Consider the following 143763-nt stretch of genomic DNA (forward strand, 5'->3'; position numbering starts at 1 on the left):
CCCGACTTCGTTGCGGACGCTCTATAACTATTAGGGCATCGAGGCGGTCGCATTTAAAAGTAAACAATGTAAATACAGCGTGTCATCAAATATATTATATGTTTTTCATCCGAGTAACGGTAGCTAACTGAAACAGTGATTAAGTCTAGAGCAGTTAACTCCCCTGAAACTCCCTTGTGCGCAAACAGAAGAGGAATGTTAAATTTATTTTATTTTATTGCTTGCACTCCATATTTGAGAATATTTCACTTATTGGCCTACGACGCCGTCAGTTATTTGATTGGTGGACACCAGAGGACCAAGAATAAACCACTGGCGTATTTATGTCATTTTAACAATATATTTTTTATATCTTTTATATTTATATTTTAATACTGAAAGTTGTCAAATGGCAAATTAGCGCTTAATTTAAAAAAACATAAGCTCAGAAATTTTACCAGAAGTTAAGATAGTCTGACTTACGTGTCAGACTGCTTCATGATCCTGGTGTCATAAAATTTATACATATCCGAACCTATAACGCCCATAGCCTATCATACTTTCTGCAGGTTGTTTCACCTGAGCGCTCTCGTTTAACGAAAATTTATGCTTGATGACGCGTATGTATTACCCCCGACTGTTTTCCGAGCATGTAAAACCCAGTATTGCGTAAAACATATTCTGGTTGTTTCTGGTTTCTGGTTTTCTATTCATACAGTCGACAGTTTACACGTATCTCTTTTTTAACAGCGTCGTTTTTTAAAAGGCGTTGGTCTATTGTCACCCCCCCCCCCCCACCCCCCTCCTCCATCCCTATCATGATTAGATTTTGATTAGATCCGTTCGGGACCCTACACAACAGCCCTAACACGTCGTATAAATTATATTACCCGCCTGTTGTGGTTATTTAAAAAATCATTTTCAAAGCTCTGTAATTTGTTTTTTTTTCTTGTTTTTTTTTGTTTTTTTTTGTCACAGACATCAAAATGTTGTTCAGTTTTAAATATGGAAATGATTTCTATGTTTTCAAAATTATTTTAGAAGCGTTGGAAATATGTTTAAAGCATTAAAAACACAAAAACAAATACACAGATCCCTGCAAGGCGTAGCCTACTGTAAGGCCGGCCAACATGTAGGCCTATGAAAGCCTCGCTCCGCGGCAGTTCGGCCATTTCTATGTACTCAGTATATCTGTTATCTGGGGTACAATTCTGCATACCACGTTCAAGAAATACATGTGAGAAATATCTTTTTCTGTTTGTTTGGTTGATTTCCTAATTTACTGACAGTCTATGATGTACACCAACATGTACATGTATACGTATATGTAGGCCTAGGTCTACACATTTGTGGACCTACATGTACGTCACCTTAATTTATTATTAATGGAAAACGGAGAACATTTCGGGTTTTAAAATGAAATACGCTATAAAAAAAAATAGTAAAAAAAAACACTTCATGTCATAAAGTATATCAAGATTCTGAAAGGTCATTTGTTTGTCGTTGTCAGGCAGGTAAATATCGATTTGAATACCTGTGCCGGAAGTAGCTAGCGCATTCTGGGTAGTACATACCAATGCCGCGGCGCTAAGTGTTGGGGACTGAGGGTTGACAGCTGCGATTTACCCCTTTCATTAGCAAAGGTATCTCTTATGTTTCAATAGAAAATGATAAATGAGGAACTGTCATTTAAATAGAGATTGTCTCTGGGCTGCTGGGCTTTTGTAAATCGCTTCTTGATGATGGAATGTGGAAACTGTTTTGCCTTACTCTTAGCGTCTGTAGAAACGGACATGCTGCCATCATTGGAGCACCAATTTTCGTTGGTACAATTTTCGAGCGGCAATTATTTGCCTGGTTTTGATTTAATCGCTGTCATCAGTTTTGCTAAATGGATCGTTTTAGGTCGAAATCTAACATACCTCAAGAAAGTTATTGTCTAAAGGTTGTAAAACTCTCTAATTATGTACATGTAACTTAAGAAGATTTTAAATGTCACCTAAATTGTCATTTTAAAAATTCATTAGTGTAGTTTAGACACATTGATCAGACAACACTTTATGACAGACATCATGCTGGCATATATGGTGTGAGTAACCCTCGTATTGAGTGTGGCACTGGCGCTCAATATTACTAGGGTTACTGACACTATATGTTTCTGTATCCTGTCACTGATCGAGTAACAGTGTAACAAATTTATCCTGTAAAACACCCCATAGTTTAGCACAAAACACTAATGTAACCATTGTTTTCACAACTGAACAAAGGGAGATAATTTATTCAGTAGACACATATGATGTTGGCCATAGGATGTGGGAATATACATGACCCCCACATGACCGATCCTGTCTACTGAAAGGCATAGTATTTTTTGTGATGCGGGATAATCTTGGTTACTTGACATTTTCAAGCCTGCATATTTGGACGATGACCTGGAAGTATTAATGAGAGGAGACTTTAATCTGAAAGACATGTCTTGTGGAAAAAGCAACTTGTAGGTTGCTGGAAACATAACATGGAGTATCCACAGCCTAGTTGTACAAACACATAGATCAAACACAGCAAGAGTCACCAGGGTTTCAGGGCTTGCCGAGATTCACAGGTCTATTCAGAACAGCCTAGTACAAAATCCTTACAAGGATTAGTTATTCTGGTGAAATTAACATGCAAGAGAAAGACACTCTGACGTTAAAACCTGGCTAAGTCTATGCATCTGTCATTACATTCCTGTTTGTACATATCGTTTTCTTTTCGGCGAAGAGTTGCCTGTTGTCTGTTGAATGTTGGGTGGAATTAGTCGCCTCAATATGATGGAACATATTCATCTGGCGGGGGAGGATGAAGATGACCTGTACTCAGGCTACAATGATTATAATGCTACTCTGGATACGGAGGTGAGTGTGGAGTTTAATAAGCACTGTGAATTGATTTTTTTTAAGGAAACAAATTTTATGAGGCATAAGTGAAATAATCAAGACTTAGTGGCTAAAGGTAAACTCTGTTATTTGAACTTTTGTTATAAAACCCTATATGGTACTCTTTTGTATTAAAGGTAAATCAGAGCAGATGGTTAAATGGTCGCAACAGCTGTGCAAAAATAACCAGTATCTGTAAGCCGTAAGTGAACATCAAAAGATCATAAGTTGTCAGTTATCTCTCTTCCACCAAATGGTGAAGTAGTACCCAGTGCCACAAAATCGTAATTCCCTAAAAAGAAAAAGGTCAGCAAACAATCTTTGTTGTGATGGTTAATATACAGTAAGCATCTTTGGCAACATGATATTTTTTATTAATGTTACATTTATGTTTGCGTTTGTATACTTGAATAGGACTTAGCAGCTGATGAAAGTTTCCAGAAAGCAGTGTTAAGAACCAGTCATGGAAGGAGACCTCCTCCTGTAAGTATACTTGTACATCTATGTGTACATCATATTGTAAGATTATTTAATGTTAAAAGTGTTCAAAGATTGCATCATTTACACATATCCTGTCTTTTCCTTGCACTGTTATATCCAAATATGTGTATAAATAGATATGTTAATATTGTGAAGACATATGGTACATATGAATAGGAGTGAATAAAGAAATCAGTCTATTGACATGTTTACTCTTACTTGTACCTGTTACAAAATTTGAAGACGTGTTGCAAGGACATGTATAGGTACATGGATGCCTGACTCCTTATTATGTGGTAGAAAATAACCATAAATTTTTCAATTTTAAATATTAATATCAGACTGCAGCGAAGGTTCCTGGGACCTCTGTACGATTTGGGACTGGTCTCAAAAGCCGAGCTGGCATGCCCTCATCTCTGGGTCGCATTGGTACTGCGGCAGGACAGGATGGCACAAGTCGACCGATGACAGCTGTGAGGGCTGCAGGCTACACATCTGCAGGGGCAGCCAGAGGTGAGCTGTAACGTGGTATTTGTGTACATGTGCATGGCAGGGACGCCAGTAAAGCATTTAACTTTCTGTGTTTGCCCCATACCCCCCTCCCCCAAACTTGCAGTACTGAAAGGATTCAGTAGATTTTCATTCTACCTTCCAAACAAACCTCAAAACACCTGTCTAAGATCGGTGGAAGTAAGAATGATACAAACTGTATAAGTTTGTCCTGGATGACATCTTAGGTGAGCTTTTACATGGTTTCTGTTTATTTGTTCGAGGCAAAGAGGCCAAGAATGTCCAAGAAGCATTTAACCGTCAATGTTTGCCTCAAACATTTGCCCCCAAGGTCATAAAAGATAATTTTAGTGCTGAAACCTGCAGTTTCTTTTTAGTAGGATAAAATTCTACCTTCCAAACAAACCTCAGAATACCTGTCTAAGATCAGTGGAACTCAAAGAAAGAGGCAGTGAGTAAATTTGTTATGGATGACATTTTGGGTCAAATACAAAAAGGGTACTTCTTATTTTGTGCATATTTCCTTATTTGATCAGAACCATATTCTGAGAAGTGCTACCTTAATCAAAGAAGGGATTTCCATATTTAGATGTTTCTGTTGCCGATTCTAAGTTATGTTTTTGAGTGTTATTTTGAGCTTTGTCCAACCAACTGACAAACGAAATGATAACGATACTTTTTGAATGTTAATTTTCACAAATAATGGAGATAATGTTTCTGTAGGTTTATATCAAAATAGGAACTGTTTGTTATTTAATGTTATCTCATATTTGTAGGAGCCAATTTTGACCCAATGAACCAAGCAGCTAAAGGTCCAGCCCCTCCGCTCGAACAGAAACCTGAAGATAGGTAAGGATCTGTATTATAAGAATAAGCTGCATGTAAACATGCTAAGAATACCAGTATGGGTTGGAGATGCACAGCAGTTAGTCTATTCTACATCATGGGTGATAGCACTTGTCTTTCTATGGCTAGGACACTCAAGGTGCGAGTTCAAGCCTGGCCATGGAATTTGTGGATTGCTTGGCTGTCATAGTTCATGGGGGCTTTTGGTAACAGTAAATGGTTTTCAACACGTGTGCGTCTAAGGTTCATGCAGGGCTACCCATCCTCAACCAATACTGCGTACCTGTAAGTCACCTGAGAAAGCTCGTCAGCAACTTGTCATATGTTTCCAGGCACTCTGATTTCCTCTAGCCATGGAATTGATTGCCATTATATATGGGGAAATTCTTACCTGTCAATATGGTGTTTAGTAATAATCGATCAAGTAAATAAAAGAAATATCGTCTTGTGTGTTTTTTGTTGTACAGCCCAGAAGAGAAGATAAGGCACATTGAGAAGAAGGTGAATGAGCTGATTGAGGAGAGCTGTTTTGCCAACAGTCGAGGAGAGTTACAGCTGGTAAGCTTTGTTCTTTTTTCAAATTTATAAGCTAATTACACCCTTCCTCATTATAACATGCTACAGTAATACAGCATACGCTTCAATATAACATGGTCACAGATGTCTTGAGCAAATTTTTCTTAAGGTTGTTATTGCACATATTTGTACATGCTTTTAATAGTTTCAGTGAAGGAACCCTTTCGACCCTTGGCAGAATTCTTCCAACTCAGAAATTTGATTATCATGTAATTATTCCATGAAAAGCATGATATTTTGTTCATTTGGCTTACATGTTTGTTTCTATATCATATATGTCACAGGCTATCAGCAGCTCAGAATAAATTTTATATAACACTTTGACTTGAAACAAGCTAGGCAGATTTGTCCTCCATTATCAGCGTGTAATGATGGAGAGATATCCTATTATTTGAATACAAAATGGTTTTGTTTAATATGCTATCTTATGACGATTTTCAAAACGGAAGTTATAAAAATTGCATTGATAGACTTAAAATAAGTGGCAACAGTTCTTCAAATGTTGATGGTGAACTACTTTTGTTATTTAATAGAATGTTTTATGCCTCAGTTGTGCATGGCCTGGTAACTGTTTGTCAACATGTGTAAGAGAAGTCATACAGCATTTAGAGCTTAGCATGTCATTGTGTGGTTTTTCCATAACGATATGCATGATAATGCATTTACACTTGTAATATTACAATAAAGTTGTCATCTAAACGTCGACTAGGCTCTAGAAAAGGCCAAAGAAGCAGGAAGGAAGGAGAGGGTGCTAGTGCGTCAGAGAGAACAGCTGTCGGTGGGAGACCAGATTAACCTCGACCTGACTTACTCCGTCTTGTTTAATCTAGCCAATCAGTATGCAGCAAATGAGATGTTTGCTGAAGCTCTCAATACCTACCAGGTTATTGTGAAGAATAAGATGTTCAGTAATGCAGGTCAGTATTGGGGTGTTGCTTGGGTTTTTCTTTTGTTGGAGTAGGGTTTTTTTTTAAAATCATTTATATGGTACAGATCAGGCCTCAGGTGGCTTCTTTTCAAAGCCGTTGTAACATTGCGCAGGTCACAAGCACCATAGTATGTGATGTTATGGTGACCCCTTTCAGAAATACTCGACTGGATCACTGACTGGTCTTAGCCTTAAGCCAGAATTAGGGGCCCTTATGATTATACAGAAATACTGGTGTTGCCAGCCCAGCGAAGCCAATCGTGTGACGTTATTTGCCATTATGGTTACATGATTGGTCCTCATAAGCTTCTGAAACCGATGTTTTGGCATAATCATAAAAGCCCTAGTATTCACTTTGAAACAGTGCACTGTGCTAAAATCCTAAATTACTTGAAGAAGTTTTATTTTGATATAAATAGTCATCTTAGAATTTCAATACAAAAGTGAGCATGACCATTTCATTGCACATAATAGCGCAAGTTAAGAGAAAGTCTGAACTAATATAGCTTTGTGAGCTATACATGTACATGTCAGAAACTAAAGCAGAACAGAAGGGAGACTATCACACCTGTTCACACCTACAGCTGAACCAGTCTTGAGCTGGGTTTGAATTAATGACTTCATTGGTCATTGCCTAGATATAACAAAAATCATGACATTTTATTTGATGGATATATTGTAAGAATGAAAATAAGAACTTCTTGCTTAAATGTACTCAAAAAATCTTTGAGGAAGTTAAGAATTGAATATTTGAGTACTGGACCATATCTGGATATTTATTCCTAGATGTAGCCAGCAGTACATTGCCAATGGTTTTATATACCGGTATGTCATTTGTTTCACTCTGACAGGGAGATTGAAAGTGAATATGGGAAACATATACTTTCGCCAGAGGAACTATCAGAAAGCAGTCAAAATGTACAGAATGGCTTTGGACCAGGTGCCTAATACACACAAAGAAATGAGGTAAGAAATTAGCTCACTTATTACTCTTAAACTTATGTCAGTGCAGTTTATTTATTTTCTTAAATATTTTTTGATATCATTTTCTTAATTATAATAAGATATGTTTTTCGTCAGCCTCTTAAAAAAAGTTGGGGTTCTGTAACAGGAGATTTATGTCCCACTAAGGCACTGATTTCAGTAGCAGTTGTAAAATCCAAATGAAGTTAAATGTTATTTAAGTTAAGTTATTCTAAAGAAATTTTGATTGGCCTTCATTTCAGAACAAAGATCATGCAGAACATTGGGATAGTGTTTGTAAAGATGGGTCAGTACAATGATGCTATTACCTCATTTGAGCACATCATGTCAGAGACACCCACCTTTAAGACAGGCTTTAACTTGATTCTGTGTTACTTTGCCTTGGGGGACCGAGAGAAAATGAAGAGGGCATTCATGAAGCTGCTGACCGTAGACCTGAGGATGGACGATGAGGACAAGTATCTAGCTCATGGTGTAAGTAATGCTAGGACAAGTATCTGCATGATTACACCTGATAGTGTCAGTAACGCTAGGACAAGTATCTACATGATTACACCTGATGGTGTCAGTAATGCTAGGGCAAGTATGCACATGATTACACCTGATGGTGTCAGTAATGCTAGGGCAAGTATGCACATGATTACACCTGATGGTGTCAGTAATGCTAGGACAGGTACCTACATGATTACACCTGATGGTGTCAGTGATCCTAGGACAAGTATCTACATGATTACACCTCATGGTGTCAGTGATGCTAGGACAAGTATCTACATGATTACATCTCATGGTGTAAGTAATACTTGGACAAGTATCTAAACAATTACACCTCATGGTGTAAGTATTACTAGCATCTACATGTAGGTCATTGGAGACTTGTAGAACAGTCTATGAGAATGTGTTGAGATATGAAGAATGCAAGAAATCCCTCATGTACATATAATCTGTAATAAGAATGACAATGAGATGAACAAGTGTTGTGTGGTGTTTTCAGCAAGATGATAAACAGTACAACCTAGTGCTGGAAGTAATCAAGAATGATGCTCTCCGTCAGATTGAGAGAGAGAGGTGAGTGAAATGGTCATGTTTTGTGAAAATAAACGGTGTATTTTAAAATTACTTTGCAGAAACTAAAATTTTTAATCATAATAGATTGAGAAGCCAGTTTAGAGGCATATTAATATGAGTTGGTGCGTAACATGATTGGTAAATTTTCAAGCTACCCACGTACATTATTAAAAAAGATAACAATGTTATTTAGATGACAGTATTCTCCTATACCAATCAGTTGGCCCCAGTAAACATTTTCCACATTTCTTCATATATCCGGGCTTGTTGGAGTCTACATTGTGCTGATAAGAATAGTGATTTTACTGAAACCAATGTGTTTTTATTTGTGTAGGAAATACGAGGCTGACAATTGCATCAAGACAGCAGCTAAAATCATTGCTCCAGCCATTGAGGCCACGTTTGCTACTGGCTATGATTGGTGAGTATGGTTGGTTGTTTACTGGACAAATACAGGTGTTTAAAGATAGTCTGTGTCACAACAGAAATCGTGAAAGAATCCTTTCAGACATTGAAACATGTGACATGAGGTTATTATCCAGAAGTTGTTGTGAAGCAATGCAGTTTACTGTGAATTACTGTGAAGAGAAGATGTTGCTATAGGTAAGAAAGAAAACAGTTTCTCTTTATGTGACATTGTGTTGCAATAAGACAAGAAGGTGTTATTTACATGTACAAGAAAAACAGCCTTGACTTAGTTCTTTTTGTGTAATGAAAATCATGGAAAATCTTATCATAATAAAATGACAGAAACAGTTACTCAGCCAAATGCCAGATAGGAGAGTGATAAAGACTGTCCTAGTCAAGTCAATAGCAACAGTTTTAACCCTTTAAAAAAAATGGATGGCATTAAGCATTGGTGACATGTGCCTTGACCTCTCTTTCACCTGTAGGTGCATAGAACAGGTGAGGTCATCCCAGTATGTTGACCTGGGCCATGACCTGGAAATTGACAAGGCCATCATGTATCTGAAACAGAAAGACTTCCAACAGGTATGTTCCTAGTTTATATATATTCATGTAAGTGTGAAGCAAAAGACTTCTTTTCTGGCTTATATGACATCTAGTGTTCCTCTACCAGATTCCCCATATGTGGACCTTAAAAGCTGACTGCTATTTGATTAAATGTAACAAGTGAATATTGCATGGTATGGTGTCTTAGTATGACGTGGGTTTGAAGGAAACGGTTATTTGCCCATGCCCAGTGAAAGTGTCAGCTGTATTTGAGATATGTGAGAATAATTTTTCGAAATGACAACCATGGGCGGAAATGTGTCTGTGCTATGATGATGGAACCTTTTGTGTGATTATTTACTGATGCATACTGTGGCTAAAAAAGATGCTGTAATTCAGTGGCTAAAATGAAAATGTTTATTGTGTAGTAAAACTTGATTGACATTGTATATTAATGTTGGAAAGTCTTGAATACCAGGTACGACATTTAACACCATTCAGTTTAATTAAGTGACATTTTTGTGCATGTGTATTCATTTCAGGCCATAGAAACACTCAAGTCATTTGAGAAGAAGGACTCTAAAGTTGCCAGCACTGCTGCCACCAACCTTTCCTTCCTATATTTCTTGGTGAGTTTATGGAAACACGTGGCAGAGTACATGTGACCGTCAGGAATTTCTGAATAAGATAATCTTCAGTGTGAAGTTACTATTAACTTCTGATATTAAATCTAATGAGCAAGTGGACATGGGTTGGTCAGACTAACACCACTAAGAGGCTGAAGTGTGATTGCTGTGTATGATATAATAACTCAGGGTGATGGGAACCTTGCTGGTTCTTTTAACTAGAGCTTTGTTCTCAATATGGCCAATCAGTCACTTTCCAATGAGGTTGCCGACTCGAACACTTATTGACTTGGCTGTGACTTTAAGTCAGGGAGTCTGTCAGTAGATGCTTCATTCTGGGCATTAAGTTTTCATTCACCATTAACTGCTGTTGTATAAAGGAAAAATTCTTGAATGTGGTGTTTGACATCATGACTGATGCCCTAACTGATAATATGCAAAATGGTTGATTTATGACACAGTGAGGCAACATTTACCTGCTCTTTCTGTAATCCTGCAGATTTTACTTCAGAAAACACCATTGGTAGACTTATTCTCTCTACTCCCCACAATGAATAATTTGTAAAACGTGCCATGTTTGTTTATATATGTCCATGTTAAAGTGCTGGGATAATGTTGGCCAAGGAAGGGACATTACTCTTGATGTCTCTGTCATTGTTGTCCAACATAGTAATCAGGTCAGATAATTTTTCATGCGTTGCCTTACATTCATAGATTTAAGACTGAATGCTGCATTTCATTTTTTTTATGTTTAAAGCAACAGAAAGAGGTAATAAGGTGTTCATGTTATGATTTCTGAGTTTCAAAACCGCTATTTATTAGTTTTTGTTGGATCTGTTGTTATTTACATTGCGTTGGTATTGTTCAGGCTTTTATATCTTGTGTTGAAGTTCAGAAAACATCTTGTTCTTTGTCGATGCATGTTACGTTCATATCCGAATGAAATGTGGTGTACACTTACATGTAGACCACATTATTTCCCAAGGTACCAAATTAGTATGCTGTAAATCTTTCATATCACAATGACATGTACTCTTCTCTTCAATGGAATTTCTACAAATTCCAAGTACTTGCTATAGCATGCTTGCTGTCATCGCTGTTTTGAAGTTTTTTAATGTGGTACTTTTGTAGTTATATACAGTCCATACTGCATGCATTAGTGGTAAATATGCCAGGAAATAAGGAGTTTACCTTTGTGTCACTGACCACATGTATACCTGATGATTTGTGTTGTAGGAAAAGGATATGGCCCAGGCTGATAAGTATGCTGACATTGCCATGGCAGCTGACAGGTATAATCCATCAGGTGAGGGATATACAGTGTTATTGATTAATTAAGTTTTATTATTTATATAAAGGTGAAATGTCAGGATTTTCCTTCACTGACAGAAGTAATATTTTCACTCAGTTAGGTATCATGTTGTTCTTATATTTTATATCTCACACCCAAATGACATGAGGTCAAAAGAGAAACATTTTGTTTGTCGGACATTCCAGTGAGATGACGTCACAATAAAATTTTTTTCAACTTTAACATTCTTTTGTCATGCAACAAGACATGACAAGATGTACATGTACGACGTCACACTATATACACAAGTCTGTGAAGGCCTAGGGCTAAAAACGCTGCTTAAACATATTTAAATATGCAAAACCACGGTATTGTCAAAAGATAAATAATAAATAGAATAATTCTGAGCGAAGGTTGAATACCATAAATATTTTTCTCTTGAAAGGTAGAAATGATAACCCACAAGATGCGAGCTATCATATCCACCTGTCAGTGAAAAAATATTCATGGTATTCAATCTTCACTGTGCTATTTACATGCATTGTCCGCTATGTATTGCATGATACTGCAGGAATTGTCACAACATAGCTGAGGTGGTGTTTTCAAAGCCTCAGTTTTCAAATATTAACGTGTGGAAATGTTTGTGACATCTCAGTGAAATAGTTCCATTTAATGAAAGGTCAGCGGATCCAGTGATCGACATTCAGATATGATGTCTAAAGATACAGTAATAACAGAAGTCATCTGGCTAGACATTAGCCCTAGCACTTCAGTTTCTTCCATGCCAAAAAGTAACCATTATTGTACAAGTGGAAAATTTTTGGACAAGGCATTAACAACAATCCAGGTGCAGTACTCCCCGTAGGGCTCAGTGATACATAAATTGTTATGAGTGTTTGTGTTATCTATTCCACAGCTTTGGTGAACAAGGGAAACGTACTGTTTGCAAAGCAGGATTATGAAAAAGCTCGAGAATTTTATAAAGAATCGTTGCAGAATGACTCTTCCTGTGTGGAGGGACTGTTCAATATGGGTGAGTCTGCTGTCGTAATCGTATGACGGCACAATTGGCCATAACTTCAAATTTCTTCAAGAAATTATTTTTGGATCAATTTGGATGTTAAAACTTGTTGGGGATGTTGAACACTGTACAGAAATACAGGCTTGCATTGGATGATATTATCAGTACCTGATAGTTAAGATTTGAATAGTCTCATCACAGTAAATTACTGTATGTTGAGTATTGCATGTGAGTTAAGCCTAACGCTAATCGCATGTCAAGTAAATACATGTATGTATTTCTTTATGACACTTATATAAGAAACATTTGCATTAGTCTACATAAATGTATAATATATTTAAAGATGATTTGTATCTAATTCTCATTGATTTAAGAAGTATTGTTAAGCATTTTAGAGGCACAATGACCCAGGAGCTTCTCACCAGTGTGGATGGTGTGAGTTCAAGTCCAGCTCATGTGGGCTTCCTCTCCGGCCGTACGTGGGAAGGTTAGCCAGCAACTGGCGGTTGGTTGTGGTTTTCCACAGGCTGTGCTCTCTCACCTCTCTCTATAATGCTGGCTGCTGTCATATTAGTGAAAATATTATTAAGTGAGTATGGTGTAAAACAAGTGAGTAAATTAATACAGTGTAAGTAGGGAATATTATTACAGTATAATTGTGGTTGTCCTAATGTATAGGTGATTCAGTTGTCTGTCTGTTCTCTTGTGTATCACAGGTTTAAGTAACAAGAAGATAGGTCGTCTTGAGGATGCCCTGGACTGTTTCTATAAGCTCCATGCCATACTCAGAAACAGCCCTCAAGTGATATACCAGATAGCTGACATGTATCCTTTGCGTAAGATTACATACGGCAGTAATCAGCTTGAGTAGAAAACTGGATGGGAAAGAAATACAGTGGAGGGGTGATAGGTTTCAGCCTCAGAGCCCTTAAACTCTGGCTCTTACTGCAGTCGGTTGTTAGGTATCTGGGCTATTGAAGCAGTCCCCTTCAGATTTTGCCCTTTTTCAACAAACATCAACCTGGCACCGAGATCACAAGGCGATATTAGACTGAAGGCAAAATTTCAAATGGTAACAAATTATTACTTCTGATGTAACAAGGTGAAAATGCTGCTTGACAACATAAATTCTGGTAAAGTTATTGTACAACAAATTTCAGCTCACAGAACGAAAAGGAACACACTCAATTTAGTGATTTAAATTTTGACTCAAGTCTAAGATCACTTTATGATACCGAGGCCTGACGGCTGTTATTTATGTAAAATATTTTTTGAATATGGCATACAGCACCGATTCATTTTCTTTAATTTTATGATTTTTAAAAAATTTTACAAGCTTTCCTGTGTACCTCTTAGTTGGTTTTACTTAACAAATATACAGATATGACAAGTTGGAAGATACAGCACAGTCTACAGAATGGTAAGTTTTACACTTCTCTTTAATTTGCCCAGTATTATTTTTGTTGGGAAATCATAATCAAATTTAAAAGGATGAGGAATCAATTCTGATTGGCTGATGTGAGAGATAGGCAAGCCCATGCTATGCCTAGCCTAAGCTGATTTTTAGGTGTGGAACATTTATTCAAGCATGACCTGCTGGGTTTACCCCAGGGAACCCTATCTCCACTGTCAGCCAATCTGCATCAATTCTGTATCCCTTTAAAGGTTTGTCAGTTGATTTTACTAGAATTATGCCTGTACTTTTTTTTCTTAGAATATATGATGGTGAAAAGTGATCAGAAATGCATGTACCTGTAACTGAGATATGGAAGTGGTGTGTATATGTATGACAGAGTTATATTTTTGGGGGAATCACAGATCAGTTTATAATGGCCTGTCGTTGTGCCTTTGACTGCCACACAGTGTACATGTAAGTCACGTCACATGCGTTTTTTGTTCCTAGGTTTATGCAGTTGGTAGGCATAGTGCCAACAGATCCGTCTGTCCTCAGAAGGCTGGGAGAGATTTATGACAATGAAGGGGACAAGTCGCAGTCATTCCAGTACCATTTAGATGTAGGTACAGGGAGAGGGGATTATGCCCTAAAAAAATTTTAGAAAATTACATTCAGCATTTGCTGTTATCTGTTGGCCGTTTTTCACAAAATGTTTTACTGGAACCCTTTTTTCTATGTTTCGTCATAATAGGGTGATGTCATTTATGAAATCTAATACAGTTTCGGTTCAGATATTTTAAGTGAAACTTCAAACATAAATGCATAAAACAGAGTGAACTGTCTTGACATCTGGTTTGTTTATTTTCCTTTTAGCTTAACATCAAGTGAAAATGTAAATATGTAAATGCCAGTTTATAGTTATATTTGAATTCTCATGATGCTACTTTGTTACCTGTTCGGAAAAGACTTGGATCTTTTGTTGTCATTATTTCAGTCGTACAGATACTTTCCGTCCAACATTGATGTGATAGAGTGGTTAGGAGCCTATTACATTGACTCCCAGTTCTGTGAGAAAGCCATACATTATTTTGAGAGAGCTGCTCTGGTGCAGTAAGTATTATTTATTATACTTAATTGTGCCTTGTGATACTCTGCCACAAAAAAAAAAAATGCTTATTAAATTAGCTGACAATCTCATGTGAATGATCTACAGCATTTGTCGCCCTTCTTTGGATGTTATCAGCTGGTTTGTTAAGTGTCTGGCAGTATTTAGCTTGTTTAGCAAGTAACAGGCCAGTAAGGTATCAATTTATGAGGAGGCAGATCCCCATGGTTTTGAGTATTACAAACAAATAGTGCGCGCTGTGAAATTGTTAGCTGACAATTTCCTGATGTTCCATCTCACAGAATGTACTGTCTGTGAGTGTATGGTAAGAGAGGAGGCTTGTAGGTGAGGGCTTACTCAGGGCACTCTGTTGTCTTCCACTGTGCTGTGGAATGGGATACCAGCAATTGTTAGCTGACAATTCCTGATGCCCCATCTCACAGAATGTACTGTCTGTGAGTGTATGGTAAGGGAGAAGGTTGTAGGTGAGGGCTTACTAAGGGCACTCTGTTGTCCTCCACTGTGCTGTGGAATGGGATACCAGCAATTGTTAGCTGACAATTCCTGATGCTCCATCTCACAGAATGTACTGTCTGTGAGTGTATGGTAAGGGAGGAGGCTTGTAGGTGAGGGCTTACTAAGGGCACTCTGTTGTCCTCCACTGTGCTGTGGAATGGGATACCAGCAATTGTTAGCTGACAATTCCTGATGCCCCATCTCACAGGATGTACTGTCTGTGAGTGTATGGTAAGGGAGGAGGCTTGTAGGTGAGGGCTTACTCAGGGCACTTTGTTGTCCTCCACTGTGCTGTGGAATGGGATACCAGCAATTGTTAGCTGACAAATTCCTTATGCCCCATCTCACAGAATGTACTGTCTGTGAGTGTATGGTAAGGGAGGAGGCTTCCAGGGTATGTGTCAGTAGGTGAGGGCTTACTCAGAGAATGCTGTGGAATGGGACACCGGCAATTGTTAGCTGACAATTCCTTATGCCCCATCTCACAATGTACTGTCTGTGAGTGTATGGTAAGGGAGGAGGCTTCCAGGGTATGTGTCAGTAGGTGAGGGCTTACTCAGGGAATGCTGTGGAATGGGACACTGGCAATTGTTAGCTGACAATTCCTGATGTCCCATCTCACAGAATGTACTGTCTGTGAGTGTATGGTAAGGGAGGAGGCTTGTAGGGCATGTGTCAGTAGGTGAGGGCCTACTCAAGGCACTCTGTTGTCCTCCACTGTGCTGTGGAATGGGATACCAGCAATTGTTAGCTGACAATTCCTTATGCCCCATCTCACAGAATGTACTGTCTGTGAGTGTATGGTAAGGGAGGAGGCTTCCAGGAATGGGAATGGGACACCGGCAATTGTTAGCTGACAATTCCTGATGTCCCATCTCACAGAATGTACTGTCTGTGAGTGTATGGTAAGGAAGAAGGCTTGTAGGGTATGTGTCAGTAGGTGAGGGCTTACTCAAGGCACTCTGTTGTCCTCCACTGTGCTGTGGAATGGGATACCAGCAATTGTTAGCTGACAATTCCTTATGCCCCATCTCACAGAATGTACTGTCTGTGAGTGTATGGTAAGGGAGGAGGCTTCCAGGGTATGTGTCAGTAGGTGAGGGCTTACTCAGGGAATGCTGTGGAATGGGATACCAGCAATTGTTAGCTGACAATTCCTGATGCTCCATCTCACAGAATGTACTGTCTGTGAGTGTATGGTAAGGGAGGAGGCTTGTAGGTGAGGGCTTACTCAGGCCACACTCTGTTGTCCTCCACTGTGCTGTGGAATGGGATACCAGCAATTGTTAGCTGACAAATTCCTTATGCCCCATCTCACAGAATGTACTGTCTGTGAGTGTATGGTAAGGGAGGAGGCTTCCAGGGTATGTGTCAGTAGGTGAGGGCTTAGTCAGGGCAGAGTAGGAGGACAAGATGCAAGTAGTCATATTACAGATTTTAAATTTAGTACGGCTGTTTAGACATCTAGTTAAAACTTAATAAACCTCTCAATTTATGCAAATTACTAGTTTATAGGATATGTATTTCTTCTCCATAACTAATTTGCACCTCTTTACAGGCCCAATGAGGTGAAATGGCAGTTAATGGTGGCTAGTTGTCACCGCAGAAGTGGGAGTTATCAGCTGGCTTTAGAGTACTACAAACTCATACACAAGAGGTTCCCTGACAATGTTGAATGTAGGTAACAATTCCCCTAGTTCTTCAGCTCATCCCTGTATATCTATAAGTATATAAGGGCATAGTTTATTGGGTGGCCTAGTAATGGGTGCTTCATCTAAGTGGCAATGGGATAAAGGTTTAGAGTTCATTCCTGACAGCAAATTAAACCATAACTGGGAATAAATCAGTGTGTTAGATCGACGGAAATGCAATCTGTAAGGGAAAATATTTAATGGAAAATTTTTTTTTTTGAGATCACAGTACATCAAAAAAATCTTCTAATTAGTAATTAAAAATATGTTTTATATTTTACTCTGAAATTACTCTGTTGCTATGTCTGTAACAGTCTTCAAGGAAAATTGTATTTCTTTTGCAGGTTTGAAGTTTTTGGTTAGACTCTGTACTGACATGGGAATGAAAGAAGCCCAGGAGTATGCCACAAAATTAAAGAAAGCAGAAAAAGCAAAAGAGCTTAAAGAACAGGTAAGTATGGAAAATCTGAACATCGGTTCAGTCTAGTCCAATCGCAATCCTGTCTTAATGGCATTCTCAGTGTACTATGGCCTGTTAACAGCATGACTTGAGCAGTCGTAATCTACCCAGCCCTCATGCACGCATGATCTGATCAGGATTCCGTCAACATCCATGTAGGATCTGTAATTAGGATAAGATTTTGAAATTGCCGTGTCCCAGGCTAGGGTGTCCCATTGAAGGAAAGCAAGCACCAGAATCATGGCTGGCCCACTGATTCGAACATTTTTTTTGTAAGTGTATATGGAGAAACTGCAATGTCATCCGTCGGTTTCTGTGGTAAACTTTCGCACGGGCTGAGTTTGCGGCAAGATGACAGAAGTGGGTGATTAGCCCTCTGCCCGTTCCATTACTCCGCATGGCAGCGATGATCTCTAATTGGCAAACAATTGCAAACACTGTCTCGATCAATGGCCATGCTAAACAAGCTATGTACAAATGCTGCAGTGCACACGGCATGTTGGTTTCCTCAAAACGACGACCCTGTGGTTGTTTGGGTAACGTGGAAGTCATGTAATCAAAGCCCTCATTATGCAACAAATATTTGTACATATGTGCTTCAGGTACAAATGGATTTCACTGTGAAATATCTGTCACCAACCACCCATATAACTTGAATGAAATATGTCACTAAACATGCACATTTTGTTTTGTTACAATTGGGACTGTCATACTGCAGAAGGGTTACCATTCGGTTGTCATGTTTTGAAATGGGGAACCTCCCATTAAACACAGAAAATATACTCAAAGCAAGGTTTCTGAAAACTACCACAACTGCCTTTGACCCCTTTTCGGTAGCACTGTGCGAAAGTCTGGCATATCCAGTCAGACAGGATTTGTCCGTTATGTTGACATATTAGAAGTTTGCAAAACACTGAGTGACTATATATCGAAATAAAGTGCATGTTTTATGATTACTGGTATGCAAACTTGTCCAAACGTGATTTATACGTCACCAGAGACAGGTAAAATTATTTTTTTGCCTTTCATCAGCAAAAATCCTGCCATCGACGGGTAAACGTGGAGATTTTGAGCCCAGCAGATTGTAAATTGTCGCTGTAAACACAGTTTGACATCATTTACTGGTAGTTTTGCAAGTAAGGATTCACGGGGTACAAAGTTCTGTTATAGCTTTGCACACAAAGAACTGTGTATTTTAACAGATATTTCACATGCCACTCCACATGTGTAAAGATACTGCATGAGTGGTCACGCTCAGTCTCCAGGGAGTTTTTTCCCGAATTCCCTTTCATCATTATAAAACTAAGGTGCACCTGTTGTGAAGTAAGCATATATATGTACTAAATTATTATTAAAACTGAAGAAATTATGAACTGTTGGTGGTAGGAGCTTAGACTGACTGCCCAATGAAGTGTGAGCTTGTTTATTACAATCGGGAACTGTCCAAATAACCCCTTGATTACCCCCGATGCTCTCCTGTGGCACCTTGTCAGTAAGAGCAGTAATCAACGCAATGAATCATGGGATACAGTTTCCAAGTCTATGGGCGAAACTTAAGGTCATTTACCGTACTTACATTTAAACTCTGCGTGTGTTGAATACTTCAGAGGTCAAGCAGTGCTACACGACGAGGCAGCGGTCGAGGCCGTAGAGAGGGCAGTGCCGGCAGTGGTAAGTGTGATCTCCAGGCCGTTGATTATACAACATGTTTTAAACAGAAATGTATGCCCTAAATTATGACAGACCAACAAACCAACAGACCGAAATTTGTATATAACTCAGGCCAAAAACCATATTGAGACAAACTGTGGTCATCGCATTATCCTTCTGTGGTTTATTTGTCTTTCATAAAAAACATTTCTTTCAGTTCCACTGATTGTTTGTCTGTTTTGCGTTTTCAAAGTGTTTCAGTATAATAGTCCCAAAACAGCCATTCAAATCTCTATTGTTTTAGCTCGAAGCAAATTAAATTCTTTTTTTTCGGTAAAAGTGGAAAATTTTTCAAGAATTCAGAACATTTTAAATATTTTTCTTTTTTTTTTTCTTTTTGTCTTTTTTTTTGTACCAAGCTTTTGATGCTCTGTAATTGAATTCAGCATCATCAAAACCACTTCATCACAGGGAGAACTGTCAAAACTTAAGGTGGACTGTAATGAACATGTTTACATTGCTGACATCGTGAAGGCTTCTGTTACCCTGTATGTTCATTTATTGACAATTTCCTTGTGAACTATAGAATGGATATAGAATGATATCTGATTGGCTGATAGTGGAGATATTTATTTATTTATTTGGTTGGTGTTTACACAGAACTCTAGAATATTTCACTTATGCAATGGCGGCCATCATTATTGTGGGGGGAATTGTGGGAGACAGTGGAGATAGGGTTGCCTGGGTTAAACTATGAAACTTCTGTTCCAAGCAAATGCAGTAGAATAAGTGAGGGTATTTTTATAACTAATTTTCAGTGGTCTCTCTAATGAATTATACTAAGTAATGGTCTTATGTTTTTTGTTAATATTTGAGAGTTATTATACTCCGCAACAGCTGTTTGTGTATTCAAAAGATAGCCTATGATGTAAGAGGACATCTTGTGGCATTGGTACGTCTAAGGTGAACTCTTTCTGGATGCAGATCGCGAAGGGAGTGCAGATGCGAGGTCAACAAGGAGTCAGAGGTCAGCTGGAGGAAGTGGGCGCCGGCGACCTAATTTAGATGACACTGATGAGCCTTATCAGGTGTCCAACAAACAGGAAGTTGGTGAGTGGACAGCTTGTAGTGAATTGCCCAGTGGTCCTTGTGTATGAGATTAGTAGGGGCAGATTGTCCAGCTGATGTAGTTGGTGATTTACACTGGGTTAAAGCTAATGTCACTCTATGTCAGCTATGTAGGCAGGGTTTCAGTAGCTAATATAGATATATAGATGTAAATTTCAGCTTTAGATTGTTTAACTTGTTTCATTTCTTCCCCTTTTGTCTGAGATTGTGAGATTTAAATTTTTATTTAAAAAAAATAATAATAATAAAATCATTTTAATAACATGGTTTAGCAAAGTGTAACATCTTCAAAATTGGAGAAATAGATCTGATTTAATTTGGTCAGGTTGAAATAATGGCCCATTTTTTATAGCTCTTAAAGATAAAACTGTCACAAGTATAGTGTCAGTGTTGATTTATGATGTATTCTTTTGGCCTGTTTTGTAATGCTAGGTTGATCACAAATACCATGAGAACGACTGTTTTGCAGATGACTCCCTATATACCCTAATACCTTGCAAACATGCGAAAAGGTTGAAGAATTACAGTACTAGGAATTTTAAGACGTCAGCCAGATTGGATAAAAAGTTTGTTTTGAAATTACATATATGTGAATTGATGGTTATTTGCTGAAACAGTGTTAATTGGTGTTCTGTTCTGTTTATTTTGAAGATGGCAGCTATGTTGATCCACTCGGTCCGTTGGCTGAACGACCCAAAACTGCAGCGAAACGACGGGATGATATTGACGAGTTTGCAGATGAAGAGCTGGGAGAGGACATGTTGCCTGAATAGTTACTCTTCTCTTTGTCACATGTCTCATTAATAGTATTTCACAGAAAGTTTAACCTGTAAAATACACTTTTGGAAGCACATAAATGCCTTAAAATGATTTTTTTTTATGCCAGTGCAAGCTTTTCTGATAAGACATTAATAAAACTTCACAAAAAAGTGGCCTTTTAATGAATAAGGTGAACGAATCAGTCAGAATCAAGAAAAATGTGTGACTTGAAAGAAGGTGAAATACAGCATTATTGTTTTATCTGGTGTTCGTACGGAAAGCTTCTGGTACTAATTCTTCCACTGTCTGCCATAAGTGTGTTTTGCAGCATATAGATTTCTATATAAATACATGCGATAACACTTGATAGAGCCATCCGTCCAGTTGTTCTTGCTTCAGTGTTCTCTTACAGTAAGAAACTGGAAGTTTTTATGGATATCATTTTTGTAAACATCCTCCATGTGACTTGCACATGTTCTTAAACTTCGGCTCCAGTTCCGAAGCCATTGTATTTCTAAAGGAAACTTAAATAATAAGGTATTTCGTGAAACACCAATCAAATGAAATAAAAAAATAATTTAAGTTATAAAGGACACAGATGATCTGAATTGTTTTCCTAAGTTTACGTCAAGTATGGACGAATCTGGGAAGTTACAAGCAAATTTGTGAAGACATTCTTGACAACATTTTAGTTATTTCCATGAAATAAATATCAAATATTTTGGGTAAGTGGGAATGTCTGCAAGCAGTCTTCGGACTGTCGTGGGTTTTCCTCCCGGGTTCTGCTCGGTTTCCTCCCCCCCCTTCTTGAGTATGGCGTAAAACACCAATTAAATAAATAAATAAATCCTGAGGGGCCAAATTTTCATCTGCTACACTGAACAATTCTGGGAAACTTTTTGTTGTGGTAAGTTACACAAACATAAGTATTATTAAAATTATTCCTGTACTCCATCCTATTGTCCGTTAGGAAACATTTTTTTCATCTCCCCCCACCCCCCTTCCAAAAAAAAAAACAAAAAACGTAAGAGCTAGAATCTGTGAAGTCAACGTTTGTTATCTCAGACGAAGAGGTCATATTATCTGTTATTTAAAGTGATGTAAATTAGTTTGCTGTCTGGTCACATAGATAAAATCTCATACCAGTAAGCCTAATATCCATGGAAGCATTGGAATTTATAGAAATAAGTACATGCGTCTTCTACTAGAGCAGACATCCAAAGGCTCACCAATGCTAAAGGCAAAATGCCTTAGCTACAATTCTGGTTAATTTTTGTTTCTGTTTACCTCCTTCATTTCAGTCTGTGATAATTGTGTACATGTATATTATTTTGTACTTAATAGTCATACATATAAATGGTAATATAAAAACAAAGTACAAAATGTATTCTTTTTTTTTTTGTTCGAATGTGAATTGTATGTAGTTGTACATTACTCTGTAGTTAAGTTTTTTCATAATCTCGGCCGTTCTGGCAAATAAAATCTCAAAGGAATTATTTGTGTTGTATTGATTTTCTGAATCCACATGCAAATCAGTTTTGCAGGCTTTGGTTTGGCGTTATGGTTGAGTACAGGCATTTATTGGCCAGGAAACACAATCTCCCCGCTACTTGACGAATACAGCTCCCACTGGCTTGTCTGTGACTTTGCATCAGCGACTTGGTAAGGTGCCATGTTTCCTCCAGGCTCAAGCGTCCGATAAGACAGATCATTTGACTTACGTGTAAGAATACCATTATGTGCTTAGTTCCATGAGTATGATTAAAAACCTCAAACATCCTTGAGAAATGTGAATATTAATGATAACTGATAATATAAAGCTTAAAGGCAAAGACATCTAAAAATCGAAGTAGGCATCACTAAATGCAGCACTTAAACTATACATAAATATACTTTCATTTATTTTTTTTTAAAGATTTTTGTGAAAAGAGTTAAAGGCGCTCAAACATATGAATTCTAAAGTGGGCTTTATGGGCCATACTATCAGAGATTAGGAACTCTGACGTCACAGGAGTTTTTTTTTTAACTCTTATCACGAAACTGGCTGTTGGAATAACTCTTCTTATCTACGAGTGAAAGATTACTGAAATAATGTTCCCAAAGATTTCTTCCTGGTGGTGAACATCAGGAAAAATGGGTGATGTGACGTCGGAGTTCTTAGATAACGTAAGTATGGCTCATAAAGCCCACCATAGTTTGCAAACGTTTGAATGCCTTTCAACACTCTAAAAAATGTGAAGAAATAAATGAAAGTATTTTTACGCATAGTTTTCAGTTGCCTTCATATTTCAGCTTTCGTTTAGTTTAAAAGCACAGGTTTTCTCAAGTGAATTGGAAATACGCACGTTCTCGTATATAGGAAGGGAGCGCATTCTCATAAAGAGAACCGTTTTCATACACATATTAGAGCCCCCCCCCCCCCCACTCCCCCCCTCCACTCGCGCCAGTTTTTTTGCCGTTTATTTTAAACTTCTTGTCCTTTTATTTAAGAAAGCAATTATGCGTTTCACATACTATGTTCCATTTCTGGCTGTGTACCTTCATACGGTGCATTGGGAAACCTCAGTCAGAATTTGTCAATGAGTTCGTGGGCCTCCATGGCTCAGTTGGTTAGCGCGCTAGCGCAGCGAAATGACCCAGGAGCTTCTCACCAATGCGGTGCGAGTTCAAGTCCAGCTCATGTTGGCTTCCTCTCCGGCCGCACGTGGGAAGGTCTTCCAGCAACTTGCCGAGGGCCGTGGGTTTCCCCCGGGCTCTGCCCGGTTTCCACCCACCATAATGCTGACGGCCGTCGTGTAAGTGAAATATTCTTGAGTACGGCATACAACATCAATCAAATCAAATCAAATGAATCAAATAGTTCGTCGCCGTGGGCTTCGTCCTTCCGTGGATATAGAAGCTCAAGGTCTGTATACCAGAGATGTACACCTATTATCTCTTGAACTATTTGAGTCCTGTGTTCTTGCCAAGAGTGATTATTACGCTTAATTCTTACGGCATTTGGGGGATCATCACTTTTAAACCTCAACGACCTTGACCTGTTTACTATGGTCATCAGGACCAGTTTTATTATGTAAAGTCCAACAATTGACTCAAATACATTAATTGCATATGTGCATCCACTTTTAATACTTTGAATGTTTTGAATATTTTAGTCCTTTGAAAGTATTTCAGTACTGTTGTTTTTTAGGCCTTAGCCATACTGTCATTTTATACTGTCAAATGGACGCATAAGACACGTGTATCTGCACAGTGTGTACATGTAAACCCTATGTAATTTACGGTTACTCAATTGTGCTTGCGGCATGGGGTATGTCGCATGTTAAAGTTTTCTCCTCTCCATCTCCAAGACCTGCTGTGCAAGCACAGTGTCAAGTGTACAGATATGTTACCCACTCAAGTCATGTTTGCCCTCTCCCGCTATGCCGCCAGTGTATCACGGTCACAGTATACAGAGCCATATTTACTATTTTGAACCGCAGTCACGGGTCCGTTTCTAAATGCGTATCATGAAGATTTGATCACAGGAGGAGCAAACAAGCCATGAATTTGTATCAGGTTAACTTCATTTCGAGTGGCACATTTGGAGCTTTATGTGCGTTCTTAAGCGTTGTGGCAGTATTCCTCGCGCGAAAAATAAACAGCTATAAATACTGCATTTCTTGAATGTTAGTAAACCCAGGTAGGAAACCAGGCTCATACGCCACGGCGATGTGTAGCAACGATCACCCATACATAAATCCCATAAAGAGAATATTGTACTGAAAAAGCTCGACGTATAGCCCACATCCTGTCTTTATGTTTGTAATGGGTCAAAGAAATGGGTATGCATAATTTATAGACCTTTCAGGTTTATGTGAACAGTTACCTATATACCTATAGGGCCATATACAAGACCTGAATAAAACATATATGACTATACGCCTGTTCGTTTCACGGATTTAAATAAGTAGGCTGTAGAATGACAATCTCCTCTAAATTCCTGCAACCTGCGGATGGTCGTGGGTTTCCCCCGGGATCTGCTCAGTTTCCTCCCACCATAATGCTGACCGCTGTCGAATAAGTGAAATATTCTTGAGTACGGTGTAGAACACCAATCAAATAATTAAATAAATAAATGGTGAGGTAATTTATCAAAAGGTATATGTGTATTGTCCTGATAGGCTCGCATTGCCATAGAACGTGTGCAAGCTTGATGTGGCAACTTTAGCATCGTCGCGAAGGATGGATTCAGTTTCTGGTAAAGGGATGGAAGTGTGCCCTGATTGTTTTAATTGGTCTGTTCTTTCACTTAAAGAAGCAGAAATTCATGAATAACGTTTCCCGCCTCAAGTAATTCGGACCAGAGATGAGTATTATCTACTGTTCATTGGTGCCTTTGTGAAGACTGTTAATTTTTATGTCAAAGTGGTAACATATGACATATGTAAGCCAACAGAAAAGTGGTCAGTCCGCCTTGGACCCAATGCCCCATTACGAGGGAAAAGATATCCTATTGGCCAGTCAGACCAGTCATTCAATAAACCAATCAATCTACCAATCTAAATAAAGTGTATAAATCAGTTAACATCCATATTCGTATAGCAAACGTCCACAATGATGGCCTTTCCATCCAGGTTAATAATGGCAACACCAATATTCAAAACAAAAGTTCAACACAATTCACCAAAGAACTAAGAAAGCATGTATCTTACCAAATTGTGACGGATTCATGTTAAGAGAAGCAGTCAGCAGTATTTAGTGATGCCGGAACAGATTCAAAATTCATGCATGTGCATGGCCTTGGATGCAACTGATCCCATATTCATGTTCCTGGGCCAATACGTTGGATACGCATATTGTGTTTTTTTTTTCGTAATCTGTATATGTAAAGCGTGTGCAGTTTATAATGATCCAGCGAAATATGTATATGAAAGACTTTGCCTACTGTATACTGTATACTGTATTCACGTGCACCTGGTTTTTGTCAAGGAGACACACCGCCGTCGTGGCCCTCCAGCTTATCTGAATTCGCCTAATTATGCACACTTATCTGACAAAACCTCTGCTTTCGTAAAATCCGAAAGGTCGTGGTTTCACCCGAGTTATGCCCAGTTTACTCCTTCAAATAATGTTGGCCGCCGTCGGATATTAAAGGAAATATTCTTGAGTATATGAGTATATCACAAGCACAACACATCTGTCATCTTCCCACACCAAGCAAAAATGGCATTCTTTATATGTGGGCTATACATGTGTATACAATGTATTACAAGCCGAATCGGCTAATTTACACCAAATGCATGCATTTTTAGGTCTGATCGAATTTCGTGTGCAGCTATTGTCATAATGCCCATATAATGATCCCTGGGTTCATGACCTATTATATTATTTACAACAAGACTAAACACTTTTTAATCATTTTGCTCGGTGGTGACGCACATAGAATCTACAATAGGCTTTGACACTGATGTCAGGCTCTTGTGTACAGTGCTGTTTACCCGTGACATGCCTCTGACATGCCAGAGTAATATTTACTCGATGGTGACGGAACATAATGATACTATACAACGTAAATCGTTTATAGATAACCCTACGTGGTCTCATGCACTATGAAAGCCTTATACAGCTAAATGATTTCTTTTTAGGTAAGCTTCACAACCTTATACATATGATCATACTGTAACGTACGTAGAGGTACATAATCACTAATAACCAATATTTGATGACCGGCCCCGATAGCAGAGTTGGTAGTACGTTCGCTTCGAGAGCGGTAGATCCAGGGTCAATCCTGGGTCGAGTCATACCTAAGTCTTTAAAAGAGAAAGTTGTAACTTGGCATGAAGGGGATGTTGACCCGTAACAGTATAATAGCTCGAGCGGGGCGTCTTAAGTGCCTTCGATAAGTCGTCTCAGTGAAGCAGCACCAGATAGAAGAGCGGTGGAAATCCGTCCATGACTGAAAAATTGTTAAGCACGACGTTAAAGCCCAAACACTCAATCTTTGATGAGTAACGGATTTCCCCGTTAGCTCGACGGAAATGCGCCCATTTAATAAAGTCAGTCTTTTACGGGTTCATGGTCACACTAACGTAAGCTTTATATGTACACATGGCCACACTAACGTAAGTTTTATACGTGCACATGGCCACACTAACGTAAGTTTTATACGTGCACATGGTCACACCAACGTAGACTTTATACGGGATATGGTCACACTAACGTCAGCCTTACACGGGCACATGGCCACATTAACGTCAGTCGTATACAGCCACATGGTCACACTTACGTAAACCCACGGCCTTATATTATATGGGCACATGGCCACAATGGCCACACTAACGTAAGCCTTATAATTAAACATGGCCACACTACTGTAAGTCTTATACTTAAACGGGCACATGATCACACTATCGCCAGTTTTATACAGGCACATGGTCACAATGGCCACACTAATGTAAGCCTTATACGTGCACATGGCCACACTAACGTAAGCCTTAAACGGGCACAATGATCACATTAACGTCAGCCGTATACGTGGACATGGCCACACTAACGTAAGCCTTAAACGGGCACATAATCACATTAACGTCAGTCGTATACAGCCACATGGTCACACTTACGTAAGCCCACGGCCTTTTATTATATGGGCACATGGTCACAATGGCCACACTAACGTAAGCCTTATACGTGCACATGGCCACACCAACGTAAGCCTTAAACGGATCACATTAACGTCAGCCGTATACGTGCATATGGCCACACTAACTTAAGTCTTATACGTGCACATGGTCATACTAACGTAAGCCTTAAACGTGCACATGATCATACTAACGTAAGTCATATACGTGCACATGGTCACAATGGTCACACTCACGTAACCCTTATACGGGCATATGGTCAGACTAACGTAAATGTTACACGGGCACATGGTCACAAACATGTGCCCGTGTAAGGCACATGGTTACACAAACGTAAGCCTTATACGTGCACATGGCCACACTAACGTAAGCCCACAGCCTTATACGGCCACATGGTCACACAAACGTCAACCTTATAACGGTCACTTGGTCACACGAACGTCAGCCTTATACAAGCACATGGTCACAGCCTTTTACAGGTTCACGGTCACTCTAATGTAGGCCTTTTAAGGGGAACATGGTCACACTAACGTAAGCCATATACGGGCACATGATCACGCTAACGTCAGCCTTATATGGGCACATCGTCAGACTAACGTAAGCCATAAACGGCCACATGGTCACACTAACGTCAGTCTTATACGGGCACATGGTCACGCAAACGTAAGTCTTATACGGGCACAGGGTCACGCACCTGTGTTACGTGTTTCCCCCTTTGTTCACCATTTATACACCATTTATACATATTCCTTAGGGAACTTGTGTTTTGTGATGGTTTGGCAATACCTGTGTGTGGATTACGAGCTGTATGTGAATGTCAGACTTGACGCTTGGATTTATGCGTTTATTTATTTATGTGACTACACTAACGTGAATAACCTTATACGAGTACAGGATGACGCCATTGTATTGATTATTATCACATGACGAATTGCCATTCTTAGCCGGGAAAGCCTTGTCGGTATATAGCCTTGCGTATTTTTGTATACACGGGACTTTTAGCTAGAAGTTACAAGATGAAACTTGTAACTTGTAACTTGTAACTTGAAAATACAATTAATTTACCTATTCTAGTTTATAGTTACAAGTTGCAAGTGGAACTTCTAACTTCTAACCTTTAATGAAAGAAATTTTTCAACGTTTACCATACTGCAAGGCGACCACACAGCTGTAGTGGAAGCTACAAAAGGCTAATTGTTATCTACAATCTTGCAGATGTTAGCAGAGTTTATCAGGTTAATAAACCTGGTGTAAGCCACAAGCATCGCAACTGAAAACGCGCGCATACCTAGTGGCGACCCCTGACCCCTCGCTCTACTGACGTGCTAACGTGTATAGCAGAGGGTGATCTTCGCTTGAGCACGGCGCTGTACTGCCTGGCGCTTCGACCGAGGACGGGTTAAATAATTTCATGTAGAAGAACAGCTATAATACAGGCTACAAGAGGCCGTCATGATGCCAGCACGACTCCCCGCTGTTCCTGGTTGGATCGTACTGGCAGTGATTCTGTTGGGTAAGAAATATTTTCACATCGGCAAATGTTTTACTTGACATTCTGTACAACTCTTTCAGCGAGCGAGGTTTGATCCAAATATCAGTTGTGTTATAAATTTTAATCTTTGGAATCTGCATTTTATTCGTGCAGCGCTACTCCATCGTATGGGCATCGCTAATTCCAGCGGGAAATTAAATTATTTCTAAAAATTGCTACACAGTGGGAACAATTTTTGTGAGTTTATAATGTAAATGTAAATAATTTACGTTAAAACTGGCATTCGCATTAAATTTTATTAGAGTATTTGAAATGCGTGAATCCGTAGAAAACTGCAGCTTTCATACCTACACTGGGCTTAAGTCAGCACGGCCCCCTACTCACGTTGTTTTTTATTGTTGTAGCCTTGCCAGCTAAAGGCGCTAGGGGGGTATAGTTTTCCCCTCCCTTCCAGGTCTAGTTAATGCGAAACACATGGTGGATCGACAGGCCCCTGTCCCCTTGTGACACGTACAGTAGTGTGAGGATATATAATCCTCTGTCTCCTAGACCTTGTAAACATGCAGATGGTGTTTATCTTACCCTGCTCTTCAAACACTGCATACATTGCATATTAAACAATAGGATTTGTGCCATACTGTTAAAGGAAAAGTTGTGCCATGTTGTTAAAGAAAAAGTTGTGCCATATTGTTAAAGGAAAAGTTGTGCCATGTTGTTAAAGAAAAAGTTAATGCCTTATTGTTGAAAAGAAAAGAAAATGAGGTTTGTCAACACTCCGCTGAAACCCGTGTTAAAAATATGGGGACATTTCTTAAAAAGACATTTCTGGAACGGGGCTAATTGCATTCAAATATTTTTATTCTGTGGGTTTTATGCAGCACGATGATCAGGAGTGCTTGGTACTTGTAAACGCTTTGGTGGAAACAGACTTAAAACGGCCACAAATAGACATTTTCGCATCACTCGTACCCCACTCACATATAATTGAAAAGCAAAACACGGTTAGAGTGACGTAAACGGAAAGAACAGGGTCCTCGGGCTATAGAAATACCTTGCGCCTTATTGGTTAAAACTGATAACATGGCGGCGCTTTCGATTGTCTCAAAACGGCGATTTTGCTTACTTTGAACTGCGATATCCCGGTTGTGGTACATCACAACAATAAAAAAGTGATGCTTTTTAAACTCTCTTTTGGATACTTTGTCAATGCATATATACAATTGGTATAGTACGGTCTTTTCTTTCAGTCTGAAAATTAAAAAAAAGGAATGCAAGTTCTTGTGCCAAACACAGGAATCTTTACCAATGAAAGTTTGAGCTGTGTTGTTAATCTTGGCTGAAAATTTGAGTTATCATGTTTTTAATTATTATTTGCAGAATGTAGTTCATATTGCCTTTAGTGAAGGTTTTGTGCCAATCTCGGGAATCGCAAACAATCGAAGTTAGAGTTGAAAATAAGGACTATCAGGCTTATATTAATTATTATGTAAAATGATCGCATTGCCTTTGGGGACTGCGAAACAGCTGCAGTTCTTACACATGACTTTATTACATGTGAATGAACATTTTATAAAATAATTGTGAAGACTTGTGAATTTCCAGTTTAATCAGAAAATGATGACAAGGCCAGAATTTAATGTTTTTTGTTGTCAAGCTCCAAATTCAAGATTTCTGCATTCATATAGAGATGGTAAAATATAGTAGGGGAATGGTCACTAGTCACCGGTGAAATACGGCGCATTTCCAGTTTATCTTAGTTTTTAGTTTTATACTCCAATTGTTAATTAATGATGTTAATTACAGTGTTGTCAGTACATTCTATACACAATAACATAAAAATAATGCAAAAGAACTGGGCCTTGGGGATAATTGGTAAATGTTTATATATCCGATGGAATTCGCCCCTCCTCAACCCCCGTGTCCGTTTACCTCTGTCGGCAAAACAACCAGTAAGCCGCGTATCGTTCGAGGCAGTCGTATCTTACATCACTTAAATGATGCATTATTTTAACACTTGGAAAATGCTGGCATCTTAACGTTTGTGGTTCAAGACTCTTGAGCTGCAGTTTACTAATTTCGTCACTGTTAAAGCGGTATCTGTATGAAGTACTTGATGTGGTAAGGTGATCCTGAATGATCCTTCACTTCTTCTGTGTATACATGCATGTAAGCCCGTATAGCTCCGCTCAGAAATACTAGGCACAGATATGTAAATTATTCCTTAGCCGCGCAAACGAAATTAATTTAACAGTGTAAGACAGTCAGTGTTTGCTTTCGTGACCACGAATGTACCCCAGCCACAGGATATTATGTGCAATGAATATACATAGAGATTCTCACGACACTCGACAGGCTGTTTAACACGAAAACGTCCCCTACAAGTGTATTTCATCTAAGGATTTACGTGAAACAGTAAAGATTTCCCGACTAAAGTTATTCGTATCCATTGATACGGAGTTTGTTGTTCACCCTTTCATTATCCTGGGCAAGCACGTAACGTACGTAGCAGTCATATGCTACGAGAGAACAGTGGTATATCCGGCTTGGGGCCGGGTCGTCATTGCGTGGGACAGATAGACCTCATTATACAGCATATGCTGACACTAATCCGTTTTTTACTGACACTTCTGACAACTTCTTCAGATTTATTTATTCATTTATTTGATTGGTGTTTTACACCGCACTCAACAATATTTCACATACGACGGCGTCCCTCATTATGGTGGGAGGAACCGGACAAAGCCCGGGGGAAACCCACGACCATCCGCACGCTGCTGAAAGACCTTCCCACGTACGGCCAGAGAGGAAACCTGCGTGAGCTGGAACCCACAGCAACCACTTTGCTGGGAAGCTCCTGGTTCATTGCGCCGCGCTGGCGGGCTGACCCACTCAGTCACGGATGCCCCCCGATTGTTCAGATACTAAACGGCAAGAATATGCGTATTTGTCCCTATAACCTAAAAATCTCCCCAGGTGTTTGGGTACAACATGCACGTGGGACAAACTACACCTGGGGTCTACAAGCTTGAAGCCATGTGGCATGTCTCTCAACAGTAAATACGAATATCTTCGAGTTTATGTACGTCTTTTTCATATGTTGTTATTTTCTTCGCCTGTCATATACCCTTCGGCCAAAATTTTTCGACCATCATTTCCTTACCGAAGTTAGTTTGGTAGAATAGATGGCCATGATGTATTACCTATATACATTGTAAATATTTCTGGAAACAATGCGTGACTGCATGTTCTCTGTGCATATAAAAAGCAAAAAAAAAGTTTCCCAGGTATACCTATATATATGCATCTATCTTGTTCACTCTACAAATTAATCCGTTAATTTTAACAGACAGTCTGTTTTCTGAGTGATGCTGGACTGTATTCTGTTATTGCGGCAGATTGTTCTGTTAAATATAACACACATATTCTATTAATTTAACATAGAGATCCTATTAAATTAACCTGATATTATATTGCATATGACAGAATATTACGTTATAATAACAAAACACATTCTATCATCACTCAGACAACAGATTTTCCGTTAAAATTAACTGATTCATTTATTCAGTGTTACCGTTCTGATTGCAAGTTTCCCGATTTAACACTTCAGTGGAATTATAACAGGGTTCGCTTGCGTGACTATTTAATCTGACTCCCTTTATATCTATAGCACTCTATTAAACTCATCCAGATTTCAGAACAATATACAACTGACAAAATGTAATGAAGTTGTCCTATTACAGGATCAGTTTGATGTATGGCTCTAAACATCCCAGAATTTGTTAACCCATTAAACCTTTTTTTCTGTCACATCCGAAACCAGAATAAAATTGGATGTCTTTGCGTTCAAATTTATTTCTTGCACGTCCATGTATTTTCGTCTTGACCCAGGTTTCCTGATTTAACGTTATAAAAAGAGACCATCTCTGCACATGTTTGCTGAACATTTCATAATTTGGACAATTCCCGAAACTTCCAACGCGTCTTAATTCGCTAAATGGCGTTACAACCTTCATAATTCAGGAAAAAAAAAACAAGAAAATGACCTGCAAACTAATATTTCTTTGTGATACTGACGGCAAACTGGTGAAGTTTTGAAAATGTGGTCCACAAACCAGTGAACCAGCTTTATGAAAGTTGACACAATCTGGTAAGACTTTATGAAAGTGGCCGAAAACCGGTAATGTTTTATGTAAATGCCCGAAAACCAGGAGTGCTTTAATGAAAATAGCCGCAAACCAGTAAAGCTTTATTAACGTGGTCGCAAACCAGTAAGGCTTTATGAAAGTGGCCAAAAAACAGTAAGGCTTTTGAGAAGTGGTCGCAAACCAGCCAGGCTGTGTAAAAGTGTATAGCCACAAACCAGAAAGGTTTTGTGAATGTGACTGCAAATTAGTAAGGCTTTATAAAGGTCGACTCAACCAAGAAAAGTTTTATAAAAGTGACCACAAACCATCAAAGTTTTGTGAATCTAGATGCAAACCACTGCAATCTCAGGATATGTGTTGTGTAAATGTATGGATCAGTGAGGTCAACATTGGCACTGGCTAATTGCACATCGTATATACATATCTGACGTTATGGCTCCATGTCCAATGTATCCAAAGTTTTATTCATAATTAGATGTGGGATTAATACAGCAAAAAATCCAGTCAGTATTTAATAAGGAACGGCATGTATGTAGACAAATACCATACAAGAAAGAAGAATCCAAATAGAGTATATCTGACCAGCCCGAAATGAATGATTGTTGTTCATTCTATTCTCTGGTTTGGTAAAATGGATGAGGTAAACATGACTGGAATTTTACAACACACCAAACATTTGTCATGCAGAAAAATGAGCTGCTTGTGTGCGTGTATAGACCTAATCTAAGGTCTGTATGGACTTATATAGATTTCTGTTTGTTGTCACGGGCTTTTGAGTTCGTTGCTTTGGAGTCAACACTTTCTGCAGGTGCTCTAGTGTCAGATAATAAAAACTCAAAACTGAATGGAATGATCGTTTGGTGAGTATGTTGAGTATGGTGAGCATCGTTCAAACCATGGCGATAAATCCAGCTGAAATATAGCATTGGCGGTATAAATACACAATATTTTCCATTTTTTTATGCAGCATGGCATGTCAGCCAGATTTTGTTAAAATTTCTCTCAACTTTTTAAATCGTTTAAATCTGGTTCTGTATGTAATAGCACCATACGAGAACCTGTTTTCCGATAAAAGTTACGAATAAAAAATAATTTATGAAGATTTAGGAAAGTGGGACCTCTCGTGCATGAAGCGATCCTAGCGTTACGTTTACGTATTAAACTGTCATGACAGCCATAAGCGCTTAAGGGCATTACTTAGTTAAGGCAGATTACGTGTTGTTAACAGTGTAAGAGGTCTTCGAGCAAATGGACCCCGAACATTTGTCATTGTGACTTTCGTACGACTATTAACCCGCAATTGTCGTCATATAAAAGTGAAATTTTCTTGAGTGTGGCGTAAAACAGCAATTAAGTATATAAGTAAATAACACTGGATAGTACTGAACCTTTCATTGTGTACATATAAGGGGGATGAAACATAAACTGTGTACAGAACACTCCGGGCTCTGCATAGTTTCCTTCCACCATAATGCTGGCTACCTTCGTATAAGCGAAGTATATTTTTATACGGCGTAAAACAGCAAACAGATAAATAAATTATACTCTTATTATGATGGTATTCAAACTAAATACTTAGTATTTTGTGAACAATGTGAGTTTATCACAAATGAGAGAAAATGCTATCCTTCCGATTGGTCAATCTGGCTTGGATAAGCCACAATATCCTCCGAGCAGGCTTCGGAGTCAGGGACGCATGTACCGGTCGATAGCAACGCTTGTCATAACTCTTCTTGCTCAGTTTTAAAAGAATTTTAATGATTCAGCTTTTAAAACAACAACATGTAGAAAAATTCTTGGCATGTTTTTCAGACAAATGAATTGCATACACTTGCAAAACGAGTTGAAAATGATTAACTAGCATGTCACCCAAGGCCATTATTTTCTCTCAGCCTAACCAATGTACCGACTCGGGCCCTTTTGTTTCTGTTCTCGTTGTATGAGCCGTGACATCGGTGCCTGTCGCACAGCCGAAAGCGGTCTGTGAAAGTACAGCGTGCATTGTCTGACGTACCGGTATCAAACCCCCCAAAAAATTTGATAATGCCCTTCAGTGCGATAAATTTCGATATTCCATTCGTGAGAAATTTGATTGTGAAAATTGAAATGTACAACAGCGCTTACCAAACTCATATTTAATGCGATTTGTTTTCTTGTTTTGCTAATGGATGATTGTCACTCTTACTGAATATTACTGGTTTTATGTCAAAACGACGTCGCCTAGTAATTGTAACAGGTCGTTCTCAATGCTGATATATGCATAATGCTACATCACTGAATGGCCATGCGGAAGACACAAGGCATGACTCAGCAGCCACTCACAGTGTGTGGGCTTGGACCAGTACACTTGGTGTAACCCTTATGTTCAGATGCAAACAAGAAAATACCATGCAAAACAGCAAATGTCAAAGTTTTAGGTACAGTCTTCTCTTCTATCGATTCATTGTCTGTTCTTCATAGAAAATGCACCGCCAGCAAATGTAGCCCGTGCACAAATAACTAACATTCAAACAGCTAATAACTGGGATGGTTGTTACAGCATTGTGCAGCTAGTATTTATATCCAGTGTGTAGATATTTGTGATTCGGTACATATTTATATTCTGTAAGACTAACAATAAAACAAACCTTCCAGCATAGAGAGTAAAACCAGAGCAGCGACTACAGTGTCATAGCTGTTAAATGGCTGCACTTAACTGGTGAAAAGAGTCCTCTTGTCAGTTTACCTCATTTAGGGCCTTTGGGGTTTGGGGTTTCATGTCGCACTTAACAATTTTTCAGTCCTATTTCCACCGCTCTTTTATCTAGTGCTGCTTCACTGAGACGACTTATCGAAGGCAAGAAAGGCGCCCCGCCCGAGCCATTATACTGATACGCGTCAACTAGTCGTTGCACTACTCTATCCCCTTTATACTGAACGCCAAGCGAGGGAGTTACAACTTCCTCTTTTATAAGGTCTTAAGTGTCACGCGACCCAGGATTGATCCTGACGCCCTACCAACTGTGCTATCGGGGGCCGGTCTCTCATTTTAAGTGTTCATGTAACTGCTTAAATAGCAGCAAATTACACGTCCCTATCACCAATTCTTAAAGTAGGTACGGCCAAGAAGTGAGTAAAAATATGCAGTACCTATCATGTTAATCGCAATATATTAGACGTCACTGGTCTAGAATTACTCAAAACGCAGTATTGTCAAAATACTAGTAGGTTAGGTGCATGCTGAATTGATGACGTTATCCCAAATAACGTAACAGTACACCTTTACTGAAAATGGGTTAGGTCCAAGCTGAATTGATGATGTTATCCTGAATAACGTAACAGTACACCTTTACTGAAAATGGGTTAGGTCCAAGCTGAATTGATGACGTTAACCTGAATAACATAACAGTACACCTTTACTGAAAATTGGTTAGGTGCATGCTGGATTGATGAGGTTATCCTGAATAACGTAACACTACACCTTTACTGAAAATGGGTTAGGTCCAAGCTGAATTGATGACGTTTTCCTGAATAACGTAACAGTACATTTTTACTGAAAATGGGTTAGGTCCAAACTGAATTGATGACGTTTTCCTGAATAACGTAACAGTACACCTTTACTGAAAATGGGTTAGGTCCAAACTGAATTGATGACTCTAAGAAGGTTGACGTGTATCATTTGGAACCTGACTGTGGATTCTACCAGATGGAGAGACATCAAGTGTATAGCTATAAGTCTTTTCGTACTGGCCAGTGAGATATAATATAGATATATATATACTCGACTTCAAGTAAAATGCTTATCTTATTTTATCCCTATCTTACTTTTTCTTATGTTTACATGTAGGCTATCTACTACACATCTAGGCTACCACTTGAAATGTTGTCCGTATTTCTGGACTCCCATCCCACCACCATCTCTCAAGACGCTTTACAGGCATATATTGCGCAGGTCAGGTCCAAAAATTTCGTTGAGGATAAGGTCGCTGATATCGAGAGGGGTTATCTAGGGCCATTATCATTCATTGGCTGGCCTCGTCACGTATCACTATTGGCGACCTCTCATCATAAACAATGCTGTTTGGGTTAAATCCTCCGATGACACCAGTCAAAACAATTAAGTTGGGACATTACTTTTTGTTAACGTCATATCTCCTGTGGCTTGTGACCGTTTTATATAGGAAGAGATGTGTTAAGTGTTGTGGGTACATCAAGTAAATTACATAACAAAGTAGATAAGAGTGATATGTCATCTCGCCTTGCACAGGACGGTTTTGGATGACCGACCCCGTTCTCATGCACTCTTAGTGGGGTTTCGGTGACAACAGAGCGATCGACCATTCTGCTGTGATAGGTTGTCCAGACTAACGTCCGTTGAAGATAAAATCTCTTCTACCCAATGGAGTATTTATTTATTTATGTATTTGATTGGTGTTTTACGCCGTACTCAATCCTCCGATGACACCAGTCAAAACAATTAAGTTGGGACATTACTTTTTGTTAACGTCATATCTCCTGTGGCTTGTGACCGTTTTATATAGGAAGAGATGTGTTAAGTGTTGTGGGTACATCAAGTAAATTACATAACAAAGTAGATAAGAGTGATATGTCTTCTCGCCTTGCACAGGACGGTTTTGGATGACCGACCCCGTTCTCATGCACTCTTAGTGGGGTTTCGGTGACAACAGAGCGATCGACCATTCTGCTGTGATAGGTTGTCCAGACTAACGTCCGTTAAAGATAAAATCTCTTCTACCCAATGGAGTATTTATTTATTTATGTATTTGATTGGTGTTTTACGCCGTACTCAAGAATATTTCACTTGTACGACGGCAACCAGCATTAATGTAGTAAGAAACCAGGCAAAGCCAGGAGAACACACGACCATCCGCAGGATGCTGGAACCTTCTCACGTACAGCCAAATTGAGTATGGTATGGGTATATCTACGTCACATGTGGGAATGCTCCATGAAAATTTGGGAGTTTACCCTTGACACTATGGAAGTGAAAGATCCCTGAGATTTGCCTAAACAGCAGTCAAATGAATCATTCAATCAGTCAATATTACAGATTAAGTTGCCAAACACTTCGTAGTTGCTGCATGTATATGTATAAATCGTAAATAGTCTCCAACATTTTTAGGCAACGTAGAAAAACAGAACACAGAACTGCTTTCACGTCGTGTACTAAGTATCAACGGTTATTTGAGATAGAAAAGAATAAGGGAATAAGCGTATGGAAGAATGCTATTGAATTAGCACAGGCAAGCTGGCATTTATTGCTTCTCGCACACCACTGTTGTCACAAATTGGGCCCTTTAGGGGCTAATCTTTTTATAAGAGGAGCTCTCATTGGTGAATACGTTCCAACATGTCTATTTAATTGTTTAACTTTTTTCTACTAACCCTGTTTGGCATTTGTCGAATTCTGTGTACACCCTAGTGCGAACACAATGCTACATTATACTAAAAAAATTTGAGTAGTTTAATTGAATCTCTCGGTGAAAATAATTGTGTGCATATCTTTGAAATTTGGTGCTTAAAATGTTGTCATAATAAAAAAAAGTAGATTACAGTTGAAATATATATGACGTCCCATGATTCTCCCAAAATGAATTTCACGCTGATAAAACTGCAGCAATACCCCTGGATAGACTTCTATCAGGATCTCTGGCACTCTCCTCTTAACTGTGCCTAATGCCCTTTAACTCGGTGGCCTAGTGGCTAGATATTTCATCGTGTTGAATAAAATCGCCAATTTGGTTATACAGATTGTGAACAGATGCAATCAAAACGCTACTGAGATACATATTTGGATTATCGACATATAAACTAGCATGGTGCACGAGTTGGATACAGATATATTTCATTTGCTTCGACAATTCCTCGCGTCTTTCCACCATCAGTGAACACTGCTGACTGCTTGCATGAACCCATCATAATCTTTATCTTATTATATTCACTTAGTTCTTTATTTGTGGTTTGCGTTCAACGTTGTTTTGGAAATTGACTCTGCGATTATTGATCCGGAACGTGCATTTTGATCTGCTGTTTTGCATAGGACTGTTTCAATGCCTAGATTCATACATCAAATCCCTGTGAAATCCTGAGAAGTTCAGCTCTGACGCGGAAACTCTCAAGTGACCCTGTGGTCAGTATCTTGGACTGGTATTCGTATCTATACCTTAACACATTTCGGGAACTGGTAGAAGAGTGCGGCAGCTCATGGATCCACCTCAGGCCTTACAAGATCGTGGCCAAGCAGTCGACGACCTCAGGTTAAAGAGTTCTGGGAGGTTCTCCAGTCTGTGAAGAGAGGCTCTTACTCTTGTCATGGATCTCATCCATTCTCCTGCCTCTCTCTTTCGTCCATGCTGTTTAATCTTAGATGCCTAACATGCAACATTTAACTTACATCTCAGTTACTCCACAGTTTGCTTCCATAATTTCATGAAGTGTCAGAAATTCAACGAAATCGTCAACGATCGCATCACTTGGTTTTTATCATGCTTAAATGATGTCAAATTAAAAAGGTGCCCAAATCGCACTGCTCTTTCCTGTGCGAAAAAGTTGAAGAATGACTGTACATGGGTATTCTTGACATCTTGCATGTAGTCTCTGCATAGCTCTCCTGTGTGTTACAGCGGAAACTTATCCGCCTTCAAAATGCTATAATGTCTATACAACTGGCTTATAATGTATGCTGTGCTGTCTTCGCTGTTTCTCCAGGATGCGTGCAAAAATGTCACGGCGTTCCGAAGGTTGAGGACCGAGAAACCTGTGCATCTGGATATTCTGGGGTAAGTTGCTTTCGACACGTACAGTATATGTACGTATATATATATAGATATGTGTGTGTGTGCGGTTGTGCGTGACTTGTCAAAATGAAAGATGCGCTGTGCAGTACACTTCTACACCTCTTTTGCTTGTAAACCTAACATAATACGAATGCATTATGAAAACGCACTATGAAAAGGGTGTTTGAATTTTCAATGTTTACTTAGTTGTTCCTTTACCCGGGCAACAGCAGGATGTCTCTCAGTGTTTAACAAAGGCAAGCAAATATGCATGAATACTTAATTCAGCCTGGAAATGGAGCCGTCTCTGTTCGTGAATACATACATCTGGGTTGAAAATGGAAGAGTGCTAGCTCTTGCCCTACATCTGACCTTGACTTACAAAGTGAATACCATTTGTTTTGTAATGTTCTGTGAATCTAGAATGTTGGTGGAAGTATTTCAACACAGGGTTCAACACTTGATGTAGAACATCATACACATTGTACATATTCTCATAGGTTTTCCTTCTGATATTGATTCACAAAGCGAATGTTAACAGGAACGTAACACCAAAGCAGAAAAGAAACACAATATTATAACACAATAAACAATATTGCGGCCATCAGATCTGGCATTTCTTTGTACCAGAACAAACTAAAATCTTTAATGATTTTGGATTAATGATTTTTGATTATCAAATCTTGAGACTGTCATCTCAGTGCTACATGAATGATGATTATCTATAAATGACATTTCAAATCAGTTTTCAGTGATGACAAACAATAATTTGTTTTTTGATTCATCAAGTTTGAAAAAAGTGACATCTTTCATTTTGACAAGTGAATACAAAACTAGAATGATTTCATCCCGTCGAAATATTTCATGTCAACACCACCATTCCTCATCGGTTCATTAGGCTATTATTCATTTACTAAGTTTTATTGAATATGGCCGAGGTGTTTTGCAGAATTTGATTTCACAATGTTGTGGCAGAGGCAGAACATTTGACATTTCTAAAAGCTAAACTGGGCAAAACACAAAGACCTATTTCTGGCTTGATGTTAGTGACCTACATTCATGACAAAGTGACAGTGCAGGAATATCCGTGACACAAATGTTTCACGCGAACAAAGAAAGAACTTACAAATGATATGTTTGTATGATAGAGCATTTGGGGAGGGAATTTCCCCAACTGTCACTGTAGGGCCTCGATGACTAAAAGCGTTTAATAAAGCACGTATGGCTATTTACGCACTACAACTTTTCTAGAAAATCTTTTGTCTTCCACCAGTATGGTGTGCATAGCCATACGTCACACGTAGGAAAGTTCGTTAGTTGTTTGTCAAAGTTTGGTGGTTTTCTCCCGCCACTCCGGTTTGATAAGTATGGTAGAAAGGATACCAGGGCTGTTCACATTCTACGACCAATAAACTAGAATGTGCATTATTTTGTTAAGGCCTAAGATGACACTGGATAGCAGCAAGAAAGAGGTTTATATCTCATAATCCTTACGTGGTAAGCACAACAGCTTGTGATACACTCAACATACAAAGTGTAGAAAACTTCAAAATAGATTGGACGGACAATGGTACCATTTCTTTTATAAAAGGAATGTTGAGAATATAAGGTGAATAAGCCCAATCGGCTTTTCAAGGGATATCGGCGAGACAGGTGGTGGATCTCGCAAACTACCGCCGCTAAAAGACGTGATTTTACGCTAAATACCAGACGCCGTCGAGTCGACAGACAGATGTGTATTCAATCTAGCAACTTTTGTACAATAACGTCTTTTATCAACGTTATTTTGGGAGAGCCTCCACCTGTCCCGCCGATATGTGCGTGAATTCGCGAGACCAATGAAACGCCGACTGGGTGGTTATATTCTGCTTTTGAAACTAGGATAAAACTTAATAATAATACAACGAAAAGCTGTTTAGCTTAGAAGTAAGTCAATCTATCAATCACCGTCACCGTATTATCCTGACATACCTCCTCATTGTATCTTATATCATGATGAATATATAGAAGTGCCAGGCGGGGGTAAACTAGCGACCCGCAAGAAATTATACTAACGAACTCTCCCATATATGTGACGTATATATATGCAAAATGACGAAAAACGTTGAACATACGTTGGACTGCTCAAACGGGCACGCGATCAGTCCTTGGGACTGAAAGGCAAGCTGATTTAATAACTACACCTCACAACTAGGCTGATCACAGGAAATAAGTAATGCACAACTGGTTGGATAATAACTGCTTTAGGCTGAAAATGCTCTCCTGTAAAGCTGACACCATGATGGACTGGGTGGAAAATATTCCCGATTAAAGTTAGGTCTTTTTTTTGAGAAATGTTCCTCGTTAAAATGTTAGGTTCCAAATGCTTTAGGTTCCGAATGCTTTAGGTTCCGAATTGCTTTTTGTGGGATATGCCCCTCATTAAAACGTTAAAAAAACCAGAGGAAATACAAACTGCAAGGCAGTGTGGTACAAACTGTCCACCTAACCTCAGTATTAATGGAAAAGATAACAGTCGTTACAACGATGGTGCGGAATATAAGGATGATAGATATCCCATAGAAAGGCATATCCAGGAGATAAATGTAGTTCAATTCAGGGAATTTTATCGCATAGTATACACAAAATGAAGTTTGCATCAAAAGAAAGGCCATCAGACATTGTGCAAGAAAACAGCCTGTTTTCTATTTTAAGAATATTGCCAAACGAGTTGCGATCCGTTATAATATTATAGTATACGGTGGCCTTTTGAGAGCAAAAACTTCCATGGGAGCTGAAGTGAAGTCTTATGGCATATTTTATCTCTATAAGGTTTAGAATCGCTACACGTCAAGTACCTATACATTTGGATTGACTGCATGCCATTATGTTCCATGTAACGAGCTATTTTGGTGGAAAAGATTCCTTATCGTGTCAGCTGGGCTCACTTTATAACACACTGTTACCTTGGTCAGTTTTTGATAACTATTTTTATTCTAATGTAATTAATTTGAAGAGCTACTTGATTGTATGTTTGGTTGGTTACATCTACAGCCAGTCCCAGCTACCCGCGTTAACACGTCACAGAGGCTACAGAGACTGAGACAGCATCTCCGAAATAACAGTATCGACGCTTACATCATATCATCTGAAGATGCTCATGCGGTGAGTATGATCGAATACAATTTCAGATAATATCAATAAAACTGAAACAATTGGCAGCTAGGAATATCAGGATTGCACGCGTAACACGAAAAGAAGAAGATTCTAATCAGATTAAATATATCGTTTAAGTCAAGACAATTGAAGGCGGCTTCAGTTCAGGTGACTAGCCCTGGCCAGTGAGGGCGTGTGTTCAAATCCAGCCATGGCAAGCTCGGCCTCATTAAGAGGTTTCGAATGTTCCTGGTAAACTCGTTTCCTAATCTGCCTTCAAATAGATGTAGCATTTATTAATTTATTTATTTCCATATTTAAGAATTATAGTCTAGACAGTTAACATATTTGCTATGGACTCGGTACTTGACATTCAAGTTCCAGGTTAGAAACCTGTAGTGGTTTCATCCAGTTTTTTGGTAGGAAGAACAGTGCTATATCCAGAAAATTTAATCCTTATTTAGGATATAACCCTTCTTCTACACTGACATCTAACAGTATGTGTATACATGAACACCGGGCTTCTGGTGTCTTTGCTTACGCCATAACCAAAGTTTTAGGTGTATAGTTCTTTACACTTGTATCAATAACGAAAACTCCAAATTGCTGTTTGTGTATTCTTGAGGGTAATAATTCTTACAATAATTCGCATCGAAAAGTGGGGTTGAAAAATAGCCTTGACACCTGCTGATAATGCTTAACTACCTTTACCGCTTTTGAACGTAAAGCAACCATAAGGCTGTAGTAAGATATAGACATACACTCATATACACATAGCACTACATTTGCATTGAAAATTTACTGCATGTTCAAGATCTGCAGCTATTTGGTGTAGTCGTAGAGCTGTCATTCATAAAATGTCCACTGATAATAAATACTTTATTGTGACGTATGTGTTACACGTAATCTGTTTTAGAGCGAATATGTGTCCGATTATGACGCCAGGCGTGAATATATATCCGGTTTCTCGGGGTCAGCAGGTATGTGGCCGTGATTTCCCAATCTACTGAACTGCTGCCGTTTCATACTCATTATATCACTGTCACCAACAGCGAATTTTGTACAAAAATCTAAACAACGCCAAGGTTAATGGGTTACGGTGATGTAGCAGGGACTGATGACAGAAAAAAACGGAAATGCTTCTATTTCTGTAAATATACTCTGATGCATTTTCTCTTAAATACATGGCGTTCAGCATGAAGGGGATAGTGCAACGACTGGTTGACCCGTATCAGTATTATGGCTCGGGCGGGGCACCTTACTTACCTTCGGTAAGTCGTCGGTAAGCACTAGATAAAAGAGCGGTGGAAATCCGTCCTGCAACAAGGAGGCACATTACATACACCCTAAGGATTCCTTCGTCGTCATATGACTGAAAAAGTGTTGAGTACGACGTTAAACCCCAAGCACTCACTCACTCACTCTTAAATGCATTTTATATTTACATTCATTTCCTTTTTATCTAACGTTTACATAACATGATTCCAACGGACACCTGAACCATTTTTATGAATGAAAAAAAAATGCTGATTATAGTTCCGCGCAAGGATATTTAGTGGTTACGCCAGGCCTGAACAAGCTCACGTGCGTCGCGCAAATTGGAAATGTTAAACGTGTCTAACGGAGGCAGCGATATAAAGTGAGCGTAGAGAACGGCGCATGGGTGTAAAGCGATGCCACCGCTTTGAACGCTGGGAAGAGGATTTTTATTCATGGTCAAAAAGCAAGCCACATGAAAAACACAAACCATTGATTACTAGATTATGTTCATGGTTATTAAAAACCACGCGTCCTCCTGAATGAATGAATGCATGACAGTCGATCAGTCAGTTAGTCTGTCATTTGGTTTCTTGTCACAGGCACTGCAGTGGTCACGGCCGATAAGGCAGCTTTATGGACAGACGGCAGATATTTTCTGCAGGCAGACGAACAGCTGGATTGTAACTGGATACTAATGAAAGCTGGTACGTAAGTTTATGTGTTGTGTGTTGGTTTGATTATGATTTAAAGACAAAGAAAACACTAAAATGACGAACATGTATGTATCAGATTAAAAAAAGTTTCTAAACGAGTATATTGGTTTTTAAATATCAAATTCTACGGTGGTCTGTAATGACCAACAGGGTATCACTTACGTCGCATCCATATTATTTGCTTCAAATAGTTCGTTTCAAAGTCCATTCGGTGAATATGCTCATAGATCTTTATCTAGGCTTACATGCATTTGAACGGTTAAATCTAGCAGTCCACCCGTGTTAGGGAACTAACATCCTTTTGTGACATCACTGGTTCCAGCATGGTCAAAAAGGCCACCGTAAAATCCAAAGTTTCGAATGTATTTTACTAGGTTGAAAAATTCTAAGAAATAAATCGAACTATTTTTATGGACAGTGTCTTTCACCTGACATACACCTTCCTTGAAGAGTGCGTCGACATATTTTATATCGGTTTATATTGCTGCCTCTGATAACCTAATCACAGTACACCGACGCCGTCGTAAAGGGAAAAAATCTCGAGTGAGGCGTAAAACGCCGATGAAATAAAAAAAAATACTGTATGTTGATAAAGGACCGTCCGGTACATGTATTTGGCCAGTCCCTTTATAATAAAAAAGACTAAGAGTAAAACCATGCAGAGCAGTGACGATGTTGCCAGTAAGATGGGTCACAGGTTGCCCGTGAAGTCCGGCTTCTTGTTAAATTACCTCGTTTAGTGTGCAGGCCTATGTCAAATTACAAGCTTTAGGAAGTTACAACGCCAGCACTTTGTAAACCTTCGGTATATGACCCAACTCGGATTTGACCCCAGTGGCCACTTTTACAAAACTTAAATAAATTTTTCGTAAATTTTCTTGTAAATGACGTAACATTAGGGCACGATAACCTAGACAACGTCTTTTAAGAAAAAAAAAAAAATAACGAGAAATGTGAGTTATGAAGTTTTGTGAAAATGGTCCAGGTCTCCCGCTTCCAAATCGAAGACTCAGCGTACCATCTGCCATTGGAGTATGTTAATTTGTAGCCAGTACACCCAGTAGAGTTAAGTGTTAAAGGGCTTTAATCAAATGCTGTGATTTTCAATTTGTTTATGAATTTTTGAAAATTATTTGTACTCTTATATAATCTCATTCATGGCCAATTTTATTTCACTGAAGATAATATGTATATATTAACTTCGCGCTGTGGAACCGTTACAAGTTTGAATCATGCAAAGTCTGGAAGAAATGTAGTACAAAGAATGCTCGGTTAAACGATTCCACATCGACTTTATTTATTCATGGTGAAGTAATATACATGAAATCAGTGGACATATGACTGTTACAGGTCAGCCTAATGTTCCGACAACGTACGAGTGGCTGGAGAAAGAACTATCCAATGGCCAGGCCATCGGAGCAAGTTCTTACAACAATCCCATTGGTGAGTATATAGTTAGAGCAACTCAGTCAATTTAAATAGGCTGTTGCATCGAGTTTAATGCACTTAATAATACATGGGCAATATAACACTCACTGTGTACAGAAAAAAATGTCTGTGTAATGTATTATCACCGTGTGACTTGCTGTGCGATGAAATAGAACGAATCTGCGAGTTTTGTAATAAGAAATACCAGTGTACTGTAATTATTAGTTTTCCACACTGGTGGTGTAATGAAAAGAAAGTAGGTTATATGTAATAACGTGCATTATAACAGGTATATACATTATATGATGTTTATTTAAGTACTTAAGATAGAGGCTTCCGTGGCCTAGTGATTTGTCTGCCAGCGGATGGTCGTTGGTTTCCCTGGGGCTCTGCCCGGCTTCCTCCCCTATAATGCTGCATACCGTGGTAAAAGTGAAACATTCTTGAGTATGGCGTAAACCCAATAAAATAAACAAATTAATAGATAAATAAATAAATGAGCAAGTGCTTTAGAAAATTTCGCTCGAATAGGAAACGGGACAATTTACTGGAGCATCAAGACTTCATGCACAGCTCAACTCTTAAAATTATTAGTTTGTCATTCGCATACGAGGCAAAGCTTCTTGTATCATCGCCTTGCTCTCTGTAATCTCAGTGCGAGAGCAGACGATTCCTTAAACAGACATGGGAACTTTAACAATATACTAGTCATTCGATCTACTTTCCTGTCCTGGAAAATTACTGCATGTTAAGTCTGGATGTGCCATCCATGGTGTCCTTGCATAACAACAATCTTTTATTCCCAGGAAAATTGATTTCAAAGGGACAATGGCTGCCGGAAATACAGGAGTTACTGGACGCGGGCATACAGTTCAGACCGATTGACAACGACCTAGTCGATGCCATATGGACAACAGGTCGACCAGCGATACCAGCCGGACCCGTGGAGATCCATCCAATCTCTTTTGCAGGTTTGTTTTGTTTGTTTATTCACCATAAATTAGGTGACAATATGTAAGGGTTGATTCTAAGCACAAAGATGGCGGGAATAAAGTGTAATGTTCTAGCCCATTGAAACAATGGTATATCAGTGGTTATACATGAATTCTTACATTACCCTTTTCCATATGAAAGAGCAATTCATTACAATTCATACGCATTCATGTTTTACCTTTTTAGTCAAAACTATTTTGATTGGTTTGGTCAGTTTCAGGGCTTTACAAAAAATATAATTTTATCAGTCTATACGGAATAATGCCTTCAGAATACGCTTGAATAAACACCTTGCAAACGTACGAAACGGTTGAAGAATTACAGTAGTACATTTAAGACGATTTTTTCAGTGGTATTGGGAGGATAAAGATTGAACACAATAAATGAGAGGTGTAAGACAAATCACTCACGAGACGAAACAGCAATCTGGTCCTCGGATTTCATGTTTAAGATAGCAGTATTTATGGTATCCAGACAAAACAGTGCTATATGCATCATTGACGTCTACAGTTTTTTTTAAATAAAAAAGCCAGAAAAATGATCAATGCGTGTAAAGCTATAAGCTACGAAGTATGTGCACCTAAGAAAACCCACGACTATCCGAAGATTGCCTGTCTGATTTTGACCCAGGCCAACTATTTATATGGTGCACGAATGTATAGCTTTACAGTTTATGACAGTTTATTCAATAAGCACTATGCAAATAATGAAAAAAATAATGACGAAGTACCTTGAAATGATGTCAAACAAAGCGTGCAGCGCGCTCTTGAAGTGACGTGAAATGATGTAAAGCAAAGCATGTAGAGCGCTTTGAAGTGCTGTGAAATGATGTAAAGCAAAGCATGCAGCGCGCTCTTGAAGTGACGTGAAATGATGTAAAGCAAAGCATGTTGCGCGCTTTCAAGTGCCGTGAAATGATGTAAAACAAAGCATGCAGCGTGCTCTTGAAGTGCCGTGAAGTGATATAAAACAAAGCGTGCAGCGCGCTCTTGAAGTGCCGTGATGTGATGTAAAACAAAACGTGCAGCGCGCTCTTGAAGTGCCGTGAAATGATGTAAAACAAAGCATGCAGCGCGCTCTTGAAATGACGTGAAATGATGTAAAACAAAGCATGCAGCGCGCTCTTGAAGTGCCGTGAAATGATGTAAAACAAAGCATGCAGCGCACCATAAAATATGTTTATGCAATAAAGTTCTCCTTTGTTACCTCAGGGAAAAACTGGTCGGAGAAAGTGGGCTTTGTTCGAAATCACTTGAGCGCGGCCAACGTAACTGCACTGGTGGTTACGGGTCTGGACGAAACTGCATGTGAGTAGAATAGATCTAAATACACCCTGATACAGTTAAGAGATATATTGCACATATGTATTCAGAGTTTACCCTTTAAAAGACGCCCGAGGGTCGTCGTTGATCAAAGATAAAGTCACCCGCAAAGGTTTCAGTGAGATATCTTTTCAACAATCTGTGCATTCACCTTTTTCTGTCTCACGTTGTGGTTTGATTTATTTATTTATTTCTCTGACTGGTGTTTTACGCCGTCTTGATGACTGTTCCACTTGTATGGTGGTGGCCAGCATTATGGTGGTAGGAAACTTGGTAGCAGTGGGGTGGAACCCACGACCATCCGCAGGTTGCTGCAGGCACGTTGTGGTTTGGCACATATACATGTTACGTTGTTTCATAGTATAGAGTTTCCTCTAAAGATAGCTGATCATTATTTCCCCTCAACACAAAATACCAAACGTAAAAAAACTTAAAATAATAAAAAAACTCCATATGTTGTGCATTTTGGCCTTAAACGTGAAATATAAATAGCGCTGACTTATTGATTATAAATTTGTAAGACACATCATAAACTTGCTACCAATTCCGTTATCTATTTTGTCGAAAATGAAATGTGTTTGCATTAATAATCTACATTTTCAGGGTTGTTTAATCTAAGAGGTGCAGATATTCCCTACAATCCGTTCTTCATATCGTATGCCATAGTCGAGATGGACAGAGTCAGGTATGAATTAGCAAATTAATCATTATACGCAACAACAACAACGACAAAATTCGTCAAATGTAGCTGTTAAACGGTGATTGTAAATGTTGACTGTTTGAACTAACAAGTGTTGAATTCGCATGCGTTAGTGTGGGTTGCATTACGTAAAGACGATCGCCAGTCAGTCCGTCTGAATGAGTGAGTGCTTGGGGTTTGTCGTCGTACTTAGCAATTTTTCAGTCATATGAGGATGAAAGAATCTTTAGAGTGCATGTAATGTGCCTCCTTGTTGTAGGAGGACGGATTTCCACCGCTCTTTTATCTAATGCTACTTCTGAGACGACTTAGCGAAGGCAAGTAAGCCGCCCAGCCCGAGCCATTATACTGATACGGGTCAACCAGTTGTTGCACTATCTCCTTCATGCTGAACGCCAGGCGAGGAAGTTACAACTTCCTCTGTTAAAGTCTTAAGTGTGACTCGACCCTGGATCTACCGCTCCCGAAGCGGAGTCAGTCCGTCTGTACCACTTGTCCAGCACGTTGGTTCTACGCTTTACAGTCTAAGTGTATGGGTCTCATTTCATGTGGGTAAATATAATTTTGGAAACGATGTGGCGAGCATTACCATTTTGTTGATAGTTGCCATGGCAACCAGAGGAAAAATTCACCTGTATTCACTCTGTGATTGGGCATATGACTTCGAGTTCGGGATACAAATCCCAATTGCTTTGCAATTTTTTGGTGGATACATAAGTAGAAAAAGTGACAATGTATAGCGCTTCCATTTCTTCCGTTGCCATTAGTAACCGGATTGCCATTTTCATTTTCTGTACTCTTGTGGTATTACTTATTATGTACTACTATAATTATTACTATGCCCCCACTGCTACTGCAATTGTTCAGTTTTACATGTGCAATTTTAATATTTAACTGATGTATGTGTGACACCCGAAATTATTCATCCAAATATTCAAGTAATTTCTCTGAGGGTTTCCTATTAAAATGCTGGGGTATTCTTTTATACGTTACACACGAATGTATTCGGGTATATGCTACGTTTACCTGAACCCTTTTGGAGTATATAAGCTGAAGAATAATATATCTTTTTTAAGTTATCAAGCTAATTGTTATGTCATTGAAGGTTGTATTTGAGGGACCACTCGACCAAGCTAAGCAGTCAGGACTTGCAGACTCATCTGAATACTAACGCTGATGGCTCGTGTACAGGCAAACAGGGCAACTGCGTTGAGGTATGGTACCACTCGGTTTAGATAGATTGAACTGTTACATTTATTTATTTGATTGATTGGTGTTTTACACCGTACTGAAGAATATTACACTTATACTACAAGGTCGTGAGGGAAATCACGGTCAGACCCTCTTACGTAAGACCGAAGAGAGAGCCAGCATTTGTCGACAGCGTTCTGGAGAGGTTAACCTGTGTTGCGCTAGCATGCTGGCCACTTGGGGAGAACTGTTACATAAACACATTCATAATGAATTCATGTTAGAGATTACTCAGGTGTACAGTGTAAATGTTTACACTCTTGACAAACATAACAACATCATGTATCAAATCTAAGATTATGACATTTTTCTTAACAAGAAAGCGTTTACTTGTATTTTCAGTTTGCCTCGTGTTTGGTTGAATGTGCTGCCCAAGAGAAAAGAGTAATGTTTGAAAGGAAACAGTAGTGGGTAAAGGAAATGTACTAGTGTATGTGAGGAAAGAGATTGTGTCTATAGGGGGGACAGAATAGGGTGAAAACAGTTAATATTTTTTGAAGAGAAGCAGATGTGAATGAAAGAAAAACTCTACATTTCGGCAGCAATAGTAGGTATAAACAAAAACAGTAATGAGAGAACGAAAACGATAATGAGAATACTTTTCAGTAATGAGAGAATGAAAATGAGAGTACTTTTCAGTAATGAGAGAAAGAAAATGATAATGAGAGTACTTTTCAGTGGTGAGAGAATGAAAATGAGAATGAAAGTACTTTTCAGTAATGAGAGGATGAAAATGAGAATGAAAGTACTTTTCAGTAATGAGAGAATGAGAAAGGGAATCGCAGGGAGTTAAAGCAAACAGTCTTGCTGTAAAGGAAATTGTAGTAAAAAGGAAAACAGCAGCGAATAAAACAAAGACGAGTGGGTTGAAGAAAGAAAGTATCTATATTCAAGGAAACAAAGGTGTTTTAAAGGAAATAATGGTTCATGAAATAACAATATTATGTTTGACAGTAATTGGTGGGATTTGATTTATTTCTTTAATTGGTGTTTGACGTCGTACCCAAGAATATTTCTCTTGTACGACAGCGGCCAGCATTATGGTGGGTGGAAACCGGGCAAAGCCCGGGGAAAACCCACGACCATCCGCAGGTTGCTGGCAGACCTTCCCAGGTTCGGCGGGAGAGGAAACTAGCATGAGCTGGACTTGAACTCACAGCAACCGCAACTGTGAGAGCCTCCTGGGTTATTACGCTGCGCTAGCGCGCTAACTAACTGAGCCACAGAGGCCTCCAGTATTTGATGGGAAACAGTAGCACAAAGAACAATAGTGTCTAAAAGGAAATAACAGTGGATAGAAGAAATTGGCTGTGTTTGAAAATACTCATGTGTGAGTGAAACAATTCAGTAGCACTTGGAAGGAAAGGTAGAGAGAGAAAGCAGTAGTGTTTTAAGGAAACTAGAACCGCCTGCCGTTCCACGGCGTAAAATCACTGAAATTTTTGCTAATATTTCAGGTTAAAAATTATAATTCGATGAAAGCGGATGTTGCAGCCTTGGCGATGCAGTCTTCTACCAGGAAGATATGGATTAGTCACAGTTGTAACTACGCCATTTATAACAGCATTGATCGGGTAAGTTCATTGGCTCTATAACCCCTTATGATAGTTTTATTTATTTGTTTATTTCATTGGTGGTTTACGCCGTTTTCAATAATATTTTGCTTATACGAGGCCGGCCGAAATTACCGTGAAAGGAAACCGGACAGAGGCCGGGGGAAACTGAAGACCATCTGCAGGTTGATACCAGACCTTCCTAGGAGACGTACCAGAGAGGAAGTCAGCACAAGCTTTATGATACAAGTACTCACCACTTGTTCATTCCATTATTTTAGGTGACGCTCATTGGTTATTGACGCAATCAAGGGCTCTCTGGAACAGTCCAAAAACCCGCTTTTGGTTATGGAATTAAACCCACAAATTAAAGGACAAAACCAACGGCTTTTGACTGGATTTTAGTTCTTTCTAGACATAGCCCTGTACTGTCGTCAGACAGTATATGCTGGTATTAGTATCATGTTGTTCTTGTTCTGTCCACATGCACCCACATGCGTCACTTCCGTTTTAGAGATTGGTTAACAAATCGCTTGTGTTAAAACTGGTTCAACAGGGCGCAGGTCTTAAAATGTTTATGAAATCCAGTCAAAATTGGTTGGCTTCGTCCAGGGTCATTGACAGTTGGACCCGCTTGTTCGAAGCACGAAGCAAATAGTTTCTATTGTGGTAATCTGCAATGTAGACATCTTGCTGTCAATACAGCGAGGTGCACGTACCGTTACGGCTGACCCTGTAACTCGTTCAAGTGCGTTACCTCCCCTGTTCAGCCTAAATGTCAAGCATCTGGACTACGAGGTCCCAGTAACAAGAAGCTATCGAAGACATAAATCAGACGATGTCTTCACTTCAAGTCAGAACCGCACGCCCTCACAGAAATGTTAGACGACTATCGCATTACACTATAACATAGTTGTCTGAAGAAAGTTTCACAAAAGTTATTTAGAGTAGGGGCTGATCGTTTGTGAACACGAGAAGTTCTTAAAGGAAAGGGCCGTCATTAGTGCCTGTGGAACACGGCCAGACCGACTCAAAATCTGCATGATAGCTTTGGTTTATACTGTAAGTAGTTATTTGCGTTGTCATATTACTTTTGTCTCCCAGTATGTTTGTCTGCTAATGACTAGTTACAGTTTCCTCCCACCACAATGCTAACCGCCGTCGTATAAGTGAAATATTCTTGAGTATGGCGTAAAACACCAATCAGATAAATAAAAAAATATTGATCAGTTGCATGAAATATCATTTCATGACTATGTTATCCCAGCCATTGCCTGACACAATGTCGCGTGGACAGCTTTTATGAGCACATGGTATATCCTATCATATTGCCTATTGGATGTTCTTTGTAAACTATATTGCCTTGAACCTGAAATTACTAGGATAGGATAATATATGTCAAACAGAGTAGTCCATGGGCCAGACATTATATTGGTACCACCTGAGATGGCCAAACCTAATTAGTACTAACATGTTTATAGGGCCCTTAGAAGTAAAATAAGACATCATGGCCTTTCTGAAATGGTGGCTTTATCACGCATATTGATAAAGTATAAAATCACCTTATGACGTGTATAAAGCGTTGCGCAAATTACGGAGAGCAAGAGAAACGTCAGTATATCGTGAACTCTCAGTTAATAATGTAATGAGTCAATTTAAAAGATAATTCAGCTGTCCACATTTTGTCTATATTCCATGTACACTATTATCTGAATATTCAATTGACCTGTACATTTACATGTAAGATTTGCAAGGTATTCAGCTTAGTTGATAACAGTTAATCAACAGTTTACATGCCCAGGTGTGTAGATCTTTTCATTACATCATCATTACAGTGAGTTAAGGCCGATTAACTGAGGCAAGTAAACGTTAGTGTCATTTCCTTACCTGTGAGGAAATGACACTGAAAACTACAATGTCAGAGTAAACCTTTGATCAGATTCTTTGACCATCAGTCAAGAAAACTGGTAATTGAAAGTACCGCCAAACACTAAGATTAAGGACCAAATCATTCCGTAATACTCTTTGTAAAGTGTAAATGTCTACCTTGAAGTTAAAGACAAAAAAGAAACCAAGACAATACACACTATTATATTTTTCCAATTTTTACAACCTAGTAAATTGGGTTTAAACCACAGACCCCCACTGCGTGTCATTTTGAATTTACGAGTGATCTTTAAACTTGAAATCAACAGGTAAATGTTAACACAACCATGATAGAATGCTTTAAAATGTTACAATATATAAAATTTATGTCTTTTGTTGTTTTCTGACTGCAAAGAAAATTGCCGATGCAGCCCTTCTCATCCCTGTAGCTCGCCCCTTTCCCCAGCCAGACAGGGCTAAAATGTCATCTTTAATCAACAAATCTGCCATTATGTTTGAGAAGAATAGCTTAACTTAGTTAAGGAAGTGTTCCTAAAGGTAAACACTCTGTTCCTAAATTGATTTTGTGTTTCAAATAGCGCTGTTATTGTATGACTGTTTTGTATGGCAATATATAAGTTAGTACATTGCACAATAGGTACGTCCATTGAAGAGGGTATAACCCACACAAAGCTACCTATCTGCGAGGGCTATCATATCGAAACATAAACAAAAGATGTGAAATTTTGGGCCCTAGCCCATGGACTGCATAGGAATATGCTGGTTTTAGGTTTTTCTTCTTTGTCCTCTAATTGTCTCTGATTTCCTCTGATTGACCATTGAATTATTGATCTATATCACGGTTCTAATATGGAGCCTATCAAAATCAACCGTCTATGTATACAGGTTTTACCCTCAATCTGCTTTTCCGTTCAACAGACAAAAGCCTACCAGAAATCTTCACCTATTGCTCTTATGAAAGCAGTTAAGAATAGCGTTGAACGACAAGGCATGAAGAATTCGCACGTAAGTCAGCAATGCATTCTGGGGATTCTTTGACACACTAACTGATTGTCTGTTTTGAAAGTAAAGCAACTAACAATAAAAGCTTTACGTATGTATGAAGCAAGCCAGTCGGTAAATATCTAATAACAGTTAGACACGTTTTCACATGGCTAAACTCGGAGGCTTAAGGACATCAACAGACCAAGGACTGTGTAGAAGACTTTTTTTTATATATCAGCCGCGATAGCAATACTTCGACATAAAACATTCAGCCGAAATTTCCAGAGGCCGTTAGTGCAGAATCCATACTTTCTAATGTCTTGCAACTGGTTAACATTTTTGCTAAAGGTGACACATAAATTATGGCGTTCAAATCTCATCGTGACGTATGCTAATTACATGAAATTTTCGAAAAGAATAAAACTATATAAATAATTGTATAATCATTTAAAATAAAGCAAACAGTTGCCAAGCTTGTCATATCCTTGTATGTTTTACCTGTCTGCATTCACAGATCCGGGATGCCGTGGCCTTGATTTCGTTCATGCAGAGATTGGAAAAAGAGGTGAGAGAAACTAGAACAATTCCATTCTTTACATTCCAAAGAACATAAATTAGCCAAAAAATCATTTCCGGTAATAAATGTGACTTTTAAAGTGTTATCTGTCATGTTTTTGGGGTTTTACTTATAGACTGGAGAGGAAGAGGAATATTTTTTTTAGCCCTGGACTAACCACTGGATATTTATTCGCATTAGCCACATGCTTAGTGATGTTCAGCCTTGACATCTATTTTGAGGGTTACCGCCCTTTGTTTGCGCGACAGCAAGTATACAGAGGTAACATTTCTATTTATGCATACATGCAATAATTTGGTTTATTTACATTTAGAAGTAAATTTAAAAATCATCATTTCATAATAAAACATATAGTTGTAGGACTTCAACACATTGTTAGTCGGTTGTGGTAATCCGACCACGGAAACCGTAAGCAGCTCTACTTTTGTGAAATGGCTTAATCACCTTTTGCCCTGGCTTGCTTACATTTGTGGTCGAAATGAGCTTTAGCTGACTCAGCCGACTTTGCGACCTTAGGGGGATACGGAAGTCTTGCGAAAACGATCCGTGACCTATTTGAGTATCCAGGGTAATAGCTTTCTGGCGGAAGTCGATGACTAGGTTTTGTTACACTCTTCGTACAAAAGCTCTAACTGATTAAAACAATATCTTAAAGGGGCTCATCCCCCATTAAAGGGACCATACATTTACAGAGACCGTACCAAAGAATGTGAGGAAAAAAATATCACAGATTGTGAGGGGAAAAATAATTGGGCGTTAATCAAATTAATTCTTTTTCATTTTGAATCTAAAACCCAAACTGTAACCTCTCAGAAAATACCTACCTCGCCAGTGTCCGATGTATTACAGCTTTCTATAAATCTCTAATTTAACCAGGACAAAAATGCTAATGTAAAAGTTGTCAAAAGTTTATAAAAATTTCTAACGTGGGCCGCTTTACGACTCTTAATTACATGGCGCACGTTGATGAGCTATGTGGTATATGGACTTATAAGCCACATATGCATGCATATTTCGGCTTCCTGGAACATAATATACGCATTAGCTTGTCGGTGCCTATTTATGAGCTTTTTAGAATATGGTTTTTTATTTTATTTATTTGCTTGAAGGGTGTTTTGTGCCGTTTTTCACCTATATGTCTGTGAAAATATAATTTACAAAGTAAATTTCCTTCATCCAAAATACCTGGAACCGGACTGGAACCTGCGGTCCAATTTATCAAATGGTATAATCTTTTTGGGCAGCGAGTATTTGATATGTTAGCTTATGCGCAGCCCATGACGCACTTTGATATATATAATTACCAAATACTTACCAGTAACCAGTAAATATCTATTTATTTATTTATTTGATTGGTGTTTTACGCCGTACTCAAGAATATTTCACTTATACGACGGCGGCCAACATTATAGTGGGTGGAAACCGGGTAGAGGCCGGGGGAAACCCACGACCATCCGCAGGCAGACCTTCCCACATACGGCCGGAGAGGAAGCCAGCATGAGCTGGACTTGAACTCACAGCGACCGCATTGGTTAGAGACTCCTGGGTCATTACGCTGCGCTAGCGCGCTAACGAACTGAGCCACGGAGGCCCCGCAAAATATCTAAACAACATGCTGTCATCATGGACGCTGTACCAAATAAATACCCACCTTCTGAATTATGCCTCATCTTTGAAGCAGAGATGCACAAAGGTGGAATCAATCATAAAGTAGCGTATTATACTGAAGCAGGCGTAACATTTGCAAAAAACGTTTACAATCGTTTTAATCAGCATAAACTTCACTTTATTTTGTGTGTTTTTGTTTCATTTTTTTGAAACCAGGTTAAAGAGGGTAAACCGTGGACTGAAGTATCTGCCGCTATGGAGTTGAAGAAGTACAGAGAGTAAGTATTATTTGAAATATTCTGTTTTTTTTTGTTACAATGGAACACATGGTTTTACCTCATACATGTCGATTATTGCTCTACATCAAAGAATGCAACAAATCAACTCCACTCGAACAAATGTAACGAATTACTGTTCTTTTTTTAAAATGAAACATCACCAAAACGTAAAATTACTTGCTCTTTTCGATTTACATGACGAAGACACTATTTACGGCTTTCTATAAATCTCAAATTTAACCAGGACAAGAATAGCTTTGAAATAGGAAACCTTTAACGCCTCAAACATTCATTCCTGCCTTTATGATGACGTTTTGTGCGCCAACTGGTGACGTAGCACTCATGTTATCCCAGAAAACAATGCTCAATCCAGCTTGGACCCGAGTCGCCAATGCTGCTGTTGTTGATTGAAAGACCATCTTTTGAATAACATAGCCTTGTAAAGGGCTTAACAACAGGCTTGTCTAGATTAAATCAACTTTCTTTAAAAAAAAAAGACACAAAAAACAAAAGCATGTTACATAAAAAATCGAATGTTCAAAGTGTTGTTTTATTCAGGAAGCAGGATTACATGAAGGGCCTGAGCTTCCCCAGTATATCTGGGTTTGGGTCTAACGGAGCCATCATCCATTACAAGCCCAGTAACGTCACCGATCGAACAATTACTACAGAGGGCATGTACTTGTTGGACTCTGGTGGACAGTATTTGTAAGTACAAAGTTATCTCCCTTCTTTTAGTGATGCCCATTGAGTTCAATTTTCTTCGTTCTTGTTATACTGATGATGCTGTCTATCAAAAGTTCAAGTGAGCCAGCAGAAAACAAATAAGATTGCTTTGGGATTATTGTCATCTATTGATATATGCAATAATGAAATGAATCACTGTAAATACTCTCTTGTTCGGTTTATTTTTCTTTAACGGAAGCTGTGTGGGTTCAAAAGATGAGAATGTTAACTGTTCATATATATATGGCCAGGAAATTTCCTTCCATTATTGTTGTGGCGTTTCTTGTCTGTTTTTGTTTTGCATTTAGGGATGGAACTACAGATGTCACTCGTACCTTTCATTTTGGAACTCCTACTGATTTTGAAAAGGTAACATCGTTTAAATAAGCATTACAACAAATGAAAAGTAATAGATGAAGAAAAAAATGTATTGTTAACGCCATCTGTCATCTCAAGAATACAATATTTGTGTTCATAACCTTTTTTCAATATAAAAAAGGCAAACGGTAAATAATTGTAGTTATATTCTGAATTCATTACCAACTTTAGTCCAATGTATAGATCCATTGAAATAACATTTAAAAACATTTGATCAATTATTAAAAAAAATCGGCCATAAATGTATTAAATGTTTGAATCATGTTGTAAATACTTTTATATGTTTCATAGGAGGCCTACACCCTGGTTCTAATGGGCGCAATAGACTTGGCTTTGTTGAAATGGCCAGCCGGGTTATACGGTAAGATACTCGAGAATGCCTTTAAGCAACGAGCAAATAAATAAATATGTGATAAGAGTGGAAGTCTTTATAACTGCATACAGTTCTGGTTCGATTGTGTCAGGGCTTATGTCAGGCAGTTTGCCAGGGGCGTGTATGTCGGCCAGTATGTTAGGCATGTCAAACAGTTCGACCTGGACCATCTTATGCTGGCTTCCTCTCCGGCCGTACGTGGGAAGGTCTGGCAGCAACCTGCGGATGGTCGTGGGTTTCCCCCGGGCTCTGCCCGGTTTCCACCCACCATAATGCTGGCCGCCGTCGTATGAGTGAAATACTCTTGGGTACGACGTCAAACACCAATCAAAAAAAAAAAAAAAACCGGTTCGACCTGGACATATGTGATAGGCGAATTTATAAAGACTTAGTCTGGCTAAATTAAACCGAGTGCATGTATACAAGTCTGAGCGCATTTTGTGTTACAGATTTAGAACCTAAAAACAAAATTGAATATATATATATATATTCTATGAGAGGTACATATAATGTGAAAAGATGCAGTAAGCCATGCTGATAGTAAAGCATTCAGTAGTTTTGAGAGTGTAACCTTAAATGCATTGGATGTAGCAGTGGAACATACTACTTACTACTAAGTTCGCATGTGGGAAGGCCTTGCAGCAACCTGCGGATGGTCGTTGGCTTCCTCCGGGCTCTGCTCGGCATTCTCCCATCATAATGCTGGCCGCCGTCGTTTAAGTGAAATATTTTTGAGTACGGCGTGAAACAACAATCAAACAAATAATGAAATAAATATTACATAACTCATTGTATTCTGAATTTTCAAGGACACGTGGACAGAGAAGTACATTTTAAAATTCTTGAATAAAGGTTAAAGATATTAACTATAAACCATGCAATGGATCGAAAAGTTTCAGAATGAATATGTAAGAAAACTGTTTGGTTATGAGGATATAAGTTGCGTTATGAATATCATAGTTTTGGCACCAACCTTAACTTGTATTTATATTCATGTATCTAAACCAGTACTAATATTTTAATGTGTTATGAATAATATTAGGTGTGCTGTGTTGATCAAGCACTAATACGGGCCCAGTGTTGATAAGTGTTTGTATTTCAATATCGAAATAAGTACGAGTATTAGACGTGTTATGTTGATCAGGCACTCATCTGACCCCAATTTTTGTGCTTGTTCAGGTTACTATACCACGAGGAGTATAGACACACGATGTGTTACATGAATCAACCCGAACTCATCTGTCTCCAGGCTTGATACTGTTACATTTCCTAATGTTTATGTCAGTGACTGCTCTGTTCCAGGTCGTGATCTCGATGCGGTGACCCGGGCCCCTCTCTGGAAGGCAGGACTAATATACAACCACGGGACGGGACACGGCATTGGCGCGTATCTCAGCGTCCACGAAGGTAAGAAAGTGGATACAGGTCATGTAATGCGAAATCCCGCTTCTCAACCTGAGGTCTGCCAGCAGTGGTTGTGGTTTCCCCCAGAGGTCAGCCCGGTTTCCAACCACCACAACCGCCTTTGCATGTGTGAAATAGTTTCGCCTTACATCACTTTAAGACGAAAGAAGGAAGTCGATAATGAGTAATAATTTCCAGCCTTCCTTGATGTTGTTGTGAAGCTACATCATTGTAACAATCGTTAAGCCGCCGGATAGAGCGCATGCATCTGTGTGTATGTATATAACCCATCGAAGTCAACAATATCTATTCGCAATATTGATATGACTTTGTATGAAAAATGAAACACATATTTCTTATCAATTTGTAAACATTTAAGTCTTTTTGGATGAAAGAAATGAAAATAAGTTGTTCTTTCATCCTTCTTCATTTGAAAGAGAATGGTACAAATAATTTAGCTAATTGATATATCACCATGATCGATCGCATAATGCCATGCACATAACATTAGGGGTAACTCAAGCTCCATGGATTAAATCTAATTGGCCAACTAACCTTTTTCAGGACCTGGCCGAATCTCTCTCGGTTACCGCGAGACAACCTATGAATCGAAGCTGTATGATGGCATGTTTTTCTCAGACGGTATGGTTTCACAAGTTGATTATTGATTATTTTTATTTTCAAAACATTTCATCTTCATTGACTTTAATCTTCATAAGGAGGTATATCAGTCTTGTAGAATTTGAGCTTTTGAAAAAACGGACCTTCGATGGCCGATTGGTCCAGACTGCCTCAGAACAGACCTCTGTTCGACATCGCGAGTTCGATCCAGCTCTCGCTCGTTCACTCGGCTACAGCTTCATGTCAAGAGGTTTTCGGTTGTCTGTTGTTCGGGGAGCTTTCCTACTGTCATAAAACGTTATAAATGCCTAAAAGCCAGCATGTTACTATGTTACAACGTGTAATGATTGTCTTCAAGTGCACAACACTTAAAGGCGTAAATATGACATAAGATAGCGGTATAGATTACAATATTTTGTAAACATTTTGTAAATTGCTAAACTTTCTAACATTATAAATGCCTTCCCTCCTCCAACACTGCCAAAATGGTGGATTCGACATTGTCAGTGTTATACATAACATTTCAGTTTTAACGGAACGTGGAAAAGATGTTTGAATAAAATATAACGGTTAAGTAAATTTTGAAGATGATAATCTTGTCTCTGTATTGCTTTTCGACGGAAACTTTCAGAACCGGGGTATTACGAAGATGGCAAATTTGGCGTCAGACTGGAGACCATTGTGGAAATTGTCTACGTCAGTACCAAGGTAAGACAAAGATCGATCCTTTGTCGGTTCCTATCCTGAAAGTGATTGGTATTGGGTGGCATGAGTATTATTTCAAGTACCGGTACCACTGGAATCTGCCACAGTTAACTGTACTAAACCGCACGAAGAGCTCGAACAAAGGCACAATACTGTGTCCGTCTTTATTAGGCTACAAGGTCAAAGCATAGGCCTGCCAGTCAATAACAGTCAAAGTATCGTTTCAAAAAAGTTGTCTTCAGTAGAGAGTTAACACTTTTATCTCTATAACTGTGATCGTAGGACTGTGAGACATAGTTTAATGTATAGTATAAAATATGGAATATAAAAACATTAAATTAATGCAAGCATTAACAGACCTTTGATAATGACCTTCGTACTTTATCTGGTTACATTTTGCAGTATCAGTACAAGAATACAAAATTCCTCGGTTTCAACCCAATCACTCTGGTGCCTTTTGAGCCTCATCTCATCAACGTACAGATGATGAGTGCTGAACAGGTAAGATTGCTGATGAATATGGAATCTTTATACCCGAGTCACCCCATGGGGCCGTGACCTAGTGGTTAAAGGCAATCGCCTTTCAGTCTTCAAAACACATCAGACGAATCCGGATTCTCTGATATGCTTCTTGTATATATAACCCTGGTGACAATTCACGTGATGTTTAACGTGATCTATCGTTCGACTGTTGATGACCACCAATGTGCATATCTGTACGTCCATCGTGGGAAAGTTCGTCATTATATAAACTTGTCAAAGGTTGGTGGTTTCCCCTGGGTACTCCTCTGCCCATAAACCCGACTGCCATAAGTGGGAAATCCTTATGGCATTAAGCAGCCATCAAATCTTCTATACAAGTATTACGTATAAAGGGATCGGATGATGCTCGATGATCGTTTTTTTTAGTGGATTTTTTTTGGTTTTAAAAATGTTTCCATTCTCATATCGAAAGCCATAACTGTTTTACAAGATGTCACAAATGCATGGAAAAAAATACTGCCAATGTATCGCTAAACGCCAATCATTCATTCAATTAGATTTTAAAATATTGTCATGCGCTATCGCCGCTCGTGAAATCTGTCACTTATTCTGTCTTTGGTATCTTAGAGTAGACAATTATAATTCTTGGTCAACCAGGTTCACCACTCTACCATATGTTTTTTGGACGTTCTGTTTCTGGGACATATTACTACTGTAGTAGATCGTAAAATCCAATCCTCACACCATAGTTCAAATAAACTGGGCGTATCTGTATCGACGGTTTGTATTGTTGTTTTTTTAGATCTCATGGCTCAATGCGTATCACAAGAAAGTGATGGATATTGTTGGAAAGAGGCTGAAGGACGAAGGTCTAACCGATGCCTATAAATGGGTGGAAGCACGAGTTAAACCTTATGAAATGCCGACCTTCCCATCATCACCCGCGACAACAGTTACGTGTTCTGTCTTTGTTGTCATGGTTACATCTGTACTGACACTATTCCAATGTTCTATGTAGATAGTACTTTTGTATCATTAGGTAGTGTTTCGGTTTCATCACTTGCTGCGATTATAACATTTATATTTTTCGTCTCATATCAGTTTTTTTTTTGATTATAGTTTTTCAGTTTTAAAATACCGGTATTAACCATATATCAACATGTATATATTTCACTTTTTTCGTTATTTGGAAGTCAAAAGCTCAAAGGTCTGTTTTCGAAATACGTAATCGGCCTTACGCAAGTTAAAATCTAGATGCGAAATCAAAATGGCCTCTACTTAGTATGCAAATGTACCGTAATATATTTCTAGCTTTCTCTGTTGAGTTGCGAAATCAGTGCTGAAACTAATCAACCTGCTCTCAGTCAACATTTATATATGCCATAAAGCGTAGCTTTTTTGATGGCAAACCCAATGTGGAAAAACAAATTTTCTACACTCTCAATGCGCAGATGTGAAAATAACAACATTTTCTAAGTGTTAACATGATACAAAATGTTAAATGCTGTGAAATACGATTTGCTGACACCATATAATGTCATGACGCGTAATGATTGATTTAAGATTTTTAAAAACATTTATAATGAAAAATCGCGTCATGAGGATGCGGAACAAGGCAACTAAACGTGTTCATTTAACATTCAGATAGTTTTAGATTACAACATAAGTTTTACCGACACTTTGGAAAAAAGCGGTAATGTGACATATGTATGTTTTCTCTCCCCCACCACTGCGTAAATGTTGCATTTTACATTATTAAAGCTATATTTAACATTTAAGTTTTAACATTACCGAAGACATTGTCTACATGTGTTTCACTACAAAAGAGATGGGCTCCTAATTTACATCGCACTCCTACTAGGCATGTTGTTTTGACAAGCTCAGTTAAAATTATTCTGTTGCATTATCCGTTTTAAAGAGTGTAGCAATTTCCCTGATGATCAGAAAAATCTGCACGGCTTTTAATAAGCAATTAGTAACCCGGTTACATATCCATTGTTTACTCATGAATATGCTAAATGTATATGCTTGACACATTTTAAATATAACTGGTTATACAAAACTTGTTTTAGATGACAGGTAGATACTTACATAACCCATTTCGATGTCTTTGTGAGTAGTTAAATATTTTTTTGGATTTTTTTTATATTTGTCTATTTTATCTTTATGGTATATTCTTTTATATCTCGCCATTGTGGCTGTTGGGGTTCCAGGTCTCTCATGAGGTGTATCAAATCCAACTGTAAACGTGTCTGTGATTCAGATGATGACAATAACAATAACGTTTTTAAAAGCTCAGTGATAGCATGTGACGGTTACACGTAAGCAAGTCATAAATATCCCATCTTCATTTAATCAAGCTAGCGATGCCCGTCCTCATAAACCATGATCTACTGAGCCATGAACTCTTCAAAGCCCTGAACGTTTCTTCATAAATATGCATGGTTCGGGCATAAACACGCAAGTTAGATTCCACCTGAGTTACTGACACTGACAAGAGCTCACAACAACAAGGGATGTGGGTGAAATGAGAAGTATGCAGTTTATGGAATGAATTTATTTCATACTAGACGTTGAACAACTCCCTGCATATCGGAGGGGTAAGAGTTATCGGGGGAACGGTCATTTTGAACCAAAAATATTTGTTTCAATAAAAGCACATCGGTTACCGTTCATAGCACTGCCTATTCCTATTGTATAAGGTTGTGTCAATGAATAAATAGCAATTAGTACCTCGGTAAAGGAAATGCAGACTTATAAGGGACGATCACTGATTGGCTGAAAATGTTCTGGTAGAATTGCGCGGGCTACAATGTCATTGGCTGTCGAAAGAGGTTTCTGAAGACTTTCATATGTACAGTAAAGCAAAGGTGATTACGAAACATATATATAGCGAGTATCAAACATGCTGACAGGAAGATTTGTTACACAGAAGCAACCGGTTATTTCAGTAGCAACCATGTGTGGCACTATTTGGTACACGGTTTCACAAAGCGCAATCAAATACGATGGCAACCTGCACTGTAATCTGTACGTCAGTAGGGCTAGGTCATGAGATGTGGCAAGGAATTTGTATCTCTTAGATAGGCTTAGTCATCGAGCTGTCATATATGTATTTCATTATTTTCAATGTTGTTGTTGTAGTTTTATCATACATTTATTTTCATGTTTGTGTCTCTGCGACTGACTTCTGGCTGAAAGGTGCTTGTGATGTCACGTTAATAGCCTTCAAGGCAACGGACTGTTGATAGTTCTCTTCCTAAAATAAAGTATTTTACTCAGTGTTGGATGTTGACTTTATCTGTTTTGAATAAAGGCCCGCTGGTGATCTTTACTAAAGGTAAAAAAAACATTGAGAGGGAGCGGAATCTAGAAAAGTATTTCGTCCGAGGCTGGGATTTATTTATGTATTTGATTGTTGTTTTACGCCATACTCAAAGTTTTATACGATGGCGTTCAGATCTGTTGGTAAATGAAACCGAAGTGCCCGTGGTAAACCACGAACCTTTGGCAAGTTACAGATGAACTTTCCCACATGTGACTTACAAAGGCAGACTTGTCACAAGTGGTGTTCAACGAACGATACGCTGCCTATAGTGTCATATGTAATCATCTTCAACCGACTGCTGTCAGGGTGGGACTGAGTCACGAACATTTCGTGTGTATGACAGATTGAAAGGTCAGCGTCTTAATTACGAGCCCATGACACGCGTGAGGTGCTGTTTGAGATGTGAGGCCACTGGAATGGAGGTGGGAGGTGCCGAGTAAGGTGCTGCGTGAGTTTTCCTGTGAGATGTGAGGTCATGAGAGGGGCGGTGGGAGGTGCCGAGTGAGGTGTTGCGCGAGGCACTGTTTTAAATGTGAGGCCACGGGAAGGGCGGTTGGAGGTGCCAAGCAAGGTTCTCTGTCAGGTAATCTTTGATATATGAGGCCACGGGTTGGGCGGTGACAGGTGCGTTCTGCTGTCCAAGAACACGTCGAGAAATTATAGAAAAGTTGTCAAAGATGATCAGTGTCCAGGCTAATGATGGTTGACCTTTGATCAGTTAAAGTCCGCAATGTTTAACTCATGGGAACATTTTGCAAAGAGATATGTTGCAAAGTTACCAAACATGACTAAGTGTTACTTGTAGGCATTAGGTCTTAATAAATGGAAGAAATGCATGAATGGGGTAATAGGTAACAGAGAACATTTTATTTATCTGTTTATTTATTTATTTTGTAAGTAACGTTGTATGCTCAAAAACTTTCCATTTATGCTTCGGCTGTCAGGTTTTTATGTAGAGTATACTTGGAATATACCATCGTCCTTCAAACTCCCAACCTCAAGATGTGTCTGAACTAGCCAGAGGTGTGAATCAGCCAGGGCATGACCTCTGGAACATGCCATACATTTTCTGTCCAACATGAAAAGAGGATAATTCTCTCGTTTTGGAGTCTACATTACTTGTGACGTATGAAACGGTGTACGAAAAATATAACAGTAAATAACAAGATGTGTCCAAAGGGAGGCGTCAGGTTGTCAAAGCGGATAAAACTCAACACTGCATAAATTGTACTTCGTCCTTCAAAAGGTCAGCAAAGAATCACTTCCTTATCGTCAAATTAAGTGGTTTCCGCCACAACTATATCATAACTAGGTAAACTGTACAGTTCAATACCCTTTTGTGTATTTTCAATTACTGTATAGTCTTCACTAAAGTTCGATTTCGACTTCTGTGTATTCTTGGCTGGATATTGTACTGCCTTAGGTTGCTGAGCTGAACCTGTAGTTGTCGCCCCCTGTATCTTGTACCGACAGACGCCATACTTTGAACGCTCTTTGGGTTTGGCGCCTAGCGGAAGCATAAGCTGCGTATACGGTTTCTTTTCCAATGGATCGATGATCGATATGTCGTTCTGATCACGTTGCGGTAACTCTAAGGCAATGTAAGACGGACTCCGCTGTCCTAAGGTGTAATCGTTTCTGTTGCGGTCCCTGCAAAACAAAGACAATTCATTTATAAATTGAAATATATAGGAATTTAAATCTTCCAATGAAGGGATGAATGATAAATACATCTTTGAACCGTATGGTGTATAATTTTTACGCGTTTCAAATAGTGTCGTCAGTTTGCGTTTGGCGAGTACGCCATATTGTATACCTTATGTAGATATATGTTTTCCAGCCTTTCAGTTCTTGCTCTAATGTCTCTTGTAACATTTACTATATTAAAATAACTTCTGCGATCAGTAGTCTTAACCTGGGTTAATATCTGCCTAGAAAACTGAAAAAGTGCAATCCAAACGGTGCCACTGTCTGACGCTATTCAATTGTTGGACACCAAAAAAATACAAAAAATTAAAAACAAATAAAGATACATTCTTACCGCTTTCGCTTACAGTATATCATACAGCCGACGAGAACTACGACGACGAACACCCCACCAATGGACCCTCCGATTATCATACCTGTATAATGGAACGAGATAACCATGCATGGAGCTGGGTAGACATCACAGTGAGGAGAGTGTTATACAACTTTGTAAGATAGATTAACTTGATTGGTGTTTACGCCGTACTCAGGAATATTTCACATATTCGATGGCAACTAGCATTATCATGGAAGTAAAGCGGGCTATGGGATTGAAATCACGTCTGGGGACTGCCGGCACGGTTTTTAGAAAACAAAATAAATATATATCAACAACATCTGATGGAAAATAAATCATAATACATACATGATGATTCTGCTTAAATGTGCCTCTTGTAATGGGTTTGTTTCCGTCGTGAACTGTGAACTGAGCTGTCGTGATATATACATACAGAACTCATGGTCAAATTGAACACATGAAATAACTTGGATTTTTGGACTGAAACATGACTTTTAACATTGAATTCCATTTGCCTTCCGTTTTGAAGCTAAAAAGTTGTCTCTTTCATGTCGGAGTTCCCATTTGCATTCAGGGTTTCTCCACACGAGTTCCTTGGTAACCAAAACGAAACCATAGCGTTTGCCCAGTATTTGTTGATCGAGAAGTGAGTAGTCCCAAATACTGTATACATATAGGGAAGCCTTAAAAACGTAAGCTAAAGACACCAAAAAAAAAAAAAAAACAACACAAAAACACAAAAACACAAAAACAAAAATAACGTAATGTGAAACGGCTCGAGAAAGTACATTTATATCGTCAAATCGTCGAAAAACTTACTTACAGACGAGATATTTGTATTTGATTTTATAGCCGAGGTGATTAGCGTGCCAGCTGTCACCAATGTGGTTTAAGTCCAGGTCATGCTGGCCTCCTCTCCAGTCGTACGTGCATGGAAGGTCTGCCACTAACCTGCGGACGGTCGTGGGTTTCCTCGTACCATAATGCTAGCCGCTGTCGAATAAGTGAAATATTCTTGAGTACGGCTTAAAAGCACTAATCAAATAAATAAATAAATAAAACGATTGATAACCCGCATCAGCCGGTTTTTCAGCCTGGTTATCCTGTAATGTTAAGCTATGAAGTTTTCATTGTCAAATACAATAATGTGTAACCACACATACACAAATTAGTATTTTGTGTGTGTCAAAAAAGATAACAGCTTTGTGTGATATAGGCCAACATGTACTGGAGTGCGAGTAAGTTTAAGTAACCAGGGGATTTTCCATGCATGCGCCAATCTTGTGTACTGTCATGCATAGTATGAAGGCTTCCAGTCCCTGATGTCGTCAGAATTCGGAAATAACGTCATCGATGAACACACAGAGAATTCCTGATTGATCGCTTAAAGCCAATTTTCCCTTCAAGAAGAAAGCTGAGATGCGTTTTCTGTACTTTTATATGTTTGGCAAAATCCTAAACTCCATCCAAGAAGTCAAAACCAAGCGTTTCATTTATTTCCTTTAAAACGATTCTTCCTTCTCTGGGAAAGCGCAGTTATACGTTTTCTACCTTCTGTGCGATAGATACTGTACGCCAAACAATCGTGGTCTTGATTGACAACTTATTTATACCAACGTGCAAGCTATACTGATTTTTACTTTTATTTATACTTTGTTTAACTTATTTTGCTTGCTTATAGAGTCATGCAGGATGCACATTGAGGAATTTCATAAGCGTCAAATGAATGAGACCTCGGCTGAGGAGGTCATGCTTTCACAAATTTCACAAATCTGTGAATAGATACGAATTACCAAAACCTTTTCTTTTCCTCGGTATATACGAATCTCTTTGTCAAATTCCTATACTCATAAACCTGACCGCTGTCAAATTAGTAAAAAATATCTTAAATGAAATAAATATATCAATAGACTTCATCAGCGGAACATTTTTGAGTACAACGCACAATACCCTAATCAAATAAATCTTTGCAACCCGACCTTTATTACAATTTTTATTTTCTAAATACATATGTGGAAAAAATTCGGAAAAATGTTACAAAAAGCGTGTCTTACCTATTATTGGATCATCTGGACGACTAGATAATGTCGTATTTGACATGCTGGACATTTGGCCTATAGGGCTCCAGAGCACTTCAGCTGTTTTGGCCACTCTGTTCATTTCTCGTGCACCGTCACTGTAACTCAGTCCAAGGGCAACATGACCTGGCTGTACATTAGACAAATTAAAGATCTTGCCGTTGCATACTGGTGAAGTACATTATGGTTTCATGTGGTTCGCAAAAGGCCAGGCTAATATTGGATAATTACGTCAGAACAGACGGGGTCTTAATGGCGCTGGTAATCCCGTATTTAGCTTGGGTGCGATCACGTCAGCCAATTGTTCTCACCAGACATCGCCACACGTTAAAGAGCGTGCCCAAAAGAACATAAGTTTAGCTAGTGACCCCTGTTTGACTTAGTCTGATGTAAGATACATGCTGGCTGGCTGTTGGATTAATACCCTTCGATATAAATATGGACCATTCACATTCACACTGGTCATTTGTGATGTATTACAGGGCTTGTTCTGTTTTGGTGGATTCTCTGGGAGATTTTCGACATGTATATAACGGTAGGAACTTTGAAGCCCCTGAATCTACACACTCAGAATTCGTTTGATTTTTTTTAAGCCGCATATACCAGAATTTTTTGGAAACGAGAAAAATCTACGATGAAAAAAAAAAAGAAAAAAGAATGGGTGTCAATTTCACTGGACAATCTGTCTATGCGGTTCGGACCTGACCAACCATATACAGGTTCGTGCGTTTCAAACCTGGATTCATTTAGCATATGACGCGACTCTTCGGAGAAATCATTATTAAAATGGCTGACCGACATATAACTGACCGCATCAACGTAGGCGATATTATTTTAGGATTGCACACTGGTGTATCATAAGTTTACGGAATTCAACAGAAAGCAACTTATTATAACACGCATATGATCCACCAAACTACGCATGTTGTGAGCTTTTCCATTTACGGTCAGAAATAAAACCGGTGCTAAATCAGGTAAGACCAATACGAAAATCAGGCTGCCGATGTTGTGTTGGGTCAACTGCTTCGCTACGTACATGTATAGTTGTGTGACTCAATACTCCCGACCTTTTCCAATATCTAGATATATATGTACACCTTCTACAACAATGCGACATACTTTTATGACGGCCTGCTTCAGCTATTTCCCAGCCGTCGGCCGACGTAAACAAAATGTCATACAAGAAATTCTTTACCGTCCCCAGTGATAGAGATTTACAGCAGGCTTCTGCGAAACACCATAGTAACGGTTGAGGATTTTGATAATTCGGTCTCTAGTGACAATAACAATTAATTGACTGGAAGGTAGTTCAGCAGGTAGCTCTCGTGAGCAACAGTCTTTAGGCGCCGCCCAGTCCTGGAAATTCAAGCGATCGGGAAATTCGGTTGTCAAGACACGGCGATAGTCGGCCTGACTATCACATACTGATAACCAGATCTCTAATCTGCGACAATGTATGGTTGAACAGACCAGTCGAAGAGATCCAAATAACAACTCAGGGAAAATAATATTTTCTTATCCGATTACCTCGCTTTAACCTTAAGAAAGCAAATCTAAAATGTTTGGCATAGCTCCAGGTGTCATGTTGTGCTATACCAGACATTGTTAGTGGCAGAGTGTTCTGACGGACTGGAATTTTTTTTTCTTATCCCCAAATAGAGCTAGATCGCTTGTTATGGTCACACGCATAAAGCACGACTAAAAGGCATGAATTCCAAATCAACAAATGCTCATAGTACTTAGTATCCATCCAAAGCCATCAAACCAAAGAACTGTTTCGAAAACTGTACTGTTAGTGTACCACAAATCCAAGTAAATAAAAGCAAATAATTAAAATAACAGAACTGCCAACGGTTTCTGATGCGTTGCCATCGCTGAATGAGCTTATGCGAGTTATTTTATCCATTCTAGCTTTCCAACTTTCTGGTGTGTCACTTTGTTGAAAATCACAGTACATTGCATTATTTATCCTAAGTACCCTAGATCCATCTTGTGCAAATTCAACAATGCGTTTCTTTTTGGACACCCTATATTTACTGCATATATGATATTACATACTCTGCGGAAAGCTTGTCATGCAGAGTTCGAGAGACTGCTTTTTAGATTTAGATTTTAATAATTTATAATGACCATCGCTGGCTGTTAGACTAATTCATTGCTTTCGCGACTGCTGATTACTCTCGTTCAGTATAGTGGGTTGTTGGAATTCACCTCCCGCAATGTCCGTCAAATACGTCCAAAGGGGACCTAGGAGCCTTTCACCGATGCCGTCGCTGGGAGTTTAAGTCCAGCTCATTACGCTGCGCTAGCGCGCCAACCAACAGAGCCGCGGAGGCCCCTTTGTAAATAGAGGAGTTATGTATATGTATGTATGCTTGGGATTTAGTGTCGTTCTTAGCAATTTTCCAGTCATATGGCGACGAGGAGTCATTCGGTGTGTGTGCCTGTACTGTGTCTTCCAGGGCGAGTCCATGCCTCCAATGTGCTTCCGCCACTGAAGTATCATGCCGAAGACAGCAGACATGACACCCCAACCACTCACATCATACTGACACTGGGCCAACCAGTCTTGTTTCCTTGTTCTAACCTCTCAGTGCTGTCATTGTTATGACCCGACCCGAGTTTGATCCCAGGGTTTCCCAACTTCGAGGCGGACGCTCTAACCATTAGGCCACGGAAGCGGTCCCACGCTTTTGTAAAGCAACCATTTGTCAAGCGCTACATACAGTGTGCCTTCAAAACAAAACATGATAATGTGCTCGTAAGGAACACTAATGTCGTGTTTAATCTCCTATCACACTTTGATCTGACATCGCGTAATTCATGAACTCAGGTATGTGGAAGACATGAAGCATCAACATACAAAACTCCTTGCTGTTAAAAAAATGCAAAAACAATTATCCTGTCGGTGAATAAAGTGCGTTATTATATGACGTGGTCTGCGACTGTAAGAAATTATAAGTATCATAATTCAAGAGTGAGGAACGACAATATTTGGGGTTACCTATTACTCGTGTGTAATACAGCTAGCACAGTTCATTACGGTACTAATGTGAACAAATTTTGCTTTTGTGCTGATATCATTTACATTAATAATGTGGCGCTTTTTTTGGTGAAATATTAGTTTCAAAGTATTGTGATGACATTTTCAGAAATGTCAAAAATGTTCAGATTACTCAGGCTGTCAAATTGCACATGTTCATTTCAATCTTTAGCAAATATTTTTTTGCCTTGCATCTGTCTCTAATGAACAGTCACCTGACCGACTGCCTGGCACAACGTGAACGGAAGTCGGCCAGCAGGACTCTCCTGTCCCAACACCACCTGAAGTAAGGCTGCACCAGCCTCCTGAGCAGGGAAGAAACACTCGAGAATTGACGTCACTTCCGGGTTCTTGTCAGCTCACGTGATGTCAAGAGGACCGGCGTTAAAGAGGACTAAGGCGACGGAAGTTCCATTTGCTGAAATATTTAGAGGAAGAAACACTTTTTTTTAAGTTTATTTACTTTATATAACTGAATGGGGCTTACCGCCGGTCAAGAATATTTATATATACTTATGTGACGGCGGTCGGTTTTATGGGCGGATGAACTTTTGTCAAGTATATGACAGATTTTCACTCAGGGAACAACAGACAGAAATGGTCATACTATAGCTGTCGATCGCTTATTTTCCTCGTCCTGGACGTATTTATTATACATGTGCCGTACAGTGTCATAATGGAAATAGAAACTTCTCCATGATGTGACGTACCGTACATCACGGCATCCTTCAGTAAATGTAACTGTTCACCAGGACGATTCATGTCCGCCCTGTCGTTAGGCTGGCTTTCGATCAGTTCACCTGAGAAAAAAGCGAGTTACAGGTACATGGTTAGTAAGGTCTCGTCCACCGGTGCGATTTGTCCTATGGACTCGTCGAATGGAAATATACGACATTTCATACGATTTGTAGAATTCGACAAATGTGAATGCGGGTCATGAAGGAAAATTCCTTCTTATGTTCCTTCTACTAGGCGTGTTCCACGAGTCGATACGACACGTTGCACCGCGTGAATGCTGCATAAGAAAATGGAATAAAACACATGGTTTCCATCCCCAAGATAGCAACATCATAATCATGGTAGCAACGCCGGGCGATTCGATAATCGGGTGGGGAAAGAGGTGTTACGAAGCGATGGTAGGCTACGGTGTTGCGAAGCGATGGCCGGATGCTGATGTCATAAATTCGCACAGTCGCAAAGTATGACCATCGCTTCGTAACAACGCCCCCATACCGTTTGCCTCCTTTGCGCGGCGTGACAATAGCCCCCTCATGAAGTACCCATGTGCCTCTATCATCACCCCTTTATGTTACTTGTATCGACTACAGTTTCAATATAGCGACATTGATATAATGGCCATATCCATTTTTCATATGTATCAGATTCTGGGTGTACACATAGATGCGTCGGTTTGAGTTTAATTTGATTTGTGCCTAAACCCACACGATGCGATATGTCGTACTTCGTCGAATTAGACAACTGGAATAAAATAGCAATAGCCACGTTCAGGCGATGAAATTTATCTAATGCTACAACCGCATGAAACAGCACATGTTCTGTTTTCATTCAACTAGTCAAATTCGATGGGGATACGTCTTACAGCGCATGCGTCGCCCTTTACCTTTCGCTTTACAATTCACTGTAAATTTTTGTACAGAAATCTGGAACGACACTTGGGTCAAGGTGATGAGACAGACAGTGATGCGGGAAGTAACTGCTGAGAAAAATACTCTCGAGGCTGTTTGCTCTTCGGAGTGACTTCGGTGAGATTTCTTCCTCTCAAAGCCGTGCCACAAATATCCGTGCGAGATATCAGCAATTTTTTTTTAAATTTGTTTTTTTTAATTTAGCCAGATTATCCTTGCTTGTATAATGTCAGGTCTTCGCCATCTAGTTCACGAATTAGCATATGCGATTTGCATATACGCCACTTTGCCGCCGCCTCAGGATCCATAACCTGGTCCATGTGTTTTTTTTTGCGACATTTCGCTCTTAAGTGTTTCAGTTCGGCTTATAGCTCAGTGTCACATCATTTGGTGAGATCTGCCCCTAGCGAGTCTATAAAATATCCAATATGCTAAATATCTGTGGCACGGCTTTCAGAGGAAGAAATCTCACCAAGAACACCTCGCAGATGAAGAGCCAATAGCCTGAGCAAACAGCCTCCAGAGTATTTTTTCTTAGCTGTTAGTTCTCGTCTGGGGTAAACTTGATGAGGCTTAACCTTAACGTGTGCCGCACAGGCTCCAAAGGTCAAGCTAGTCTAGTGGTGGCAGTGATGTAAAAGGCAAGATAGAGGGAAAAACATGCGCTGTAAGGAGTATGTTCGACGGGTAGACTCGACATTTACACTTAAACACAGTTAAGTATTACACTTACACGTTGGGGATCAGTTTCACAGGTGCAAGAAACCCGAAAGCATGTGAAGTACAGATCTACACCGCCTGCAGAGCGAGCTTATTGTGAATGCCACAATGGTGGGAGACAAGTGTACCTATGCCCCGTGGCACGCCTTTTGCCATTTCGGCCCGGAGAACTGCCGAGGGCGGGGAATTTTTGAGGGGGCCCTTTCCAGGGGTAGGGGGTGAATCAAGACTTCATGCACCGCAACCACTAAAAAATAATGTATTGGAGCGTTATGTAATTACAAGTTGACAACGGATACAGCTACTGTGCGGGAACATGCAGTGTAGCTCTAGTGGTATCCGGTTCGGTATAGGGTCGCGTATACATGAAGACCAATTACAATGTCCAAGACTACACCCTTAACTTCAGAAAACCGGGAAAGTATCTTGAAGAAATCATTCGCAGTGGTTATTTTTGAAGAAACTTCGGGGGTATAATTCATGTAAAGGTTAATCTCTTTCCTCAACATGAATTTAATTCAAACTGATAGGACTGACACGTGAACATAAGTCCATCCGATAACCTGCAAATCTCGCCCTAAAGCGTGATTTCGCTTCAAATTACTGACGCAAAGATCGGAGTGTGACCGTTTCATTTGCTGGTGAATCGACAGCGTGGTCACCAAATAACTGTGTGGATTTGTTAGACATTGGACCAACTACCTGAAAAAATGTCGCAGATAAGAAGCTATCTATCATATTGCTCCTCAGGTAATAAATTAAGATTTACCAAATGAGCCATGAGGGGTAAAACACTGTTTTTTGATAAAGGCAGAAAAAACAAGACTGATTCTTTAAGAGTCTTACAAGTATATATTCAATATAGGCGATATCTCTTGAAAAAAGGTTTAATGTTTGTGGGTTATCAAGCCTCCACTAAAAAAAGCAATACGTATTAGTTACTCACTGATAAAGTTCTGATATCGACATTTCTCTGCAAGGGAAGATAATTATTTCTGTTTTTCAGTAGTACGATTGACTTGATCGCCACTTCTCGTGAGATGGCCACGTGTTCGGGACTGTCAATAACGCTGATGTCAAGTTTGGTGTAAGGATTCATTTCCGGTGGGTCAAACTCGCCGAGCCTCATTCTAGTGTAGAATAGGGGCTTGACACTTCCCACTACCTTCTCCATGGACAGACTTCCGGAAGAAACGGCTATTGCTATGACACAAGGATAAATAAGAGTAAGCATGATCTTTTCTGTTTTGTGGTGTAATTTATTTCCGGTTTAAATATTCTTGATAAAAATAAATGTGAAATATTACATATTAATATAAACGTACAATATTACCTTGTGATGCGCGTTATACTTTTACACATAGGATATTTATCTATGAATCTCATTACTGAGGTGAATATCATTATCAGTCGCATATTTACTTCCAAAGTTGAAAGTCAGTCACAGATTTACTTCTGACGGTGAAAGTCAGTCACGTATTTACGTCTGAAGGCGAAGGTCAGTCACAGATTTACTTCCGAAGGTGAAAGTTAGTCACAAATTTACTTTCAAAGGTGAAATTCACTCACAGATTAACTTCCAATGTTGGAAGTTAGTCATTGATCTACTTCCCTAAATTCTGGGTCAGGTCATAACAAAGACTTCAGAATGGCACTTGTTGCTCCTCGCTTGGTGCTTTAAACGGAGAGGTTAGAGCACGGAAACAGGACAGACTGAACCGGTTTCAGTATGGTGTGACTAGGTAAGGTGTCATATCTGGTGTCTACGGCATGGTACTTCAATGGTGGAAGACACAGAGTATATATATACACACCGAGTGACTCCTCGTCTTCATATGACTGAAAAATTGTTCAGTATGACGTAAAACCTCGAGCATATATACATGCATGTACATATTTTCACCAAGAAGGACATCGGACAAATGGCTTTATTAACATATTTTGTGAATCACCCATGTCCATATACATGTAATAGTCCACGTTCTGATGTCCCGACAGGTTTCAGGTTACATCCGGCGTTCACACAGGCTGCCACGGTCTGAACGCTGGTGTAAGTGTACTTGTGCCTTTTATGTACCCCTTCCACGGCACCCTCATCGCTAACGACGTACCCCGTGAAACCCCACTCCCATCGTAGTACGTCCCACAGCAGCTTCTTATTTGCACGTGTAGGAACGCCGTTTAGACTGCAAAGTTGCAGAGAATCGAAGTTAGTATACTAGTCAGGTTTTTACTTTAGCTCTCTACCCTCAAAGGTATTTTCTGTGTAATAGTCTAAGCAGTAGCCTATGGCGGATAACAGTGGTGGACTTATCGGCGGTGAAGGCCCGAGTGATAAACAGTTTTCTTGGAAAATGGGCATGCTGTATATAAGGATATTTCTTCCACTGCTCGATCTGTTGATACAGTAAGTAGGTCTACTATATCATTTACAAGGAACCCCAGCGACTGTTTTAAAAGTCAGCAGATGCATGGCCCGTGTATTCTGGAGGGGTTTATTGGTGATTTTGAGCCCTATTAAATGTTTACAAAATTACAGTCAGATTGTTGTACAACTAGATTCATGATCAAATGTGAAACAAATGAAATGAAGCTAAACATGAATGGGGCTGCATGATCGAGGCAACTAACTGTTGCTGGATTTTATGCTTCAATTTTGTAGCGGTGGCTTCTATGGTGAGAGAAGTGCTGACCTAGTTATCGCGGATGTCAGAGGCAACACCTCTGCTTGAACACGGCGTTTAAATGCTATAAAAGAAAACTGAAAAAAACATCCCTTGTATGTGAGAAAGACAAATTCGTGAAATTTAAAAGAGCTTTAATATAGCTCTCATAAATTCAGAGAAAAAAATTACTGGGTATATCATAAGGTTTAATTAATTTAAACGTTGTTCGCTGAGTTTTAGTCTTCTCATTCTAACAAACCATCGGCATCCCTGATGAATTTAGCAGAGTCTGATATTTGTTATTTATAAACTGTTGACTAAGCGGTAAAATGAACGACAAAAATGCGTTTGTATAATTTGAACAGCGTGACTAAGTAGGCCTAGGGTTTATTGGGGAGATGCATGTGCGCTTTTGGCGGAGACTGTATGCTGATGTGCTTACTGTCTGACATAATTTGTGATACCGTGTTGAATATTACACGGCTTGTAAATCAACTGGTTTTACGTCTGTAGCGGTCCCTAAATGATACAGACCTGTCCCACAATTAACATTGTGCGAAATGGCCCTCCGGCTACACGTAATTAAATTGTTGTAAACGATCTCACAATGATGTCTTATGCAGTAGTTCTGTGTTATCATATTTCACTTCGTGGAGTGAATGGGTAAAGGCTACGTCACAAGTCGCGCAACCTGACAGTAACGTGTATGATTGGATAAAATTCTCAAGATGACTACCTCGATGCACACCAGCCATTTGTGCAGTATTGCCATTTTGTTGCACATGTTATTTGGTGAAATCTCATTAAAATTATAAAGTATGATATCTTTTAGAAAGCATGAGTAGCCTGCTTTCGATTGAAATATGTTTTAGCCAGGTGCTGTCTTTTCTTTTAAATCTGCAGAAAATAGATGCGACAAAACCAAAGAATGTCCTGTTGCTGATCCTCAGTCATCTATACCCTCACTTTATTCAAATTTAGTCCTGCAAAATCTCGTAATATCTCGCCGTGCCTGTCCCCCGGTAACGCGTTCATGAAACGGAACAGAGGAAAAGTTTCGAATGCAACACCAACATTTACATACGCCTCTCACATGTCATTAACTCTTCGCCAATTAATTTACGGCGGGACGTCTTCCTGTTTCACTATTTAAAATATGGCACTTGGAGAAAAATTGGTGTTTGGGAAGAATAGTTTTGTGAGCCATGTGTCATAACAGCTGACAACAAAAGGATTTCAGTGTTCTGAGGGGAACAGAGAACAACTACATATAGGTCGATGATTTGAACAGGCCCATGTAGTCATCAAGCTGTCAGATCCTTGATTTCTTCTAGGTTGTGGGATCACCCCTATATACTTTTGACTAACTAAGGCCATGGACGACCGAGAGTTCTTTAGATCACTAATTCTTGACAACCGTTATTCGCGTGTTCTAATTTACATTTATTTGATTGGTGTTTTACGCCGTACTCAAGAATATTTAAATTATACCACTGGCGGCCATCATATTGGTGGGAGGAAACGAAGTGTGTACTTGTAAAAATTACATTAAGCGGTATGTCTCGTAAGACATGATGGTTTCTTCTGGGCACATTTCCGGTTTTCTCAACCCATGAATCTGTTTGATGCCATGTAAGTGAAATCTTCATTATTGGTGTTTACAATACTAAAGCCATGTACGTGCAGAACAGTCCACTACAGCGTTGGACTGGGCTATTGGATATCCGTTAGGAATATTTGCCGTAACAGATCCGTTAGGATTTTCATGATTTAGATCATATAACAATTTTACAGGAATGATAAAATATACCTTGGCGTCAAAAGACGCTCTGCTTACAGGAATGTTGTCCGGATCACCGTGGACGTCAAAGTGTTTACATCCGGCGCTTGTCCTGATGTAACGTGGGTGATCACCCTGTAAACCTGTCACGAAATGCTGAGCGTACAGGCCATTCATGAACGATCCTCGGTAGTCTTTCTCAGAGAAAGCCTATAACACAATTTTTGTACATCATTTCTCTCTGTGTACACTGACTGACATGTTGCTTACACTACATGGAAGTGAATGATCACATACTTGACAAGGGTATTTATAAAGTACAAAAATTATTGGTGTGTGGAAGAAGAAAAGCAATAAACACATTTTTGACAGGGATTGGGTTGGCTTCAAACAAAGACTTAATACGGTGCCTTATCATGACGGAATACTCACCTGGTTTCTGCCCTACAGAGATTGTCTCCTAATACTGATGATGGAACACTCACCTGGCTTCTGCTCCACAGCGGATGTCTCATGATAATGCTGACGGAATACTCACCTGGTTTCTGCCTCACAGAGGATGTCTCATGATGTTGATAGGGGAATACCTACCTGGTTTCTGCTCCACAGCGGGTGTCTCATGATAATGCTGACGGAATGCTCACCTGGTTTCTGCCTCACAGAGGATGTCTCATGATGTTGATGGTGGAATACCTACTTGGTTTCTGCTCCACAGCGGATGTCTCATGATAATGCTGACGGAATGCTCACCTGGTTTCTGTCCCACAGTGGGTGCCCCATGATATTGATGACAGAATGCCCATATGGTTTCTGTCCCACAGTGGATGTCTCATGATAATGACGGGATAATCACAGGGTTCCGCCCCACAGAAGTTGTCTTATGATAATGCTGGCCAAATGCTCACCTGGTTTCTGTCCCACAGTGGGTGCCCCATGATATTGATGACAGAATGCCCATATGGTTTCTGTCCCACAGTGGATGTCTCATGATAATGACGGGATAATCACAGGGTTCCGCCCCACAGAAGTTGTCTTATGATAATGCTGGCCAAATGCTCACCTGGTTACTGCCTCACAGAGGATGTCCCTTAATGTTGATGACGGAATACTTACTTGGCTTCTGCTCCAAAGTGGATGACTCGTGATGTTGATCACGGAATACTCACCTGGTTTCTGCCTCACAGAGGATGTCTCATAATGTTGATTACGGAATACTCACTTTGGTTTCTGCTCCACAGAGGATGTCTCATGATAATGACGGGATAATCACAGGGTTCCGCCCCATAGAAGTTGATTACTGCCTTCCAGAGGATGTCTCATAATGTTGATGACGGAATACTTACTTGGTTTCTGCTCCAAAGTGGATGACTCGTGATGTTGATCACGGAATACTCACCTGATTACTGCCTCGCAGAGGATGTCTCATAATGTTGATTACGGAATACTCACTTTGGTTTCTGCCTCGCAGAGGATGTCTCATAATGTTGATGACGGGACTGAAGCAGCTCAGGCCTGTGTGTTTTCCGTAAATCCCAGCCTTGTAGTTGTTGTGCTTAGCTCTCGCCTCCACACGGGTTGTTTGCCCATTAGTGAATATCAAAGAGGGGCTGTTTTCTTGCAAGACAAAGAAAAAGCATTTCGATTTAAGCTATATGATGTCGAGTACACTTAACTGCTGTTGTTGACCTCTAATAAAGTAAAATATGGTTATTTAATTATTTATGTAACTTAGGGAAATGGGAGTGGCATGAGTAAACCATCGCGTTGGGCAAAATACCTGACACACCTCCTGTCTTGTAAAGCCGCTGCTGAACCAGACCCCTCCCCGTCCTGACTTTCAGCATATGTGTATCAATCAGTGTCAAATAACCAGGCGGCAATTGGCACAATAACATAAAGACTACAGGGTAGAGAGTAAAAGCACATCAACGACGACAGTGTGATAGTTGGCAAATGGTCACATGTAACTCATGAAACACGACATCTTGTCCGTTTTTATTCTAACTGATCCCCTAAATGCTTAAATCATAGCGAAGTGCACGCGCACTAGCACTATGGTTTAAGCAGAATTAGTTAAAAATATATGTCCAGTGATGACAACTGCAATATACTAGACGCCACTGAAACTCACGTACCTGAATGAGGCCGCCAGCCCAAGGGACTGCAGAAATGACGTAGCCAGTCCTGCTCTTACATCACCTCTCGAATACTCGGTGTCCCAATCGTACGGTTTTATGCCAATGGCGGGAGCCGGCTGAGTTTTGTCTATCTGGGGTACTATTTCATCCAGGGCGAGCCTGCTGACCAAGTCATTCGCACGTACTTCCCACGTTAGGGACACGTTCCTGAAAGGATAGTCACAACGGCAGCCCAGCGCACACCAACACAACAACCTAGACAAAACGAACCGCCATACGTGCCAGAGTTAACGTCTTATTGTAACCACAGCGTTTTTGGAAACTGCTTCTATGTCAAATCGGTGAAAAGTTCAGTACCTTTCACGTAGGCCTAATACACACATATCTTAAAACTGTACAGATGTGATGCAAAAATGCACGCATATTTTTTCACTAATATTATATTTGTCGTCAAGGTTCATGCACTTGTCCCATATAATAGATAATCAGTGCACTGTGTTATAGTCTCGTAGAACACTGTGTTTCGCGTTACCTTGGGGTCCACTGGGCAGTCTGGTATAAAAATGCGTACAACATCGATGATGTAAGGAAAATTCTGATTCGATTACAGGTGTCTGCACGTGAGATTATTTAAATTCGGGAGCAATAAATTGGGAAGTCGTGAGGCAAAGTTGCACGAAGTCATTTGTATGCTGCTGGTGTTGTTGTATTCGTTATTTATGACTGTCTAATGGACGCCATGTTTGTGAAAGACAGTACGAAGTTTGGGGAGATTAGCAATGTCATTATCTTCACGAAGGCGTACTTTAATCTCTAGACTATTAAAGATTAGATATCAGAACGTGAATGCAAATGGTTACTACGAGACAGTGTTGTGGTAACTATATCCTCTCTTATTTCATCGGTATTAGTATACATGTAGTAAAACACGCTTATATAAAGTTCCCATCCTATCTTTCGAGTGACTCCCAACTGCCGTGCTCAAGAATATTCATCGGAGTATCCGGCGTAAACCACTGTCCTTTGGCAAGTTACTGGCGAACTTATCCACGTTTTATATATTTTATATATTTTTATTTATTTGTTTCAATGATGTTTTCGGTGATTCGGAATCCTTAATCCTAATATATTGGTCTTTAATTTAATCCGTGGTTGTGAAGCTTTTCATTCGACTTGTTATACTTTGAAGTCTAAATTCGACTTTACCCAGTGTGCTGCGTTAAAAGTATTTGGACTTTGAGCTTTGAAAACTACAACTCTAAATGTTCTGCCAGCCCACTGTCAGGAATGGCTTCTGTCAATCAGACGCAAAATGAATACAGCCAAACTTGTGATTAACTTAGAAGCTCTCCTGGCCGTACGTGGGAAGGCCTGCCAGCAACCTGCGGATGGTCGTGGGTTTCCCCCAGGCTCTGTCCGGTTTCTTCGCATCATAATGCTGGCCGCCGTCGTATAAGTGAAATATTCTTGAGTACGGCGTAAAACACCAATCAAATAAATAAATAAATAGAAAACTCTCTACATAATTTTCTACATAATCCAGTCACTTCAGTGCTTTCATCATCCTGTCATTATTATAACCTCAACAAGTCACTAGTCATGTTCGAGCTCGGGATATTTTGCAGAATGCTGGGTTCAGCATCGTGTGTTTACAGAAGGAAAGTGCCTTGTCATGATCTGTTCTCTGAAAGGTCCAACTACCATCTGTATCCTAGACTTCCACTCTTAGGCCCAGAAGTCAGACAGCCATGCCACCTGTCTGCGTGGCATCATTTCTATTGTCTGTCAGTCTAATGACTTTGAATATCCGAGGTTCTAAATAAAGAAAAGTCATTATCATTTTAACTATGACAAACTGAGCTGAACAATTCTGAGATAGGTAGTTTTTATCACTCCTTTAACCCTGTTGTCAGGCTCTATAACAGCTTCCATCTTTCCTTTTCTGATAGAAAAGCAGAAATCTCCCGGTAAATAGCGACCTAAAAAGATTCAAGACGAGAGATTCATATTTGTGTAATGTTTGCCAGGCTAAGGAGACCATCCATCATGTTTTACTGGTATGTTCGCGGTACACTGAGCAAAGAGAAATATATTTCTGATCTTGTAGACTATGGAATGGTTAACCCAACTCTAAAAACTATGCTTGTCCACCGAAATATGTAAGTTTAGTTTTCATAGCTGTTGAGGATTATGTAGGATCTTTTTATAAGTAAGTCACAGCATTGTGGGAGTAGTGCCTGAAACACCTATTATTGCCTTGGCGCAAATCATTCTATGGAATGGAGTCGACATGTAAGCTAATGTATGTATGAATACGTGTATGCAAAATATGCCTAACATGAATGTGTTTTCTTTCATATATTTTGGATACCTTTCTTCATGTTCCCTAGAACCATACTCTTCGTTTTATAGTAACTTTTCATAGGCTCTGGAATACTGGAATCAAATTTTTTCATTTTCACTTCCGCATTTTAAAAAGGTCTTGCCTTTGAAAAACGTTGGATAGCCTCAAATCATTTTTGAGTATCGTGTTAGACAACAGTAAGACAAATAAATACATAAAATAAACTCATGTCGAAGTCCGCATATACAATGACTTGGTAGGTATACGTCTGTACATAGACAGACCACTAGTTACAGACATTTTCAAGATCAACATATTAGTAAGTACATATATTATTCTCTAAAATAAGGGTTCTGCTCCACATTCCGTGACCCAGGTAATAATAACATCGATATAAAATGCAAATATAATTACATGACAACTTGAAGACAGTAAGTTCTTTCTTTGTTGATTTACAGTGTGTAATTATTAAAAACTGCCTAAATATTTCTGCCCTTTGATGACGAAGCTGGTTTGTAGAACATTAGAGCCGACAGATTTCCTCTGGTCAGGCTGTTGGCCTCCGGCGTACACCATTATCTCACCTGTGGAAAAAATAATAATCAATATACTATAGTGGGGAAAAAATTCGCTAATAAATATATTTCGTAGTCTGTATGTACCAGACTTTATTCATTTCTTTTAGCTTATGACAACTGCTCTTTTGACACTACACTATCTTGATTAACATTCCCCCCCGATAAGACTTGTGAGTATTTTACATGTGGAAGCTGTTTAATACCCAACACGTCATACAATATTGTTCGTCTCACATACTAAAACAACTTGAACACACATTTAGTGACAAGCATCCATTGGAACTGATATGGTTTATTGTTTCTTATTTAGTATTAAAGTAAAACAGTTTTATCAGTCGACAAACCACTGAAGAATATTGCTATGACCAAAATATTTGTCTTCACCACTTGCAAATGTTATGTTTGTCTCAATATTTTTTGCCTGAATTATGTATAAAAAAAACGTGTTATGTGTTTTCAAGGTAAACAGTATATTGTTACGCACTGGTTCAGGGTCACAATCTAGATGATAACACAAAACTTTGTCGAAATGTCTGTCGTTAGCGCTCACATGAGTGCATGAATATTTTAGCACTAGTAAAACAGCCTGGGTCTGTGCATCGAAAAAGGCATTCGTACACCAAGCGTCAACCAGTAGGGACGTTCCTTTTCAATAATCACAAGGACTCTGACTGTGAGGCTTAAGCTTCATGCCGTGAAACTATCAGCTAAAGAATGTCTAACGTTACCGCTCATATTAGTCCTGCAATAACTTTTGGCAATCTTTTCCAAATGGAGACAGTTAATTCTAAATTTTTCTGGCGGTCACCAAAATTGGGACGCCAAATAAGAGAATAAATGTGATACTTTCCTACAAGATATAAACTGTACTTATAGCCTTATCATTTGTTCAATTTGAGTTTGTTAGAACCTAATCCGAATGTCAAATATTACTAAAACAATGCAATTTTTTTTTCTTTTGTTGGGATATTTGTCTGAGAAAAAAAAATACAGTCATATCCTTAATTACCTGGTTCAATGAAAAACTGTCCGGAAGTATCGTCCCACTGCGCCATCTGGTGAGCTTGGATCGTAAACTCGAGGGCTAGTTTTACGTCAACCTCGTTTGGGGATAACTTTTCTATTCTATTAAAGGCCACTAACTGAAGTTTAGGCATGGGTGTACTGGCGTTAGACCAACTGATGTAAACCTGGACGACCTGAATAAACAATAATGAAGGAAGAGGAAGTTTAAATATTAATAAGGAAGTAAGTATGATAGATGTGTTGTCACAAGTTGCGATGTGTTCACATTTCACACATGTAACCCACGTTTCAAGCAAAATAACACCTTCACTGAAAGGAAGAACAAAAAAAATTGTTTCCCCATATATCCGCCCTTTAAAAATAAACACGTTAATATAGTAAAACGTTGAAAAAGTAATTCCCTCTGTCCCTTGCTTAACCATGCATGTCATGCCTTATAATTATGAGCATGGGTTAATAAAGTTGAAAAAAAAAAAACAAGAATGTTAAGAATGTCTGACATTCATTCTTTTGGCTGCAACCAGTATGGTAAAATTGGGGAACTGCACTGTAATGAGTGATCTATATTAAATATTATGAAAATCACAACCGGTCAAAACCAGCTATATACTGAACAATAAACAAAAAGAATGAAAAACTACATGAAAACTGACCTCATCACTGACGACTTTTCCCGAGTTGTGGAGAGTGACGGCCACGGTTTGCTCCTGACCGGCCAGTATTGTGGAACTACCGAGACTGATATCTGTGTAAGTGAAGTTGGTATAGGACAGACCATAGCCGAACGGGTACAGGGGGTCTCCGGTAAAGTAACGGTAGGTACGCTCTGACATTGTGTAATTCGTAATCCCTGGGGTCTGGAAGAAATCATGAAATCAAGAAACGTTCGTTCATTATAGTCAGCTGACCGATTAATTTCTCCAATAATTACAAGGACTATTATTTTTTTCTATAATTGTATTGTGATAATAGCATTGCTGAATAAAATACCCCTGCAAACGTTTTCTCTTACTTCAACTTCCGTTTCAACATTATTTCGGTCTTTTCTGGATGGTGTCTCTGTAGAATGTCACTCCCAGTGAGGCTTCCCTGGAAGACACCAGATATGACACCAAGATTACAGTAATACTGACTCTACGACGATCAGTGTACTACGTATACCTCTCATGAAGATCGCATGCGATGATGTGCCAAAACTGGAATCGATCTGAACTATGACTCGCGAATCAACGAATCACCTGATTGACTGCCCGGTACCACGTGAACGGAAGTCGTCCAGCAGGACTCGCCACACCTTGGACCACCTGAAGCAAGGCTGCACCAGCCTCCTGGGCAGGGAAGAAACACTCGAGAATTGACGTAACATCCGGATTCTCATCCGCCCACGTAATGTCAAGAGGACCGGCGTTAAAGAGGACAAGGATCACGGGAGTTCCATTGGCTGAAATACATATTTACGTAAAGAAAAATATGGTTTGACTGCGGAATACTGTAACCAGGCGAGATTTAGGTGTATGGGAAAAGATAAAGAAATGAAAATGTATGTACACATACTCCTGAAATCAAAACGTCAAAATGGTCAAACAAATTAAAATTTTTCCGCTGCCCTTGTGAGCCAAGAGGTTTCATATGACTTATTGGTGACGCACGATCCACCGTTTTGTTCCTTCACTGCTAAACCTGACACAAGCCGTCATATTTGTGAACTATTCTTGAGTACGTCAAATAACCACGGGACAACCACGACCATCTTAGTGCGCCAAATAAACTAAATATAGAAACTCCCAGCTCCGTGTTCATCTCTTGCCATTAACCTACCGTACTTCACGGCGTCCTGCAGCAACTGTAGCTGTTGACCAGGGAGATTCATGTCAGCTCGGTCGTTAGCTTCGCTTTCGATGTCACTTCCTATGGAAAGGAAATTTAGTTATTGGTCCATGTTATTTAGCAGCTAGAGTCCATGTAAATTCATTACACCCTCCCCCCCCCCCCCCCCCAACAAATGCATTCCAAAGTAAACGGTGGGCGACGCTTGTGTGGTGGTTTGTGCAGTTGAAGCGTTCGTTGAAGACCAATGTTCTCCCACCAATATGATGTTTATAGTTGTATGTGACTTGTGGGAAAGTTCGTCTGTAACATGCCAAAGGCCGGTGGTTTATGTCGGGCACTTCGGTCTGCTCTGCCCATGAAACTAACCACTGTCGGATAAGTGGAGTATGGCACTTAAATAAATAAATACAAATTACTGCAAGATCATTTACCAGTCCCCAAGCAGACAATGACGAGTTGGGAACCAGAGATGACGGCCATGTCGGCGGGTTTGTAATCCGTACAAAACGGGGATGAACAGCCATTTGCCTGTCGGGTGTCGGGGCTGAGGGACTTCAGAGCGGCATAAGGGGTGATTATGTACTTTGAGGGGGAGGCTGCGGCATAGTCACCAAACAACTGCCTTCCGTCGTTGGACATCGGACCTACAACCTGAAATACGAAAACCTTTGTGATCGACCAATGAGTTTATTGACAAACCTTATTGAAGCCAAGTGAGTGGATTGCATAGAAAGTTTAAAATTTTCAATGTTGAAGGTGTTAACATATTCATTAATCGTTTCGGATTTTTTTGGCGTACACATCCCTTTATGTAGCGTATGAACAAGTAACATTCAAGTTAGGTGTAAAAATGCAATATAGAAAACAATGAGCGTGGTCTCTCAAGATTTTCTGCCTGTACATGGCGGTTCCAAGCTGTGTAAAAACATATCGTTCTCTATACGGCTGGTGAACTACATCACAACTCTACAGAGCCAGTAACGTATTACAGAAAAGTACAAATAAGTAGTAACATAGCCGGACCGACTTGTTTTAGGCGGGTTACATTCCCACTGACTGTGTTCTTTGCTTAATGTCCCTTTCCGTTGTCTTAAGCGTGTTATTTGAAATTGCTCTTACAGCGATAGTTTTGATGTCGCCATTTCCTTTCAATGGCAGGAAGTTGTTGATATTTTTTAGAAGCACGATTGTCTGTACCGCAGCATCCCGCGAGATGGCCACGTGCAAGGGACTCTCGATGACACTGAGATCAATTTTGGTGAAAGGGTTCATTTCCGGTGGGTCAAATTCGCCGAGCCTCATTCTGGTGTAAAACAGGGGTTTGACACTTTCTACTACCTTCTCTGTCGTCAACATACCTTCTGACACGGCCTCAGCTTGAAGATAAAAGAGAAAAACTTTCATGACGGTTGCACAACAATTTTGGTTGACGAATTCCACTTGTAACCTGGATAACAGCAACAATAAATTGCAAGTATGTTTTAACCATAAATTATTTCTAGGGTTCAGGATTTGTTTAATAATTCATTGACCAAAATATGAAAGAAAGGCTGTACGAGATAGATCTTTTCCCGAGAGAAAGCCACCATACTGTTGTTGTCCAGCAAACCACAGCTTTGTGTAGCACATACAGTTACATTTCTTGGTTCTATGGGGGAGACAGATCACAACATTCTGTTTATTTGTTCAATGTCTCTCTGACCTCCGAAATGCTAACGATTTTCGACTTAATTTTTTTAACGGAATATATAATGCTACAGTCAGCAACCCACTATAAAAGATTCATAGGTCTAGAATTACTGAAAATACTGTGCTGCTGTCGCATGCAGCCTTTCTAATACTCATCCTCCGCCTTTTTATTGCACATCATGCATTACTTTCGCTGCATCTTGGGGAAACTTCAAAGCAAAATGATTAGAGAAGTACAGAGGACGCGATTCTCTTTCTTCATACTTTTTTTTACATTTTCTCATTCTTTCAAATCCCCACAATGGTTTATGCATTTTGGATGTAAAGTTATTAATGACTGGCCAAAGCCGAATTGTACCCATTTGCATATAGCTGTCGTTGTCCTGATGTGTTTCCAGTTCCAAGTTACATCCGGCGTTTACACAGACCGCCACAGTCTGGACGCTGGTGTTCGTGTAATGGTGGGCTCTAGCCACATTCTCCACCGCACTACCGTCGCTGACGACATAACCACTGAAACCCCACTCCCCACGCAACACGTCCGTCAGCAGCTTACTGTTGGCACAGGCGGGAATGCCGTTCAAGCTTCAAAAAATAGTTTAAGTCTGCTTTTAATATTTGAAGGGAAAATGGTATTTATTAAGCCAATACGCTTCACACAATTTGCTGTTTTAAGTCAGCCTTGGGTTTTCTCATCCTTTTTTGTATGGGACAGTCGGAGAACATAGCCATCAGCTGGTGAGCCATTTCTATACGGTCTGCTATGCAAAACATGTCACGCCTATATTCCACCCTCTAATTGGAACGCCAGCCCAAAATTCACAACCAGTGCACAGCTATGTGTTACCTTTCCTGGGCGGTGTACATGAGGGTAAAACTTGAAAAAAAGCGAGTCATGGTCATTTTTGTGACAACCGACAACCTAAAAAACTACCATGTGGGAGGGACGCGTACCTGTTGTAGCTGCACATTAAACTGAATGTTCCAGCTTCGACACACATCCTGAAGGCTGGAAGAAACGTCAGCCGCCAGTCCCTGTCCGTCACCTGTACAACAACAACAAAGACATCAATGATTTTTGTGGCAAAGATTTAAACGCGTCAGTTTTTGAAAACCGTGTGTTATCCTGTGATGACTGGTATTCAATGGACATTTTCGTTAGCGAGTCTGTAAAAGCTTTTGAACAGGCAGCGACTCATATTCATTTAAAGGAGAAGAAAACTTAAAAACATGACACTATAGGCTTAAAAGGGCATATTTTTTTCTATCTGGTGGTGCCTGCCGCATAATTTTGCGATTTACCCTCGCCATACACGTAAAGCCTGAAAACGGCAAAGATGGCATAAATCGCTGAGTCCATCATGTCCTCCATCTTTAACAACCTGTAATTTATGCTGGGGGTGTGTTGCCTCTCAGCCAGTGAGAGTCGTTAAAACTGCCTGCTTGTTCGTGTAAACTCGGAACCCGATCGTCAAGCGGAAAAGGAACTGTACTGTTCGCTACCTTCTGGGAAGAAGAGTTCTACCGGAAATGTACGAACTGCACTTCGGCGGTTTAAGACGGCAATTCTCCTTCTAACACAGAAGACTTCAGGACTGGTTCTTAGGCAAAATGGAATCGCCCACAGCGGATTTTGGTGCTGACTTTATTCATAATTTATCAACTTGAGGTACATATTAGAATTTTTTTATGGCATGCACCTGCGAGGAAATGAATACTCTTTTCAATGGTATTTGACTGATATTTAAATTTTCTTCTCTTTTAATGTCATTTCTTATATGAGCTCCGATGAGTTAGTAATTTTCACAGATAAAGAACTTTCTAAGGCCTATTTTTCAAGGATTGATGCGTTGTTGTTGGAAATGAAACATTTAGGAATAATTGTTTCGCTGATGGAGTGTTCTGAGGTCATATTAACGCAGACAGTCAAGACTTTCAAGAGACTATTACTAGAGCAACGATCTCCTCGGTGGCCTCAAAGTCGGGAGACCCGGATGAAATCCGGGCCGAATAATACCGATGACTTAAAAAAAATTCACTTAGCACTGTGGGGTTAAAGGAGGAAACATGACTGGTTGTACCAGTGTCAGTATAATGTGACTGGAGGCAGGGGTGTCGTCCTTTGTGTCTTCGGTAAGATCCTTCAGTGGCAGCAACGTTTTGGCGGATCTGCCACAGGGAGGCACCCAATAACTCCTTCTTGTCATATGACCCCAAGCATACACGTACAGAAACATACAGAAACAAGGACTGTTTTGCAAAGCAAGCACTTCAGGGTGTCCGTTTTAAAATACAAAATGAAACAGTCGCCTATATTGTGGTCAGATAAAGCTTTGTTTCACGAGAGAATGTGGCAGAACTTTACCTAAAAGATCACTCCATTCTTCTTTGAACTAGTTAACCTGTTACCTTCGCATTAAAAGAGCTTCTTTGAACGGGAATATTGTCCGGACCACCGTGGGCGTCAAAATGTTTACATCCGGCGCTTGCCCGGACGTAACGTGGATGATCTCCCTGTAAGCCGGCCACGAAATGCTGAGCGTACAGACCATTCATGAACGGATCTTCACCATAGGTTTCCTGAAAAAAGGATCAAGGAATTGGGTTATATTAGTTATTATTTTTTGTTATGTTATGTTGTATCATCGAGGGATATGTCTCTATTCTACCTTTGGTTTCTCCTGATATAGATGGCTAATCAAGGCTAATCTTTCATGATGCTGGTAAAGGAATACTCACTTGGTGTCTGCCCTACAATAGGATATCTCATGAGGCTAGTAACTTGATGTCTGCCCACAGAGGATGAGGCAGGTAACCGATTACCCCACTAAAGTGGAAGTCGCACGAGACTGGTAAAGGAATACTCACTTGGTGTCTGCCAAGAAAGGATGTCTCATGATGCTGGTAACGGAATACTCACTTGGTGTCTGCCCCACAGAGGATATCTCATGAGGCTGGTAACGGAATACTCACTTGATGTCTGCCCCACAGAGGATGTCTCATGAGGCTGGTAACGGGGAATACTCACTTGGTGTCTGCCCCACTGAGGATGTCTCATGATGCTGGAACGGAATGGTCAGTTGGTGTCTGCCAACAAAGGTTGTCTCATGAGGCTGATAACGGAATATGCAATTGGTGTCTGGCCCACTGATGATGTCTTATGATGCTGGTAACGGAATACTCACTTGGTGACTGCGCCACAGAGGATATGTCATGAGGCTGGTAACGGGAAATACTCACTTGATATCTGCCCCACAGAGGATATCTCATGAGACTGGTAACGGAATACTCTCTTGGTGTCCGTCTCATGAGGCTGGTAACGGGGAATACTTAGTTGGTGTCTGCCCCTCAGAGGATATCTCATGAGGCTGGTAACGGGGAATACTCACTTGGTGTCTGCCCCAAAGAGGATGTCTCGAGGCTGGTAACGGAATACTCACTTGGTGTCTGCCCCACAAAGGATATTTCATAAGACTGGTAACGGAATACTCGCTTGGTGTCTGCCCCACAGAGGATATCTCATGAGGATGGTAACGAGGAATACTCACCTGGTTTCTGCCCCACAAAAAAGCTCCTGATGGTAATGGGAGAATACTCACCTGCTTCCTGGCCCACAGAGGGTGTCTCCTGATAGGGATGAGAGAATACCCACCCGGTTTCTGCCCCACAGAGGGTGTCTCCTGATAGGGATGAGAAAATACCCACCTGGTTTCTGCCCCACAGAGGATGTCTCATGATGTTGATGACGGGACTGAAGCAGCTCAGGCCTGTGTGTTTTCCGTAAATCCCAGCCTTGGTATAGTTGTTGTGTTTAGCCCTTACTTCCACTGACGAAACCTCTGCTATCGTATATACAAGTGATGGGCTGTGTGTTGAGGAGAGAAGATTGTCGTAAATGTAGTTAAGCCCAAACGGTTGTGGTCATTATTTGGGCAGAGCATAGTAAATTCAAGTAAATAAGAACAAATCATTTTATAGTATCAGGAGGCATTTGATCAAAAATACGTTAAAGTTAAGCCAATCTTAACTCTGAATATCAATCTCATCCTTATAGAAAATAAACGACACTTTATAGTCTGGACTATAGTTAATACCGGGTTTAAATCCTAAGAATTTTGTGCAACTGAGCCCTGATATCTCAACGTAACAGGCTTCAACGGACTGGAAAGTTATGGTCCGGCTTCCACCGCGGGATTGTGGAAGTGCATTTTCAGACGAAGCTCGTGTTTCCATGTTGAATTTTTACCTCGCAGGGTGGATGTACATGTACTGTAATTGCCTATAGTAAGAATTCTAACTGTTGTGCGTAATGGCTTCATTCTATGTCATGGTCGGATCACTGCAAAATTAATTATTTGAATTAGTTTCCAATTCAGCATGCTCGTGTTATGTAGGCGCAATGGCCTGCCTTTGCTGGTGTAAGCTTTCATATCCACATATTAGTCAGTATTGGCCTCAAGCTTTAGACATATGATTGTCTGGATACTAAAATCGCATTTTTTCTATACCGTAACATTTAGTACCAGGCCGGGAAAACTATCATGCTGCCTCACTTGAATACTATGCCGGATATACGAGCCATGGCGCTACTCACCCAGGCACAGTATGCATGTACTGACACCATCGGTGCCTAGTGTGTAAGTATGGAAAGGGATTTCACTGAACGCACAGTACGTACTTGAACGATGCCGCCAGTCCAAGAGACTGGGGAAATGACGTGGCTACTCCCGCGTGCACGTCTCCCCTCAAACACTCGGTATCCCAGTCGTACGGTTTTATATCAAAGCGGTCAATGGCGGGAGCTGGCTGAGTTTTGGCCATCTGGGGTACGATCTCATCCAGGGTGAGCCTGCTGACCAAGTCATTAACACGTACTTCCCACGGCAAGGAGACATTCCTGAACGGATAGTCACAACGGCAGTCCAGCACGCTGAACAACAACAACGCCCACACAAATTGGGCCACCATGATAGTGCGTCAAGGTGTTACTTCAACGGTTATCGAGACAGATAATATTGTTAACAATCAACGAACAATATGTGGAACACATAATCTATATCTATGGTGGTCTATTATGGCTATTAAAGGGATGCGGAATCGATTCTGATTGGCTAGTGAGAGAGATAGGCAAGTCCAGGCTATGCCTCGCCTAAGCTGATTTTTAGATACGGTACACTTATTCAAACGTGACCAAGGGTGCAAGATTTAACCCAGAAAAACCTATCTCAACTGTCAGCCAATCAGAGTCGATTCTGCATCCCTTTAAATCAGTGTATATCTGTGTTTTGTATCACGGCGTCATTTTGTACGTTTGCACAATGGCAGCACAATGGCTAAGGTAAATCTCATCATTGTAAAAGAATACACTACAGTGAGTCGAACTACAGCAGAAACAACATTATGATATTTGGCAGTTGATAATACGTAAGTGGTGAACTGCGACCACCTGTCAGTTTACCCATAGCTAGTGAAGCTATTTAACACTTGGACCTTCATCGCCAAAATCCACAACTTTATCTGCCACAGGCTACTGCTTTGACTATAGCACGGAAAACACCTTCGGCGTAGAGAGCTAGAGTAAACGAGACGTCACCTTGCTGTCGATAATGGAGACGCACTGAAACTGTGTCAAGAGGAAGTAAGAATAAACTTTTACTGGGTTGGAAAAAATGTAAAAAATATTTAATGCCAGTTTAAGATACTTTGAATGGTAGTCTTTCAGTGGACATAAACATTAGTCAGGTGCTGTCTTTCACTTTAATGCGGTGGCTTTGAGTTCAGGTTCAGCCAGTGCTGGCTTCGGCTCCAGTCGTACAGGGCTGTTAAGACCCAAATGCATAGAAAAGATAGACAGAAGGAAAGAAAGAAAGAAAGAAACAAACAAAAAATATAAGTTCACGTTCAACTATGACATCTTCTATCACTGAAGTGAAAAGTGTTCTTTTTTTGAGGATAATTGAATTTGCATTCAAGTTTGTAAAATGCGGCCATGATCTCTATTAGCAATTCAAAATGCAGTTGTCTAAATATAAATTTCACTTCTACTTACTCATGGACGACTTTTTCAAAAATGAAAAGAATCTTTATGCTTTCATTGGTCAACCATAGATTCACAACCTTCGAGATTTATCAGATTTGTGTCGATATATCAGTGTGATAAAGTATATACAATGATACTCACTTTACAAAGTGCCTACCTGGATCCCATTGTGACCTTCCTATATACCTTAATGTAATCCTTGCTCTTTGACCGGGTCATGGTTTCCTACATGACGGTTTATTTATTTATTTATTTGATTGTGTCTAACGCCCCTTAAGAATTCTCGACTTACAAAACGGCGGTCAGCTTTTGTAATAAGATTTTTTTTTAAATAAATGAGCTGAAGAACCTGGGGTATACCACTGCCCGTGAGGTATACCATTATTCGTGGGGCATACCACTGTCCGTGGGGTATACCACTGTCTGAGATACTAGGCACCTGAGTGAATTTAGGCGCCAAAACAGACATTCGTATACTAGCTGTCAACCGAAATGGACGTTCCTGGTCAATAATCGAAAGACCTGTTCCCAAAGCATAAAGTTCAACACAAACTAACAAAGAACTAGGAATGTATATAAAGTACGAAATTAAGACGGATTCATGCGAAGAGTTAACAATTTTTTAGTGTTGTTTGGAAAGACGCAAGGCATGGTCCAGGCTAACGCAGGAAATAGTAACCACGTTAGCTTTGATTACAACTGTTCATATCTCCAAGGTGGTCAACATTCTGATTTAACGCGACGATTACACAGCCCCTGGCTTAAGCTGAACTAGACACAACTGTGGAGTAGAGCGCCAGAAATTGTGAATATTGCGTCCATATTTACTTACAAGAGTACTATTGTCATTGTAAAATTTAAAAATCTAGAGTGAGGGTGTTGGATAGAATATCTTTGCTACACTAGATGTTGTAGTAATAACATGTGACCTTAACTAACAGAAAAAGATAATGTCCGTGTACAAATGCCGGTACAAGGTGTACCACCTGGACAGTTTTTGATAAGTACTATATGTTTACCTTGTAAACATGGTACATTTGTTGTGTAAACATGTCGTATGGCTCAGTTGATTAGCGCTAGCACAGCGTAATGACCCAGGAGCCTCTCACCGATGCATTGCATGCATACATATATCGTTGTCATTGATGAATGAATGTGCGCATTGTGCTATTTTACACAGTCCTGTTGTCATTACTTAATGTATCTTTATCAATCTACCGTGTGAAGGCAGTCAAACGTACAATTGTGATGTTATATAGGTCAAGCAGGAGCAGGGCTTGCGTCAGTTGAAGGATTCCAAATATCTCATGCTTATGAATGCACGTGCCGCATGTAACTCTTTTTGCTCATTAATAATGCATTTCTTTTTTGTTTATTCTTAGTTAATTTATGCAGGGAGGACATTTTTTGGGATGAATTCGTTATTAATTATATTACAACACATGTTTATACATATATATATCCGAGAATATATATATATATATATATATATATATATATATATATATATATATATATATATATATATATATATATATATATATATATATATATATATATATATATATATATATATAAAGGGATAAAAGGGTACTGTTCAAGTTCTCGGAAAGTAATATTTATACACTGATCGTGACAAATCCAGTACAAAGTAAGAAAGAAAATGCGAATATTATTATGTACGTTTAGCTAACAGTAATAACTGTTCATGTTTTCTCACGGGAAATGCGCTGAATTGTTAAGGAGTAGGCCTACGCCGGGAACAGGTCGTGATCGAGCTAGGTCAGATGGGACGCGGGTTAAATCCTGGCCTTGGCCAAGCGGTTTTTGGTTTTCGTCGTTCTCTTTGTTCTTGGGGTCTTGGTGAGCTTAAACGGTCGATGACGCCTATGTGGACATTTGCAAAGTCTAAGGTTCGTTGCAAACCACTCGTCTTCCATCAATACATTTATTTATTTATATTTGAATGTTGCTAAACGTCATACTCAAGGAATGTTCACTTATACGATGGGTTTTACGGGTGGAGGAAACCATTGAGAAGTTAATATCGAACTTTCCCACATGTGACATACTGATATGCACACCATGTTGGTAAAAGACCACGAGTTAAGCTCCACAAACGGCCACACGAGTCCGTCTACGGCTCTAATTCCTTGCCCAGGCGGGATGTTAGCTTCTCTGCATCTGCACTGAGATGAGAGTAGGGTGAGGTGGAGTGGGTTGGGTAAGGGGAGCAGGGTTCAGAGTGGCAGAGAAGGCACAGAACACGCGTAAATATATACATGTATATACCCGGACTCGGCAACATAAAGGGAAAGTATAAAGCATTCAATCTGAATTTCAGTTATGGGCGCGTATGCGACGCTGAACGTTTATTGCTTTTTGACACAAGACTTACTCACAAGCACTCGGACCTGAGCAGTTTTAAATATCAAAAGCTACAATGAATTTCTAGGTATTAGGTAGGACTACGTGTCATGGAAAAAAGTCCTAGTACAATCAGCATAAACCTGATTTAATAACATTCCGAGCGAAACATATGTAGAAAATTTAAGTCATTCATAACACTGAAAATGCGTTGACGAATGTGAGGATCCGAGGACACAAAAACGCGGAAAAACAACTTTAGAGGAATCTCCACTATGTGTTACTGTAGGGGTTGTTTCCTCTTATGTCTACATTGTGAAAGTAAAGGATGGGATCTGATTGGACAGTTCATATAATACTAACTCCAACTATAATTTTTTATGTTCACACTATGCCTTTTTTGTTACTTTTTATTAACTTAACGATTAACGATTTTGAAGGCCGGATATTATTGAGAGAGCTTTTGTTAATAAGGGGGCCGAGTCACTCGTTATCACCCCCTTTTCCGCCGCGCCTACAGCGTCCAGTGCCGAATTTAAAGTCGCACCGCATGTGTCATTGCCATTGAAACGGCCACGCCTCACACCACTAGATCACCTCCCGCTTCCACCAAAATAAATTTGTGTATCAGTTCGTCAGCAAATGAGTGAGAAAATAGCTGACGTAGATCATGGACAACGCATGTATATATTTTCAAAAAATTTATTTATCTACTATAGTGTCTTTTCAGAAATATTTCAAAACAATTGGTCTAAATTTTTTGATGTTCACACCTCATGTTCCCGAAAAGGTGATTTTTACAGTCCGTTTTGTTTTATCGTACATGTTGAGAACTTCATAAATCATTTCTGATCTATTGACTGAAGAAAATTAACTAAAACTGCTAAATAGGTGGCATGATAAATCTTACATTCCACAACAAACTATGCATGTGTCAAATAAAATTGCTCAGATGACGACAAAAATATTATCGTCATGTATTAAGACTTTTGAGTAAAAAGTAAAGAAACCGGAAAATAAAAGTGGTTATTACGTGTAGGGTGAAGTAATGTATATAACTGTTATTATTTGTCTCACCTGATGTCCATTGATCTTTTAAAAGCTCTTCTATAGGGATCTGTATAAATATTCGTGTCAATAAAACTTATTGATTTCTGAGATGACCTAAGTCGGAGGAAACGTTGTAGTGAGAACCATGTACAAAAGCACTTTACAGAAACATTGCCTTTTTTATAGAAATCTGTGTTGAAATCTATCAAACGAAAAAAACCCACAGAATTTCGTGATGCTTATGTCATGTGGGAAACCTCGTAATATATATATATATATAGTCATTATAGTTCTATCATCTGTTTAAAATCTAATATGTTTTGCTAATCAGTTAATAAGGATTGACCTTAATTGGTCGCATGTTACGTGTTACCAAATTGGCCTTCTGAACATCTTTTTGTATTGATTAGAACATTCCAGTATGATATTAAATCGGTTATATCTTTAATATCCCGTTTTCTCTTTCCACAGCTATATATGTCATACATCTTCATTAGATATATGATAGATAGATATTTAAAACCCCGTCTTTAAATATTGTTATATGTATTTTATTATTTGTTCTTGAGCTTACCTGGTAAGTGTGAGACCTACATTTTCCCCTCTGCGCACGTTATAGCCTGCACTGTAGTTTAGTCGAGCGTTTTCGAGGCTTCGGTGTTTGTGGGTTTCGTGTCATTGTACATAGAGTATACAATCTGGAAATATGTGTCGGTGTTGTAAATATGTTTACCATCAAACCATCCAGAAACTTTTTTACGTTAGTCTATAAATATGAGTCTATACATCTGCACGTAGCACTCTACCTAATTTTTTGAGACAGTTTTTTGGAGCTTGTAACGCTCACTGTGTGTTTGTGCTATTGCGTACACTTCAACTCAGTTTACCCTGAAAGTGACTTCGTGTATATTTCCGAGGAGTAAAACGTACATCGCCAGCTCAGCATCACGGACGCCAATGTCAACTCGTTCGCCCTGAAAAGTTACACCTTTACAGGCAGTTAGGGATCAACCAAGGTCAACGTGCCCTGTCCACTACAGCTTGTCACTTATCGGACTGTCAGCTCTCGATTTGGGAATTCCTCTTAAGAGTTGATCCTATATATACGTGGGCTGACTTGCTGAATATTTCATCCGGATCTTGGCGCTGTCATCAGTAAAACACTATATTTTTTTGTAATTATTTGTATTGTTTTGTATATCATTGTCAGTTGTATTATTTGTCTAATTTGTTTAAATATATGTATTGAACTTACTCAAGCGTCTTCGTGTTTCTTTGTTTGATCATGTGTACAGCCTGTCGCTGATCCGAGAGTTGAACAAGTCAGTTGTCTCTCATCGTTACTCTCGGGTACTGGTGTCATTACAAACATAATGAGCATATTCTCTCAGGCCTAAGAATAGTTTTGTCACGATATTCACCTACAGGCATTATGAATGAGACAAAGGGAATTCCAACCAAAGTCTGGTATGTCTTTGTGAGGACTTATTTTGCCCTTGAATGATTTATATAATCTTATCATATACAATCAGCACGAAAACACTAATCGATTTTATTTAAAGACATAGAGCACATTGTTAACCTAATATTTATGTCATCCGCGTGATTTCGATACAATCGCCGACTGTATATTGCCTCTATAAAAGGTAGGCAATTTGGCGTTCTTACCAGACGATATCCTCGACTTGCACCCGACGACAACCCATTGAAGTTCTGTCTTCTACAAATTCCTTGTATAAGGTAAGCTATGATTTTCTTTTCTACATGTGATATTTTTACTGCATTGTTTTTAAGCGCCATACTATAGAATTTTTCGCGTAACCATTGCCAAATTATACTAGCGAACTTCTCTGCTGGTGACGTATTATAGAGGTGGAGGGCTAAGTTACCTTAGTCTGGTATTTCCCCGATTGTGAGTATCTTAGTCTGGTATTTCCCAGATCGTGAGTATCTTAGTCTGGTATTTCCTAGATTGTGAGTATCTTAGTCTGGTATTTCCTAGATTGTGAGTATCTTAGTCTGGTATTTCCCAGATTGTGAGTATCTTAGTCTGGTGTTTCCTAGATTGTGAGTATCTTAGTCTGGTATTTCCTAGACTGTGTTTTTCCCAGACTGTGAGTATCGTAATCTAGTATTTCCCCGATTGTAAGTATCTTAGTCTGGTATTTCTCAGATTGTGAATATCTTAGTCTGGTATTTCTCAGATTGTGAATATCTTAGTCTGGTATTTCTCAGATTGTGAGTTTCTTAGTCTGGTATTTCCCTGAGTGTGAGTATCTTAGTCTGGTATTTCCCAGATTGTGAATATCGTAGTCTGGTATTTCCTAGATTGTGAGTATCTTAGTCTGGTATTTCCTAGATTGTGAGTATCTTAGTCTGGTATTTCCTAGATTGTGAGTATCTTAGTCTGGTATTTCCTAGACTGTGTTTTTCCCAGACTGTGAGTATCGTAATCTGGTATTTCCTAGATTGTGAGTATCTTAGTCTGGTGTTTCTCAGATTGTGAATATCTTAGTCTGGTATTTCCTAGATTGTGAGTATCTTAGTCTGGTATTTCTCAGATTGTGAATATCTTAGTCTGGTATTTCCCAGATTGTGAGTATCTTAGTCTGGTATTTCCTAGATTGTGAGTATCTTAGTCTGGTATTTCCTAGACTGTGTTTTTCCCAGACTGTGAGTATCGTAATCTGGTATTTCCCAGATTGTGAGTATCTTAGTCTGGTATTTCTCAGATTGTGAATATCTTAGTCTGGTATTTCTCAGATTGTGAGTATCTTAGTCTGGTATTTCTCAGATTGTGAATATCTTAGTCTGGTATTTCCCAGATTGTGAATATCTTAGCCTGGTATTTCTCAGATTGTGAGTATCTTAGTCTGGTATTTCTCAGATTGTGAATATCTTAGTCTGGTATTTCCCAGATTGTGAATATCTTAGTCTGGTATTTCTCAGATTGTGAGTATCATAGTCTGGTATTTCCCTGAGTGTGAGTATCTTAGTCTGGTATTTCCCAGATTGTGGGTATCTTAGTCTGGTATTTCCTAGATTGTGAGTATCTTAGTCTGGTGTTTCTCAGATTGTGAATATCTTAGTCTGGTATTTCCCTGATTGTGAGTATCTTAATCTGGTATTTCCCAGATTGTGAGTATCTTAGTCTGGTATTTCCTAGATTGTGAGTATCTTAGTCTGGTGTTTCTCAGATTGTGAATATCTTAGCCTGGTATTTCTCAGATTGTGAGTATCTTAGTCTGGTATTTCTCAGATTGTGAATATCTTAGTCTGGTATTTCCCAGATTGTGAGTATCTTAGTCTGGTATTTCCTAGATTGTGAGTATCTTAGTCTGGTATTTCCTAGACTGTGTTTTTCCCAGACTGTGAGTATCGTAATCTGGTATTTCCCAGATTGTGAGTATCTTAGTCTGGTATTTCTCAGATTGTGAATATCTTAGTCTGGTATTTCTCAGATTGTGAGTATCTTAGTCTGGTATTTCTCAGATTGTGAATATCTTAGTCTGGTATTTCCCAGATTGTGAATATCTTAGCCTGGTATTTCTCAGATTGTGAGTATCTTAGTCTGGTATTTCTCAGATTGTGAATATCTTAGTCTGGTATTTCCCAGATTGTGAATATCTTAGTCTGGTATTTCTCAGATTGTGAGTATCATAGTCTGGTATTTCCCTGAGTGTGAGTATCTTAGTCTGGTATTTCCCAGATTGTGGGTATCTTAGTCTGGTATTTCCTAGATTGTGAGTATCTTAGTCTGGTGTTTCTCAGATTGTGAATATCTTAGTCTGGTATTTCCCTGATTGTGAGTATCTTAATCTGGTATTTCCCAGATTGTGAGTATCTTAGTCTGGTATTTCCTAGATTGTGAGTATCTTAGTCTGGTGTTTCTCAGATTGTGAATATCTTAGCCTGGTATTTCTCAGATTGTGAGTATCTTAGTCTGGTATTTCTCAGATTGTGAATATCTTAGTCTGGTATTTCCCAGATTGTGAATATCTTAGCCTGGTATTTCTCAGATTGTGAGTTTCTTAGTCTGGTACTTCCCTGAGTGTGAGTATCTTAGTCTGGTATTTCCCAGATTTTGAGTATCATAGTCTGGTATTTCCTAGATTGTGAGTATCTTAGTCTGGTGTTTCTCAGATTGTGAATATCTTAGTCTGGTATTTCCCAGATTGTGAATATCTTAGCCTGGTATTTCTCAGATTGTGAGTTTCTTAGTCTGGTATTTCCCTGAGTGTGAGTATCTTAGTCTGGTATTTCCCAGATTGTGAGTATCATAGTCTGGTATTTCCTAGATTGTGAGTATCTTAGTCTGGTGTTTCTCAGATTGTGAATATCTTAGTCTGGTATTTCCCTGATTGTGAGTATCTTAATCTGGTATTTCCCAGATTGTGAGTATCTTAGTCTGGTATTTCCTAGATTGTGAGTATCTTAGTCTGGTGTTTCTCAGATTGTGAGTATCTTAGTCTGGTATTTCCCAGATTGTGAGTATCTTAGTCTGGTATTTCTCAGATTGTGAGTTTCTTAGTCTGGTATTTCCCTGAGTGTGAGTATCTTAGTCTGGTATTTCCCAGATTGTGAGTATCATAGTCTGGTATTTCCTAGATTGTGAGTATCTTAGTCTGGTGTTTCTCAGATTGTGAGTATCTTAGTCTGGTATTTCCCAGATTGTGAGTATCTTAGTCTGGTATTTCCTAGATTGTGAGTATCTTAGTCTGGTATTTCCTAGACTGTGTTTTTCCCAGATTGTGAGTATCTTAGTCTGGTATTTCTCAGATTGTGAATATCTTAGTCTGGTATTTCTCAGATTGTGAGTATCTTAGTCTGGTATTTCTCAGATTGTGAATATCTTAGTCTGGTATTTCCCAGATTGTGAATATCTTAGCCTGGTATTTCTCAGATTGTGAGTTTCTTAGTCTGGTATTTCCCTGAGTGTGAGTATCTTAGTCTGGTATTTCCCAGATTGTGAGTATCATAGTCTGGTATTTCCTAGATTGTGAGTATCTTAGTCTGGTGTTTCTCAGATTGTGAATATCTTAGCCTGGTATTTTCCAGATTGTGAGTATATACTTTCCGTCTGAGTAATTTGTTTAATCTAAACTGTCCTCCCGAAGTCATTTACCAGCGTCACTGAATAACGCTAATACTTTGTTAACCTAATGTTTATGAGATGCATGAGATTTCGTTACGATGGTCACAGGTTTTACTGTCATGATGTTGTACGCACCATGTCTATAAAAGATAGAAAATTTGGCCTTTGTTACCAGGCCATGTTTCAGACATCCACCAGACAACAACCTCTTGAAATCTAATCTTCTACAAGAAATCTTGTTCATGTAAGGTATCATTTTTAGATGCCACGAACTGATCTATTTGAAGACATTTCCGAACGAAATGCAATGTCACATTTTGTGATGACTTTCAATCACCTTATAACTTTTGTATGATTGACATTTTCCCGCCAGTTTAAGAGAACTCCAATCGACTGAAGATTTCTAAATCTTTACGCATTCCTTATAATGCCTTAAATGTATGCACTTTGTTTTCTTTTTAAATTTCAAAAAAAAAATTTGCAGAGAAGCTCACTTGATGATTTCTTGTATTATTCTCTTGCCGTAGATTTTTATATGATGTCTGATACATATATACGGAGCGGGGTTCCACTAAAGCAACTAAACCTACAAATATGTCGACATAAGGACGCCCACCAATGTGATATGGGTGAAGTAATGTCGTAAACCTACAAATATGTCGACATAAGGACGCCCACCAATGTGATATGGGTGAAGTAATGTCGTAAACCTACGAATATGTCGACATAAAGACGCCCAACAATGTGATATAACTGAAGTAATGTCGAAAGCTTTCTCAAACTGCAAATTGACATAGCAATTTGCATACGCCTTCACGATAGCGCCATGCCATTTTATTTATTCATGCTGCCATCTTTGAGGATATAGGAAATATCATGTTAGCTTTATAATTTATCAGTTTATAATTGATTTATTTATTTGATAGGTGTTTTACGCCGTACTCAAGAATATTTCACCTATGCGACAGCGGCCAGCATTATGGTGGGAGGAAGCCGGGCAGAGCCACGACCATCCGCAGGTTGCTGCAAGACCTTCCCACTTACTATCAGTTTATAGTACAGCTGACGAGGAAAAAGTCTTCGCAAATATCTACATCTTATGGCTATAGAGTATCTTAAAACCGTCAATTGTACTCTGCCGACCGTTACTCAGTTATTTTTGCACTGCAGTCCAAATAAATATGTTTTTATTACATATCGAATCGTTCTTTCTGTAATTTTGGAATGATAGAACTTTTTTATAATAAGAGGTAGAAGTCACTTGACTTTATGTTTGCTGCGGGGTATTTACAGATCTGCAAATCTCCCAACCTTCAAGATGAAAACAACTTTCATTCTGTGCGCAGTCTTCCTCGTGTGTTTACTGCTAACTTCAGAGACGCACGGAAGAGGCGATAACGGAGGGGATAACGGAGGAGGGGATAACGGAGGAGGGGATAACGGAGGACGGGATAACGGAGGAGGGGATAACGGAGGAGGGGATAACGGAGGAGGGGACAATGGAAGAGACAGTGATGAAGATAGTGGAGGAGATAGATAGACGAATTAAACAGAAGAACTTTTGACCAATCCAAGCCCTTCCATATTCCTAATATGAGCTCAATGATTTAAATTTCATTTTCTCGCTGGGAATATAATTCTGCACAATTCCACTATTTACATAATCTACTGTTATCGGTTTGCTCTCCAAACAGTTTTTGGTGATGCTTTTCAATTTCTCTAAAAATGTTTCTCTCAACATCTTTCCGAATCTGTTCACAATGATTTGAGATGAAAACGATTAAAAATTGTTAAGTGCTTAATACAGTTTTCGGCTTGGCTTGTGTCTGTACTTTGAATTGTTATTGTTTGAAAAGGTAATCACAGGTGAGAATATAAAAGGTAAAGGGCCACATCGTGGATTACCTAATAATTGTTACCATCGTTGCAGCTATTAACGTCAAGATTTGATTACTCAGTTATTCATTAATTAGACTAATTAGACATTAAATATCTGGAGAAAAGTGAAAAATATAACTTGCTTATACAGAGGGACCCTTTGAGGAAATCTGCGCAGCTAAGTTTCTTAATTTTCGAATTCTAGGGTCTTAGACTGGTAAAAACGTTGGTTTGATGACACGTCAGCCGACCGACTCCAGACCAGGAGTGGTATGAATGGGTGAATGATGAGGGTTGTCACTTCAGCCAGATTCGTGGCGGTGCATTGGTATGAGGAGGTAGAAGTGCAGCTCTGTCATGTTTGAACTGGCTTGCGGTCAGGGGGTTTGTCACGTAATTGGTAATGAGCCCAGGTTTACTCCTGACAGTTCAGTTTCCTCACTCCATGCCTCACTGCTGTAATATATAAATTAAATACGAATAACGTTAAACACGGATTAAAACAATATACTTGTATAAAAAGGTGAAATATCACACGTTAAAGGAATATTTCATACCGTATAATAACACTTTCAAAATTACCTTGGATTTTAACCAACCCCGTGTATTCGTGCTTGTTTTCCGCTGATCATGTCGGTTGGCATGACATGACATGTAAGTTTGCATAATTGCTGTCAGCTCTGATCATAAATGTAAGTATACAGTAGATCTAGAATGACATTACAGTACTTATCAAGAGTCCATGATGGAATAGAGTAAGCCCGATGGTCGTTTCAAACTATTTTTTTTGGAGGAACTATTTCTTGCTAATCAAGCTTAATATCGTTCAGTGATACTTAATAATGCAAGCTGCAACTTATTCAACGCATATAGTTTGGGAGCTAGCAGAGGTTTATCGGTCATGTCGCGTACGAAAGATTTGATTCTTTAAACATACAGAACCGTGTGTGAAAATGCCAAAATGGTGATTCTTAAGTGCGGCAGCCGTGAGCAGCCCTCTAGGGGTGGGGTGGAAAGTAACTAATTTTGTCCGTCACGACTGCGTACGAGGATTGAACTCATAGTATACATTCCACATGAGAACCTGCTCACTAAAAGCCAATTCTTAAGTTCCCAGCTCATCCACTACATGTACGCCACTCAAGAACGGCCTAACTAACGCTAATTATGATTTTTATCGATGTGCAAAGTACATTTGACGGTCAAAAATAATGGCAGACTTCTCAGTTTTTCTGTTCAGATTTTGTTTTAAAAAGTGACTTTTGAGCATGTGCCCGATTGAGTTATTGTGAAACACTCGATTTATACCTCGCTAGAAAATAATTTCAGCCATTTCATCAAATCTGATCCATTCTTAAGCCAATCAGAACAAAGGATTAAAGACATTAAGAATCACCAGTTTATAATGATGATATTCTATTGCAGCTTGTGGCACAAGTTCACCGGCATAAGTAACATTACCATCATTTGTCAGAAAAGCGTGAATGACGTGGTTCTTCAGTGGACTGGTTAATTATATTAAAGTATTGACTCGTGTTCCAGTCAACGTGGCGCTGTTTAGTCTGCGGCTCTAATTTGTGGTGAATGTACGAGTTCAAATCCGGCCTTAGACAATAAATCCCTGTCTCTGAATTCCTGTAGGCCTTGGTGACAATAAGCTGACGAGTTTCCATTTGGGCAGTCTAACACTCATTGAAGCTGTCTTGCATCCATATGGTGTGCATATCTGTATGCTGTCACATGTTCGAAAGTGTGTCAGTGACTTACCAAAAGTCGGGGATTTACCCCGGACACTCCGGTTTATGCCACCCATAAAATTGATAGCGATCATATACGTAAAAATTTATTGAGTATAGCGTTAAGAAACAATCAAATAATTAAATCAATTAATGAATAAATAAACAAATAAAGAAAAAAGTCACGACATCGGTAAAAGGCTTTAGACGTCATAGGTAAATATGGACTGTAATATTCATGCAAGCCTGCAAACATTCTCTGTGGTATACATATAAGCCTGGTGACATGAGTTGTGGTATACATGTAAGCCGGCTGACATGTGCTGTAATATACATGTAAGTCTGGTGACATGGGCTGTGGAATACATATAAGCCTGGTGACATGAGTTGTGGTATACATGTAAGCCGGCTGACATGTGCTGTAATATACATGTAAGTCTGGTGACATGGGCTGTGGTATACATATAAGCCTGGTGACATGAGTTGTGGTATACATGTAAGCCGGCTGACATGTGCTGTAATATACATGTAAGTCTGGTGACATGGGCTGTGGTATACATATAAGCCTGGTGACATGAGTTGTGGTATACATGTAAGCCGGCTGACATGTGCTGTAATATACATGTAAGTCTGGTGACATGGGCTGTGGTATACATATAAGCCTGGTGACATGAGTTGTGGTGTACATATAAGCCGGCTGACATGTGCTGTAATATACATGTAAGTCTGGTGACATGGGCTGTGGAATACATATAAGCCTGGTGACATGAGTTGTGGTGTACATATAAGCCGGCTGACATGTGCTGTAATATACATGTAAGTCTGGTGACATGGGCTGTGGTATACATATAAGCCTGGTGACATGGGCTGTGGTATACATATAAGCCAGGTGACATGGCCTGTGGAATACACGTAAGCCTGTTGACATGGCCTGTGGAATACACGTAAGCCTGTTGACATGGCCTGTGGAATACACGTAAGCCTGCTGACATGTGCTGTGATATACACGTAAACCTGCTGACATGGCTTGCGGTATATATGTAAGCCTGCAGACATAGCCTATGGTATACATGTAAGTCTGTTGACATGAGCTACGGTATACATGTAAGGCTGATGACATGGGCTGTGGTATACATGCAAGCCTGCAGACATGGCCTGTGGTATACACGTAAGCCTGCAGACATGGCCTGTGGTATACATGTAATCCTGTAAACATGGGCTGTGGTATACATGTAGGCTAGCAGATATGGCCTGTGGCATACATGTAGGCCTGTGGTGTGCACATAAGCCTGTAAACATGGGGTGTGGTATATATGTAAGGCTGATGACATGGGCTGTGGTATACACATAAGCCTGTAAACATGAACTGTGGAATACATGTAAGCCTGTAGACATGGACTGTGGTATACACATGAACCTGTAAACATGGACTGTGGAATACATGTAAGCCTGCAGACATAGCCTATGGTATACATGTAAGGCTGATGACATGGGCTGTGGTATACATGTAAGCCTGGAAACATGGGCTGTGGTATACATGTAGGCCTGTAGACATGAGCTGTGGTATAGGTGCAGGCCTGTAGACATGACCTGTGGTATACATGTAGGCCTGTAGACATGAGTTGTGGTATAGGTGCAGGCCTGTAGACATGACCTGTGGTATACATGCAGGCCTGTAGACATGAGCTGTGGTATAGATGCAGGCCTGTAGACATGGCCTGTGCTATACATACAGGCCTGTAGACATGAGCTGAAGCATAAACCTAGAGAGTCAGCAGTATCAGTATGCGGACATCGTCTTTATCATCTTTGGTATAAACCTTGGCGCTTCATATGCCTGATGAAATTAACCGAAACTGAGCGACTCGGGCATTTTTATAAAAATGGGGCGTCCTCGCATCCCTCCACATTTTCTTATTCTAGAAAATTCCACCAGTCTATATAAGACCTATGAAAGCAGGTCAAAGGAGGAGAAAGGAGAATTATTGAGAGTTTTGGATGCTTTCGCTGTGTGTTACTTTAGTACGCCTTTTGTGCTGAATTTTGGTGTCTTTATAGCCTCTGGCTTTGTTATATCATATCTCCACCGAGCACTTGTTCAGTCTGGACTTGTATATTTAATTTGTGCCCTTGTGTACACAGTGCTTATTAGTACACGGGCCCTGTCTGTGGAATTTTGTGTATATTCCGTCATACACCCAGTTATACTGTGGATTTTTCCTCTTATTTGTGCATTTATGCCTTTATGGTTTTCCGCATTGTGGAATATATGCGTCCGTTTGGACTTGACACCATTGTACATGTAATTACATTAGTATTTGTATAGATACTGCTATCCTTTCTTGTTAAACTTAAGTACTTTAGTATTTGTAAAAGTCTTGTTATCTGTTCTTGTTAAACATAATAAATTGTTGTAAAATAAAATCTGCTGGTTTTGGTTACTTTTTTGTGCGGCTAAACTGTCGTGTATTTCGAACAAACCATCTCTTTATAATACAGACAGTTTGGGTCGTAACAAATGTTTAGTCATCGCTGTATAACAACATTCGATTCAAAGCTCAACCTTTTCGACTGAATTTTCATATTGGAAAACTTGATATTAAAGGTTTCCATTGATACAGAGCACAAAAATTAATCGTTTCAAGTTGATTTTAATATTACAAATTGTGAGGAAAAGAGGCTTCGATCATTCTGGTATGTGCACATACAACACAAAGGTTTCATCTGGATTTTGTATAGTGTGAGAATAAAGGCTTACATCATACCGGTGTATACACATACGAAACAGGGATCAATCGTTTCAAGTTGATTTGTATATTAGAAGACTGGACAGTGTAAGAATAAAGTCTCTCAGTCATCCACGCATTTAAACGTTCTACTCACGGCTCAGCCTATTCCACTCGATTGTAAGACGTAAGATGTATCCCAGTCACCCATGCATTAACATGTTCATGGCTCAGTATGTTTCACTGGATTGATATATAAGATGTCTCTCAGTCATCCAGGCATTAACTCGTTCGAATCAAGGTTCAGTCTGTTTCATTCGATTGGTATATACGACGTCTCTCAGTCATCCAGGCATTAACACGTTCGTCTCAAGGCTCGATCTATTTCACTCGATTGGTATATTATGTGTCTTTCAGTCACCCATGCATTTATACGTTCGACTCAAGGCTCGGCCTATTCAACACGATTTGTACATAAGATGCTTGAACAAGTCGCCGGCAGACCCATCCACGTACGGCTGAAGAGGAGGCCAGCATGAACTAGGCTTGAACTCACAGCGACCGCATTGCTGATAGGCTCCGTGGTCATAGCGCCGCGTTGAAGTGCTCACATCCTCGAACACAGAGGCCCTCACTTTGTTTGTCAAGCAACTGGACTGATTTCTCCGCGTCCAATAGAATTGACTATAGTCCTCTTTTAATACATATGGTGGTCCTCCTGGGGATAACCTATGACACACTGGATGATATTCCATGGATACATTTATGTTAATCAGAATGGCTCTTTCCGGAAAGTAAAAGTTGCTCTTATGTGTAGGGTTAAAGAAAAAAAATTCATATTTTTCTCTCCGGATGGCCACTGAATTATTAAACAGTTCATATTTAAGGTTTTCTATAAATATTCGTGTCAATAAGAGCGGCTGAATCCTGATGTTATCCAAGTTATAGCGTGATCCATATACAAAAACACTTCACAGAAAACCTTACCTTCTTCATAGAAATCTGTTGTTTTGAAACTTATCGAAAAAAACTGATGGAATTTCGTGATGTTTATGTCATGCCAGACACTTCATAATATATACAGTCCCTTTTGTTCTATCATCTTTTGAACACCTAATAAATCTTACTCTAATCAGTTAATAAAGATTGGCCTTAATTAGATGTATGTTACGTGCTACCAAATTGCTCTTCTGAACATCTCTTGGTGGTGATTTAAAACATTTCATTATTATGCATCCTCTGTAGGAAACCATGGCGTTCTAATTCACTGAAGCGTGAACCAAAATCCTAACATAATGAACATATTCTCAAAAAAGGTCGTAGAATAATTTTGTACGATATTCGCCTACAGGCATTATGAATGAGAGAAAAGCATTGTTTCCAACCAAAGTCTGATATTTCTTTGTGAGGACTTACCTTCACCTTGAATGAGTTATATCATTTAATTATATAAAATCAGCACGAAAATAATAACCAATATTTTTTAAAGACATAGAGCACCTTATTAACCTAATATTTATGTCATCCGCGTGATTTCCTGACAATGTCCTACTGTATATTGCCTCTATAAAAGGTGGGAAATTTGACGCTGCTACCAGACGATACACCCGACTTTCACCCGACGACGACCCATTGAAGTTCTGTCTTCTACAAATTCCTTGTAAAAGGTAAGCTCTAAAATATTCTTTTCTAAATGTGATATTTTTACTGCATTGTTTTTAAGCGCCATACTATAGAATTTTTCGCGTAATCTTTGCCCAGTTATATTGTCAAACTTTCCCGCTTGTGACGTGTCATATGAATGGAAGGCAAGTGGCCTCAAGCGAACGTTTTGTAACACTACACGAAAGAGAACAGACCACTGTGTTTTGTCACCAAGGCCCAAGGCACATGAATGGATGAACTGACGTATCATGCGGAAGACACCAAGCATGATACCCCACCGAGGTACATTATACTGACATCAGCCTGCCCCATTTCGTTAGTCTCACCTCGAAGTGATGAGCGCCATGCGAGGCAACAACAGGAACTACATGTCATTTTAAAGTCTTTCCTATTATCCGACCCGGGTTTAATCCAGGTTTCTCGACTTCGAGGTGGACGCTCTAAACACTAGGCCACCGAAGGAGTAACCTAGGAACATGTAATCACGGGACTACAATATCGATTGTTTCCCCGCATCACTGGAAAGTGGGCAGTACTTCTCTCTTCAGCGTTACCTGCCTTATTTGCTATTTATGTAATATTTCTTACATATTCCTTCCGGAAATGGTGTAACAGGTTCTTTACGAAATGGTGTAACAAGTTCTTTAGCAAATGATATAACAGGCTCTTTAGCAAATGATATAACAGGTTCTTTAGGAAATAGTGTAACAGGTTCTTTAGGAAATGATATAACAGGTTCTTTAGCAAATGGTGTAGCAGGTTCTTTAGCAAATGGTGTAGCAGGTTCTGAAGGAAATGGTGTAACAAGTTCTTTAGGAAATGGTGTAACAGGTTCTTAAGGAAATGGTGTAACAGATTCTTTGGGAAATGTGTCTTGCTATTATCGAATTGGAACGGACCTTCATGGTTGTTAATGAATGTCGGTCTTGACCACTAGATTCATAAAAACTCCTTGACTGAGAAGGGTACTGGACAAGCAATGTAACCGCTTGGTTTTCTAAAGGTTCCAATCTTGACATAAAGAAGAATAAACAGCACTTGTGCTCTTACAAGTGGAATGCCTTCATTGCGTCGTCCTCCACATCCTTAAAAATTCAGAATGAGAAAGATCAAAATTTGGTTGTGTTTCCTTTACAGATTCTCGTCGTCATATGACTGAAAAATTGTTAAGTACGACGTTAAACCCTAAGCACCCACTCACTTACCTTTACAGGTTGAAATTTATTCTCATTCCAAGTTACTTTTTCCGTCGCTATTGTGTTACGTTACTGTCTAGTACATCTCAATCCAGTGATACAGCTAGCACTATGTCCATAACTGGGCGCGCATAGGGCTAGCAAACAAATATCATGACAAGATGACAGAACTAATGTTGAAGGCGACTTGAAATTACTGTACAGGAAAACACAGATTAACCACCGTAATCGTATCTCTGTGGCAACTTATTTCTTTGGTGTAAAAACAAATGTGTCATTTTATTTCACCACTGGTTTTGTTTGTTTACAGATCGGCAATTCGTCCAATCGGCAAGATGAAAACCAGCATTATTCTGTGTGCCGTGTTCCTTGTATGTTTACTGCTGACTTCAGAGACGACCGCCTATGGAGACAACGGCGGCAATGGCAACGGAAATGGCAACGGCGACAACGGGAATGGCAATGGTAATGGCAACGGCAACGATAATGGGAACGACAACGGTGGAGACAACGGTGGAGACAACGGCGGAGACAACGGTGGAGACAACGGCGGAGACAACGGTGGAGACAACGGTGGAAATGACGGCGATAGTTAGAGAAATGAAACAAACAGACCATCTTGTCAATCCCAGCCGTACATGGTTTCCAATGTTTGAACTCTCATAAGTTTCAGTTTCATGCTGGAAATGTTTCTGAATCGTTTCACTCTCTCTATACCGATAACGCGATCTCATAGTATCGGTTTACTCTTCTACCACTTTCAGTGCTTTAATTAGGATGACTTTCCACTGTTTTTATTTTTTTTTATCTTTCTACCTTTGTTAACCTGTTCACAAAGAATCATAATGAAAACAATTAAATATTTCTGAGTGCACAACACAGATTTCGGGGTGGTTTGTGTGTCGTTTGCAGCTCCCTAGGGAGCTGAAGCATGGATGAAGCGCAATAAAAACAATCAACAGCAAACAAGCATTCAGAACACATTTAAGCAAATAGTGTAAATGACCAAGGAATGATTATCTATCTAATTTTATTATCGTCAGAAACAGGTTTGTCAATTGTTCACATAGTGGATTCTTACTTTATTGTATTTCACTTGGATATAATGATCAGATCGCATGGATCGTGATGTTATGAAATTTCATAAGAGGCCGTTACATATTTAGTTCATATACCATGGCAACCAGCATTATGGTGGGAGGAAACTGGGCAGAGTGCACAGTCGGAGAGGAAGGTAGCATGAGCTGGACTTGAACTCACTGCCATCGCATTGGTGAGAGGCCTCTGGGTCAAACCGCTTCAAGGGATAAAGCTCCAAAATAAAGAACTTGACTCCAATGCATTTTTTTTTATTCTGAACACTTATAAAGTATTCAACAGATTTGATCACATCCTTCAAAATCAGAAGAAAGAAACATGCTGGGTAGTTTATCAACGCGGGTCTCGTGGGTTATTATTTCAGCATATCTCAAAATGTCTATGGTATTCAGTCGTCACCGTGTAATATCCTCTACAAACACATCGGTTCTAGTATAAGCCTCTAGACTGGCATATTCATGCAAATATAGGTTTTGGTAAAATTAAGCTTGTACTGAATAGCTGTAGTGTAAGTCATAGACTGCAGATAAGCCTGCAGATGTCGGCTGTAGTATAAGCATGTAGATCTAGGCTGTAGTATAGGCCTGAAGACGTTGGCTGCTGTATAAGCCTGTAGACGTCGGCTGTTCTATAGGCCTGTAGACGTCGCCTGTATTATAAGCCTGTAGACGTCGGCTGAAGTATAAGCCTGTAGACGTCGGCTGTAGTATAAGCCTGTAGACTCTTGTGGCAGGGCGTGTCTATGTGGCCAAAATACCACTGAAGCATCAGGCGGAAGACACCAGACATGACACCCCACCCAGTTACATTACACTGACACCGGGCCAACCAATCCTGTTTCCTTGCTCTAACCTCTCAGTATTGAGCTCCAAGCGAGGCAGCAACTTGACCATTTTTAAAGCCTTTGGTATGACCCGACCCGGGTTTGATCCCAGGCTTCCAGACTTCGAGGCGGGCGCTCTAACCAGTAGGCAATCGAAGCAGTCTACTTATTAAAAATCAGTTGTTAGTCAAGAGAGTAACTGTACTGTATATGTGAAATGAAAACCTTCAAAATTTAGATGAGATTTCAATCGAAAAGCTTTAAGCAAAAGCTTTAAACTGTGAATAAATGTAGCCAATATAGGCTTAAAATCATATCATGTCGCGTTTTGATAAAGGAGTTGTCAATAAAAAAATTAACTAACATTATGTACCATAATATCAGTATGGATTTAGAGCCAGACTCTGTGAAACAATTTGTTGAAATGTTGCACGTACACTACTAGCTAAAACATTGCACAACGTATATTTAAAAAAAAACAAAGAAAAAAAATTTTTTTTTGAGACGTCACTGGTCTGGAAATACTAAAAATGGTGTGTTGTCACAGATCGAGTGAAGGAATATAGGCCCACATGTATAAAGTTTTACCGTAAATCATGTACCACACATTGGGTGAAACGATGCGGACTCCCACAAATCAGCATCAGCAATTTGCGCTGATATTTTAGACTATGTTGGTGCACTTAAATCGAAATTCCAAATTCCAAGGATCTACATCAGCCAGCTTCTTTACCGTCAGGTAACTTGGCGAATTTTGGTCCACATTTATAATACAAAAATCCATGAAATTAACAAGAAGCTGACAAACACCCAATTGGCCACCTAGGGGACTGATCCGACAACAAAAGCAAATTCTAGCCAACGACGGAGTGCACCTAAACACTCTTGTCCAGGAACTGTTCTGCCGGTCTATGAAACGTGCTTTCTGTGCCGCCATGGGAGGCCACGAATAAAAATTGGAAATAGGAAAGGAAATCAAGTAAAGAAGAAGACAGGAAACACAACAAGAAGACCCATGGGACCAAAGAAAATTAACACCAAGGAAAATAAGACCAGAAACATGAAAGATATAATAACAATAGGACTATCTCTTGCTTCAACTAAGTGGATGAGGCCTGACATCCTTGCTCCTCAACTATACTTGTCGCACCTGTTACAGGCACATGTTTCCAGTACGCTGGTTTTTCCTGGACGGCGTCCGATATAAGCGGCGGGAGCTCCTAAACTCCACGTCAAAGAGGAGGAAACAAGAGAAAAAAAACTGTTAACCAATAAATAAAAGCACTACTGTTGTTTTCTCTCTGTCTAAATTTCTGTATAGGCAACTCAATGTAATTCTGTAATGTAGATCTACGTATTTCTAATGTAAAGATAACGTTAATCTCTGTAAATAGCTTATTATTTATCCCTTTTCCGTTAATTGACCATGGCTATATTTGAACCTATACAATAAACCATACATATGCTACCACAAAAAGAATTAATTCCACTAACTGACTCATGTACATATGTAAATAGTATACCAACGCACTGCCATTATCTATCCAAAATATTCATGTGTTAAAAAAAAAAAACACTGATTTGATGGGCCACGATATCCGCCAGAAAAGTGACCCTAAAACCAGTATTTAAACAAAAATGTACCACACATTTCCACACATCGACATGTATAAAGTTTTACCGTAAATCATGTATCACACACTTCAACACACCTACATGCATAATGTTTTACGGTAAACCACTTACCACACACTTCAACACGCCTGCATGTATAAAATTTTACGTATCACGTATCACACTCCGACATGCATAAAGTTTTATTGTCAATCATGTATCACACACTTCAACATACCTACATGCATAATGTTTTACGGTAAACCACTTACCACACACTTCAACACGCCTGCATGTATAAAAGTTTACGTATCACGTATCACACTCCGACATGCATAAAGTTTTATTGTCAATCATGTACCATACACTTTCACACACCTGCATGCATAAAGTTTTACCGTAAATCACGTACCATAATAACGTAAATAATAACTCCCAGTAACAATCTATTGTGAATTTTGAAAGCTTAAAAAATGTCGCCAATGATTCCATGACGCTCATGTCACACATATATATAGATTTATAATTCATTTATGCAACCGGTTTTGTTCTGGTATCTCTTAAATCTTCATCAGTCAGTTTTGATCAGTTAATGAAGATGAATTTCACGATGTTGCATTACTGAACGTCTGTCTGATTAAGGTCATACAGATAACACCAGAGTCTTAACTGGTAAGTTATTTTAAAACCTTTAATATCTCTTGCTCATATTTTTCAGCCAATTCATATACAGGTATCTTTATCATTCCTTTCAAATTAAAGGATGTCCTGAGCCAAAGACGTTTTTTTCTTTCATAACCTAAGAGAGCAAGCATATTACTGAGTGCCTGTTGGATATTTCTGGTGCTTTTCTTCAGGTCATGACTTGTTACTGACGATTCCCAAAGTCAACGGCCATTTGAGTGAGCGAGTGAATGAGTGCTTAGGGTTTAATGTCGCACTTAACAATTTTAGTCGCATGACGACGAAGGAATCCATAGAGTGCATGTAATATGCCTCCTTATTGCAGGGTGGATTTCCACCGCTCTTTTATCTAGTGCTGCTTCACTGAGACGACTTACCGATGAGTCGCCCCACCCGAGCAATTATACTGATACGGGTCAACCAGTCGTTGCACTATCCTTTTAATGCTGAACGCCTGAACGCTGAACGAGGAAGATACAGCTTTCTCTGGTCTGACCTGATCAAGGATTGACCTTGGATCTACAGCTACCGAAGTGAACGCTCTACAAACTGTGCTGTCGGGCCGGTCTTACAACCGGTTCAATCTTTTACGAGATTCTCGGTTAAGGTTGATTTTCATACTTTGTACTTTTGCAGTTGGAGATAAGAATAAGCATGCATCCCCGGAGATTGAAAAGAAATATTAGGAAAGGTGGACAAAATGTGTTCATGCGGACGGATTACTGTATTAGCATCATTATCAAAGTCTTTTAAAATCTAGAATAGGTTTATTGAGGAAGACGATCAGTCTAAGGACAATGATTTTATATATTCACTAACGCCGTACTCAAGAATATTTCACTTATGCGATTTCGGCCAACATTACTCTAAAAATGTGTAAAAAAGTAACGTGTAGGTACACAATAAAAGACGATGTGTGCAGAGGTACATTATTAATGTTTGTGTGCAAGTTTGCAAGAATTAATGTTCGACTGTGGTACACATCATGTGTATTTCTGTATTCAACTGATTTTAGATGGTGGGAGGAAACATGGGGAAACCTATGACAATGATAGCGCGAGTTCGAGTCCAACTCCCCTTTTGAGCTTGGTTTTCATGCTTGGAAGTTTGTCATAAACCTAACCACAGCTAGCTACATACGCTGTATCGATTCGCTGTACATGTTACACAATATTTTTCTAATTTTTTCGACGCAGCAAAGCACTGAAAATACTTTACCATGACAAATGAATTAAATATTTAAAAAAGTATTCTATAAATGCAATTAACTACAACCCTATGTTTACAGCAATCGACTTACCATTTAATTAGTACGTTTAGTCATTTTATCTGTAACTGTACATAATTTTGGTGCATGAGTGGTGGGAATTTTGTAACACATTGACTGCGGTAAAACGTGAGATGATGATGTACTTTCACAGCATCTTGTAACTACGCTTTTTTGTTGTAAACAGAAGAAAACTCTCAGAAGAGAGCTGTGAATTTCAAAATCTTTGGAAATGGCGACCTTTGCACGGCCACAAGACATTCTCACATTATGGAAATTTAATTGGCATCCTCTGAATTACCTCCCTTGTCCAAAATTAAATCTTCAAATCCCGTCCGCTTGGCTTGAAAACTTATATAACGTTTATCCTCAGCTTTCCAAGTCTTTTTACAAAATTATTTTGGAAGGTAGGTCTTCAACTAACCTCCCTGCCTTCAAAACTCTCCACTGCTCATTTCCAGAGGAGCCAGTTAACCACAACATGTACTTAGAAACCCACCATTTCAACTGACTTCGAGAGCGGTATTTCGAAAGGGCCTTCTGTATTTCTCGGAAGCCTGCCCTACAAGAAGCTATAATCCATCCAGTATAGTGACCAAGACACACGAGCTCATAAAGCATATTGCCATTGCTATACAAGTAGTTTGTTCTTTAAAGCTGTCCCCTTTTTTCTTCGTTGTGGTTGCATGGTGGCTGATGTATATAAATATCCAGATATCATTTTCGGAATTACGATCTCGTTGTGATGATGATACATCTCTTAGCGCGACACCCTTGCTTTTCCCCCGCTAAAGATTACTCTTTGACATAGAATGAATTGAATGAGTGGAGGAATGTAGGAATCAACCACTCAATCAATCTATACGTAGAGAAAAACAAAATCAAGGTGTGATTTTCAGACAACAGTACAGCTGGCATTAAAAATATGCTTGCAAGTATAAATGCATATGTCTCTCTGCAAACTGTTCTGGAAATGTAAACTGTTAAAATTTGCAGAGCAAACACAAGGCAAGACCTTTACAGATTTCTTAGGATTACGTAAGAGTTGCCAACAAATGTGCCGAAGTGATCTGGGTTTGACAATGCTTTTATCTATTTCTAATTATATTATTCCTTACTATGTTATGTATATGCTCACTGACAATATGGCCAAGTACAATAAAGATCTATGACTTGTTTACAGATCGGAGTATTTTCCAATCGGCAAGATGAGAAAAAAACCTAGTTGTGTGCGCGTGACTCCATGCGTATTTAGTGCTATATTCAGAATTCTGAGACGGCTGCCCAAGACAACGACGATGACAACGATAACGGAAATGACAACGGAGATAATGGAGATAACGGAGGGGACAATGAGCTATTGTATTTTTTATTCTCTTTCCACTTTCCTAAATTTATTAATAAAGAACTGAGCCGAAAACAATGAGCTATGGTTCAATGTAAAATGTAGTTTTTGGTGTAGCGTGTGTGTATTTGTATAACTCCTAATATAGTATATGAGACACATCCGTGGATTAATTAATGACCATTAATAAACCAATCAACAGCGGTCAAGCCTTAAGCACACATATAAGCAAATAAGGCAAGTGGCTACACAGGGGATATCAAATAACTTTTTTTGAAGCTAGTACAATCATTTACCTGACCTTAGTGTATTGTATTCTGCTTAGATCTAGGCGTCATTACATTCGTATATAAATTGTCAACAATTTTGGACGTTCCAGGTCAATAATCACATGACCAGTTTACAAAACAATGTGCAACAGAAACTGACAAAATGGATGAAATGGATATATATTTAAACAATTAATACAGTCATGTAAAGAGAGACATGCCCCAAATTCAGGAGTTAATATAAAGAGTTAATATAATAAGACTTACAGCACAGAAAGTAAAACCAGGGCAGCGATGGCAGCGTGATAATTGGCGGTAGAATTACTGAAAAGGTTTGATGGAGTATCCTTTTTTCAGTCATACCTTGCGATGCTGGGTGAAATCACCACGCTATCTAACAAAAGCTACATGATATAGGATTCGTTTGCTTCGGTGTTTTTAGGTCGCACTCAAGACTATTTCACTTATGCCACTGCGGCCAGCATTATGGTAGAATGATTATGGCGGGCAAGGCCAAACGGAAAGGCATGTTAATCCTTAGGTTGCTGGCAGAAGGCGAGATATGTACACCCTACTTATTCGATGGCGGACAGTATTACTCTCAAAAAGCAAATGTGTAAGATTTAACTCGTATCGTTATTTAATACTGACAGAAAACAAAATAAAATTGTTTTGTGCATTGCTTATATACGGGTCAGTAATATTCTGATTATTGCAAACAAGAAATTTGCTTGAAAAATGAATCCAGTATCCAGTAAAACTTAGTCAGCTATACTCAAACTGGTGACATTTTTATCTTTAGTTAATTTTTAGTTCTTTTAAATAGTTGGGACGAAGGGTGTTATAGATGAGGTGTTGTTGTCGTTGAAAAGTATCAGTACCGTGAAGATGGTATGATGATGGCCTTATCAGGTTCCGTGGAAAGGTGTTACGGGAGCAGCTTTCAAGTGTTTATATTAGCAGCAGGAATCGTGAACAACCCAGTATGGGTCATGAACAACCCAGGATCAAGCGTGACCAACCCAGCAGGAATCGCGAACAACCCAGTAGCTCAAATCCTAGAGAGTTGCATTTCGGATATAAAGATCCAATTTCAAATTCCATTGAGTGAAGCACCCAATCTTTAAATGGAATGTGCGAAATATATAGGTGACGCTCGTTCACGTCGCTTGAACACCCGTCCTCAACCGTTTGATCATCTAGCTTGAACACATCAACCTACGTGGTACGGCCGTCAGAACTAACAAATTGTAGAGTAGGCATACGTGGCGGCGAGACAACTCTATATTATTATAATTAATAATAATAGATCTCGCCCTTTACCAGTGAGTCCGTGCGATCAAATCCCGCTATTGCTCTTTCAGCTCAGATTTCAAGTGAGTGGTTTAGTGTGGTACCTGTAGTGGTTTGCCCTGACAAACCCATAAACATGAGCGCTGTCTTATGCATAAAATATTCTCGAGTACGACGTGACACACACTAATAAAAAAATCGGTATGCTGATCTTAACGGTTTGAAGCAGGGGCCAACCGCCTGTATAGGAAAGACATGTCTAGTTTTACAAAGCCATACGTTGTATTTTACAGCTTACATAACTAATGACAGAGCTAGGCTAAATTAGGTCATGAGAAAATTTGTACGTCCATGTAAAACATATACACGAAGCTAATTACGGAGTTCGTGATTTGCATAATTAATTACTCTGAACTTGGTATATACTTACCCTCTTTTCACCATTTCGTCACTTATAAATGTTTCATGTTTGTGTCATGCAATAAGAAATTTCATGCAAACTGGGGGCGATCTTTCTTACTTTTAGGAGAAATAAACAATGATACAGTTTTTTGAGCATTGAGGTAACTAGCCATGTTTCGACCGGTCTGATAAACGTTCAAGATCTCTATTCATTTTATCTTCAGAATTGGTCATCGTTTTTACAGGTTCAAAAAGAGACGCGCAAAGGTATTAATTTTACATTCAATAATAATGTTAATGTCATCAACATAGATGAGAAATAGAGGTGAACGAAGAACTGAACCTTGAGACACCCCGGAGTAAATATACTCAGTGTCTGACTCGATTCATTTATACATACACGAATTAATCTATTACACAAATAATTTTCTAACCTCTTCAACAAACTGTCTTCGATTCCAACTTTATACAAAAGTCCAACATGCCATACTTTACCAAAGGCTTTGCAAACATGCTTCCTCGCCTCTGTCTAAGGCTTATTTAAGGTATATATTGCGGGTACTGTTTTGGAAGTCTTCCTCCTTAAAACCAGAATTATCTGAGATTAACAGATCATTGTCCTTACAATAATCGTACAGTCGTTTGTAAACAAATTTTTCGATAATTTTGGACAATGATAGCAAAGAGATTGGTGTATAATTAACAGCATCGTAACGATCCCCTTTGTAAAATACAGAACTGAGGCAAGATAGTCTCCGTTCACACAGATAGGTTCCTGTTAACAGTTAAAAGCTAAACAGCCTAGACAGTGAAGGGACAATCATGTCGATATCACAGGCCTTTCTAATATTAAGGCGCTTGAGCAGTGAGATGATCACAGCTTTGTTAGTTTGATCGAGATTTAGGCGTGAGTTAGAAACCTAGGAAAACAGAGGTAGGTTGGGTGGATTTTGTGTCATTCAAGAGATGGGTGAAAATAAGTTACAAGGCTCGTTTCCTTTGTCTTTATTGGTTGTATGGCATGGCATGGCATGGTATAGTTTGGTGTGGTATAGTATCGTATAATATAGTATAGTGTAGTATAGTAGAGTGTAGTATAATGTGGCATAGCATAGCATAGCATAGTACATATATACTATGTTTATGTGTTGGCTTGTAGAGTTGAGTGTTGAGATGTGGTGCGCCAAAACGGATCAGTGGGTGGGTTGGATTTTTCCCCCGCTCGGATATCGTTGACACTCGCGTCGCGCCCTCCCTTGATCGACGAACGGGACGAACTAATGAGCGACCGTTGAGGGAAACGTCAGCTTTTAAAGTTGGATTGAGCAGCTCTTTCGCGCCAAAATTGGCCAGTGGGTAACGACGCAGTGTTGGAGATGTGGGGAGCCTTAAAGTGGTAAGCTACTACGGTTATAATACCTGCTTAAGCAATGCTAGAATAGGTTCACCAAGACGCTGCCATTATGAAACGATCCGCTACTGCCAACCCTCTGCTGCCAGGGCCTGACGAGAAGGTGTGCATGTTATCTCCCCGTGAGACCGTGATCAGCCTTCAGCTTGCCTCCTACCTTGGCTGTGGGTGGGCGTGCTTGATGACCAGATGACTGAGATTCTACATTGTCCCATAGACCCCGACTCCCCACCCAAGCGTGCCGTTCTTGATAGCCAGGGTTAGCTTGAAGGAACTGGCTGCAGATGTCTCCGAGGTCGGCTTGACGGTGCGCCATCCGTTATCCGGCGGCTGGTGTCTGTCTACTGTGTCCATTTCTGACGGCGCCATGCTCGTCTACGTGAATAAATAGAGGGCATACCGCAGTGTCACCCTCAAATACCTAACCAACCGGCAAAACCTCGTGAAATCCATCCCATATATATACAGTTGCAGCGCAAAGCGAAGGCCTTAACAAACAACGGCACGGCAAGACCGATCAAACTTTTTCTCCCTCCTTGCTGCAAGGCCGATAGCTGACCGTCACCATCGTGGCCGACGCCCGTACCCCCGTTACCCGAAAGAGAGGGCCAGGCTCGTCAATTTCATGCGCTAGGCCCGCAAGGTCTCACTACCTTGGAGGCGGGGAAAGAAGTGAAGCAGCAACAGTTATTGCAGGAGACGCCTATCAAGAACGCCAACCCTCACTTCTCCCGGATGTTTGTGGAGTATGTGGAAACCAACCTGACGAAGCCCTACATGACCGCCCAGGAAAAGCCTACAAAAAGTGCCCCCCCGCCCCCGACACCCCTGGAAACCTTCGTGTCGTTCATACCACCATTACCCATTGCCGTGACGTACGGTGATCATTCTTCCCCTGTGTTTACAGGGACGTTACCAGGGTGCGGAGTTCTGAACATAAACCATTGCCAAGACTTCAATATCCACATTCATTCACCGCCGTCACCAACACTAGACATTTCCCACGGTGATCGGACATGTTCCCCCTGCATAAAATGCACACATCAATTTTGGAGACCCATATGCAATGAAAGAAAAGAAAGAAAAAAATGTGACATTGAATCCCCGGTCTACTCGCTGGTTACTTTACACCTACACCGCGTGTGTAGTCCACCGTAAGTGATTTCATTGATGACTTTATCGCTCGGTCAGTAACGGCACTAGAATAAAATGTACTCCGTAGTATGTTTTGAGGATGGTATTGACAATCATTGACGTCTGCACATCGTGCAAGCATCGCGGAAGCCGTCCTGCCGACACGTCAAGGATTCCCAGCCTATTCAGAAATATTATATGGACGCTGTTTTTCCCACATTAATGTAAGACTAGAGACCCTCCAACCAGGCGTCACTACTGTATAGAAGTTCCGCGTGATATGAATTGTACATTGGTGTAAATACAAAACAGGCCCTTTATTAAGAAATATTATTTTGGACACTGTTTTCCCCACATTAATGTACGACTAGAGACCCTCCAACCAGGCGTCACTACTGTATAGAAGCTCCGTGTGATATGAAATGTACATTGGTGTAAATACAAAACAGGGCCCTTTATTAAGAAATATTATTTGGACACTGTTTTCCCACGTTAATGTACGACTAGAGACCCTCTCAACCAGGCGTCACTACTGTATAGAAGTTCCGTGTGATATGAATATACATTGGTGTAAATACAAAACAGGCCCTTTATTGAGAAATATTATTTGGACACTGTTTTCCCACGTTAATGTACGACTAGAGACCCTCCAACCAGGCGTCACTACTGTATAGAAGTTCCGCGTGATATGAATGTACATTGGTGTAAATACAAAACAGGCCCGTTTATTGAGAAATATTATTTGGACACTGTTTTCCCCACGTTAATGTACGACTAGAGACCCTCCAATCAGGCGTCACTAACTGTATAGAAGTTCTGCGTGATATGAATGTACATTGGTGTAAATACAAAACAGGCCCTTTATTGAGAAATATTATTTGGACACTGTTTTTCCCACGTTAATGTACGACTAGAGACCCTCCAGCGTCACTACTGTATAGAAGCTCCGTGTGATATGAATGTACATTGGTGTAAATACAAAACAGGCCCTTTATTGAGAAATATTATTTGGACACTGTTTTCCCACGTTAATGTACGACTAGAGACCCTCCAACCAGGCGTCACTACTGTATAGAAGCTCCGTGTGATATGGATGTACATTGGTGTAAATACAAAACAGGCCGTTTATTAAGAAATATTATTTGGACACTGTTTTCCCACGTTAATGTAAGACTAGAGACCCTCCAACAGGGCGTCACTATTGTATAGAAGCTCCGTGTGATATGGATGTACATTGGTGTAAATACAAACAGGCCCTTATTAAGAAATATTATTTGGAGACTGTTTTCCCACGTTAATTTACAACTAGAGACCCTCCAACCAGGCGTCACTACTGTGAGATGTGGCTCCGTGTGATATGCATGTACATTGATGTAAATACAATACCGTTTATGTTCACGGAACACTGGCGTGTTTGTTTGTTTTTTTAGGAGGGAGACGAGATCGTCTAGCAGCCCCAGTCAACTTGACCGGGTTCAAATATTAAAAAAAATACACATCTGGGGTAGGTCCACTCACACGTGAATTCCACCAAACCACACCTGCTATACCTCCCTCACACACACACACACACACACACACACACGCCCCCCCCCCCCCCCCCCCCCACCACCACCACCACCTAGAAACAGCAGCAGCAGCGGCGCGGCGGTAAGGGCGGAAGCAGGGTCAGAGCACGCTCGTCGGCAATGACCCAGACCCCTTCGATGCCACTCACCATGCATTGTACAGCCGAGCGGCTTACAGCGGCATCCAGCAATTGCTCAAGACAGCCCGGCAACAAGCACCTAAATGAGTTGGGTCCGCGTGTCGGCTTGACTGGCCCAACAGGACATGTACAACTGCACCGTCACGCTTGACGAGGCTACTCTCGTAACCAGGTCGTGGTTGGGGTATAGACAGTCAATGACAGGCGGACCTGGTTGACATGGGAACGAGCCGGCGATTTTGTGCGTATAAGTGAAGTGTAAGGAAAGTTCCAAAAATCGAACCTCACCATCACGCTTGACGAGGCTACTCTCGTAGCCAGGTCGTGGTTGGGGTATAGACAGTCAATGACAGGCGGACCTGGTTGACATGGGAACGCGCTGGCGATTTCGAGCGTATAAGTGAAGTGTAAGGAAAATTCCAAAAATCGCACCCTCTGCATCATCCGCGTTAACCCACTTCTTCTGAAATTTAGACTGAAATATTGTCCATAAGTCTCGTGATTTAGCTGATATTCGTCAGCCAAACTGGCTGCGGTCTTGGCGTCCTTGACCTTTTGTTCACTTAAATAAACCTTGACCTCATTAGGAACACTGTTCTTAAATTCTTGCCAGGAAACTTGTACTTCAGAGCCCTGTAGCAGCTATAAAACATTGTTTTTTTTACCCCTGGCCCATGTCCACCTAAGTTTCACAAGAATGTTTCCTTAACTGTCTCAACTTCTGCCTATAGGCTCCGGCACAAACCATAATCAGACAAGATCACTGGCTTAACTGTGTTGTAATCTGAAGACTGACCTACCGACAAAGCAGAGTAGACCTCTGCAGCGTTGTCTTCTAATATACTCTGCAACAACATTGTTCAATACCTCATCTTACGAGCTAGGAAAGCTGAACATTTGGTTCTGTGCAAACCGCCTTTCACTAAATGTTAACAAAACAAAGTACATGTTAATCTCGGCCCGCGAGTAAACACAGACCAACACATTACTGTTCCCTTGACTGTTTCTGGGACAGAGGTTAAACAAGTCAGGGAGTTCAAATTCTTGGTTTTATGTTTAACGAAAAGATAAATTGACGTCACACATGGATTGTATTCGTAAAAAGGTCTCGAGGAATCTAGGTATATTAAACAACATTCTAGATTCGGTGAATAAAAAACACTTTTTATCCTTTATTATTCTTTGATCTACCCTTATTTTTTATACGGGAATATTTTATGGCAAACGCGTGTAAGTCTCACTTGCAACCTCTGCAAATATTGCAAAAACGCGCTATTCGAAATGTCACTATGCCTAGGTCCCTAGAACACACAGGAACCACATTTTTTCTACTAATATGATATTACATAAATTTTTTCATCACACACGAAGTATTACTACCTAGCTTTAATAAACATTAACGTCCGTCACTATGGCACAGCACGTCGGCATTAGATCTGTATCGAATCCCTTTTAAAAGTAATCTGTCCTGTCATTTACTTAAAGTAGTTGGCCCTCGGGAATGGAACAAACTCCCTTCATACCTATACAATATTCAGTCAGTTTCCTTATTCAAACTGAAATCGTATATGCTGCGTGACTTATTCTCCGTTTAGCCTAACACAAATAATATACTTGATAGTCGTTACCCATAAGCACCTGTATATATTAGTTAGTTATTTACTTTTTTTTCACAGGAACAGGTAATCACCTTGTTTATAGTCAACATAGTTCACAATGCCTGTATTATATACAAATTGTATGTTAAAGCTCCATGGAGCTTTATTCCCACCAGTATATTTCTGTATGTTTATATGAATCTTATGTTTTGTATATTATAATGGTGAACAAACAAACAAACAAACAAACAAATAAATAAACAAACACACAAACCTTTTAGGCCACTCCAAGCTAACAGTCACTTTCTCAAAGGATAGAAACAACCTTTCTACATCTTTTTCATTAAATCTGGGCATTAATCGAATGATTCGAGCGAAATCAAATCCTTGGCTATCACTATCACTGCTTTTTACCTGGAGTTCATTCAGTTTGAACTCTGTTTCTCTCTCTTCCTTTTCTAATTTGAAATTCTCTAACTCAAACTCTCTTTCTTCTCTTCCCCTTTCTCTTTCTTTTTCTCTTTCTTCCTTTTCCAACTTACACTTCCAACCGAAATTTAATCCACTCAGTATCACCACTATGGCGTGTAATTGGCAAAGTATGACCTAAGTTCAAGTGTTTGCCAGCAACATCCACCATTTCACTATTTCTAAGATATTTTCCTTAAATCTGCCTTTCTTATCTTAGACAGCTTAACAAATGACAAATCCTCGAAATCAAGGAATGAATCTACATTAAACTCCTCAGCCATAATGACACAATATAGTGTACAAAGAAACTATATAAATAGTTGAACAAAATGTGAATTTCTGTTTGATCCAAACCAGGAACCAAACACCGCTAAACAAGCCGACAAATAACGTACCACAATCTTGCACAAACAGGTATTAGTTCTCGCACAAGCCCGCAGTATGTTTGAAAAATTTAAATAATTTTATACATAATAGGATAATATAAATTTATAACCACTAACATCTCATGATATAGGCTAATAGCCTCACACATGCAATGTAGGAAACCTTTATTACAAACATGTGGCGTGACGTAAATCAAAACGTGGATTAAGTGGTTTTCGACAAAGCTCATTATGAGTAATTGGGTTAAGTTTTATATATGTTATATAGCCTGGTCACGATCGCTTTAAACAATCTCCGGGCAGATCTTTTTAAATCACACGTACACAGATGTACCTACAAGAGTTATGTTTTCAAAACAGGGTACCCCCAGACTTACAAACCTGTAATCATCTGCCTGTCATTGTCGGAAACTTCTAAGGAGAGACACTATAAAGAGTGAGAGACATCGTATTAAGATATGGGCTATACCCAGTATACAGATGAGTTATGGCTTAAATGTCCGCAGGCTTTAGGAGAATTACATGAGCAGCATTTACATGTACACTACAAAATATAAGTCTGTTAATCTTAACATAAACTCTGTTGTCTAAGTGATGTTAGATGTATTCTGCTATGGCTGCGGATTGTTCTGTTAAACATAACACACATATTCTACTAATTCAACACAAAGATTCCATTAGGCTAACAAAATAATATGTTGAATATGAAGTAATATTGTGTGCACTATATAAATGAATGCAACACTCAGACACCAGAATTTCTGTGAAAAAAGATTTTTAAGTGTAAATAGTAAATGCTTCATACGATTATGTATTTGCAAGTTTCTCCCCCCCCCCAAAAAAAAAACAAACAAAAAAACAAAAACAATTACGATTTCTTTTCGTATTCGAACAGCAGTCAAATACTTATTTCATGTAACTAAAACGAGATACGTATATGGGAAGGTCTCTCAGCAAGCTGCGGTTGGTCGTGGGTTTCCCTCGAGCTCTACCCTGTTTTCTCCCACCACAATGCTGGCCGCTGCTGTATAAGTGAAATATTCTTGAGTACGACGTAAAACATCAGTTAAATAAGTAAGTAAATAAATAAAACGAGATAACTAAAGAATAAAGCGTGCTCGATTCAGTGGCTGTGACATCAGCATATGTACAAGTTCATCTCTAAAAATGCGGACTCTTTCTAACAGTGTAAGATATGACAAGCTTAATAGTGGCAAAAAAAAAAAAAAGAAAGTACCCATTGGAGCCAGCTAAAACCCGATCAGAGCAGCAAGAAACCTTATAAGCGACAAGAAACTTCATGGCAGCCAGAGACATGATTTACGGCAAGCCTGGCGGTGTCAAATCTAACAGTGGCAAGCAAACATAATGGCGACAGAACCCTCTTGGATAGCAAGCCCGAGAATGGCAATGTTTGCTCAAACCTATAGCTCTACATGCAGGCTCATATACGTGTTTGCAAATCCCGGAAAAAAAGAGGTGGCAGAGTTTAAGTATTTACAGTAGTCTATTCTTCAACCACAATGATAAACTTTGAAAAGTTTATGCCATGGAATACTTGCTTCTAAAAACAAATGGGGAGTACACTCTTTTGGAGAAGGTAAAGAACATCTCAAGTGTGCCTCGATGCGTGAAAAAAATATTTATAACCTTATCACTGGGCGTTTTGAAAAACTAAAGTTTAGATTAAATTGTTAGCCTCGGAACAGTTTTATCAATTTCAAAACCCCATAATATATGGTATTTTGAATAAATTAATCTCTCTCTAAAGATTGGCTTTGAATGTGTTCTTTTTGAACGCCTTTGCTATTTCGATGTTGTAAATTAGATGTCGCAATTAGATGTTGTAACTTAGGATCTGCCATCTGTAACATTAATATACTATCTTGACTGTTCCTTAGTTGTAGGTGACCCTTGTCATGGTCAAGCAGTTACTGATCAGTTATATTTTGTGAGCTATCATATTTACCACCTGTAGTTTCACACGCCATTGATTTCTTTTTGTCCCTTGATACAGTTGTTCTAGTCTTAAATTTTAGGATATTCGTAACGATGGGTTGAAAATTTCAAGGCATTTTTGTGTTGAATGTTTGGCACCCAACACCAAAAACGATCTAATCCTCGGACTCAAAAAATGAATGTGATCAGGTGACCCGTCTTTTGGAAATATTCTTTTAAGCGCAGTGACGTGAGGTCAATTTCGCGGCCACTTCTCAAGTATTCAGCTTCAAAACACGTGACTGTCATATGATGTCCCTCTGCCAACCCCTGGATGGGCTTACATAACTTGGGCGCTTACAGTTGCAAAACTGACTAGATTTTCAGCGAGTGTCTGGAATCTCAACTGAAGTAAGTTCTACTTAAATATCTGTTTACAGTTTGATTATTACACCTATGCCATTTGTTGATGATTGCAGTAATGTTTTGGTTGGGGGTTTTATTAAATAAGTACAAACGTTTCAGAACTGAATCCAAGATGAATAGGATATGGAAGCGCATCTTCATGAGATAAAGACTAGTTATTTGATTTTCTCTAGAATTTTCCCCTGTATGATTCTGATCAGTTCAATGGATGGTGGAAGCCGAATTCCCCAGGTTAAACCACCAGCATACTACTGACGGACTTTTGCAATATATATATTGGTGAATAACAACTGGCATTAAACGAACGAACGTAAAACTGCGCAAAGGCTACGACGATAGTGAGGAATCTCGAACTGTCACCAAGGCTCAAAGAACAGACATAGTGAGGGAATCTCCAACTGTTTAAGTCCTTACATCGTGCTTTTGTGAATTTTACTAAACTGCCGAAATGGCTATGTACAGAGTCCTCTTCTAAGAACTAGTCCTTCGTAGCGTAACTATGACTAAACAAAGATCCGTTTGCAAATGAATCATCCACCTTTAGTGGATTGTTAGCATTGCCACTTTAGCTGGTGTATTGAGAAAATATTAATCTCAGTCTTTTTAGCTGATCATCGACGTAAAATCATTTGTGAAATGAATATGTAGTTTTCACTAAACATTATCGTACAATATAATCAAAATCGTTAAGTCTTTGCTATGTGTTTGTTTACACAGAAACGTTAAAAATTTAAGTAAACATCAGTTAAAAATATCTTGAATAGTATAAATATAATATTTTGATTTTTTTTTTCAACTGAATGCGGTTAAATTGTAGATTGTCAGATGTAATGTTTTAGTGTAGTGTATTTTGCCTATGACATCACACAATTTTAGTGGCATTTGAACAGATGTTTGACTTCATTTGGGGGGGGGGGAGGGTTCCTTATAAATAGTTGTGACGCATGACAAAATAAGGAGGTCATAAGGAAATATTTTTGCCTTCAGAACAGACTGAACATCTCAAAAAGATGAGGGCATGTCTTCTCCTGCTGTGTGTTGTGCTGCTGTGCGTGCTCGTCTCACTCGAGGCCCACCCACTCAGTCGTGATGTTGGAAGTGGAGGTGGAGACGTGGAGGTGGTGAAGGTGGAGGCGGGGAGGTGGTGGTGGAGGTGGAGATGGAGGCGGGGGAGGTGGAGGTGGAGGCCGGGGGAGGTGGTGGTGGAGGTGGAGATGGAGGCGGGGAAGGTGGAGGCGGCGGTGGTTTTGTTGGTGTCTTTGATGTCGCACCAGGAGGTGGTGGCGGTGATTTTGGTGTGTGTGGGGGGGGGGGGGAGGGAGCAACTCAAAAGACAGCGGTAGTGATGAAGATGATAGTGGTGTCCCAGGTGGCGGACGTTGATTTTTAGCAACATCATACACTTGAAAACAATATTATAACCACAATACAACAAGTTGATGTAATTATGTTTTTATCACTAATACCTAATTTGCAACATGTGCAAAGCTAATTATTTCACAAAGTGTATGTTAATACATAAAATGTTCTCTGCGCAAGTCTCAAAATGCTTGAATTACTATCACAATTCTCACTACAGTTTTTTGTTTGTTCTCTTCCTCTTTTATTTATTTCATTGATTTATTGGGTTTTACGCCGTACTCAAGGATATTTTACTTATACGACGGCGGCCAGCATTATGGTGGGAGTTAACCGGGTACAGCCCGGGGGAAACCCACGACCATCCGCAGGACACACCTTCCCACGAACGTCCGCAGAGGAAGCCAGCATGAACGACGGCTTTGGTGAGAGGCTCCTGGGTCATTGCGCTGCGCTAGAGTGCTAATCCACTGAGCCACGGAGGGCCCCTGTAACTTGGTTTCGATCCAAATGTGATGCATATCGGAACTGACGGTTAGTTTATGGAAGAGAAAGAGCGTATGGGAGAAAATAGTTTCAATAGACCACCGTAATGCCAAACTTTGAAAGGTGTTCTATTGTATGAAATGGTTTGGAAAATTAATGAAGCGTACACATGTTGAAATGATGATTAAAATGTTTTTTGTGGTTTTATGCATAGGTAACTGAACCCTAGATGCTTTGACACTAAACGTATACTTGAGACACAGTTATGAATTTCCTGTTATGTGAAAACACACACACACCCACACAGACCCACCCACACAGACCCCCCCCCCCCCCCACCACACACACACACGCACACAAGTTGAGAGTAAACACTTATAGGGTGGTTATACGTCGTTAAGCTGCAAATAGTTTTATAAATTTCAAACATAATTTTCTGACATAATTTAGCCATAACAGATTGTAAGATCGTGTAGACAGATCTGCTAATGCATATTCTAATGATTCTAAGGCTTTATATGAGCCCATCTTGTCCAGGGTTGTATCAGAGAAAACGGATGTGTTCAGCATCAAAGGGCCTTCATAATAATGAAGTTGTAATATTCACACACAAGGTTTTACCCGCATAGACCTGCATAGTAAGTCGGTTGGAGATGTTCAGAGGGACCTTGTATGCGTCGTGACGTGAGGACAATGCCTCTGCCACTTATTCAGTCTTCAGTTTCAAATCCTGTGACTGTAAAATGATACCCCCCCCCCCCGCCCCCACCCCTAACCCACGCTCCACCCGCATTCATTCTCTTCATTCTCTTTATCTTTCTGGATCGATCCTTGGATGGGTTTGTATAACCTGGAACATTTTACAATCGTCAGCAAAGTCAAGAAAACTTCTGCAAGTGTCTGGATCCTCATTTGAAGTAAGTTGTGTTTAAATATTTTAGAGTGTCTGTTTGCAGAGTAGTTATTGCATCAATATGTCAACTGGGTAGTGTTTTTAGGCCGGTAAAGTTCGAGGCCGGGAAAATGCTGGCATAAGGGGTGTCGTACGTTGATTTTGTGCACCACGATACATTTTAATTCTATATGACAACGACAAAATAATCAGTGGATGAAGCTGTACTTTCATCGTTTGTAATACTTTTATACTGCCATTCCTCTCAATCGAATCTAATTGTTAACGTATCCACGCATGATTATTTCACAATCCGTATTTTCCATTAACATGTTTTCTGTACGTTTGAAAACAATTCAGTTATAGTAAAACGTCCCGCTACCATTTTGTTTCGTTCTCGTCCTTTATTTAGTTTGACCCATTAGTAGAACCTCAAGTTTCACCCATTAGTAGAACCTCAAGTTTAACCTATTAGTAGAACTTCAAGTTTTACCCATTAGTAGAAGCTCATGTTTAACCCATTGGTAGAACCTCAAGCTTAACCCATTAGTAAAACCCCAAGTTTCACGGATTAGCAGAACCTCAAATTTCACACATTAGTAGAACGTCAAGTTTCACCCATTAGTAGAACTTGAAAGTTTCACACATTTGTAGAACCTAAAGTTTCACCATTAGTAGAACCTCAAGTTTTACCCATTAGTAGAACTTCAAGTTTAACCCATTAGTTGAACCTCTTTTATTCGATAGTTATTTTACGACATACCAAATGACATTTCACGTATATGAAGGGCCAACGGATGTCCGTCCGTTGATCAATGGGGTTCAGGTCTCCAATATTGCAGCTCTCCATGGTAAGGATGCGGTTTACAGTCAAAGGGGTTTATAAAGTGTTTGGGGAGAATGTTGGAGAGGGGTAGGGCTTCTGGCAGATTTATTCAAACCTTACCTAAACAGATGTGCCACTTTGACGCATCTGTCTTATTTATCACAAAAGGAATCCCTGAACTGAAGACCGTGTGAATCATCTGCCCGTCGTTGACAGAAACTACTGAGGCGTTACATCAAACTGCGCGGAACAGGTTAAGATATTGTCTGCCCACTATACAGGAGAACTATGGCTTAAAACACCAAAGCTTGATGCGATTATGCGCTTTAAGTTTTTTTTTCAAAATAATCATTGTGTGCAATTATGCAAAATGATTAACAGGACGTTCAGCATTCACGCTTTTAAACCTGTAAGAGTTTTGCTATGCCTTTGGCAAGAGATTGACGAACTTTTCACCTGTAACAAACACGGATGCACACCATATCGTCAAATTGAATAGAACTTAAGAATAAGAGATAAACAACTGCTGCTTTTCACACACAAGAATCTTGGAACGTACAAGTTCATCGTTAGTTGTGAAATTTATCCGGAACTAGGTATTCCGTCAAACTGATTTACTAGTAGATGTGATAAGACTATTGGTTATACCATTACAGACCACTGTACTAACATTTATATAACATGTCGGCTCATTGGTATCAGATATTATTGAGTTATTCCCGTTATTCGACCAACCATGGACCACTGTGACTTCGGGATCGCATCCAGCTTTGACTGATTCGTAAACAGTTTTTATGTTTAGAGGTTTTGAATTGAATTTCACCCATAGGTTTGTTTCTCGTCTGTATAGTATTTCTAATTTGTTTCATATACTGATGCATCATTCCCCATGTTTCATCTGATTACCGATGAAACCGATGAAAGAAATTAAAAACAAATTAATTATGAAAAATAAAACAAAATGATGGCGGCCAGAACCCTGATGAGCGGCGAGCCTGACGACGGCACAAAATTTGATGGCGGCGAAAACCCTCATGAACAGTGAGCCTGATAGGGGCAGCCACTTTGATGGCGGCAGAAACATGATGGACAGCAAGCCCGATAATGACAAAGTTTACAAAGACCTTCCCATTGCAAAATTGCATATGTATTTACAAATCCGGCACACGTTACATCTATAGGGCATACATTGATACAGAATCAGTGCCAAACGTATGTATGCCTTTTGTCTTGTGTTATAATTATTACAAAGCCATAAGCACATGTTGTCTATGTTCGTGTTTGGAAAAACGCATGACTTTGGCATGAAAGAACCTTTATTGTAGTATTGCAGTTTTTCTGTATAATGGGTATTTTAACTACGATAACTTGCAGTAAATTACGAGATTCCCGAAATGACGATTCACCTGATACTGCCAGTAAACTCTTGAAACGCAAAAGATCCAATTACTCATTCGATACGCTCATGACCAGGCATTAGCATATGGTTGTTCTACCATTCAAGGAACACAAAACCTTATGCATTCAGTCTAGCATTCAGTACACATGTACTATGACCATGAAAGCAAATAATCAAATTATTAGCTTACAAAAATGTGATATGAATTCAAAAAAAAAAAAGAAGTCACGTGTCACTTATCTATCTTTTGTGCGTGTCTTCATACCGTAACAAGCCACTGTGTTCTTTTTCATACCGAATTAGGTAGATGCATATGTAAATAATAATTTTTTACGTTTGTAAAAGAAACTCCTTAGAATTAACGCCCAGGTGGTCTTTGGTTTCCCCCATTTCTGACCGGTTTCCTCCCACCCTAATGCTGACTGCCATCGTATAAGTGAAATATTCTTGAGCTCGGCGTAAAACACCAATCAAATAAATAAATAATTCCCCTTAATACTTTTAAATGAAACCAGATGTTGGTGCAAATGTGATTGTCACACATAATCATCCTGTATCAATCGTTATTTCCATCACATACTCAAAATACGCCTGGCTTGTTAGTGACAGACTTTATAGTTGAATTTTGTTTTCGCTTAATTGAATGCTGACAAATGTGTGGATTGTAAGGTGGTAATGTTTTTTAATACTGTATTTTGCCCATCATAACACACAGCTTGTAAGATGTCAGATGTTTACTTCATGTGAGTGTTTTTCGTTTAAATCTTGGTAGTTGAATGAGACATGACAACATCACGAGGTTATAATGAAATGTCTTTGTCTTCAGAAACGACTGGACATCCCAACAAGATGAGGGCATGTCTTCTGTTGTGCTGTGTGGTGCTGTCGTGTCTACTCGTCACACTCTGATGCCCGTCCTTTCAGGCGTGGTAAAAGGTCCCTTGGCGCCAGTGGTGGTGGAGGCGGTGGTGCTGAAGGCGGAAAAGGTGACAAACCAGAGGGCGGTGATGAACATGGCGACAAACCAGATGGTAATGACATACATGACGGTCATGACAAACCTAATAACGGCGGAAAACCTAATGGGTTTGGTCGTGGTGGATATCCTCGTGGCGGACGTAGAGGTGGCAGACGTGGAGGTGGAGGCGGAGGCGGTGGTGGTGGAGGCGGGGAAGGTGACAAACCAGAGGGCGGTGATGAACATGGCGATAAACTAGATGATAATGATAGAGGTGACGGTCATGACAAACCTAAAGACGGCGGAAAACCTGATGGTTTTGGTCGTGGTGGATATCCTCGTGGCGGACGTAGAGGTGGCAATGGAGGCAGACGTGGAGGTGGAGGCGGTGGTGGTGGAGGCGGGGAAGGTGACAAACCAGAGGGCGGTGATGAACATGCCGACAAACCAGATGGTAATGACATAGGTGACGGTCATGACAAACCTAATAACGGCGGAAAACCTGATGGTTTTGGTCGTGGTGGATATTCTCGTGACGGACGTAGAGGTGGCAGACGTGGAGGTGGAGGCGGTGGTGGTGGAGGCGGGGAAGGTGACAAACCAGAGGGCGGTGATGAACATGGCGACAAACCAGATGGTGATGACATAGGTGACGGTCATGACAAACCTAAAGACGGCGAGAAACCTGATGGGTTTGGTCGTGGTGGATATCCTCGTGGCGGACGTAGAGGTGGCAGACGTGGAGGTGGAGGCGGTGGTGGTGGAGGCGGGGAAGGTGACAAACCAGAGGGCGGTGATGAACATGGTAACAAACCAGATGGCAATGACATAGGTGACGGTCATGACAAACCTAAAGACATCGAGAAACTTGATGGTGGTTACACTGGATTTGGTCGTGGTGGATATCATCCTAGCGGACTTAGAGGTGGCATCGGAGGCTCCACATTTTGATTCTATATGACAACGACAAAATAATCAGTAGATCAAGTTGTGCTATTATCACTAATACTTCTATACAATAATTTCTCTCAGTCGAAATTATAAATGCATCCACGGAGGTAAACATGATAATGTCACAACCGGAATGTTCCGTGAACATGTTTTCTGTGTAAGTTTCAAAATCTTTCAGTCACAGTAAAATATCCCGATACCGTTTTGTTATTCATTTGGTTTGGCCCATGCACTATAGTCTATTTCTTTTTGCCGGTCGTCTGTATTCAGCTGTCTATAAAATCCGTTGTTTTTGGTACCAAAATTGCCTTTAGTTTATGACGTTAAACAACACAAACGCCACATATTGATATGTAGTACGTCTATATTACTGGAAGGAAAATGCTCTCAGGAGGTTCTGAGGCAGATATTTCCTGTTTCTAATTCACAATATTAAATTCCGAAAAGCCTGGTTTCAACACCAACAGCTCATTGCCTTGGATGACTTTATAATATTTAGAAACGAGTTCCATACAACGAAATATTCTCGAGTACTGCGTAAAACACTTGCAATAATATTTATTTATTTATTTTAGTTGATAGTTGTTTTACGCAATACTCAAGAATATTTCACTTATATGACGGCGGCCAGCGTTATGTTGGGAGCAAACCGGGCAGAACTCGGTGGAAACTCACGACCATCCGCCGGTTGATGACAAACCTCCCGACATAGGGTAAACTAAGAAAAAATGTCTCGTAAACATTATTTATGAATTACTCTCACAAAACTGATCATGATTTAAACATTAACATGTCAAATGACGCTTAACTGAGTTTAATCAAACTAGCTTCCTCCAGGAAGACATACACAGGTTGCATAAATTGTAATATTTGGAGCAACACGATGCCCCTTGATCTTGATTGAGCTTTTACTTGATCGTTCTCACTGGATGGATATGGAATTATTGGATTATATCGGACTGGTTCTTCTTGGTGGCCTTGTAAGCGTCAAATACATTATAGAACGATCGTTAGGACACACAAGGTGAGTGTTCAAACACAGCCCTGGACAGGTGAATTTGTAGATTCCGCCCCTCTTGTCGGTTCACGACGCTTGTACACCGCTTGTCTACAGCAAAAATGGTGTGCATATCTTTACGACACACGGGAAAAAGTTGTTGAGTAACTGGCCAAAGGTCAGTGGTTTATCCCGGGTCACTCAGGTTTCCTCCACCTGTAAAATTGACCGCCTCGCACAAATGAAAAATTCTTGAGTATGGCTTTAAGCAACAAACAAATAAAATAAAACTGTCTGCAGTTTGTGGTTACCAAGATGTATTCTCACACAGTCTGGTGCTTCTGCCTTAGTTCAGGACCCGGTTGTTCAAATGTGTATTTGCGGTTAAGAGCTGTATTAGCTTTAGCCCCTCTTTACAGTCCATTAGTTTTGCATTACGATGCAAAGCCTGTTAATGCATTTTTGAACGACGGATTCCAAGACTTTCTACATTGCAATGTTTGTCACGTTTAATTGGGCTGGATAAAAATGGCAATTACAGCAGAAAACTGCATATGTCCTCTTTTGTCTAAGAACAATAATATACACCTTATTGTACAAAGTATAAGAAAAATCAACCATTTAGCTAAGTCTGCAGTACGATATGTTTGGTATATTGTGCAAAAAACCAGAATAGAGATATTGCAACTTTTGATCTTCAGCGCACTTATTTTAACATGTTTTTAAACTTTTTACAACAAAATTACCACGGGCTACCAGAGACAAAAATAAAGGGCAATAGTTGATGTATCTACGGATCGATTATCAGATTCAGAGCACCAGTGGTTTCCGTTCAAGTGACTTAAAAAATAACAAAAACGCACATCTGCGAGATTTAATTTGCAGGAAAACTGTCCATCGTAGGAAAAAATTAAAACAGATTAATCTTCAGGCCAAGCTTCAGCTAACTGCTATCTTGTATTTTTTTTTCAAAATTCAGAAATATGTGAAATGGGATCCACACATGTAGGCCTATCTAAACAAAGTCTGGGACCTAATACACACTTTAGACGTGTACACGCATATCAATTTTCAAGTGCAATCGGATAAGCGCTTTCGGGGAACGTTGTTCTTTTCTAGGCATACTTCTCCACACAAGCAACAATGAAAGACATATTAGTTCCCCTTGGTGGCTTGAGGGGTCGCTATATAGATATGGAATACGAAGTGCTAGACGCTGTAATTCACCAGTTGATAAGTGTGTCAAGGGTTACATGCCTGAGTAATTTCTTGTCAAAGGGTGTATGGTAACTCATGCGTTCCAGTCGGTTGGCGGAGTTGTTTCTGAGTGCGGGACAATCTGGAGGACGGCAAGGCTTTAAAAACATATATCGGGTCTTCCTAGGAGTATGTTAACTCCAGGCGGTGTTAAATACTGACATTTATATACCAATAAAGATAATACACAAGAGCGTACACTGCTGTCAGTTTATATGGAATATGTGGAGCCAAAACATTTAATATTACTATAACCTAGATTCTTTTTTCCACGAGCGCTGTGTAAACACAAAAGAATGTATTTTACATTATTTCGACGTAAGTTGCTTATTGCGTCTAATGATGAAGAAAGTTTTCCCCAAAGCGGTGAAATGAAAAGAAATTCAGAACGACGTCGCACTCATTTCTGACTATGTATAATGGAAAGGGATACAAAATCGAGTCTCATGGATGGGATGAGAGATAGGCATGCCCAGGGTATACCCAGCCTAAGATGAATTTTAGGTATGCCACATTTATTTAAGCGTGACACTGACTTGCCCGCATAGTTCTGTTGGTAAAACGTGAACATCGGAGGTGGTAGATCCAGGGTCAGTCCTGGCTCGGGTCACACCTAAGAGCTTGGCGTTCAGCATGAAGTAGTAACAACTGGTTGACTCGCATCAGAATGTTAGCTCAGGTAGGGTGGTTTACTTGCCTTCGTTAAGCCTTCTCCGTGAAGCATCATTAGATAAAAGAGCGGTGGAAATCCGTCCTGCAAGAAGGACTAAGTAAAACATGTTGAATAAAACTGAATTATTTTTAAGGGTTAATTTGTATATTGGGATCCCGGCACTTGAACTGTCGTGAGGTGCATAGCTGAAAGAATCTGTTGACATCGTATCATCTTGTTCACTCGATAAACAAGCTTTACGGCTTATCAGCTTTTCGGTGCGCATACATATTAGGCTGGGCCGGCTGTCGTTGCATATGATTATGGTGGTTAAGTGGCTCACAGGAGAGTAATATTAGCTACATGGTTACTCAGTGATTGGATACGCAAATATATGCTGTCATTAAATATGAAGATTACTAACACCATATATTTCCGTATCCTATCACTGAGTAACCATATAATGAATATACCCTGCTAAGACCCAACAATTCAGTGCAGAAAGCCGATGCATAAGTGAATCGCTTCAGTGGTGTAACCATTGTAATGCAGCGGATTTTTAAAAACCCAGACTTATGACGTTTAGAGATGAAGAATATAGGCTTTGCTCTGTTTATCACCAGTTAATCTCTATCGACTCCGAGATAAAAAAAAGTCTTTTGGTAACGTATGAGACCGATATTTATCTCGGGTATTTGGACACAGAACTACAGAGATATGAATTTACTCTCAACACTGCAATGATTCATTCAATGCTGTTGTTCTATTTATCATACGAAATAGATTCCCAGTCTGTACTGTTACAGTACTTATTACATTGAATTGGTTTTCAGTTCCAACACTAAACAATGAAATCCATTTATTCACACATATACAGTCAAATGTTCCATCAGAATCAGCAATACTGTTTGTGACAGTGAGCTTTAGGGGGAATAACTCTGGTCTGCTTGTTGACACGGCTCTGGACGTGAACAGTCTCTACCATAGGTATATGTGCTGGAATTTCTACCTAACCTTAATGCTAAGGTACAGTTTAATACAAGAGAAGTAACTCATCCAGTCAAAGTCCCTTCAGTATAAACTAAATCGTTCCTTTCGTAATATCCTAAAGATTGCTGATCTCCTGCCAGATCGAGCAAATCTCACGCGGGAGATACACTAGGATTGGCGATCCTTGGCAAATCTCTATGTTGATTCCCTACTGGATGTTCATTGCCTTGTAGGCTGTGTTTTGATACCGTAGAGCTGTCTTGCATCTGTATACTTCAGTAACTGAAAATTTTTGTTCTTGGTGTCTTCTAACGAATTCTCTGTAGCTTGCCTTTGCTTTTGCATTTGTCTCTCTTTTATCTTGATTGACTGAATAACCTGTCAGGCGCCATGATCGTTGCTCTTTTATAGCGTGCAGACGTTAATCAAAACATGGATTAAATGGTTTCGATAAAACTCATTATGAATAACTGGATTAAGCTTTATATGTGTTATGTAGGCTGGTCACGATCACTTTAACAATCTCCAGGGAGATCTTTTTAAATTACACCTACACAGATGTACGTACCACGTTTTATGTTTACAACACAGGGTATCCCCAGACTGGCAAACCTGTAATCATCTGCCTGTCATTGTCGGAAACTTCTAAGGAGAGACACTATAAAGAGTGAGAGACATCGTATTAAGATATAGTATAATCTTTAGTTAATCCAGTATACAGATGAGTTATGGCTTAAATGTCCGCAGGCTTTAGGAGAATTACATAAGTGGAATTTACATTTACACTTAAGAAAATTAATCTTAAGAGAATGTCTGTTTTCTGAGTAATGTTAAAATGTATTTTGCTATGGCAGCGGATTTGTTCTGTTAAATGTAACACACATATTCTATTGATTCAACACAAAGATTCCATTAGACTAACAGGATATAGGATAACAGGCCTTCGTTTCGTATTTGAACACCAATCAGATACTTATTTTATTGTAACTAAAACGAGATACGTACGTGGGAACGTCCTCATCAACCTGCAGATGGTCGTGGGTTTTCTTCGAGCTCTACCCGGTTTCCTCCCACCACCGTCGTATAAGTAAAATATTCTTGAGTACGGCGTAAAACACCAATCAAATAATTAAATAAATAAAACGAGATAACTGAAGAATAAAGCTTGCTCGATTCAGTGGCTGTGAGATTAGCATATGTACAAGTTCATCTCTAAAACAACGCGGACTCTTTCTAACAGCGTATAAATGTCCACATGAACGGTGACGCGGAACGTTTCAATAGAAACTGTTATCATTTATGTGAACTATATTTAAGCCAGGCATACACGTAACTTCCCTATAAAAGAAATATAAAAAAGTATGATGAAGGACAAGCGTGATAGTGGCAAAAAAAAAAAAAAAGAAAGAATGGAAAAATACCGGCCGTAGCCCTGCTAAAGCCCGATCGGAGCAGACAGAAACTTAAGCGATGTACTGTAAGCCTTCTGATAACAACATCAAACTTAATGGTGACGAGAAATCTGGTGAGCTGCAAGCTCTACATAGGCAGCCTGCATGAAACATGATAAACTGCAAGAAACTTGATGGCAGCCAGGAACCTGATGTACTGCAAGCCTGGCGGTGTCAAGTCTAACAGCAAGCAAACATAATGGCGACAGAACCCTCTTGGATAGCAAGCCTGATAGTGGCAATGTTTGCTCAAACCTATAGCTCCACATGCAGGCTCATATACATGTTTACATATCCTGAAACAAACAGAAGTGGCAGAGTTTTAGTAAATTGAGAGGATTTTTTCTCAGTAGACTATACTTCAACCACAATGGCAGACTTTGAAAGGCGGTTTTTGCCATGGAATACTTACTTCTAAAAATAAATGAAGCGTACACCCGTATGAAGACGGTAAAGAACGTCTCAAATGTGTCTAGATACATGAAAAAAATATTTACAACCTTATCACTAGGCGTTTTGAACTAAAGTTTAGAATAAATTGTTAGCCTCGGAACAGTTTCATCAATTTCAAAACCCATAATTTATAGTATTATTAGTAAAGGTTGGCTTCATTGTGTTCTTTTTGAAGGCTTCTGCTATTGGATATCGCATAACTTAACATCTGTCATCTGGAACATTCTTATATTATCTTGACCAAAATGGCTCATTTACAACATAGGA

The 143763-nt window shown here is 39.6% G+C and overlaps 6 protein-coding genes across 8 annotated transcripts; 4 read left to right on the forward strand and 2 right to left on the reverse strand.

The window, feature by feature from the left end:
• The first annotated feature begins 1545 nt into the window (after positions 1-1545).
• Positions 1546-22366, forward strand: LOC135463464 (intraflagellar transport protein 88 homolog). 2 transcript variants are annotated; one of them, XM_064740757.1, is made up of 25 exons: positions 1546-1622; positions 2742-2873; positions 3309-3377; positions 3716-3887; positions 4661-4733; positions 5198-5288; positions 6016-6223; positions 7086-7200; positions 7461-7692; positions 8210-8283; positions 8618-8704; positions 9177-9276; positions 9780-9866; positions 10621-10632; positions 11100-11169; positions 12071-12187; positions 12892-13000; positions 13557-13595; positions 14079-14190; positions 14566-14681; positions 16751-16869; positions 17228-17334; positions 18951-19014; positions 19978-20103; positions 20773-22366. In XM_064740757.1, exons 2-25 carry the CDS (start codon positions 2760-2762, stop codon positions 20892-20894), a joined length of 2535 nt encoding a protein of 844 aa, XP_064596827.1. In that variant the 5' UTR covers positions 1546-1622; positions 2742-2759; the 3' UTR covers positions 20895-22366. The 2 variants fall into 2 exon arrangements, with proteins under 2 accessions (XP_064596827.1, XP_064596903.1); XM_064740833.1 differs by lacking the exon at positions 10621-10632.
• Positions 22367-26372: 4006 nt separating this feature from the next.
• Positions 26373-65577, forward strand: LOC135468646 (xaa-Pro aminopeptidase 1-like). Of its 2 annotated transcripts, none has more exons than XM_064747024.1 (22): positions 26373-26431; positions 39849-39919; positions 42950-43060; positions 43968-44031; positions 44911-45015; positions 46375-46467; positions 47259-47423; positions 48657-48752; positions 49371-49452; positions 50573-50681; positions 52176-52292; positions 55077-55163; positions 55657-55707; positions 57544-57605; positions 58164-58313; positions 58640-58700; positions 59001-59070; positions 60385-60489; positions 61051-61128; positions 61739-61815; positions 62215-62313; positions 63098-65577. In XM_064747024.1, exons 1-22 carry the CDS (start codon positions 26401-26403, stop codon positions 63311-63313), a joined length of 2100 nt encoding a protein of 699 aa, XP_064603094.1. In that variant the 5' UTR covers positions 26373-26400; the 3' UTR covers positions 63314-65577. The 2 variants fall into 2 exon arrangements, with proteins under 2 accessions (XP_064603094.1, XP_064603086.1); XM_064747016.1 differs by lacking the exon at positions 26373-26431 and adding an exon at positions 28720-29013.
• Positions 65578-72988: 7411 nt separating this feature from the next.
• On the reverse strand, positions 72989-82314 carry LOC135462846 (uncharacterized). The gene is made up of 7 exons (XM_064740136.1): positions 82271-82314; positions 81800-81945; positions 80997-81214; positions 80033-80145; positions 77165-77340; positions 76167-76357; positions 72989-73093 (listed from the first exon to the last, which is right to left on the reverse strand). Exons 1-7 carry the CDS (start codon positions 82312-82314, stop codon positions 72989-72991), a joined length of 993 nt encoding a protein of 330 aa, XP_064596206.1.
• Positions 82315-84460: 2146 nt separating this feature from the next.
• Positions 84461-94173, reverse strand: LOC135462856 (uncharacterized). The gene is made up of 12 exons (XM_064740146.1): positions 93884-94173; positions 92911-93070; positions 91615-91785; positions 90160-90251; positions 89564-89790; positions 88636-88892; positions 87948-88167; positions 87505-87594; positions 86925-87127; positions 86340-86543; positions 85670-85859; positions 84461-84666 (listed from the first exon to the last, which is right to left on the reverse strand). The coding sequence occupies exons 1-12, from the start codon at positions 94171-94173 to the stop codon at positions 84551-84553; spliced, it is 2220 nt and encodes a 739-aa protein (XP_064596216.1). The 3' UTR covers positions 84461-84550.
• Positions 94174-111991: 17818 nt separating this feature from the next.
• On the forward strand, positions 111992-113554 carry LOC135462866 (uncharacterized). The gene is made up of 2 exons (XM_064740157.1): positions 111992-112044; positions 113269-113554. Exons 1-2 carry the CDS (start codon positions 111992-111994, stop codon positions 113552-113554), a joined length of 339 nt encoding a protein of 112 aa, XP_064596227.1.
• Positions 113555-136869: 23315 nt separating this feature from the next.
• LOC135462874 (uncharacterized) lies at positions 136870-137696 on the forward strand. Its single transcript, XM_064740171.1, has 2 exons — positions 136870-136873; positions 136912-137696. Exons 1-2 carry the CDS (start codon positions 136870-136872, stop codon positions 137694-137696), a joined length of 789 nt encoding a protein of 262 aa, XP_064596241.1.
• Positions 137697-143763: the final 6067 nt, after the last annotated feature.

This window comes from Liolophura sinensis, chromosome 1 (assembly GCF_032854445.1).
Source record: "Liolophura sinensis isolate JHLJ2023 chromosome 1, CUHK_Ljap_v2, whole genome shotgun sequence".
Lineage (NCBI taxonomy): Eukaryota > Metazoa > Mollusca > Polyplacophora > Chitonida > Chitonidae > Liolophura > Liolophura sinensis.

Coding starts and splice junctions, on each gene's coding strand:
- LOC135463464 (XM_064740757.1), top strand. CDS start 2,760: ATGTTGGGTGGAATTAGTCGCCTCAATATGATGGAACATATTCATCTG. Junction 9,277..9,779: donor AACAGAAAGACTTCCAACAG/GTATGTTCCTAG, acceptor TATTCATTTCAG/GCCATAGAAACACTCAAGTC. Junction 13,001..13,556: donor ATATACCAGATAGCTGACAT/GTATCCTTTGCG, acceptor ACAAATATACAG/ATATGACAAGTTGGAAGATA.
- LOC135468646 (XM_064747016.1), top strand. CDS start 28,953: ATGATGCCAGCACGACTCCCCGCTGTTCCTGGTTGGATCGTACTGGCA. Junction 58,701..59,000: donor CTCCTACTGATTTTGAAAAG/GTAACATCGTTT, acceptor TATGTTTCATAG/GAGGCCTACACCCTGGTTCT. Junction 62,314..63,097: donor AGATGATGAGTGCTGAACAG/GTAAGATTGCTG, acceptor TTGTTTTTTTAG/ATCTCATGGCTCAATGCGTA.
- LOC135462846 (XM_064740136.1), bottom strand. CDS start 82,314: ATGTTGTACGCATTTTTATACCAGACTGCCCAGTGGACCCCAAG. Junction 81,215..81,799: donor GGACACCGAGTATTCGAGAG/GTGATGTAAGAG, acceptor TTGTCTTGCAAG/AAAACAGCCCCTCTTTGATA. Junction 80,146..80,996: donor CTCTGCGAGGCAGTAATCAG/GTGAGTATTCCG, acceptor TCTGTGAGGCAG/AAACCAGGTGAGTATTCCGT.
- LOC135462856 (XM_064740146.1), bottom strand. CDS start 94,173: ATGGTGGCCCAATTTGTGTGGGCGTTGTTGTTGTTCAGCGTGCTGGAC. Junction 93,071..93,883: donor GGACTGGCGGCATCGTTCAA/GTACGTACTGTG, acceptor CTCAACACACAG/CCCATCACTTGTATATACGA. Junction 85,860..86,339: donor GAAAAGTCGTCAGTGATGAG/GTCAGTTTTCAT, acceptor TTGTTTATTCAG/GTCGTCCAGGTTTACATCAG.
- LOC135462866 (XM_064740157.1), top strand. CDS start 111,992: ATGGATGAACTGACGTATCATGCGGAAGACACCAAGCATGATACCCCA. Junction 112,045..113,268: donor AAGCATGATACCCCACCGAG/GTACATTATACT, acceptor GTTTGTTTACAG/ATCGGCAATTCGTCCAATCG.